Source organism: Chiroxiphia lanceolata, chromosome 2 (assembly GCF_009829145.1).
Source record: "Chiroxiphia lanceolata isolate bChiLan1 chromosome 2, bChiLan1.pri, whole genome shotgun sequence".
NCBI lineage: Eukaryota > Metazoa > Chordata > Aves > Passeriformes > Pipridae > Chiroxiphia > Chiroxiphia lanceolata.
The window spans coordinates 5,776,098-5,904,570 of record NC_045638.1 but is presented as its reverse complement, the minus strand read 5'-3'; the positions used below and the strand labels follow the sequence as shown (position 1 = coordinate 5,904,570).

The window sequence follows — 128,473 nt, the reverse complement described above, 5'->3', positions numbered from 1 at the left end:
CAGCTCACAAGGTAAATCACTGTTGTTTTATCAGCTATACAGTGCAGTCTGCACCTGTAAACCCTCATCTGGGGACTCTACAGATCAGACAACCATTTCCTCCAGCTCCTATTCATGACTCTATTCATTTTCACTTAATACACTATTAGAAACATAGATGTGTGGTCATTTCTAGAAGTCACTTTAAACAAAACACATTACAGGAAACAGTAATGAAGTAAATCTTTATCACTAATTATGTTTTTGCACAAACATATTGTAATAGTAGTTCTGGGTTTTTACTTCATTTATCTTCCCGCTTAAGACTAGCTTCTGAAGAGCACTGAAGTTGGTAAGAACTAGACCATAAAATTTCAAATTCTATTTCTAGGCAATAAAGATCTATTCTAAGGATTCTAAGGATCATCTAAGGATGACTCTGTGATCTCTGTTTGTCTATCACAGCAGCCTAGGGAAGAGCTCACATGTGCCCAAGTGGGACATGTAAAATTGGTGGGAAGAAGGAAGAAAGAAGAGAGGAATCTTTATATAGTGAGTTACACCATTATTTAAATACTCTTCTCTGTATTCATCAAGGGAAAGCTCATTTCCAAATTAACATGTAAAAAATTATTAGTTGTTAAATTAAAATGCATTATTAATTAGAAATTAGATTCCCTTGCAAGCTTACATTAGGCAGGTCCTCCCTGGGTGGCAAAACTGAAGTACTACAAGAATAATGAAGTCTGAAGATGAGACCCAGAAAGCCATCACAATTTGCCTAGAAGTAAATATTTCTATGAGAATCCTCCACTTCAGAGTTCTTATTTTTTGTCCTGCTCTGGATCAGTGGAACTCTGTTCTGCAGTGGCATGACAGGTATAACCAAACTCAGCATCTGGAATCTGTAGGGAGAGAGGACAGCTTTTATGCATGAACTGGAGTTACAGAGACACCAGATGTTTCCATGTGCAGGACCAGCAATGGAGTGTGGGTTTTGGCATCTGAAGTGTTTCCAGGAGTGAGTCCCATTAGGACACCTTTTTCTTACACCACCATCAGATGGTAAATGAGCACTAGCCTTCATTTTCGAAGAAAAGGCCTGAATCCAAAATGCCATGACAGCAGAACTCCTCACAGAGGGTTAAACTGGCAGGGTAACGTGATTTCATGGAGAAGGAGGACTGAGCAGCCAGAGACACAACAGTACTGTAACTTTTGAGATCACAAAGACATCTAGGACACACAGGCTTTTTCCACCACAGGTTTCTATTTCAGGGTTTGATCCTATTAGACCTCGGTGCTCTTAGTAATAAAGCTACTGAGGCAGCTGTAAAATAAAACATATTATTGACAGGACAGAAAGGACAACGAAATCTCTCATCAGTTCTTGCTCTGACCACCATTGCCCCCCCCAAATAATAAAGCACTAAATATTTCTAACAGATGACACTACTTAGATGCACTGTCCTGTAGCAGCCCTGCAAACAAACCTCCACTACTTTTAACACCCTGTTATTTTTTTTCCAGCTGTGTCTGAAGACAGAAAGGCACCATGAACCTTGCCCTAAGCACCAAACTGAAGTGGAGCAAAAGTAATCTTGAACCCTCCACAACGAGTTATTGATAAATGAGAACAGGTTTCCTCTTCCAAGTGGAATGACACAATTCTGTTACCTCATTTTTGTCAAGGTACTATATAGTTATGATGTTTTGTTTTGTATATTGCATGGGGACAAGAACTATTTCATCACAAGTTGCACAGCAAGGGCAAGGCCACTTACCCTTCTGGTGGGTGGATTAATGAATCTCTCCCTGCCTGGGGGCAGCCAGAGAGGAAAGTCTGGGTGTACTGATGCTTTGGGTGATGCTTCTGAATCTGTGCTGAGATCCCTGAGAAGCCCAAGGGAATTAAACACTTGACTCCCATCAGACTGAAAAGGAAGTCATGTGCCTGAGCCTATTAGTGCCTGTAAAATTCCCAGACCTAATATTAGCTCCAGAGGTTGCTCCACTGAGAGATCCCTTTGAGAATAAGAAAAAAAACACCAACAAACCCATATTGCTTCCGTGCAATTTTTTCTCCCTAACCACGTTATCGTGCTGGAGTCAACAGCAATAATTTATGTTCCATTATGTGTGGTACTTAATTTAGACAGGCCAGCTGCCTTCTTGTCTGACTGCCAGCAAAAAGAGTGCACAGACTCAGGAAATAACAAGTTTGCAGGTTTCCCTCGCCTGCCTTACTAATCTTACAGGGGTGCTGGGGGGATGGTGTTGGTTTGTTCCCATCTGACAGGGAACTAACCCTGGTGTGAGCAAGTTTCCCTCCCCAAAAATATAGGGTTCCACTCTGCAGCATGTGGTTGTGTCTTGTCCACACCTCACAGCTGCAGAATATTCAAAAGCCCTTTCATGGAAGCACTGCTTAGCAGTTTGAGAAAGTCTTCTCCACCCTTAAGTGAGCCATTAGCATTAAATTAATCAGAAAATAATTATGGGATTTGCCAGGTAAACTTTTATCATGTTCACTTAGTGAGTCTCGCTCTGAACCTACCAGCTGTCAGGGACAGGAAGCAATGCTTCTTCATCCTGGTAGATTATGCTATTATAACCCCAATAAATCCTCTGTGTTGAAAACCTTCAACTTCTTAAATAACAGGAAAAAGAAAATCTGAGTTTTGGAATGAAGCTTTCTAAATGGTGAGAGTTACATGATTATGTGCTGGGTGGGACACGGGAAGCAGCAGAACAGGAAAGAGCTTTCAGCAGTGATTGCATCTTCCTTATACCTCATTTTTGTGCAATTGCTTAAAGTAAGGGCTCACAGCTGGGAGAAAGTCCACTTGTGCATAAAACAAGTCAGCCTTGTTTGCTCAAAGTTGGCACTTGCCACGTTTTTTTGAAGAAAGGAGTAACCACAATGGGAAGGATTTTCCCCCAGGAAGCCTCAGGGCATCGGTTCAGCTCTGTGGCACAGGGGACCCCACTTAATTTACCTACAAAGCAGCTTTGCTGCACAGAGGCAAAGGGCAGCAGTCAGCCACCATCAGCCTACAGTCCTCCATCTACTGTCCTCTCTTGCCTGCTAAGAGTAACTGTACCAAATGTATGGGGTTGTTTTCTGGCTGCTGATCCCTAAGGAGACAACTATACACACCCCAGTCACCACACTGGGCTGGACAGGATTTGGCTCAAATGAACCCTTCATCTTATATGTCACCTCATAAATGGAAATGCTTGGTGGGCAAACAGACTGCAGGATCCACATTCTGCTGAATGAGACCTGCATGGCCACGTTATGGAGTGTTTTGTCCCACACGGACAAAGGCACAGCATGGCCTTCCTTTCTTGGAAACCACCATGAAAAGGCTCACCCTTCCCTGGCATGATGGGGGAAACACAAATGCCAGGGGAGAGCCTGAAGCAGTGCCATGAGAGCCTTCCCTCCACAGACTGCAAGCAGCAGCCTGTAACAGCATCCTGAAGTGTTATCTGCCTGGTGGAGATCTACAGTTAAAATATGTAGCTTCCAGCCCTAATCTTGACTAGATCACTTTGCTACAGCTGAAATAAAAGATGGGAAAAAAGGGGAGTGTAGCACTCCTCTACCTTTGACAAGTAGCTGAGCTGATAGGAAGCATACAAGAAATAGCATTTTCCTGAAAATACTTGTAGAATTTGTACTTCATTGCAGCCAAAGCGGGAGGAGGTTTATATGTGTTCCTAAAACCTGCCTAGTTTCATTCTTCTACTGATTTTCCTCATAAATGGAGCAAGCACTAGCCCAGAGCCACTTGTTACTCCATCGGAGAAGTGAAAAAACAGAAATGTCACAAGATAAATAGGCCACGGCTGAATTCGGCTTTTGCAAATGCTGCCCTGCGTCAGCAAAACGAAAACCAAAGGCAGTTCACATCACAAGTCACAGCAAAATAAAACAACCTGTCAGCAGAGTCAACAGAGCTCTGCACAGCGTTCCTCGCAATCCATCCCCTGGAATCCTGCTCTCCATATCCCGCCAGTCACGTGCAGAGCCTGTGCAGAGGCATTTACCACAGATGGTACGGTGCCACCTGCTTCTGGCACCCTGCTTTCTAGCAAATGCCTCGGGAAACAACGTGCTTTGCCTTTCCAGCAGGGAGCAGGAACGCCTGCTCCAGCCACACCACCTCTGGTGGCACAGCTCCAGTTCCAGCCCCAACCTCAGCAGGCTCATCATAGAGCCCACTGCAGTCCTGCCCCATTGGCACAAACCTTGATCACAGCAGAATATAATTATGTTGGCAGTACAGGAGACTTACTTATGTGTATATATATCTATATCTATATCTATATCATATAATGTGTTGATATCCTACCATATATCATATGTATACTGGTCTCATATATGTTATTTTTGTGGGTGGCAAATAACCCCCTAGCAGGGAAGAAGGCCCAGTGGAGAAGGGTGAGGGTGATGTGCCTGTGAAGTCCATGGAATGAATCACAGAATATTAAGGGAGCGGAATGGATCTTAAAGATCATCTAATCCCAACCTCCCCCCCCCCGCCCATGGTCAGGGGCACCTCCCATTAGACCAGGTTGCTCAAGGCCTTATCCAACTTGGCTTTGAACACTGCCAAGGTTGGGACATCCACAACCTCTCTGTGCAACCTGTTCCAGTGTCTCACCACCCTCACAGTAAAAAATTTCTTCCTAACATCTAACCTAAATGTCCCCTCTTTCCATCTGTACCCATTCCCCCTTGTCCTATCACTACAGTTCCCCATGAACAGCCCCTCTCTGGCTTCCTTGTAGACCCCTTCAGATACTGGAAGGTGCTCTGAGGTCTCCACACAACCTTATCCAGGCTGAACAGCCCCAACTTTCTCAGCCTGAGGTGCTCCAGTCCTCTTAACAACCTTGTGGCCTCCTCTGGACTTGCTCCAACAGTTCCACGTCCTTCTTGTGTTGGGGGTACCACATCTGGACACAGTATTCCACATGGGAGAGCAAAGTAAAGGAGGAAAATCCCCTCCTTCAACCTGCTGGCCACGCTCCTTTTGATGCAGCCCAGGACATGTTTGGCTTTCTGGGCTGCAAGTGCACACTGCTGAGAGATGGTGAGTTTTTTGTGAATCACTACCCCCAAGTCCTTCTCTGCAGGGCTGCTCTCAATCCCTTCCCCGCCCAGCCTGTAGGTGTGCCTGGGATTGCTGCAACCCACGTGCAGAACCTTGTACTTCACTCTGTTGAACTCCAAGAGCTTTGCATCATCCCCACCTCTTCAGCCTGTCAAGGTCCCTCGATGCAGGGTGTGACTGACCAGAGCTGTAGCAGAGCAAGATGACTTCAGCTCGACACTGCAGGGACTGGAGGGGGGCCTTTGGTTTAGATCAACAGCTGAGTGGATCAACTGGTGGTTTAAATATCTCCCTCAGTTAAATTAGCAGGGGGAGAATTAAACATTACACCTTCTGAAAGAACCTGGTCAGAGTACTGGACTCTGACATACAGTATTACAGGTTCACAGATGTGATGAAATCCAGGGGAGTATTCCCTTAACCCATACCACAGCTATTAACCTTTTACCTACCTATGAAATTCTGTTGTACTTACATAAACTTTTCTCTCATAGAGGCACTCTGTCAAGCCTCTCAGGAACAGATTACAGTTTTAGAAGCATGTAGAAAGTGCATTAGCCTGTTCCTCCCACTAAAAGCCCTCTGCCCAACATAGCAGCAGTCAGGAGGGTGGCACATCTGAACCATGAACTCATTCCCAGTGCAGCAGCTGATTGTATCCAGTGTTGAGAACACAGCATTACTTTTATGGAATCTCAGACTGTTTTCCCAAATATATCAATGTAGTAGGGGAAGAAAAAGAGTGGAATTAGTGAGATTAAGGATTCTAGAAAAGCGACACACAGAACCACTGCCAACAGCCCCAGTCAGCTTCCTACTGCATTTGCAATTTAAAGAGAAGGTGTGTAAGAAGCTCCCACAGTTTAAAGGTTACTGTGGTGTGGACTGCTTAGTACAGAAACAAACCACCTAACAACATTCCCTGTGCCTTCAACCAGGGAGCAAACCTGTTCTTCCATTTCCACATCTCCCTTACACAGTGCTGGCTGTCAAACACTGCAGTAACACACTGCCCCATTGACCTACCCCTGCCCACACACCCCACTGCTGGCTGCTTCTGCATCCTCAGTACAGGCAGTTTTGGTGTCTGACACCGGCCGGTCCAAGGAGATCCAACAGAGGCACAGAGGCAAGAAAAGCTGTATTTGTGCAAGCTGAAAAGTAATAGAAAAAATGTTTCTGCTTGCATACTTTTAGAATTGAAGTCCAGCCTCTCCACAAAAAAGGTCTGCCCACACAGTGACACACGATGCAACTGATCTGTCATTTTAAGGCAGCTCAGCCCAGCCTAGACTATTCAAAGGAGAAGGGATCAGGGAAGGGAAAATCAACAGGAGAAACTGAGCTCAGTGTACAGAAAGGTGACCCAGGAACATGATGTTATCACATGCCTTTTTGTTTGTTTGGGGGTTTTTGTTTGGTTTGGGGATTTTTTGGGCTTTTTTGTTACAGTCTTACATAGGCTAAAGAAGAGCTGATGGCCCAGGGGACCGAGCAGGTACAGAGCTAGGCCAGGGCCATAGTAGAGGTAGAAACTGTAAAGATGACCTACTGTTGAGCAGCTCTCTGATAAAAATATGGTGAAGAAAGCAAAAATGCCAAGGGATCATCCAGGGGGTCTTGGTTTTCTCTCAGGTGGGAGTGTATGATGTTAGCGAACAGCTGAGGAAGGTCTTTATCTTCCAGTGAAAAACAGAAACTTAAAAGATGTCAGATTTGACAAACTGGTTTAATCAACAGCATCTATCCATACAGCCACCATACCCTACTGCAGTCTCAACTTCTTAGATTATACAGCTTTGGGTTTGCTTTGGAGGATTCTTCAGGAAAGGAAGATCCCTCCCCCCCATTCTGATCATTTGGAGGAGCCATTCAAAACTTTATATATTGCTGCCATAAATGCCTTGGCAATGCACTGTCCCTCCACAGTTCTCAAGGACTGGCTTTGTGCAGGGAATGCCCACAGGGTTCAGCTTGTTCTTGCCTCCCAACCCCCACAAAATGATCCACCCAGGTTATTGCTGCAGACCTGATCCCCTCACATGGATCAGTTTGCAGGACTGAGACCAAAAGGCATAAATGGAAATAAAACCAACCAAAGCAAAAATAAAATAGCCCTTAGCGCATGTTTAGTTACAAAAACCAGAGTGGCAAATAGGAAAAGGATGCATATCTCCCTGTTACATTATTGGCTACTCAGTAAACACTGCAAAAAAACCAGATGCTGGGCAGTCACCCTTTTTCATTCGAGCACAATTAAAACCCCTCTATGCCAGCATATTATGTACAAAATCACATACAGTTAAATAAGCAACTGAAAGTGTGAATGAGATTCTAATATACAGTACTTTCACACAGCCAAAGCTATTTTATTTTACAAGATGAGTCTTTTGTGTTTGTCTTTTTCTGAAAGCCCAATAAAAACAGCGTGAACTAGTTAAGCAAAATTTAAGAGACAACTTACAAAGTAATATTTGCATAGCACTGTAAATCTGCGTATTTGCTCGGGCACAGTTCTTAGTAAAAACTACAGTAGGTTGGGTTTTCTTAACAGCTTCTTGTTTCTCACGAGATTCAGACACCTCTCTTCTGAACGTCATAAAATCAAGCGTAGGAAAGAACTTGTAAAAATGTACAAAAATATATACACATGCACACTCAATGCATACCCTGTATACAGCTTTTTTTTTATTATTACTCGTTAAGATTTGGCTAATATAACGATCATCCGGTACTTACACTTCCCTCCGAATGACAAGTTTGCAACAAATCAATCAGCTTAAGGATGGCGAGCTCTCTCAGAGGGAGGGTTCTCGTTAAAGCTACAGTACTTGCTGGTGATCTGAGGAGTGAGCGACGCGCCGGCAGCGCCTGCCGGGCGTCCAGGAGAGTTCAGCATTCAGGTTGTCACAAGGTGCAGCTCGGACAAAGCTGAAGCGAAACAAAACCAAAGGGGCACAGCTTGGCTCTCTGCACGGGTGCACATGCACGTTATAAAGGAGGTTCACAGAACCAGTTCATGCCTCGGGTTAAAAAAAAAAAATAAAAAGTTAATTTAATTCCTGATTAGGCTCTGCTACCTACTCTCCTTCCCCCGGAAATTAGATTTTAGCGTGATTAGTAAATTGGTGTGTTTTCCTTAAAAATGCACGTTGGCCAAAATAAAAAAAAAAAAAAAGAAATAAAACTTGTGTAAGACTGCCAATTGGTAGTGGTAGCCCCTGTACTAAAGAATACTTCTAATTTAAATTTTTAAAGTACTATTATATGCTGTGTATTTTAAAATTTTATATTTAAATTTTAAAAGGACTATTATATTCTGGTTTCTGCCCAAGTGTCTATTTTTAAAATACATTTCCTCCTAAAAAGATAAAATGCTGTTTCTGCTAATGTAAAGCTTCTTAGAAGTAGACAATCAGCTACACTCAGGTGCTTTCAACAGTGAAAGTGCACAAATTAACTTTGTTCACAGTTTCAAAAACGGAAAAGTAGCTGGTAACTACAGGTCTAACATTTTAAGAAATACAGGCAGCTTTCCATAAATCTAGAGAGGCTGAGGATAAGAGACACATGACATATTCGTCTTACAGATGCCAATCCACTCTCTTCCCAATTCTAAAGTATGAAAAACCTTCGAGTCATTTTCTGGTGGCTAACGAACGTGGCACAGACCCTGTAACCCTGACTTCCAGAATGTTTTCCCTCAAAACCACAGCAGGTAAAAAAACCCCACAACCAATAATCTGCAAGGATCTTGCTGCAGAGACTGCTGAGTCAATCAGATAAACTGTCCTTCGAGATTAACAGGGGGGGAGTGTGGCAGAACGAGAGTTACCATCTCTAACAAGCCTTTAAGAGGAATTCTGACCCCAATCATGTGAACATGGCAAGGGTTATCTTGTCAGTTGCCACAGGGAGATCTCACATTCATATCTGAGTCAGAATTTGCCTCCCACATAACACACTTATCTCTGGTTTGCAGCGCTCCTGGTAATCACTCAGTTTTCTCAGAGCAAGAATTTGGCTGGACCTGTTGGTGGTGTTCCTCCTCCCTTTTGTGATGCATCTTGCAGCTCTCAGCATGGCTGTCCCCTGCTTCACATCTTGGGTTCACTCAGCCCCAACAGCCCTGGAGCTGCCCATTATGATCAAAAAGTTCAGAAATACAGAAACAAGTAGCTGGGACAGAGCACAAATTCAGCGTTCCCGTAACAGGGATGGGGCTTCTTCGTGCAACCACAAACCAGAGCATGTAGCAATCATCTGCTGTGAAACAGAACCTTCACACCAAGGGACATAAGCACATGGCACCCAGGAGACAATGAGCTACAGCACTGCATCTGATCTTCAAAGGAGGTCGAGGAATGGATTTTTCACTTTTATCTGTACTGGCCTCCAGCATCTGCATGAAACACATGGGTGAGGTCTGCCCAAGCTTGGCTTTACACTTAATACACACTTTTCCAAGATGCCAAAAGATGTGAGATTATCTGTCTCAAATCTGAAACACCCTGTGTAGTGTGAACTCAGTGTTAGTAAAAGCCTCTGACCCCACACTTCTTTAATCAAAACGTACATGAAGCAAAACCAGATCTGTTATGCAGTCCCAAGACAGAAACAGCACCTTTAGCCAAGTGACTCCTGCTTGAGAGTTACTCTAACTCTTGGTAAGGACCTTGCCCCAACTCCTTTCTGTTGGTTTCTCCAGTGCCAGAGGGACCTGTTGCCAGGTAGGGATGGCCTGTATGAGCAGGCCTGGGAAGGACTTCTTTTCCCTGATAAAAGTTTGGCTCTGAAGTAGCAAAGTTGCACTATCACATAACAGTAACACGGCTGTGTCACTTCAGACCTGCAGAGCACGTCAACCAGCGCCAAAATTCAGGAAGACAAAACCCCAGCTGTGTGAGACGATTTCTGCAGGACTGGTTGAACTGGAAAGCTCAAAGTTCCAGCTAAGAGGTCGCGATCAAACCATCTGCAGAAGATACAGGCGAGCAAAAGTACAGACATCGGTGACGGAGATAAGTGGTATTACATGGCAGTGAGCAGGCACACTCACTTTTCCTGTGAATTCCGGGCAATTAGGACACAGGCAGCAGTCAGATTCATTGGTCAGCAATTAAGTGTAGAGCCCTTCAAGGTAATTTAAAGCAGAACAAAGGAACGTTGCCCATGCTCTTTGTGCTGGAGACAGGTATTTCACTCAGTGATGCAACGTCAATTGCAAGAGCACATTCAGCCCACAATGAGCAATAGAGAACTATAATCCCACTGAGCCAAGACCTCTGGGTATCAGGTCCCTCTTCAGCATCAGCTTTTTGTGCCTTCCTAACCAAGATGCCACAATGCCAGCAGCTTCCGAGGGTTCTTAGACGTAGGTCAACACGATGCTGCTTTGGAACTATAAATCCCATTTGGAGAGCAACATCCCTGTTCTTCATGGCCAAGGTCAAAGGCGTACATGTACCATCTGTCCACGTAAGTCTGAGAACCATTCCTTTTTGGAGCCAATGCTGCACTCCATGGCAGTCAGCTTGCAAGTCCACACTGGAGAACACGGAATTTACTCTGAACAATTAAGCAATAAATGAAAATTCTGAAAGGTGGAGAGAGAAAACGCTCCCATAACTGTAATTTTATTAAACCTATCGTGGTTGAAAAGCAAAAAGACGAAAAACATGATATATTTTTGTTTATTATTGCTCTTAAAGGGCTTGGTAGTCAAATATACAAGCTATGTTCTATTAAACCAGAAGAAAATAAGATATAAAACCTATGCTCACTTTTCCAACCCAATCCAGCTGCTAATCTTCATTAGTGACATTAACTTCAGCTATTTTCAGTCATTTTAATTTATACATACTCCGTGTACGTGTGCGCGCGCGTGTATAAAAACCCCTTATTTGAGGAGATAAAATTCAAAATGAAGAGATTTTTGTTGGTTTCATACTGGTTTGTGCACTGCTGTATGTTTCAGTTTTTCAAGAGGTTACTGATATGTCTGTTTAGAAGAGCAAAATTTAAGTATCTGATGATGTATTTATTATATTTTCAAAAAGAAAGCATGACCAATAAATTATGATAAGAAAATATGAAATGTTGATTATTCTCCCCTTGATGTACATGCACTAATCCCATGATTCTGAATAGGGAGTTACATGCACTAAGAGGAGAAAAGGATCCTGTAAAGAGAAAGGTTATTAATTCCCTTCTCCTCTAAGCAGCTCCCCTCTTCTCAGCATTAAGAAGGGATTTATTTTGTGAAATTCTTGTCATGCCCATTAATATACTGCTCAAAATGTAGAGTATAAAACATAGTCAGTGGTCAGCCTGCTTTGCAAGCCTCTTCTGCTAAGCCAGTACAATTTATATATACTCAATATCATCTTCAGGAAGCAAGTATACAGCATTTGTAACATCTTTCTAGGAAGCAAGAATTATACCCATTACTGAATTACTTAAGAAAAAAAATAAAGAAAAGAAAGAAAGAAACCCCACTGTTCTTAGTCCTCCTGTTAAAAATAAGGGAAAAGCCAGAGTTAACTTTATCAGCACTGGGATGTCTGACTGTATTTAGAGACAAAGTATGAAAACATCCAGCAAGGACAACAGAGTCATGGCTGGGCTCTGTTCTCCTCAATTCCCAAGGCATACTCCAAATTCCACTAACATTAGCAACAGTTTTGCATCCCCAGTTTTAGGGAAGATTTATTGAGGGGACAAAGATGACATACTAATGCTGGGGGTCTGGATACAAGGATTCAGCAAGGTTGAGCCTAACAGGACACAGACAACGTAGGTCATCCTTCAAATGCTCTTGTTGAAAAGACCACAAATAAAAACCAAGTGCATGACAGAATAGTGATCAATGACCCCAAGTAAAATATTTTTCTAAGTTATAAAATTGCTCTTCCAGTGTTTGGAAACAGAAAAACCTGTGGGAGAAGAGGTTACATTCCAACAGTTAAGAGTAAATACGAAAAGTAGGTAAATTATTACTCTCTTCTCTTGGTTACTGGAGCAAAGATGAGAACAACAACCAGTGCTTTGATAAGATCTGTTCTTTACAAAAGTGAGACAAATATTCTAGTGGCAGCTGGGTTAAAGATACAGACCCTGAGGGTCAGCTTCTGCCCTCAGCTGTAAATCTGCAACTCATTTCACCCGCTTCTCAGTGCAGCCAAATGCAGATTGTGACCTTCAGACTTGAACATACAGGTAGTTACCATCTGTTTGCAAACAGTTCCCCAGCTCTGCATACAGCAGCAATCTACAAAAATCTCTGAATGTGCGTTTGTAAAAAAAGAAAAAGGAAAAAAAGAAAGAAAAAAAAAAAAAGGAGAGAGACAGATAACAGACATGATTCTGATCTCTAATTTTCAGTGAAAAAAACCCCAAAATGTCAACAAGCAAAACTAAAGATACTTAAAATCCCTGAAGAGACCTCATACTCTTTCTAATGCTTAACAGCACAGCTTACCTTGCAGTATAACTTCACATGAACATCTAAAGCATGGCCAAGTCAAAAGTGCAGCCAACCCTATCCTTACACACACAGGGTAAGATCCTGGCCCCGTCTGAATCACTGCTGAAACTCTCATTACAAGTTCAAGAGATGGCAGCATTTGAAATCTGACTGCTCCAGACCTCTCCTTTTCGCACTTTTGTCAAAAGAAGACATTTTGAAAACAATTGTGCTGATTTCTGCTGTTGCCTCCCAGTTTACTGAGAGAGGTTGGCTGAACTGGACTTTGGTAATGAGAGATGCAAGCAGAAATAAAAGGAGAAATCGTTCAGGACAACTGAATAAATTTCCTTCTTTGCACAACTCCAAATCCCACGGTCAACCACTGATTCAAAAAAACCCAAAACAAGCCCAGACGGATTCAAAATTATCATACATGATGTGAAATAGGGCAAACAGCACTCAAGACTAAAGTAATATTTTGAAATTAAACAGCCTTGAGCAGTTAGGAGGAGATGTGATGGGAATTTTGTACTGTCTCAGTATGGATCTGTTCTATGGGAACTGCTGATGAATAATGCACTGCTTCCAAACTCCACTATCTGTTCTCCCTCATTACGGAAGTTTTAAGACGTTGCCTGAAAATAAAAAGTGTCAGTGTAACGTACAAATAGGATTTCATCTGTAGCCATGACAACACAGCCAAAATGACTCTAACCCCATGAACACCTGTCAATTAATTTAAGAAGGGTGCTTTTTCCTGGCTCATTAGTAAAAGAAGTTGGAAATCAATAAACGTTACGTTGGCTTTAGCAAGAGGAAACATTCAATGGCTCCTGTTGTAAAAGTGAGTGTAGTGCTCTTGACAGAAACCAGTGTTTTCAGTCATCTGAAGACACACGTGGCCACGTGGCCTTTTCTCCCCCACCTCAAGTCCCCCAACAAAGCAAGAAAAATCAGTTTCTTCTTCCACCCCACCCCAGATTTTCTCCCATAGCTTGATTACAGGAATCCTTAAACAGGCAGAAGGTTCACGTGTTCTCTTCAGTCGATGCCTCCAACGTCTTCATTCTTGGCTCAAGTTTTATTCATTAATATTAGTCATCAGTTATTAAGAAAAAGATAGTTTCTAAGTGTTTGTTGGTTTTTTTTTTTTAACTGAAGTTAATGGGATACCATAGTCTGGTTATATGTGCTGAACTGCAGCCGTCAGTTACTCCTTTTTCTTGAATTCCTGGTTGCCATAGCTGGAGCCTTTTTCTATTTCAGTTACTCCTATCAGTCTACGAACTCCAAAGGAAGCTTTAAAATACAACAGAGAAACGAGAGGCATATTAAAACCAGTTCAAGGATTCAGGAAACCACATGTGAACACACAAGCAGAACCCACATGAGTTCACCCAATCCCCAAGCCAGTAGTGATTGCAGACCAACTGACACTAAAAGAGGGGGACAATCCAGATTAAAAAATATAATTACTGCTTCTGTTGTTTGACAGGACATGTAGCATGAACACTGAAGCATATCCCCTTCCCCACTCCTGTTTTTTTTTGTTAGGTTTTTCTTTTGTTGAAAGGGTTGGGGTTTATGTATTTGTTTGGGTTTTAATACACAGACAAATTGTCCAGTGAAAGTATTTTTTCCTTCAGGCATCATAATAATGGGCTACAAGACTCACCTGCTATTGGTTACTACAGTTATTGCCTAAGATATGAAGGCAAATCTTCCTGAATTAAAGCTTTTGAAATAATTAAAATGCTGTACAATATAAAGACTACTGAGTTCCCAAGTGTTTTTCTGCAAGCTCCATTCATATTAATTAATACACAGAACTTATTTGAGGTAATAGATCTTGTTCTGTGTCACACTGGGCTTGGCATCTTCTCTGCTTTTATTACCTGCTCCAACAAGTCCTAGGAATGCAAGGATAAGGAGAGGTGATCCACTTGCAAAAACTCCAAAGCCAAATGTGAAGAGAGGAGAGAGGAGAACTGTGGCCCAAAAAAGAAAATTTAGGAGAGTCCATGGTCTCCTAGGAGGTTTAAACTGCTTGCCAGGAAATATGCCTTCCTGATTATACATCTCTTGCAAAGCATCCTGGGGGAAAGAGAAGAGAGAAGAAAACAGGTTCATAATATTTGCACCAATCAAGCCAAGACTAGACAACTCCAGGACAACACATAGGACAGTATCCATGGTAAATACCCATCAAGAGTGCACAGCATCCATTTCCATCTGCTGTCATTTTTCTGGGCATTTCTGTTGATTGCCAAGGTGACTGTATTAGTCCTTTGAAGGCAATTTTTTCCACCATCAGAAACTGAAACCTTGTCCTCTCCACTACCAAATACCTTCACCTCATCTCTTAAGTGTTTAAGAACTGGGGGCAGCATCAGGCCAGAGGCCAGTTCAGGCACTACTTGCACTCTTAGCTGGGTGCTCTTTCTTTCTGTTTTTGTTTCCAAAAAGTTCAGCATGATTTAGCAAAGCCCAGCAGGAAAATGCTGTGTATAGAGCCAGGAGGGCAAGGCAAGGAATGGGCTCATGAGCAGGGACAGCACCATGCCAGCCACAACCCAGGGACTCCAACCCATCCTGAGCATCCCAAGCAGAGCCTGCAGAGAGATGCAGTCCTGAAACATGTCACTGAGATGTCCACAGTCCTCCCTCAGTCTGTAAGAATGTTCTCCAAGGTTTCCAAGCCACTACCGAGGCTGGCTCAAGTCTGGCTATTTCTTTTTTCCCTGCTTAAACTGTTTTTCTTTAAGTTTACTTTGCAAAGGACTTTGCCAGTAATGGCCTTTTGAGGATAAGCCCCCTGTGCAGGAAGAGGATTCCAGTTACAAAGTAGTGCTAACACTGTGAGATCAATATATATAATACCCACATATATAAGCAATATCTCCCTGGCAACACCTCACACCAAAGCTGAATGGAGCTACAGCCAAAATCAGGAGGGATGAGAACAAATGGTGCCAAGTTGCACTAGGGGAGGTTTAGCTTTGATATTAGGTAAAAAATATTTCCATGAAAAATGCTGTAAAGCAGTGGAACAGGCTGCCCAGGGAACTGGTGGAGTCACCATCCCTGGAAGTGTTCAAAAAACATGGCACTTAAGGACATAGTTTAGTCGTAAACATGGTGGTGGTGCTGGGTCGATGGTTGGACTTGATGACTTTAGAGGTGTTTTCCAACCTTAACAATTCTAGGGTGCTAATGGGAGATAGGGGAGAAAAGATGATGATAGCTACTGCTCTTTGTAAGATAACTTCTCTCTCATTAACTGAATTAGAGCTTAAATTTAAAATTTAAATTTAAAAAAATTTAAATAAAATTGAAACTTAGAACAATTTGCTGCCTACCTACAGACTAAGCACAAGCTTGGAAATGCTGCAGCACAGGTCATCCTAGTTGGAGAAAGCCCAAGATAGTTAAAGTTTCTCTGCTCTTCTGTTGTTTTTCTTTCCACAAAGAAAAACAACACAGAAATCAAGATACACATCTGAAGTTCAAAAATCCACCAGTTAGGGCTGGACAACATTAATTACGGTTCTCTCCTACTCCCCACAGAACTGTCAAATCTGCAGTCAAGAAAATAACCATCTGAGGTTAAAAAACTAAAAAAAAAAGAAAGAAAAAAAAAAGAAATGACACAAAGAAAAGCTTTGAGTCATGTGAAGGCATGATGTGCTCTACCAGTCCCTGGCATCAGATTCCCAGGGACTGTCACACCATGTCACACACCACTGCAGAAGTATTACCAGGAGGCAGAAGGAAAGTGACAGTGGAAGAAAAATGAAAGCAAAGAACAATTGCAGCTGAAAGCCAGGACTGGCTGTCCCTGACAGACAGTTATCACTCTTCTCGAGTGCCTAAAAACACCCACAGGGAAAATGGAGCTTTTAGAAATCTGTGACAGAGATCCAAGAGCTGAAGAATGCAAAAAGACAGTGGATTGCTATTAGTCTTCCACTGCTCAGGTGTATCTCTGAATTCCTCTGTGCTTCCTGGCAATTTGAGACCTACTCACTGGCCAGCCCTCCACTGCCAAGGGGCTCTTCTGTCCTGCTCCTTCCAGCAGTTTGAGGGATGGCTGCCTAATTATGCATAATATCCTATGTCTTCCCTCCATCCAGTAGAAGAGTGTGCATTACTCACTGCCTTAATACACTCTCCCTGTGAAAAGTCCCAAAAGACAGAAAAGAAAGCAAAGCTGTTTACCTTCTCCTGGTAAAGCTTATGAAGCCAGTTTGCAGCTTCCTTTTCATCTTGAGGGATATCTTCCAGAGGAAATCTCCTGGTTTAGCAGAGAGATTAAAAAAGGAAAGAAGAAAAACAAAAAAGGATTAAGGGAAAATCCAGGTATTTGACTTTAGCCCTCTATTAGGGAAGATCTTCCTTTCAGCGAAGGGCATAAATCACAGGCAATACTGTCACTGATGGCAGAGGTCTTAAATACAGAGAAGAACCAGGACTTAGAAAACAACCAATTCTTCGTTACAAAACTCATATTCTTAAGACAAAATAAACTGTTCAAGCTCCTATCAGTTTCAGCTCACATCAGTAAAATAAGCATTTCCCACTCAAACACTGTTCTTCCTTCACCACATCCACCACTGGCTGATTCCCAGTGAGCTCAGGCTGAGGCACCCAGAGCTGGGAAAACACAAGCAAGTGGCAAATCCAAGGATAATTGTTTGTTACATTTTGGTAGAGAAAACCCCATTTTGGAATTAATGGGAGAGGTGGTTAAAAATTCGCTTCAGACCAACTCTGAGGAAAATGTCATCTTCTGCAGGGACTGCACTTGTCCCTTCTGCCTCTCCAGCACTGCAGACTGAGGCATGCAGGTCTGACTACCTGTGAAAATTATGCCCAGAGAGGCAGAAAGCAGGTTTAGATTAGTTATTAGAAAAAAAGTATTTACTGACAGGGTGGTGAGGCCCTGGAACAGGTTGCCCAAACAAAGTTGTGGATGTCCCATCCCTGGATGGGACAGGTTGGATGGGGCTCTGAGCAACCTGGTCTAGTGGAAGGTGTCCCTGCCCATGGCAGAAGGGTTGGAACAAGATGATCTTTAAGGTCCCTTCCAGCCATTCTATAATTCTGTGAATTCATTCTAATTAATTTCTAATAATTTTTGCATCCCACAAATGAACTGAACGCCAGATCTGACAGATTTACCTTCATGAGCTCTACCATGAGGAGCTGCTCAATTAATATAAATAATGCTCAGTAAAAAGTCATTTGCTGAAAGCTCTCTGGTGAAGCTGTCACGGTGTTGCTGTGCCACCACTAGAGGGGACTCACAGCAATAACATTTGGTAACTGATTATTTTCTCTGTAGCCAGTTGGGATAAAGACTGCTATCTGCTTCGGGGAGCTAAGCTGCTTACCTCTGCACAGGTAACAGTGTATACGTATACCAAGAACACGAGCTTACGTGTTTCCTTTCTCTGAGCTACATTAAGTCTTCTGGCACAATAAGGACGTGTTCCATTTTCAGGAAACAAAAAACCCCATAAAAATAGTTTCTTTATTCTCATAGCTTCCGCTCCAAAACAGAGAAAAAGCTTTAAGCTGTAGAAAAGCACCTTGAGAATACTGATGCAGTTCACAAACATATGTTAAACTGAAATTATTTACACACAGCCATTAGTTTCTTTCACAGGGTACAATTGCTAATTTTACCTGGCAACATCATTCTCAACAGGATTTTATGAACCCAAACCTCTTCTAACACTATTGAAAGATACATTTCTCTTCTTTCCTCCCACTGCCTCTCCAAGAAATAAAACCAACTTGCACCTCCGTGAGCAAGTCATAGGATATTTCACTGAAGGCAGCTGTTCTTCAGTGTATAATTGTACAGAAGTGCATCCATGCATGGGTACCCCAGGTCCAGCTAGATATCCTACATGCATCTGCCATCAGTATGGAATTACAGGTGGCAACTGCCTGACCACCTGTTTTGCTGGCTGGCAAGTTGTCTGTTCACTTTCCTCATCAGGAATATGTTTGGCAAGAGTAAATAGTCAAAATGAAAACCCTTGCAAATGAACAACCTCACCTCTCCACAGGCAGCTCCACAGTCTCCCTTTTCCCCTGAAAGGCTAAAATGTTTTGGACATTGTTCTGAGGCCAAAACTGGAGCACTGTGCCCCTCCTTTCCCCATTAAGCCTGAAGCACTCTGCCTCCCTTGGGACAGCATTTCTTCCTCAAAACTGTTGCTGCTCTACCCCAATGCACTAGGTAATCAGTGTGATTTCCTACAAAGATTCTCACCCTTGATGGCTCTGGCAAGACACACCTGCTTTGATTAGATGGACTGTGTATAGAGCCAGTGCCATTCACCTGCACCACAGACCTGAGGCCAGAGGGCAAAGGTGTGGGGGGAAGCAACAAAGCTTTTTCTTTTTTTCTCTTTTTAAAAACCAAGCATAGACCTCATCACCAGAACACAGCAATGTTTTCCAAAGTGTGGGTGAAGCCCCCAGAGAAGCAGAAGCAAACTGGCAAAAGGACTGTGGAAAGAACAACCAGGTCGTTTGTCAGGTCCAAACATGAAAGGGAAAAGAAGAAATTCAGCAGGAAAGGGTTGGTAGTTCTTATGATCACAAGGAAGCCTTCAAAGGAGAAGGCAACGAGGAGAAAGCAAGAAAGAAACAGCCTGTGTGTTTGTGTATGCACGTGTGTACATGCTCATGGAGTTAGGTGTTAACAGTTACTCTTTTAGGCAAAAGAGCAGTGAGGAATGTGAGGAATGTCCCACCTCATTCACAGGATGCCTGAATTTCAGCATTGCTTAACTTCTAATCTGCTAATCAAACCATGTGAGAGGGAGAGAAACTGGCCCAGGAGGGCACTTTACACTATTTACTACAAGGGACCACTGAAGCTGGACTGGCTGTTTATGCCACACACGTGCTCACAGGGACTGGGAAGGGTGCGGGACAGTTGGTTTTCTGTTTCCAGCAGAGAAGAAAGAAAAGGCAGACAAATCTTCAACTGCAGAAAACAGGGAAACCCTGGAACGACAGTGTGGTCACACCCTGGTTTAAAAAGTCCATCCAACGCTCTCTGACTTGCTGGGTGATACCAGGGGGTCTCATATGAAAGTGAACTGAGGCACGAGAGGGAACAGGGAGATCTTTGTGGTCTGCAGAGAAACTTGAGGGACAAGGAAAAGGGGAATAGGAAAGGAAGTTTCCCTGCAAAATCTGAATGCACTTCAACGTGCCAAAGTATGCATCTTAGGGCTCACCTCCATCAGTATATGCTCACCTTACACACATATCTGCTTCATATTTCTTCCCATAAAGAATTCCTAATAAAGACGGGTTCTTGTTTCCTCTGAAATTTAGTGTTACATCATACACTGCTGAAACTGTTGCAAAAAAAGAAAACATGGCTGTTACAACAGCAATTGTAGCAACCATCTTGCTGGCATCCTGGCGTGAGACAGCGACAGAGCCTTGTGCAAGCCTTGAATTAATGATGTCAGGTAGCAGAGTCCCTCACTACTTTGTGTTTATGCATCATATTTATCCACATCAGCCACCCCACTTCCCCAGCTCTGTGGTATGTGTGTTATCAAAACACCAGCTGACATGCTGAACTAAGCAACAATGACATACATGAAAGGTTTATTATTTTTTTAAGGCTGGCATCTGACAGTTCTGTGGCAATTTACAAATTAAGAGCTGACACGCTGAGTGCTTATTACTGCCAGCTCACTAATTGTCGTGGACATCATGAAAAACAGAATATACTACCCTGTACTACACAGAGGGTACTAAAAACATGTTACAAATGATGCAAATAAGTAGCAGCTTGCCAGTACCTGTTCCCCTGAGACACTGGACAGCAGTGGTGAAACCTTTGGTTCTGGGCAACAGGTGGTATTTCAGTTTAGGCAACCCCTTGGATTCAGCTACTTCCATACTGATCCGGTGCTTGGTCTCTGTAAAACGAGTTCCTTCACAGTACAGGAGAAACTAGTACGAGACAAGAGGCAAAAAAACAAGGATACTTGAGATCAAGAGAAACCAGAAAACTGGTGTAAGATAAACATACATCCATGCATGTGTGCACACTTCAATTGTCTCATCTGTTCATCAATTACTGGGCATAAGCACCCCCTCACAACTCATTTGCAATTGCCTTTAATTTTACCAACACTCATACCAAATTTAAGGCGACAAAAAGACAGCCCTAATTGGGGCACTTGGAATGCACAAAACTTAGGAAATCGATCCACTCAAGTCAATTTTAATCATGATTTAAATTACCAAGCAGGATGTCTTGATTTAAATAATCAATGCTAACTGCGTTTTGCACTTATATTTTCTGGTTGTTTTCCCTAGAGACTAGTCCTTGGTTCTCAGTCGTAGAATCATTAAAATGCATAGCTAAAGTTCAGTCTTGAGATATTCTAATTGGTAGATTTTTTTTTTGTTTTTTTTTTTTTTCTTTTTTCCCCACACTAATCAGGAGGATATATTAAATATAGTTCATATCCATACAGTCAAGCAATTAAGTAGCTGAAAATACATTCTCCAGATTCTTACTTTTTCTATCTTTGTAATGGTAGAAAATTACAATGCATTCACAATGTTCTAGTTAAGGCTTAATGTTTCACTGTTCATTTTAACAAGCTGTACTGGATAATATTGAAAAAATCACTTTAAATGCACAAAAAAACCTCAAAATATTTTATAAGCCAAGTAATTGTACATGTGCTGCTATAAAAGCAAACCTGTAAATTTATGAAAATGTTTGCATTCAAAGCTCTAAGGAAGTTAGTAGGTTGATTATACCACTGTGTTGCTGCAGTAAAATCTAACATTGCACATAATGAAGCAGAGATGTTTTACCCTTGACTTCAAATAATGTCAAAATAAAAAGGAAAAATGTAACTGCAAAAGCATATATAAGTTTGCCATATGTTCTCATAGACACTTTTTGGGAAACCTGTAATTTCACAGATCAATGAACACAGCAACAGGAACTCTCTATCAAAATCCATGGTCTGTGCATCCAAATTCACTCCTCCAAAAAAGGCTTCTTTGCTTATTTGTCTCTCAAATGAGAGACATCAGAAGATGTAGCTTAAGGTCACAGAGATTTAGTAATCAAATATAGGCTTTTTTTTTCATAGGTAAAAAGTAAGTTCAGGTAAAATCAACAAGTATTACATAAGCCTGATCTATAAATTATTGTTAAGCTTCTGAACTGTTTCCCAAATGGCTTCTGTAACCAACAGGCAAACAGAGAAACTTTTTACCAGCATATCCCAAAAGACCTCCTCAAACAGAGCACGGCTTTTCCTTGACAACTCTTGGAAGTGAGCAGACCATCTCCTGACACATAAGGCCACAGTACCACCTCTGTCACCATTTCACTTCTGGGAGTCAGTACCAGAGAAGGAACTCAACACTTACCCACATATATTCAGGGTAATCAGACAAACGTTTTAACCCTTCAATAACCGTATCTCTGTCTTCTTCCCATTTCCTTTTGCAGAAAACAATCTCAAGGAAGTACCACGTCCAACCAATTAGGGGCACATATAGTAGCTCTCTCTTAGCAAGGACTTTGGAACTCTTGGAGAAGGAAAGGAAAAAAAAAAAGAAAAAAAGAGACAATCCAAAAATGTCATTTGCTAATTTGTACAATGAGATCAAATACATTCAAATTAGGATGATGAAGAGCCTGATGGATTATATATGGAAAGTTAAATGCAAGAAACTATGTGTCTGTGTTTTGAATGCATCCTGCAGATGAAGGGGGAGCCCAAGGCCCCACGTACCCCCAGCACTCCGAAGCGCTCCGTCATGGTCCAGCCGCACAAGAAGTCGATCTCAAAGTTGTGATTCAAGATGATGATGACGTGTTCTTTCCCAAAGGTGTTCACCGTGGCCTCGTCCGAGAACAAGGTGCACTCTGTGCCTGACCACCATTCCAGCAGCATTACCAACTCTAACAAACACGGTGAAGACGGGGAGAGGTGTTAGGGGTGCCCCTTGCAGAAAGCTTCAAGCCCCATTCAGTGCCCGGTCCCTTCTGACTCCCAACACTGTCACCTACTCCAACCAACCCAGCCGAGATGAAATGAAAGCTTGGATGGGTACAGACCAAATGACATCACCATCCTTAAGTAGTATTTAGAGGCTCTAGACATATGCATTTATGGATAATTTTAGCAAGTTTGAGCATTGTATTATGAATGTGAAATTTCATGATCACTGGGAAAAAAAGCCCAAAAACTTTGTGCCTGAAAACAGACAGCGGAGCTGTTGATTGCTCCAGCAAATGAGTACAGTTTCTCCCTGGTGTAATACAAATTATGCATAGGTGCAGCCTAATGCTTTTACTCAACATGAAACAAGCTCTACGGAGGTAAACAGACCAATAAAGGTCTTTTATAAGGATGCAGTGCCATAGATCTTCTGCAAGAGGTTTTAATATTAGAACAAGGGCTCTAATCATTCTGTATTATGATCATCAACACAGACCCAAACAGCAAACAGTTGAGCTAATTTATCAAAATACCTGGGCAAAGACAGGAACAGTAAATTGTGTCTTTTACTGCAAAAGAATGAGCCTTTTTCCCCTGTTTTCTCCAGCTTTTTGACATTGTAGCACCTCTTACTCCACCCTGAATATTTCCTTTCCATTATCCACCCTTATTTTCCACTTCCCCTTTTTTCATCTTAAAAAACCCTTCCACTTAAATTCAGCATGCATTGACTGTAGTTGCTATGGTTAGCTTACTTCTCTCATTTTAGAACATTAAGGCAGATGGAAGACATTTCTTGTACCATGGGACAGCTATAAAAAGTATGAGAATAGTTCATTCTCCCAGCAGGAAGATTTGCTTCCATGCAAACTGTAGTCATTGGTGTGTTCTCATTTCAATGAGATATGGATGCAATCAGAATTTGTTTGCACAAATATGACTGTTAAAAAGTCCAGCTCTTCCCACATAACTACAATAAACTTGCAGGGTCAAATCTGGAAGGTGTCCCCTCAGTTCCCTACATCAGGTTCTGCCAGGAGTTATTTCAATTTCCCGTTGGGAGGCTCTGGTTTTCCAAAACAAGGCAGTGTCTTCCTGCACAAGGGCTTCTGATCAGGATCAGACAGGGTCACCTACCCATTCTGCTAAATAAGAGTGGGTCCAATTTTGCACCACATCAGAGAGCAGGCAAGCACAGTATTTAGGTGAGTGATGGGGAAAACCAGTCCCGATGTGCTGAAGATACGGAGCTTCTCTAGCACTAGATTTTTCACTCATGACCACTTACTCATCCACCAGGTTATTCCCCTGTATCACTTTCAACACTTGCTCATTTGGAGGAATGACAAAGTTTTGCAACTTGCTGATTCAAGAGTGCTTAACCCTGGTCAACTGGAAATACAGTAGAGGAAAGACAGAATTGTCTTGTTCATTTACACCAGCTAGAGGTTTCTACTGTCACTTCTCAGCTTTGTCTCCTTTGTGATCACTTACCTTGCTTTCTCTGGCTATCCTGGCTCAGTAAAAGGGGAAAGAGGATAGCAAGACTGTACTCAGTGAGAGCACCTGCCACGCAGGTGGCCAGGAGAACGCAGTAGTGGTACCAAACACAGTGTGGTACTTGGAACGACTTTCTGTTTCCACTGCTGTCTGTGTACTAAGGAGGAATATCTCCAGTACCTGCTACAGCTGCTGCACTTTCTTATCAGAAAATACAATAAACTGGGTGTGTTTCTTCTTCAAAATCAGGAAAAAAATCTGCAGAGGCAGGTGTGGATGTCTGTCTGCAGAGCATTTAATTTACCATTCGCTCTGAAATAGTGGAGGATTTGCCAGAGTTCATACTGAGAGAGGAGGGTTGATGAGCCAAAGAAGGAAAATGAGGAAACAGATTGTCTTTTACAAGTGTACTGATAAATGATGTAATTATAACCAGGAGTGGGCTCACTTCCTTTTTTTTTTTTTTTGCTGTGTGGGTTACAGCTACTTTGCGTGGCACTGATGCTACAGCAAGTACATCTTTATGAATGATGTGATGGGAACACTCACACTGCCAAAGATATTTCCTATACAGGGCAAGCAACACCTTGCTACAACCAGCCCCCTGTGGCTGGGGTTCTCACACACCAAAGCCAGGTACATATACAGTCTCACAAGCCACCCACAAACAAAGCAGACAAGAGGCACAGCACATCCCTCAGCTGAAAGTACCAACATTTGAGAGATTATTTTTGCAGCTGGACCAAACTAAACACGCTGCACTCTCCAAAGGTGTGAGTCATCTGAAAGGAGCTGATGTGTGAGAGCATGAATTACACACTACCTGTCACAAATTGCAAAGGACTGGGGACAGAGCCCAACAGACCTTCTTCCCTGTATGTCTGCCACGAACACTGGATAGAGTCACTCTCCCTCTCCTTCAGAAGCTGTGCTTTATGTATTTTGGAGGAGAGACAATAAGAATAGAGCCTGGTTTTCAGTACATAGCCAGATACACGATCACCTGTGTATCCACCTCTGCACACTGATCCTCTGCCAGGTGGGCAGAGCAGCTTCTCTTACAGACAGCTCTGACATGAACATCCTCAGCCTGAAAATATAAACAGCTTGGAGTAAGAGAGCAAAATGTAGCACCCAGAACTGAACACCAACCTACAGGTTCATGGCCAAAAGGCTTCCCCATAGTGACATATATTTCATTATGAATGGCAACATTTGAGCTGCTGCATTTACACGGCTTACTTAATTTGGTATAAATCACAGTTGAAGTGCATTTTCTGTCAGCTTTTCCATTACAGGCCATCAGCACTCTGCAATCCCATATAACATTTGCATTAATTTTCACAGTTTAATTTCTCAATGAGTTAGTTTATCACAGGCTATACACTGGGGGCTATTCTAGGTACAATCCAATTATCTATTCAGCTTTTCCAAACCTCTCTGAACAATACTGTTGGTTATTCCAGTGTTTAGAAGACATGAGATAGTAGCATTTAAAATGTGATTTTTTTTTAATGCACAATGCTAACTTGTAGAGGGTTGAACCTACAAGCCTTAGAGGAACAAGCAGCTCATATCCTGAGAAACACAAGACTGTTAGTGCAACAATAGTTTTCAGGAAGAAATTCGATTCTAGATTATTAAAAGCATATTAGGAAATTCTTACAAGCAAATTAAATATAAAAAATCCCATACACCTCCACTCTGCTCCAACCAAATTTTAAGTTTCTCCTAAGCTATTCCATTACAATACCTTTACTCCTGACAGCTTGCCTGCCACTCTATTTAATTTCTTTTCTCCTGTACTTCTCAGGCAACATTCTCAATAGGCACAGGAAGGACAAGGACAAGGTTAAAAAGAAACCAAACTAGATACTTTGGAGAGGTTTTGTTGGTAGTACTTCACATCGATGACTTATGAAATGTGGGTGCCTGTCAGTGGACTGCTCAACTGCAATTTCAGTACTCACTGTGGTGACTCATTTAGCCAAAGTGGGAGTTGGATGCTGAGCTGAGCACTAAGGTAAGTGGCCGTGCATGGTGGGAGGGGATGGAGAGTGGAAACCGATTAGATGATTCACTGCTGAAACAGGAGGTGACATTTGGGCTAAGGAGCCTTCTAAACACTCATTTCAGAAATCAAACCCCCTGCCAAGCTCTGTGAGGAGGAAAAAAAAAAAAGCCATCCACGGGGAGGAAGTTTTGCAAAGGTTTGAAAGAGGAGAGCAAAGCAGTTGAACTGACTGTCAAGTTGACCCACAGGCAGAAGAAAAGAGTGACATTGCTCCCAAGAGGAGACCCTGGCATCAGAGACAGACACTGTAGGGTGTAAAAGGACTCTGGAGTTGTCACACAGTTCAGCCACAGAGACGTCTACACTATAGACTGCAGGACAGACCACTCCCCCTCCAGAGCACACAATCGACTTGGACTCCTAAGTGGTGAACATCCCACGTGCTCTCAGTACCTGAGCCAGTCTCAGAATTCTCCCTTTCCCTTCACTCAGCACAGGCTCTGATGACAGATGAAGATGGCACTGAGACAGAATCAGCAAGTCCTATCAGTCCAGATAGAGTAGATGGTGGGGAGGAGCTTTACTTCCCACTTTGTTGAACGATAGAGTGACAATATATATCAGCCCCTTGACTTCTGTGTGATTTCCCAGTATTTCAGGAAAAAAATGGCTGTTTTGAACTGCTCTGAAAGAGTCGAACATCTAGCCTATCATTTCTCTCTCTCTCTCTCTCTTCTCTGTGTGTATCCATACACATAAGCATACACACTTTTCTGTGATTAACAAAAGCAGAAAACAGGAAAACCCTCTCCCCCCCCCAAGCCCAGCCCTCACATCCCCTTCAGGCATACTCACGGCTCCAAAGGGAATAGGCAAGGCGACAGTTTACTCGGCGATAAAACTGCTTGTTTATGGGCCAGAGGACTAGTGTGCATAGTTGAATGAAGTTAATGATCAGTCCACTCACAACAAAGACGAACCCAATGAGGAGGTGAACTATGAACTGGGTCTTCAGAAAGGCAATGAAGCCCATGATAACCACTCAGAAGCGTGAGCAAGGGCCGTCACTCAGAATAACTGTCCTGAAAGAGAAAACAAACAAACAAAAGAGTCAAATGGAGAGTGGGTTTACAAGCCCTGAGGAAGGACAAAGCAAAAGCCATGCAACAGTCCATGCAACTTCAGCAAGAGGCACCCAGCCCAACAAACACTCTGCTCTCCAAGCCTGCCTCATTCAGGTCTTAATAAACTGGTGACAGGTGCAAATCACTTCCAAAAATAGGAAGGAATCATTATTTACAATTCACAGCCCACCAAGAAGATTATAGTTTGCTGAAGACAAATCTCACACCTCCCTTCAAACAAAGATCACATAATTGGATTTAATGCTGGGAGGAACACAGAGCCCTGCAGTCACAGTGAGCCGCTGAGCCCTGATGGGTAAACAAGCTGCACAGCGACTGCTGCACCTTCAGGGTGCTGTCCCTGAACTGCTACAGGAACCTCAGCCCTGAAAAGAGCAGGGCTGGTCACACAGAGCATCAGTCTGGCAAACACTAAGGCATGGAAATGGAAATTAGGTATTCCCACACCCAAACCCCCTGCTGGAGCAGGTTTAATAACTTCTCACTTTGTCAAGCCACAAGTCCATAATCAAATATACCAGCTAGCGTGGGGGGGAATAACAAAAAAGCCTTAGGTTATGTAGCAGTACAAAATTGATTTGGAAAGGGCTTTGATGCAGAATCTTGATTCCACTAAATTAGCCAGAGCACTTAACTTTGAGCACATGCCATATTTATAACAGGTGCAGAAACACTGGCAATGCCTGAACCAGCAGAAAGTCACAGGAACTTAAACAGACAAGCCTGATTCACTATAAACCCTGTCAGCACAAAGTTAACCCAACAAAATGTATTAACCAAGACACCAAATAGAGTTTATTCCAAACTCTGTGTTGTCTGGCACTGGCCTTTATGACCTGTTGGATACTAAAGTCCTATGACAAGGCCAACCAGGCTGTCGAACCACAGCCTCCAATTCTCACCCAAAAACCAGAAGCATGACCCTGATTTTCTGCCACACCCAAAGCTTGCTGACAGTTTTTGTTCTCAGCTTTTATAAAATGTTGCAAATGACCAGATCAACCAGCAGATGGTAACAAACACTTTTCACCAGTCAAGTATCTGAAGGTGATGTGGACCACATGCCTAAAAATGAAGTACCTGCCAGCTGTGAGTAATCAAACCATTTTCACTTGCCACCTGCTTATAGTATGCTGCTATTTATAAAACTGTACTTTACTTGTGAAAGCTTGTTTTCTACCATCACTTCTACGAAGCAGGTACTTTCAAAGCACAGAGTGTCTAGTTTTTGCACAATTAGCATCCATTTACATCATTAGTAATCTACCCACTTCAGAAGCACATTACAGGGGAAAAAAACCCCATGTTTCAATATAGCCAATGTTGTCCCTACCACAGAAAGCAAAGTAAAGCAAGTTGAATAATGCTGAAGCTTATGATAAACAATCTAAGTTCTCCCAGTGTTTTCGGGTAAGAATGAAAGAAACATTTCTTCCACTAATAAATTACTTTCAGAACAGCTGTTTGGGAGCAGAGACTTCTGTTTAAAAAGAAACAAGTGGAACCCTCCTTCCTCCTCCCTCCCCTAAAGGCTGCAAGGCACAGTTGTCTCACACAGCCAAAACACCCGTGTTCACACATCACGTAGCCATGGTGGTTCAGTAACTTCCTAACACAGCAGTGGGCTCATTTATCTTTTCCACTGGTAAAGTTCTAATAAATACTGTCAAACATTATACACCAAGTTCTTCACTTCCAAGATCATTCTCCTCCCCTGGTTTATTGCAAAAGCCAGTTCAAACAAACAAGAAAAGAACAATTCCCTCCCAACTATTTTCTGAGACCCTACGTGCCTTCTGTACAGCCACGTGAAAGCAGCTTTGCTGATGACTGTATCTTAGTGTCAGACCATGCAAAGGTTGGATTCGATCCTGGAGGCTTTTCCAACCTAAATAATTCTGTGATTCTGCCTATCACAGTCATTAGACCAGTACTTACTGCCTCTCAACGCCCAGCTTGGCCCCTTTCAGACTAGGGCCCAAAGAGCATACAAAGGGCACAAGGGAAAACTGAAATGTCAAGTATTATCCTTAAATAAAACAGTTTGGCTCTACTTCCACAGCCTCTTCATTTTGAGCAAAGTCTGGAGCACTCTGGCATTTGTCCTCACATTAAGGACACTGTGGTGCTACGGACCCAAAAGGACACATCCCTTTTTACATTGGAGCACGTTGCTCCTCCAGTTCTGTTACACATGGAAAACAGGATTAATCAGCCTTGCACCAGCATCCTGCCCCACGTGCTGGTCACCACAGAATCATTAAGGCTGAAAGAGACCTCCAAAATCATCGAGCCCAACATCTGACTGATCACCACCCTGTCAACTAGACCATGGTACTGACTGCCACATGCAGTCATTTCTTGAGACTTGCAGAGATGGTGACTTCACCACCTCCCTGGGCAGCCTGTTCCAATGTCTGACAACCCTTTCCAGGAAGAAATTCCTCCTGATGTCCAACCTGAAACTCCCCTGGCACAGCTTGAGGTCATTTCCTCTTGTCCTGTGTGCAGTTGCCTGGGAGAAGAGCCTGAACCCCACCTGGCTACAACCTCCTCTCAGGGAGCTGTAGAGAGCAATAAGGTCCCCAAGTCTCCTTTTCTACAGACTAAACACCCCCAGCTCCCTCAGCTGCTCCTCACAGGACTCTCTAGACCCTTCCCCAGCTCCTCTGCCCTTCTCTGGACTCAGTCCAGCACCTCAATGCCTTTCCTGAAGCTTGAGGGACCCAGAATTGGACATAACACTCGAGGTGTGGCCTCCCCAGTGCCAAGTACAGGGGAAGGGTGGGACCCCAGAGCTGTGTGACCCCGGCTGGTGACACAGCACAGCTGCCTCATGCAGCAGCACCTGGGCTCACTGCACCCCTGTGTGTCTGGGGGCTGTGAGCCTGACCAGTCCTGCTACAGGGCAAAGAACAGCAGCCACAGCATGGCTGGTTCCTCTGCAGCACTTTCCTATCACAGTGCTTGCCCAATTGCTCCATAAAGCACAGCTGGTTTACTTGCACTTCCTAAAATGGACAACGACCAACTAAATTATGGGTTAGTCTTGTCCAATCCTTCCAGTTTCCATGTTGGATACAGAACCTGCGAGTCTCCTTTTGGCAATCCCTCACTTAGTTGTATTTGACTTTTAAGATAATTAGTAGTTAATCCAGGAATTCTTCAGTTTTCTGCATTCCTGCCCATGTAGGACAGGCCAGGCAATTTAGGGACAGGGTGACAGGCAAAAGGTGGTCAGCAGCTGTTCTGTTGAATCCCATGGTCAGGCTGGGAGAGGGATAGGGAAATGAGTATTTGCTGGAATGAGAAGCACCACTTCTGCATCTGACACATATATTAAGATCAGCTAAGGGAAGTGTCTAGGAAATAAACACCTGCCCTAGTCTAAGACAGCAAGTCTCAGCAGGATTAATTTTTTTCTTTTTTTTTTTTTTTTTGAAGTCTACCCATATCATTTGCATAGTCAGAGACCTGCTGGAAAAATCTTATTTTCGCCCTTCTTTTCCTAAAACACTTTGTAACTTCTCAACATTGACCTTTCACCACAAAACCTCCATTTCCTGCTGCAGAGCCACACTGAGAATTGTGGGCAACTTTAGGACTCTCCTGGCTCTCACATCCTCACCAAGTTCCTGCTTTTCACAGCCACACTGCCAGCTAGCACCAGGCTAAAACCCAGCTCAAACCAAAGATGACTTTCATTGCCTTTTAGTGCTTGACCTCACAGGGCTGTTTGACTTCCATGAAGTCACAGACCCCTCCCCACAGTACTGATCACAGGATCATGGAATCATTTGGGTTGGAAGAAATCTTAAATATCATCCAGTTCCAACCTCCCTGCCATGGGTGGGGACACCTTCCACAAGACCAGGTTGCTCAGAGCCCCATCCAACCTGGTCTTGATCTCTTATATGCCCAGATGAAAAAGTTCTTAAATGTTTTGAATCCTTTGGGGCTCCCTCCTTTATTTATAGACCTCTCAAGTAAAGGGAAAGGAGGCAGATATCCTAAGGTTTTCTTGGTGGGGTGGATTGACCCTGGCTGAATGCCAGGTCCACCAAGGCAGCTCCATCACTCCCCTCTTCAGCTGGACAAGGGAGAGAAGATGTAAAAAAAAAAGGCTCATGGGTGGAGATAAGGGCAGGGTGAGACCACTCTGATTACAGTCATGGGCAGAACAGATCTGACTTGGGGAAATGAGCCATTAAAAGGCAGAATGACAGAGGAGCATGATTGCATCAGCCTCATTTCATTAAGAAATCAGGTTAAAAAAACCCCTGATGCACATTACAGCATTCCATGAAACACAGCTATTTATGAACTCAAAATTAAAAATTAAGCCATTAATCATTCTATAAGACAGTGTATCCACTTTGAACTCCAGGTTTTAATTAATTTATTGCTGTCATGTGTGTACAAGTCCTCTGAAGTTCATCATGTTTGCATGAATTTGAGCATGAAATTAGAAACTGCTCCCCTGACTAATATTCCAACCCAGTGAGGAATAATGTGTTTGACAACAACAAAAACTGTGGCAGCCAGTACTTACACCTCTAGCCATGTAGTTTTTCTGAGCATGCTTTTGCCATTTTCCAGCTGCTTCCACTCTGCCACATTTACCTCCACTTATGAAACTAATTACAGACATCTTTTGCACTGAATGTCCTGCCCCCACTCTGACTTCTTCTATTTTATCTACCCCGTAACACTTTTGCTAGCTGAGGAATGAGTGAAATTCTCACAACACTGAATTCTACCTTTTACTATCATATTTTAAAATACTGTATTTTTCAGAAGCAGCTTTGTAACCCTCTTTGATGTCTGCATAAACTTGGCAAACCGTGCCTATGAAGTAAGTCTAATGGTATTGCAAGTCAGAAGCAGTACATAAAAAGCATTTTGTTGCCCATATGGAGTTTCCTCACCATTTTTCAGAATTCTACAAAGTCTGCTCATCGAAATATACAAGGAAGATTCAAACCTATTTTTCATTCAAAATGAGATATATCTGTTCCATGAGCTGCTTCATGAGTATGGGGACAGATACAATCAGCAGCAGGCAGGAGAAATGAAAATGCCTCTTCTCTCAGTACACTTTCTACTCTCCAAATTTCTCTGATGACCCAGCTCAGGCTACTTCTCTTTCAAAACCATGAAAACCACTAACATAAGTGTCTATTCCCTCATCTCTCCCTGTGAGATCAGAAAACACAAGAATACTAAGCAGCTACTCAAGACTTGAGGCAGAGACATGAAGGAAATATTCCAATGCTCCTCCCTAAACCTGTTGGGCAGATAAATAAAAGTCCAGATCCCAGTCTGGATATTTGAGCATCCCCCAGATGCTCAAATCCCCCTACATTGCCACAGGGGTAGCAGGTTATTTTCCTGCACAATTCATGGACATGCCACACAAAAACATGTTGATCATCTTATGAGTTGTGCTCAATGCTAATTACATCAGTTACCTCTAAGAAATAATTTTTCCATGCAGAATACACAATACTTTTGTAGCTGAAAGACAGAAGTGTAGTGGTTACCCAGCTTTTAAAAGTGAAATCATATACTCATAGCAAATAACCCTGATATAGGAAAAATATTCATGAAGAATATTATATTGCATATAAAGAATATAATGTTATAATTGACAGTAATCCACTTCCTGCACTGTATCACATCTCTTTCTGGGATGAGGAATTTGGGAGCCTGACCCCCATGATGCAGAAGTCATACAAAACCAGGAGAGAGAATATTTACCCAGGGCTTTGCCCCAGACTCCAAAAAAGCAACCTGAGGCTCCTGCCCACTCTGCCATGGCACCACTAAAAGCAGTCTCCACTCAGGCATGATTTATTTTAGAAGTTTTAGTTGAACCACTGGCAACCACAGCTGTCTAAGTAGGCTAGAAAACAGACCAACAGCAGTGAGTCAGCACAGCAAATAGGGAAATATGGTATAACAACAGCTTTGGTATCCATTTGAACAGTCTGTACTAGGGATTCTCCAGATAAGCTGTAAAATTAGAGAGCTACTCAACTGCACCCCACACAGCATTACAGACTACCTACCACAGACCCAGCCTTTTAAACCTAAGCACAGGAGAAAGATTACCTTAGTTTCTCACACAATATAGTCTAATTTCCCTGCACATGCCTCTGAGATCCAAGGCTGATTCAGAGTTCATTAAAAATGCTGCTTGTCATGAATTTTTTAAAATTGAAGTGTATGGAAGAGAACCTTAAGCTAAACTGAGGTCACAAAGATATAAATTTGTTTCAAATTGCAAGAATTAGGAATACGATCTCAAAAAGAAAAAATGTTGCTGAGTTACCATCATGAAATTAGATGAGAACTTAATTCCTTGACATTTTGTCAATCTTGGCTTTGAAACAGCACCACGGCCAGTTTCCAGAAAAGGTCAAGAATGAAAGATTATCACCACTACCCGTCTGAAATACATGAATTATTTTGGTCTTGATCTGAAGTCCATTAAGTCATAGAACTTTCCACTAGTGTCAATAGGTTTGGCTTGGTATCTGTAGAGATTTTTTATGAGATTAGTCTGTTTCCTATTGGAACTTCAGCCTTGGGGCTGCTTTTCAAAATGTGGCACTACTGGGCTTCCTAATTTTAAAATGTGGGGCAGCTTCCTATCAAGGTACTAAAAAAAAAAAAAAAAAACAACCCCCCAAAAGAAAAACCAAAACAAAACCAAAAAACCCCCAAACCAACCAAAAAAAAAAACCCCAAACAAACAAAAAACCCCAAGATAACCACTTGTTTAACTTGTATTTCTGTAGGCAGAAGAACAGAGAATATACAAACAAAACAAAGAAAAATATTTAAACAACTCAGTGGAACCTGAAGGGGATAAAACAGCTCTCAATACTACACATCACTGCATTTGAGGGTCAGTTTTTCCTCTTCCCTGCCCTAAATGCAGTGTTACTGACATGATTAAAACTCCTCCCCAGCTGTAGAGAGCACTGTGCTTATGCCACTGCTAGGTATGAAATTATATTTTTCTAACTTCTTGCTACAGTATTACAACTGAAAACACAAGCCATATTAAAATGGCTGTTTCCCAAATTTAATTTCAACCATTTCCTTTTATTGTACTTGGCACATAAAAAAAAAAAAAGGGAGAGCAAGTGAGCACAAATTTAATTTCTCCTCAGCATACACCCTTAGTTAACTCTGCCTCTATTTGAACAAATGGATTGGATAACCAAAATGAATTCTGTCTTGCTTAGAAATCTGCTGTCTGCAAGACAACCACCACAAGGAAGCAGAACTGCTTGAGGAATTCCTCTCCCTGCAAGCATCTCTTTATTGACAAAGAAAACAATGATATTTTCATAGGGATTTTCTGTTCACAACAGGGAAACCAGAGGGATTCTGTCATGAGTAAAACTGGCCCGGGCAAGCTCGATATCATGGCTGAGTATCACCAAACCTGACATCATTTTTTTCCACACATTTCCAAGACATCCCAGGGTTCTGCACCAAGCTTTCCAGTGAAGGCATCCCACTGCTTCAAAACTTGGTTGTGCATGCAATGTGTTTGTATTTCAGGAAGACAAACACTGCCTTATGGTTTAGTAAACTTAGGACAGCTTCTATTAGAGTCTGTCATTTACAACTGCTTGTAGGTGTTTGCCTGCTGTTTCTCCCCTGGATACACACGCTTGTCATCCTTCAGTCTGCTGTCTCACGCTTTTGTTTCAGTATAAACAACACAAAATTAATTTTCCCTAAAGCTATAATTACGAAACCTTAATTGCATATTAAATTTAGATTAGATAATAATTACAAATTTGGCGAGTTTGCCTCATTCCTCATAGGTAAAGATGGGTTTTGTGGGTATATGCATATTTACAGGTACTTGTGAGAGCCCCTGTAGAATTCAGCCTTAATAAACCTTGTGCTAAACTTGAATATTATCGATTACAAAGGTTTACCCAACTGCAAGCTTTGAGCTCAAGTTCTTTCTCTTACCTGCTTGCTACCAAGAGTGAAAAAAAGCCACCCTGTAACTCATCTTGCTCTACAAAGCATACAGTTAGCCTAATTTTGAAAACCAAAGGCAGGTAGACACACATTACTCCTGGTTTCATCTTTAGTGGAAAGCACAGAGAGACATGAGCCATCGACCCAGGGCAAGAGGAATCCAGACTCCCACCAGCCTGTTGGCACAACAAGACATAGCAGGAACAGGCCTGGCTCTTAGATGGAGTGGGAGAAGATAAGCAAGACTGCAATTTAAAATAATAATAATAAAAAAAGATAAAACCAGGGGAAAATACCAGCTCACTGCAAGACATTTACACTGAAGCACACGAGCTAGAACACTGTCATGTTCTGTATATTTTAAGAAATAAATAGGAACAATTATCAGGTTTTGCAAATTCCTTGTGGCTCCAGACAGACAGCTAAGCGTGACTCACTCAGAAATGATTGTCAAACACCTTCTGCCAGACTTGTTCCTTCTCTCGGGAGCTTTTAAACCTTCTCCTGGCCCTTTCTGTTTGTTTGGGGGCAGCTGTTCTCCCCCCTTTGCCACTTTAGATAAAACTGCCCCAAGGGAGAAGCAGGATGCTAATCCTTGCCAGCTCCCCAGTTCCCTATTCCTTCCCTCATGTTATACTCTCCTCTTTCTGTCACACACACCAACAGCTCCTCAGGCCTGTGCAAGAGGCCTGCTGGGTGCCACAGCGGATTTGTGCCATTCAATCACTGTGCACAGCATTACAGGCACTGCCTGCCCATCTGGTGTTCAGTTTGTATGTCAACCCAGACCTTCTGAAAAAACACTGTCAAACTTCCAGCTCACACAGACTTTGAGAGCTAAAGCAGCCTGGGAGAAGCTGTTGGAGAACTCGGCACACTCCAGCAGGTCTAACAGGTCCGCTCCAGTCCTTGAAAGGACAGACAAACATTTTCTGTCCTGCCAACTGCTCTCTGCAATTTCACTCCCAGTGCAGCATCAGGGTGTGCTGCCCAGTTTCCAGGGAGGCAGATGCTGCACAATACTAGGATGCAGTACCTGCCAAGCAGCATTGGGATGCTCTTGCTGTTAAATGCTCCCTTTCTTTTTACAGACAGGTTCACTCATCAGTGATATCTAAGAAAGGACTTCACAGAATGGTTTGGATTGGAAGGGACCTTACACATCATCCAGTTCCAACCCCCCTGCCATGGGCAGGGACACCTTTCACTAGAACAGGGTGCTCAGAGCTCCATCCAGCCTGGTCTTGAACACTTTCTGGGGTGGGGCAGCCACAGCTTCCCTGGGCAACCTGTGCCAGTGCCTCACCACCCTCACAGGGAAGAATTTCTTCCATGTATCAAACCTGTTTGAAGCCATTCCCCCTGTCCTGTCACCATAGTTCCTGATGAAGAGTCTCTGTCTGGCTTCCTTGCAGGCCCCTTCAGAGACTGGAGGGTGTTCCACACAACCTTCTCTTCTCCAGGTTGAACAGCCACAACTTTCTCAGCCTGTCTTCATAGGGGAAGCGCTCCAGTCCTCTTACCAATTTTGTGGCCTCCTCTGGACTTGCTCCAACAGTTCCATGCCCTTCTTATTTTGGGGGTACCAGAATTGTACGCTGTATTCCAGGTGAAATTCTTGGTTGAGGAACCAAGCAGAAGACCTTTAGCGAACACAGTACACTCGTTTACCCCTGTACACAAGGGAAGGGATATTTGGGAGAGCCAAGAGCCATCTGGAGCTCACTGCACAGCCCAGCAGCAGCTCACACATCACTGAACTTCTGCACTTTTGCAGTGACCAAAATCGCCACCAGCACCACAAGACATTTAAGCAGCTTTGAATGCCCATCATGAAAAACAGGCCAACAAACCTCTTATAGCCACAGTATCTGCATGCTTCTGACTTACTCCCAAAGTTACGCCCCAGGCATGGGAAATCCTTTCCTCAGTGACAACACACAGCCTTAGGACACTGCAGATGTAAAACACATCCCCACAGATATCTGTTCATTGTCCACTTGCTTGTGCTCTCTGCTGTTCATGACTGACCAGTTTGTGTGCAGCACCACCCTGGTGTGGCTTTAAGGTTTCTGGGTCTCAGCTGGCCCAAGTGGGAGATGGAAAGAGTGGGGCAACAGTGTACAGCCTACAGCTGCCCACCAAGATCTGTTCTGATAGCCCCACCACCACCTCCTCTTTAAACCTTGGGAGATGCTGAGAGATGTTCCTCTCTCATGGAAAAGACATAAATTACTTCTCCACTACTCAGCGGCGAGATTAAGTGGCTGAAAACACAGATGCCCACTCCTGCAGCCAGGGTTGGGAAAATCTCCATTTTCCCTGGGACAGAGGACCCCAGACCTTTGGGTGAGGGAGCAGGAAGCAACAGGGTTCTCCCTGGAAGGAGAAGGATGGAGGGGATGACCAATTTTAGCCAGCTTTAGTGCTCACAATGTGAATGCTCTGGAGGTCTTACAGATCCAGTGGGTAGCACCATAATGACACCTCAAACAGTGCTCCTCAGCTGACAGCAGGTCTCACTACAGCAGGGCAGAATTCCACGTAGGTTTGGATTTGAAAATCACTTTACTTATACACACACACACACACATATATACACACGGATATAAAAACATGCACAGGTCATATCAGCAATCTCCAGGCTAACAGTCATAGGCCCAAAGGAATTTCATTTGAACTCTGTAGTTATGCTGGTATTTGGAGAGAAATGGTCCATAGAAAATCAGCATTGAATCAGAGAAAGAGTGGGAAGTAGAAACCAGGAGAACATGGATTTCACAATTCACAAGTAATGCCAAAAGGCTGGGCTGGCCATAATCAATGCTCTTCTCAAATCAGCTCATTTATTCCCCCACACAGCAGTTTAAACACCTATGCAAGTTCTACACAGTATCAGCAAATCACAAATATGTGATAAAATTTACATTTGGACAGATGCATCAATGTTTCTTTTTTTTCAGGCAGTGTGGCGAGAATACCAAATCTCTTCCCTTTCCACAAAAGGGACTGATGCCAGATGACTTTTTCCCATTAAGCCAAGGCATAGATTAGCCTTTACAGAGTAATAATAAGTTAAAATGAACATTTTATATAGACTTCCTTCAAAAAGGACAGACAGAGGGAAGTCAGCCCCACACTCATCCTTATAACCTCCCCCCTCCACATCACGTGAAGTTTGGCAAACCCAACAATATAAGCAGGTATTTTGAGTCATAAATACAACACAGGATTTTAGTTTGATTTCAAAAAAACACCACCAGGCATTAAAAAAGTGAAACATACTCTAGCTACTTAAAGTGATGAGAGAGGACTGAGACCCCAACTTACAAACATGCTATTAATCACAGAAATAGTTGAAGTTGTAAGTTACCTTCTCATAAAGCTGAAAAAAGGGCACTTTTACTATTTTGAAAAGCTCGGGACTTTTGCACCACCTGACTTAAAATCATGTAAGATTTAACCCCCAGGAAACCACACTCTGCATCTAGCAGCTCTATTATTTTCAACCTTCCTCATGGAGCAAGTGCTGATACTGACATTTTCCCCTCAAATGTAAGCATTTTCAGTTCCTCTTGGAAAAAAAAGACTTTTTGCCTTAATTAATTCTGGTTTTGACACAGCCAGCAGGTGTAGTGAGTATTTTCTTCATTTCAACTAGTTCATTCAAAGTTGAAAACTCAACTGGGAGTTGAAAAAGGAAAGAGCCTCTTGCAATCTCTGAGTAAAAAACAGGTGGGAGAAAATGAGGTCTCTGAATTTTAAACTGGGCCAGACTTTCCCTGGCACTTATGTCTTGGTTTTTTCCCTTAGAGTATAATTCTGTTCTTAAAGTGAAGACATTCTGGCTGTGGCTACTCTCTTTAGTGAGAAGGGTACTGTTAAGAGTGGATTTTCAGAGTAATTCAATATCCTTCCAAAGCCTTTCATTCTTTATGAAGCTATTATGACAGGTAATTTGCCTGCACAGGTGAAAATGCATTTTTGTGAATACAAAAACCTGAAGCTACTAGTTACAACTGGCACCATAAAACAGGATTTGGTCAGATTTATGTCTAGACACCAATAGTAACACTTTTTAAGCATTAAATGAACACTACGGGGAAAATACTAAAAAATATCTTAAAAGTAACATGCTTAGATAGGATGTCATCACCTTGACTCCTACTTTCCAACTTGAGATTAACATTTGCTTAGTATCTGGTAATTAAGTCTCTCATTAGGTCCCAAATTCTAAAGTTTAATCAGGTTAAAAAAAACTATTTGTTTATAAAAGAACCGAACAGGTTAAAATATAACTATTTCAGGGAGAAATTTTGAGTATTTCTGTTTTTTGATGCAGGGATTTACAATTTCAGAGTAGATTTGCTGAAGCATCCTTTCCTGAATCACCTGCTCTGATTTGTACAATTTCCAAGGTGTAAAAAATTTCAGAGTGCCTTCACCCTCCTTGAAGAGAATTTCACTGACAGCAAGGGGCCAGAGCACTGGCAAGCTAGCAGCTACCTGAAGTGGCAAATAACAAATAACTTGCCACAGTGACTTCATTAAGATATTAGGACTTTTTTTTCTACATAGCCCAAATAAATATCACTAACATCAATAATCCCTTCGGAAAACCGCAAAGAGTTTAAAGAAGTACAAGTTAAATATTGTATAAAAAAGGCACCATTTGGAAAACATTGCCTGTTTCCAGATGAGTGAATGGTTTCCCCAATGACAAAAGTGCACACTGCCAGGTGCCACTCTCCTGAACGGAGGAGCAACTTCCAAAGTGAGCCTTAAAACTGTGAGACAGAAAACCTGACGTGTGGCACTGTCACTCCTGAGGTCAAGGGTAAGTTCAATCCAAGAAGAGCACAGGGAGAGCACAAACCTCCCTCAAAACAGCAGCTCCCTCACATTCCTATGGAGCCAAGGGAGAGGAGGATGCCCAAACCTGTTTAAGAAGTGCTCAGGTAGCTAAGAGAAAGGGGAAGGTATCAGCCTTGAAATGCAGACAGCTGAAGAGAGGCTGAGGATGAGTACAGGAAGAGAGGAGCACAGACACCACCACCAGACCACCATCCCCCTGAATCCACAACATGAACAAGTAGTCCATCCATCACTCTCCACCTCCATGCCAGTATATTTAGCATGTTATTTCCCTCCCCTCACTACATGCGACTACAGGAGTTATTTATACGCCAGAAGAAACCCTCATCACTTTAATTCCCCACCACCACTTGCTGAATCCACAGAGTAAAATGACAGTCTGGTGTTCTGACACCGATCTTACAGCTACCTACTACCATGCCACACAGTTAACATCTCTGCTACAACACTTGGACTTAGTTGGACAGGAGGAGCTTACTAATTGCCAGAAAAAAAAAAAAGCCTCTCTAAACTGGGTTATTTGTTTCCTAACACGCTGGGCACAGAAGGAAGCTGCATCCATAAACACACACACGTCACGCTGGTGCAGCTCTGCTCAGCTCTGCCCTGTACATCAGCTTCCTTCCACCAGACCTGCTCCCAGCGGACAAGCAAAGCAATCACTGGCCAATCCAAAAATTTCTCAGACGTATCAAGAGGGCAGTAAACCTAAAATATCTGTGACTTGTCTCGTCTCCTTCTCCACGAAAACATCTATTTTCAGACGCGTAGCTTCTATAGCGGATCTCTCGAGAACAAAGGTTTTGTTTTTAATTCTCCCCTCGCCATGGCAATACATGTACCAAGCAGAAGGATGGTCTACTTAGTAAAGTGCACTTGATGCTATTTTTGAATTCAAGATACCAAATAAGTGTCCTAATGGTTTGCAAGTTTCATTTTTACAGTACTTTCACAAGAACTGAAATACCCATCAATTTTCTGACTTTGCACGCCACTTCCTCCACTGTGTTTTCTGCTGAAGAAGTTTTGAACAAGAGCTATTATACTTTAAGAATTACATTTTTTATCCTGACATTTCATTTCATACCATCATTTCTAGGTCGTTTTCTCTGCAAAGCTTTTCCCTCCCCTCTGCGTTAATGAATTCTTGATATCTACACTCTGATGGCATTTTTGTCATCCTACCTGCTCCCATATACACAACCAGTTAGTCTCCTCAACCCTTCCCCGGGTGCTCCTGTAAGCACTTTACAATCTTTGCTTTCTCAAATTTTTGCTTTCAGCATCTCGTTTTATAAATAAATGGGGCTGTGTGAAAGCAAACAGAATACATATGTGAGAGTGACGTGAGAGAAATCATCTTTGAACAGTCACCAGTGAACATATATTTCAGACTATAGGACAAGTAGGAGAAGGGGGATGACTCCAGCTGCTGATGGCATCTGTTTGCCTGGCAGACTCCTAAAGCAGGATGAGAGATCAGCACTTCACACAGACAAGGCCAAAGTGTGGACACCTGCATATGGCTCGATTCTCTCCTTTCCAGGCAAAAAGGCCACCAACAAAGAAAATCCACAGGCTGCTTCCAGATTTACTTCAGTTTCAAGGCTACCAAACTTCAGATGTTCGCTTTCCATTGTCAACTGGCCTCTCCCAAGCAGCCAACTCTGGAAAAAGTGACCTACCACTCACCTTTGGTAGGTCACTAATAAGGTGGCATCTCGTCCACAGAATATTAGATATGTATGAACTGGACAAAGCCCTGATTAAACCAATGTATTTCTGAAATATTCCCAGCTGAAAGCTGCCTCAGACTCAAATGTCATGGCTCCAGAGGTCCCACCCAACTATATTCTTCCATGTATTTTATTTTAATAAGGAATGCTTGTAAAATTACGACCCCACAATCAAAATCTCCATATAAAAAGGAAACCTGAGATCTGATATTTGACCTGAGAAACCATTCTGAGACCTCTTTCTTCCCTGAAATGTCATCAATGAGCTCTACAGGAAGGCAGGCACTGCACATCCAGCAATGACAATTAAGTCCAAACTGCCTGAGTTTTCACTCCACTTCCCAGGTGGTTTTTGCAGCCTGCAGTGAGCTTTATGTTGCCATGGCCACTCTTACAAGCATTTCACCCCTCCTTTAAAACTAATGACATCACAGCTGCAGTACAGACACACCTATCAGGTAACTCAGCCACAGCTTGATTCATTTTTATCTCTACCAGCTGTGCAGATCTAAGACGTGATTAGAAACGAGTTCATCCTTCTTAAGACAGTTTAAGTATTACTTAGAGAATTTGTTTCACTCCACTTAATCTCTTTGCTACCAGTAAAAATGATTGGTCTCTCCCATGGTCTCAGAGTGCTAAGTCACATCTCTCTCATATCACAGTCTGACATCATTTGTTTGCAAAGGGCAACCGAATCAGCCACCAGGGAACTGTGCTGCTGCACATCCTCAGTGAAACGGGAACAGAGCTGCCTCTCTGGACCAGAGCTCTGAGGCAGAGCAACCACTGCCCAGGGGATTGATCAGCAAGGTCCCTGGGGTTAACCTGGGTTGTGTTCAAGAGCAAAACACAGTCTGTGTGGTGTTGACAGCTGCTCTTTCAGTCTTTCCTCCAGCCCTCAATATCTCATGTTTTTCTAAGCTCCAACTCAGACCCATATATAGGAATCTCTGTTTAGTTCGTGCATAACAATTGCTCTGGTTGCAGAGAGGAGCTTAAGTAGCTTACAGAGCTGCCTGCCAAAGAAAGGAATTTAGCATGCAGTTCCAAAAGCCTAGTTCCATACAAACTTGGATTTCAGTGTTGACATACACTTTTACATGCTCACATTCATGTAGAGAGAGATGTGCATTTCAAAGAACACCCAACTTTGCCTTCATAACATTTCCCTAGGACGCAGTTCTTATCAGCCCCTTTCTCCTCTCCCTGGCTACTTCCACGAAACTGGTAGGATTCCAGCTGTTTTGGAGACACCCTCATGGACACCTACCAGCCAAGTGTGGCTGGAAACTCCTCAATGTGTTCAAACACATCACTGGGGAGAGAGAGAGACAGAGAAATGTATTTGAAGAGGACAACACTAATTTTATTTCCATAGCAAAGCAGGCTGAAAATTTGCCAAGCTCAACTTCTTCAGGCCATCAAATTGAAACACACAGCAGTGCTATGTCAGCCTGGATAAACTCATGGGTTATGGACATGGGCACAGTCACAAAATCCTTTGGGTAACAAGTTTTTAGACAGTCAAGACTCTACATGTTTTTCCAAGAGTAGCAGCCACAGCACAGAAACAATCCCTGTGAAATCCACATTGAGAACACTGCTCAGAGCTTCAACTTCCATGCAAGACTCCTGATTTAATGGAATACTCTACGCTCTTAAAATTGCGTGGTTTGGTGCTACGGGCGTGTTGGGAAGACATAGGCTGTTTTAATCTCTAGCACTTATCTCATAGACAACTACTCAGTCAATGTAGGACACCTATCTTCTCAGTGCTTCTGCTTAAGCTGCCTAAATAAAGCAGCAGTGCACACAGTGGCTCTTGCACAAACATGGTGACATTTCAAGCGCTGCAGCCCCTAGATTATGGGCACATTATCCACAGATAGCACATAGCACAAACCAAGCCCTAATTTGACAGGAACAGAGCTCAAACCCCACATTTCACCAGTTTATAGTTTACACTGCAGCATTTCCCAGAGCAAACCACCCCCAGGGCCACCAGCACGGAAACAACCTGCCCTCACTGCCTGCAAATCACCCCTTCAGCACATGCATATCAGAAACTTTCAGGTTATTGTGCCTAAAATAACAGGCAACACATTCAGTCCAAAGATACAGTGATGAGAATTGCTAATAAAATCCAAGTGAAGATGAAGATAGACATCATTAGAGATCCCGTGCTAAACTACTGCTTTGAACACCTGAAACAGAGAGCAAAGCACAATTGCAGTCAATAAGCAAATAAAATAAATGGGCAGTGAAATTATGCAGCTCATTAAAACTGCAAGTCTAGCATAGGCCCCCCCTCTCAAAAAAATGCTAAACTGCTGCAGCACAAAATACAACAGCAGTCAAAGCTTTGTGACCTGAGTTATTTTTCTCTTAGAGTGTATTAATGAAATCAAACATTCATGGCAAGTTCAGGCATTTGGGCACATCACTTAAGCTACAAGGCAGCTCTAGGAACAGCAAAATTACTGTGTTATATTACTTTTACTTCTAATACAAAGTATACCAATTAATCAAACTAAATACACGTTAGTATTTCAGGTTCCTTTGGTGGCCAGAAGCTGAAACAGAGGGCAGATTTGGCAGTAGGGGGAAAACAAAGGGAAACATTTTGTTTCAAAAATTTTGTAGCTTGGAATAGGTCAATTAAAAACCACAAAAAACAGAGCAAGAGATTCTTATGAGTTTATCCTATATATTAAGTGATGTCAAGCCTACACAGAATGATAAGTCCGTTATTTATGTGCTAAACATTTTTGTTGATTGGTGAAAAAGGACAATTATTTTAGGGTCACTTGTTGTGGGGAGACTTTACCAAACCTACTCCCTGAAGTGGTCATGACTGAGCAAAGAAAGAACTGTGATGTCTTATGCCCTTATAATTTCTGTGTAGTTTAATCTTGCATTACTGGATTGCTGCAGTGTGCCTTGTGAGGAATTCACACCTGGTGTCAGAAGAAATCGTGTGAGGAGAAGTGGCTGGGAAATGGATGAGCCCTCTGGACCTATGCCCTACACAGCTGCCTGTAACTTCAGGAGGCTGTGGTAGTCCCTCCCTCATCTTTCACTGCTGCCTGAGCACCACCCTTCACATATCTAAGCAATGCCTTTTTATCTTTTTCCCAGCCCCAAGCCTGCCAGGTGCCACACAAATCCCAGAGGAACAAAGACTCTTCTTCGCTTTCTTAGATGAATTCCTTAGAGAGTACAAACTAAGTCTAGCCCAGAAAGTGACCAAAATATGTCCTGTCCAGCAAGCTAATAAGGGTGCTCTAACCTAGGAGAAGCAAAAGATCAGATGGAATTACAGAAAAAGAAAGAGTTAATCTCTCAATATGCAAAGTTGATTCCCTGATGAACTGGTGATCTCTGATTTTAATCACCCCAGATCTGTCTGAGGATATTCTAAGGGAATTGCAGTAGCCAAACTAACACATTTAAGAAGAAAAAAAAAAAAAAATAAATTAGTGTTTCTAGTTACTTCCTACAGGGCAGACTTATGTTAAAAAATTAATAAACTAAAATATTTATCAAAGTCATCTTTCTTCAAGCTTCAACAAATTAAAGAGTTAATACCCAAACCAACAAAGACAAAAAGGCACTTGGAGGTACTCACACTAAGCCTCATCTATATCTAATCAAAGAGGCTTGAATGAGCTTTCTTTTCACTAGCAAATAGATGATGTCATTAATTTTCTACTGAACCTTGAGGTTGTCGAAGAAGAGGATCTGACCTAATACCAGCTAATTCCTGCTGTGTGCAGAATTGTAATCTCTCCTGCAAACCAGATCTGACCTGGATTCAAGTCAAGAATTTTAAGAGTGAACAAAATACGGAGGAAAAAAAAGAATCACAAGAGAGATGTACATGCTATGCCCTATACATAACAGGGACACAAATTTATATTTGTACCAGCACAAAATTGTAACTGATATCAGATGCACACACTCCATTCCACTATTGATTCAAGACATGCAGCATTAATTAAAAACTACAGTGTGTTCATGTATATAATTATCACATGTACTTTCTTTGGTAAAACCCCCCACATTTAGCAGGAAAACTTTAATGTCCTTAAGCTTTAGATTTCCTAATTTTTAACATTAAAACTGTAAAGTCACTTACATATGTCCTGGTTTTTTGAACATTTGGAGGATGACAGAGGCTGGTAATCACACACATTTTTAATTTGAACTGCCACACTTTATAGCTGAAAGTTTACATATCTGCAGAGATTCACTGTAAAGCTTAAATGTAAATGAACTCATTAATATTAGAAGAGTGTGCATAAACACACAGAGAGGATCGTGGGCTTGTAAACAGCACAGGCAAAACTGTCTGGAGGAAGTACTCGGCCAAAAAAAAGCCAAGATGATCACCCCACAGATATTAATTTCTTTGTGTCTTAAACACTTTATAAAAGAAACAAACTCACATGCTGTGCTGAAAACTTGTTCATAGCAATGTCACACCCCCTGGAAAGTTTTCCAGTCATAGTCATTAATTCCAACTCCAGTAGGCTTTTCCTTTTACAGTTGAAGTGACACGTATTTTTTCACTAAAACTAGTCAACACATTGCACTTGGGTTTCTGAAAGCTGCTGTTTGCTCCAGACATGGCTCTGAAAAGCTTCTTCTTTTGGCTGTAAGTCTTGGCCATATGTGGAGACACAGGGAAACAATGGCAGCCCAGAAATGTGGGGCAGCCCAGCTCTGCTCCTGCCATTCCCAAACCCAGGCAGGCCTATGACTACGTGGTTTTCCAGCATGGCCAGTCAACCCAGGTACGTGCGGGCTCCAGGCTCCTCTACTCCATGTCACCACCCTTCCAGGCCCCAGCTCACCCCCAAGGGGCTGAGGAGAAAAAACTGTGCAGATCTTAATTTCCATCTGCTTGAAAATGCTCCTTTTGAAGGGAAGACACGTATGTCCTGCAAATACCCTGATACGTTGTGAGCCTGACGCAGCTCGATTTCCAAGTTACGTGCCAAGAGACAGCTATAGGAACTCTAAGCAAGAGCATGAAATAAGAGTGAAAGAACCTTATAAAGGCTCTCAGAACAAACTGGAAAGACACAATCACCATCTTACCTTAGGTGGCATCCTTAGCCACCACCCTCTCAGCTGAGTAAAAACATACAAAAACTCAAAAAACGGAAAACTCAAGTTCCATAACAAACAACAAGGGCACCAGCACAAAACAGGAAAGGTATTTACCCCAGCCACATTGATTAGTAAGCACATCAGTCTTCCAGAGCACTTTTAAAGGACTACTACTCTCCAGCTCACCCCAACAAAGCACTTTAAAGGACGAGCCACCACCTCAGTCGCAGTACAAAAATCCAACTTACCAGTACAAGTAATAGGCTAAAGCCAGGAAAATGAGCGTAGCACAAATTCCAGCTAACAAGCATAAACTCGACTGGTTCACCAACATCTTCCCAATTTGTTATTAATAAAAGAAACAAAAAAAAAAAAAAAAAAAGGAGGAGAAATGGAACGGCAAAAACGGACGATGCGAGTCTTGGCTGGGAAAGCAAATCAGTCTTGACATGGAGGAGGGATTATGGTGACAAAAGCACATCAAGGTAAATCTGGAAGTGCTTCACAGCTACTAAAACTGCCTGCTCAGCAGCAGGAAAAAAAACTGGGTGACCTCTCCATTATGTGGCTTTGTAAAATACTGAACTAAAAAGCCCCTCTTACCTCAAGAACAAGGGTATGAACGGGGCAGAAGCGGACTAATATTTAAAATAGGTAATACTTTGCAATAAATATTACAGTCAGGTGGTGTTGCTGACAAACCAGGCTTTTGCTCTAATCCAATAAGCTTCTTACAGCAAATTACCAGGCTACAATGGACTGGATTCGCTGGCGTGGTGATGTACGTGTGCTCAGCGCTGTCACTTGACACATTTTTTTTTTTGTGGGTTTGTTTGGGTTTTTTGTTTTGTTTTAGAGAGCTGACAAAAGACTTCAACAAAAATCTGGATTTTAGCAAAAAGGAACTTCCCACCACACCGAAGCCTTTCTCTTCTCCACGAAGAGTGAATAGAAGGCTTGTGAGAACATCAGTGCAGAGAAAAGGTTTGGTTTGCACCCAGAGTGCAGCCCTGGCAGGGTGGCAGGACTTCACAGCACGATGAAGAGACATCTTTGAACTGCACAGACTAAAGAAAGGGACTCTGCAGCCAGCTGAGGAGGACTTGGGATTCCACTGCCCTTCCCCTTTCTCTACAGATCTCGGAGGAGAGCTCCACCCATCTGAAGAGAACGGTGTTTTCTCTCTCCAAAAGCAGGGCTTTTGGAAGGCCTGAGCCACAGCAGGCACAGTCCAGCAGCCTGGAAAACAAAAAGGAGATATCAGAGCCCAGGGAGGAAAGAAACAAGGTGGCAGCAGTTACACCCCACACAGGCAGCAGGAACACGGTGCTGCTGGTGTGATTAGGGCCCTTCTGGCTGTTCTGCACCATAACCTGGACAGTCCAGATAAAGAGAGACTTGAGGCCACATCCACATAGGGAGAAGAGTTGGACTAAAGAGTGATTCCCATTCACCTACCATTACACCAACATAGCCCTCCATGAAGACACAGTTTTAACTGCCATAACTCACCTGGTCAGAGTTAGGCCTCTGAAGAGATGGGAAGAAACAAAAATCCAACCAAAATCTAGCTTAAATGCCAAAGAAAAATTAAAGTGGTAGCCACAGCCCCTGACACTCTCATTTTCTGACCAAACTTAAGCAGCAGCACTAAAGAAAGCCAAGGCATGTTGTTAGCCCTTCTTAAACCCCTGGCTGTCCTGGAAGTGGAGTCACAGAGATTTTTTTGAGTTTTCAATAAAGTTGAAAGAGGCAGGACAAAAAACCACTTAGGACACAATAAGCAGGAAAATTTTATAATCAAAGAAACAGACATACTTGGAACTACTTGCCCAAAAAAGGAAATTTTGCAGGCCATGAATTTTAAAGTTACAGCCAAATAGGAGCTTTTATCCAGTTCAGCAGAGCTAAGTGGAAGAAGAATGTACCTCTCAGTTTAAAAGCACACACAATAAATACAACATACTTCATAAAGTGTGGTGAATAGGTTCCAGTGGAATCCAGCTTCTCAACAAGGACAGAAGCATCACAGCATTAGTGAAATAAAAGAAAATTTTGAGTGCTCTCTATGTACCAAGTCAATAGGTCTCCTGCCCCTCTTATATCCTGTACGAAGTCCAGGTCTATTGTAAAACCTTTTTTCAACCTCATCTACAACTCAACCACATTTCTCAAGTGACTATACAGATAAAAGACTTACTTCTGCCTACATCTTTGTCAGTGAAGGAGATAGCTTGCAACTAAATTCCTTGGAAATAAGAATAACCAGTTTCTGTGGGCTCCAAAGGAATTTTTATTGATTGTGTTCCCCAATCTCATTTTGAGATTGCTCACACTGTTTCTGTTCTCAATTGCAGAAATGACTGTATTAAATTACATTAAAATAAAGCCCAAAGCCCAAGAGACAACCTCACACATAGTTCAAAGATGACAGGAGGGTTTCAGACATGCAGAGTCACTAAATTGGCACTTGCAATGTTTTTGTAGGTGAAGCTCAACCACCAGTTTCCAGGACTGCTGATCAATACTTTTCCAATGCACAACATTCATTACAGAAAATGCACATAATGGATTATGACTGGGCACAGGACAGCCTCAGGATTTTGTAAATGAAAACAAAAACAAAAGTAGCAATTATCAAGAGGTCTTATTTGGGAAAAAATATTAATTAAGATATTGTGATAATTGCCTGTATTTGGACCAAGGCTTATTTGGTATTTCTATTGTAAAAGCAACTCTAAAATTATAGTGCTGGTATTCAAAAAGTGATTCTATAATACCAGCCCTTACATAACAAACAGAAAAGGAGTTATCTAACAGAAGCCCTATTAGTACAAAATTATTTGAGTAATAGGCCTCTTGCAATGTATAAAATAGATCAATGTTATGTAATTACAAAATGTTGCCAATCTTAGTCTCTGATGATTAAGAAAAATCTCAGTAGTGTCTACTCAGCTCTAAGACTACACAAAATGCTCCTCTTCACTCCAAGTGATTGAATTTTCAAGACAAATGGGAATTCATCCTTTATATTCAGATAAAAATAAACTACAAACAAAACTTCAGGACTGTAAGTGCATCTACACACCCAGCTGTGACACCCAGGGGCCCAACTCCTAGAGAGATTGGGTGAATCTGGAAAATTACACAGGTCCCTTACTTGTTAAAAACAGGGATGCAAAATAAAGGATAAACAAAATGTCTCACCTGCGAATCATCTGAGATGAGAGGTATAAGAAGAATGATATATTTTGCTTTCTGGACAGAAAATTATGCAGAAAAAAACTCAAGCCTCAAACAAAAGACACAGAGAGAGCCAGCCAGGAGACATCTGTCTGCATGCAAATGTGCTGTGGCTGAACAAGGAGAAGCCTCTGACTGCTGCTACACGAAGTCTCTGCAAACATCGCATTCATGCCTGTGAGCCCATACCCAAGTTCAAAGCTTTCCTTTGAAGAACTGAATACTAATTGGGAAGAAATGGAAAGTCTGTCTTTCAAGAAGTGCTGAGCTGCTTTAAATTTCAGGTATAAAACACTACCTTCTGCAGAAGAGCAGCAAGATGATTTGCTCTGTGATTACATCCACGGTAACGCATTGGCCTCACGTGCTTACACCTCATGCTTCTGCTCCAGCATTTGCTGCCAGAATCTGCACTGCCAGGATGGAAAACCTTAAATACAACTATTTATTATTTTTATGATTATTAAATAAGTAAAAGAAAAACACACTGAAGTGGAGGCTTAGATGACACCAGAGCTATCCACATGCTGTAGAAATCATAACCGCAAAACCAAGGAGAGACGACAGGAAAGTTTTCCCCTGCCACTGCTCTCCTATACTAAACCTAAAAAAATTGCCAGAAGAGCATTTTGCATTATTTCACCCTACAGATGTATCTCCAAGCTTCAAACTGCTCACCAGCAGTGGAGAAAGGCAGAATATGTGCCACTCAATTCTAACTTTACAAGTCCCATGTCTTGATGGATCTCTGACGAGTGGGAAAGACCAACCAGCCTCCTGTCACCAGGCTGACATTTGTCACATCACCTTATATGTCACATATACCTCATCTATACATTTCTGTATAGGACGACTATGCTTTCACCAGCAACTTTTCCAGGGTTTGACCCTGGAAGGAGACAGAGCCACGTGGAGAGGGAGGGAATTAAAAAGTCACCGTTTTGAAGTATCTGGATTTGGAAAGTCTTCATATCACAGGGGAGACAGAGAAGTGAAAATACTAACAGCAGATGTAGGTGTTCTGCTGGGTAACTAACCCCCTTTCTCCTTGTATGGGATCCAGCCTTTATTCTCTTTGCTGTCACCACAGCTGCAATCAGCAGTGTGTTTCTTTCTCAATACAGCATCTATTCTTCTTTTGGATGATTTCACTGACAAATATTTCACAAGGCTGTTATCAGTCTGAATCCATATCTGCCCCTGTGGTTAGATCTCTTTTTACATATATACAAAAGCAGGTATCTTTCTAAAAAAGACAGGCCATACTTATCAAGCAGACTGATAGCAAAAACAAATACATGCCAGACAAAGTTTTATTGCTCTGTGTTTTCTGATAAGATCACACCAGCCCCTTGTGGTCTGAATACTGGCAGCAGCCACACACTGCACAACCTTTTCAGTGTAACACTCCCTGCCCTGAACAAGAAAAAAAATGCCTCAAACTCCCAAACAACCACTGAAAGAAAAAAATCTTTCTCGTATGAAAATCTGAAGACCAATTTTGAACACAAAAGCTGAACTGCATGGACATCAATGTGAACATTTGAATGTGGTGAAATCGTTATCAATTACAACCAAGACACCTGAATACAGTATTCCATCCCTTCAAAAACATTAACAATGTACTGCCTTCTCACTTCTAAGTTAAATTTCAGGCTGTTGGCGATTCATCTAGGAAACTAAACAGCAGCCACTTTGCAAACAGCCCATCTCTCTTAAAATCCTTGTCAGAGAAAGACCTGAAGAGAAACATCTACAGCTCTCCCCATTTCTTAAGACCTTCCATCTCTTGGTGGCTTGGTGTCCTGTTGCTGACAAGGCCTCTATTAGCACACATAGTTGATTCAAACCATTCTAGATTTGGCAGAGGGGACCTTCCCATGGTAACACACAGTCTTTGAAAGATTCTGCCAACAAAGGTCACAAATCCAGGACTGGTCAGCATTGTCACGATGCATTTTTGCTTGTTCAGCTCCTTCTGAACAGCGGTCTTTTAACGCAATGTTTGAGAGGGAGGTGACCTAAATATCCTTTTCCTGAAGGCTGCAGGGATCCTGGAAATGACTGGCCCACTAGAAATCCATGCCTGCCTTGCACCAGCAACATTCAGGCAGCTACACTGCATGAGGGCTGTTCCTCAACTGATGGTGAAAGCATGGGAGACTTCACAGATGCTCCCCGCTCTTTTTATCATCTCGTGTAAACTGGCTCTGACAGATCTAGACAAAAGGACATTAAAAAAATCCTGACACTGTGAGTACTTTTTCAGTCCTACAAATACTGATACTAATCTGGCCACAGGAGATTTCTCACTGATCATAACCCGAGCTGCCTGCATGGAAATTTCTATATTTTCATACGTTCCACTGTATCGCTCCCACTTCTGCCAGAGACACACGAGAATCACGGGAGCAGAGGTTGTTATCTGTTAACCTGGCACAGTTATGAAGCACTGAAAGGAATGTAAAATGGGAGACTACTAGCTTAAAGTGAGCACCCACTTCTCTTGGAGCGTGCAGCAATTTCAGAACAGTATGACTGCCAAGTCAAAAATTGCTCCCCATCATTTGTAGAATTAGAAGCTAATTAGTAAAAAGAGGTGTTAATTGTACCAAAGCCTCACATTCAAAAGAGCTTATGTGCCAAACTCGATTTATGGACATCACCACTGCTAGCTTGGCACTGCTCTTCAAAAGCTCCTCAGTCAGGCTGAGTAGTGGTTTGAGAAGCAGTATTTATGCTCTTCTGATTCATTTTTATCTGCCAGAATAACCCTCAGCTCGTCTGCAATTATATGCCAAAAACTCAGATATTCAAGGAGATTAAAAACTGCCTGGAGTTCAATGCAATATGTTAATATAGGACACATTAACAGACAATGAGTCTAGCAAACCAGCCTAGCTTCACTTAAAATAAACAAACAAGCATCCTGGTCTAATTACCAGAACTAATCTAAAAGAATCAATATTTCTCCAATCAAGACATAAAACATGAACCTTCATTCTATTTACTCAGCAATGTATAATTGCTTCTTGAGTCTGCAGACTATGATGTTCACTTTTTAAGCCCATTGAACATGAACTACTTATTTTTATTCATTCTATTTAAATTCCTTTTGCCTTTACTATAATAAACCAGATTTTGAAATAACTGGAATAATTGAAACTTCACTGCATTAATAAGAAGTATTTTTTTCTGTAAGTTCATTTATTCCAGGCAACTGGGAGCTTATCCTAAACCTGGTTTGACTGACTGCTCACAAGTTTCTACTCCCAGGCACTACTAGAGGCTCACTCTTAAGTCATGGTTAAGGTCAGCATGTCCTCAAGGTTTGCTTGTATAACTGCTTTTACAGTTATTACTCATCTCAGATCTGTACCAACAAGATATATCTTAAGATAAACTGTTAGGTTTGGGCTGTTTGCTGAGGATTTTTCTGGTGGTTTTTTTTTTTTTTTTTTTAGGTTTGGGTTTGTAGGGGGTTTTTTTTCAATTTTAATTTAGAAATCTTTATCAAATAGATAATTTCCATAGACATTAGGGGAGAGTTGACTCAGTTAACCTGGTAAAGCTGAGAAATTGGTAGCAGTGGGCACAAGGGGATGAACAGCCTTAACAAACAGCGCCTGCAGCTGAGCTGTGAATTTATGTTACCAAATGTCCCAGCACTGCACTGGCCCCCAGCCATAAGCAGTGAAGATGTTTTCCTTCCAGGGCACACAGAACAGTAACAAGTGGCATTGCTATACCTTCACTACAGGGAAAAGAACTGCACAAGGAGATGCTGAGATCTTTTGCTCCCATCTTGCAATAGAGATCCAAATTACCCAGACGATTTCTTCCTGAATGAGATAAAAGCTCAAAAAACTGGCCTTGCTGTTAAGTCATAATAATATTATCTGGAAACACATCCTGTGACAGTATTTGTATTCCCATCTATACTTGCTGCTGGCTTTGGAAAGTACTGCCAAAGGTCCTGAATGTGTGCCCTTCACAACTTACACATGTGAAAACAATTGCTCCAATGGTAGCAGTGACATTTTCAAAACAATTATAAAAGAGTAAGGGTAAATGCCATTACAGCTTCTTATAAAGCACTTTCAGTTTGGATTATTTTCTTCTTCTCAAAATAAGCATCCCTAGGAGATCAAGTTTATAGGTCCTTGATTTCCAACAGCTGATTCCCCCAGCTAGAAGTGGATCTTCTATTGGCCCAGAGCTGTGACCACCCTGGCAGGGCTGAACAGTGATGGGTCCCAGGCATAAATGTACCCAGCACTGTCCAACAAGGATGCCCTTTTCCTAAGATTTCTGGGGAGCAAAGCTAGGTGGGGTGCAGTTTTTGGAGAGCAGGAGGACTGAGTGCTTCAGAAAACACCACTGTCATGCTCACTTCTTCCAAATAAAAGTTACAAGGAGAGCTGAGGTGATATTTTGATCCCCACCTCTTATACGTGGGTTCAGTAGCTAGAGGAGACATACTGAAGTGAAGGACATGGAAACAATATTTGCCCTGTCCTGAAAGAGTTCAGAGCAACACTTCCCACCTTGCAGAAGAATGTTCCCATGCTACAACACACCTAACACACCCAGACCTGGAGTGTTTGTAGACTACCAGGGAAAATTAGTCCTTGGTTATTTTCATAGTGTTCTGACTCAGTGACTTATCAGTGACTAATTATCTGTTAAAAACAGATAGGAGAGAACATTACTTCTGCATGTTGTGCAAAACTGACTCTGAACTTAAAAATTAGATCACGTCAGACTAACAGCAAGGATGGCACCTCTGGTAGCAGCTTTTCAGAACATGACTCTGCCAGTGAAGGGGCCTCTGTCTTACTGGGTTTGAAACAGCCTGTTACCACAGCTTCTACATTGATAAATTAAATATGAAAGCAGAGAACGTAACTGGTTTTCCAATGTACTTTACATTTCTCCTTTTCTGAACTACAGAAACTCTTGAAACTGTGACTGCCATGACTGCTTTTTGTGAGCTGCTTTCAGGTCTAGCCTGATCAATCTTTATGTCCACAAGCTCTTTGCAAAGAATGGGTTTTTTCCCCCCTCTTTGTGGACCCCACCTAAGCTTATGCGAAAATTGAATCTTCCATCAGTTGTTACAGTTTGAGAAAGAGAAATCCCTCCATGAAGACACACAATAAGTACAACAGCAGCAGATGACACCTACAGGGCCTCTACCTATGCATAAACCCCAACAGGAAGGAGTGTCTCTTAGAAGACATTCTATCCTAATTTAGTCTCCCTATAATTCAGTCCCTCACCACCTTGTCTGTGTGCCTGTTGGTACCTGTTGTGCTTTAGTTCATGAGGTGGGGATTTGTTCCCCAGCAGTAGCATTCACAGGGATGCTGAAAAGCTCGGTACAATTTCCATAATCTACATTACAATCTACCAATCTGCTCAGGATTAATAGAATCCTAGAATGACAGAATGGCCTGGGTGGGAAGGGACCTTAAAAGATCCTCTCATTCCAATGCCCTGCCATGGGCAGGGACACCTTCCACTGGATGAAGTTGCACAGAGCCCCATCCAACCTGGCCTTGGACACTTCCAGGGATGGGCATCCACAGCTTCTCTGGGCAACCTGTTCCAGGGCCTCACCACCCTCACAGGGAAGAATTTCTTCCTAATATCCAACCTAAACCTCCTCTCTGTCAGTTTGAAGTCATTCCCCCTTGTCCTGTTGCTCCACACTCTTGTAAACAGCCTCTTTCCATCTCTCTTGTAGATTCCCTTCAGGTACTAGAAGGCTGCAATTAGGTCACCCCTCGGTCTTCTCCAGGGTGAACAAACCCAATTCTCTCAGCCTTTCCTCACAGGAGAAGTGCTCCATCCTTCTAATCAACTCGGTGGCCGTCCCCTGAACAATGTGAAGGCTGAAGGAATTACTCATGGCATTATTCAACCCATGCAGCTTCCAGCATGGCCATCCCCTTCCCTCAGAACATTTTATTTCCAGTTCATTCCTCCTTGTAAGTTCCAGAGACCCAAGATTAGACACCCACACACGTGCTACACAAGGGCACAGGCAACAGGCCTGGCAGCCTGCAGGGCTGAGGATGAGAAGCCCAAATTCTCTTTTCTCCAAAACAGAAGCACGGCTTGAAAAATTCAAGAGCTGTCACAATTCAAAATCCTGCCCCCCAAGCATATTTTAGCTTCTCAGTAACACACTGATGGCCTTTTCAAGCCTTAACAGACAAAGAAGAAAAGCAAAACATTGTAGCTATGTAAGTTGAAAAATATCCTACAAAACAGCAAACACAAAAAAAGGGTATTTTTCATGCATTTCTGGGGCATTGCTATTATGCCAGTGTCAAAGAGCCCAGGCAAAAATACTTTACACAACCAGTTTTGAAAGCAGCTGGTCACCAAGACACTGCAACAAGGCTACTTTAATCAATCAACCTATTAGGTCTCTCTTCACACACCAAAGCTGCAGGCAGTCAGCATTACCAGACTCAGCTACAATAACTATTTTTTGGGGGTAAAATTTCGATATTTGGGGTTTGCAAAAAGTGGCTATTAGCCCACTTAATGACCTGGGATCAATGCTTTAACTTCCTCTATAGCACAAAATTTGAAAGGGATGTAATTTTGCACAGAATACATGCCCTAAACACAGACTGTGGCTGATCCAGTACATGCTGCCCCATGAATCAGAGCTTTGAGAAACATCTCACAGAAATCAACATTTCTTGGGGGACTGCTTGTCCTACAATAGACCTTGAAAGGTTATAGAATACTGAAGCAACAATCTGGGTCTTTGCAAAATCACCAAGATTAAATTACCTAAAAAAAGCCATAAAAAAGATACTAATAGTCCATGTAGGGGCAGGGTATCAGAGATTGTCATCAAAATGTCAATCTCTGACACTAACCTAGGATTGGTTTTAGGATTCCATCCTGAAAAAAAAAAAACACAACTGCCCTACCACTGTGTCAGTGGGGTCTCAGCAGCCTTCCACTTTCCCTGTCACTGCTTGTAGAACAGACTAGGAAAAAAAAAAAAAGGCAAAAAGGAGGAAGTTTGCTGACGTACTTAATATTTTCATACCCAGTTAGTGGACAAAATTTAAAGATGTTTGGATTAAAGGCAGCCTAAGACAACCCCAGAGTCAACATTCTACGCACTCCATAAAGGAGCACTGTAAAGGCACAGTTCTCCATTTAAGGAAGGAGGAGATAGATAAGTATTTCTAGTCCCCTGGAGGCTTATTTGTGGTTAAGTGTCTGCTGCAATGATTACCAACACATACAACATACATGAGACAGCAGAAGCAACAAGCTTAAGCGCTGATTTCATTCCTAAATTAAAATTCTCAGAGTGGGAGACTTCTGACGCCTCTCCCAGCAGCTCATGCAGCTCTATGAAAAGAACAGGATTTGCACATGTGGGGTTTTTTTCCAAAACATTATTGCTACAGACAGAACGCAAACACAGAAACATGGGGGAAGATTTTCTTTCTTACCACCACCGGGGACCACTTCTGGCACCTGGCAACACTCAGAGCAACAGGAGAATCCCCATCTCCTCCCTCCAGGGAAGTACCACTGCTTATGTTTCAAGAGATTTGCTTTCTCATTTGCCTATAAGCAAAAAAGACATTTTTCAATGAATGAAGGTAAAAATATTTTGTTCAGAAGCAAAACACAATGCAAACAACACCCAGCTGCAAACCCAGGTAATGAATTCTTTAACTCAAACATTTCTTACTAAAATTATGTGTCTTTCTCTTTTTCTCTACAGAAAAAAACCCCAACCCTATGAGATCCTTCTTCCCATGTATAATACCACACTCAGCTCTCCACAGGTACCAACTACTATTGCTTTCAGGGGGTCTAACTGGCTCATATCTATGAAATTAAAAGCAAGTGTTCTCAATTTACATTAAGTAGTGAAATTGCAGCTTCTATTCAGAACGGAGCAAGGGCTTGCATACACAAGAACTAGCCTACTTTTCCCCATCTTTACTAATCAGCATAACAAAAGGTATTTCTTTTACACACAAATCCTGTCTTGAGAGAAGTTACTGAAAATGAAGCAGAAGCAATTATCTGCCCTCCAAACACACACTTAATCCCTGTATTTTATTAAGAGTGTTTTTTATGATCCTGAAGCAATTAAGCTAATCATTATTTAATTTTAGATTACTGAACTGGAGATTTACTTCAGACACAAGCTCACTTTCCACATAATTTAGTCTCAGTAATTAGAGATGTACTTTACCCAGAGGTGGCTCGTTTAAAGTGTGTTATCTAATTTCACAAGCCTTACACCATGAAAATTTCGTGCAGAAATCTTCAGACTTAAAGAGGAAACCCCCCCCCCAACCTCAGATTTACCAGACTGCAAACCTATTTTTCTTTATAAAATAAAAAGACTCATTGAAAAGATTCTTCAAACATCAGCCCAACAAGTTCATGTATCACAAAAGCTAACAAAAAGTTGTAGAAACAACCCACCAGCTCCTTTAGAAAATCATTAGAACAAACAGTGGTCCCCTCACACAAATTGCTTCATTTATGACTTATTTTAACCAGGATGTAAAGTCTGTAGGAAAACACAAATGCCTTACTGGGATGCCCAGCAGGTACCTGCCATGGGATGGAACCAGCACTGACTCATCCAGTCATTTATAGATTTCTGTGACACTGTTATCAGAGGAACAGAAATAAGGACCAGATCTGTAGGTTCATACTGTACATATTGACCATGGATATCAAGCCACTGGAAAACTGCTCAACTCCAACCTATTTCAGACAAATTTGTGTAAAAACGTTGTTGAAAACAAACCATATGAGGAAATACTGGTTAGCCCTGGTTGCTCCTGCCCACCTGGCTCAGCTTTAGGTCTGTAGCCAGTTAATGGCACAGCTGGCTACCAGTCCACCTGGGCTGGCACATTGCCCAAAGCCAGTTTAATGTCTAAACACATTTGCTGGTTTTTGGAACAAAGGGTATCATCTTCCCCCACTGCCATTAAAGAGAAGGAAATCAGATGACATGGGAAGCATTTGAAAAACAGACATGACTTCTCCCAACTTCTTGTCTTCAAAATTGTCCAGTAAAGCCAACACATGCAAGTGTTCAACACTCAATTAAAAGCCAACTATATTTAGAACTCTATAAATGCAGAATAATCAGATTCATTTAAAGACTTCAGTGCCAGTACTTTTTTGAACTAAATTGACTTGACACACACAAGAAAGGCTACAGAACTCACCAACAGCACTGAAGATTTCAGCAAAGACTGACAAAGAAGCATTGGGATGTGAAGCTACAAAGAGATCAGGACACAACAGGTTTGATGCAGGGAGTTTACTCAAAATAAATATAAGTAAGTCTCAGCTACCTGGATATTCAAAAACCACTATTTAATACTTTTCCACGTGGCATAAGATTACACATGTAAACTTGGAGACCCGTAGAGGAACTGTGACAGCAAAGATCCTGCCCAAAAGAGATGGTGACAGGCAGCATGGGAAGAAAAAAGCTGCAGACACCTTGGAGGTTACTAATGGAAACACAAAACCCAACAATCAGCCTTCTGGTTCATTTTTAACTGATTAACAGCTGGCATACAAAAAAAGCAATTGTGGCAGATGATGACAAAGTTGGGAAGCAATTTGAACAAGAAGGTATATTGAGTTATTAATAAAACAGGTACCATGGTCACAAAGTCTGGAGCCACAGGATTAGGATGAAAGTCACTAATATACAATGCACAATCACATATATAAAATAAACTTGCCCCAGCCAGACACTGGAGGGTGATTAGTGTCTGGAGAAGGGCCTGGATGCACCAGCCCATTTCAGCACAAAATGTCTGTGAGTCACCACTGAGATGCAGCTGCAAAAAACCACACGTGCAATCCTGGGATGTATCCAGAGAAATGTGTCCAAGGGAGAGAGGAAGCACAGAAAAGTGCTGCTAAAATCTCATCTGGAATGCTGCATAAGAGAGGCTGCCCAATTCAAAAAGGAGGCATTAGAAACACAGCAGGCTGAAGGAGGATTTCCAGCACTGACACCACACACAGGGAGAGAGGGATGGAGGGGCATTTACAGGGAATGCAGTTGCTCCTTGTAAGGCAGCGAAGACAACCACTAGGAAGGGAGATAAACCACTTCAGACAAAAAAGGCTCCTGATATCAGAACAAACAGGTATCACCCGGCCAGGAGTAAGTTTAGCCTTGAACCTTTCAGAACAGCAAAGCTCTGGGAGAAGTTTTTGATTACAATAAACCTACAAGCTTAAGGAGGCCCCGTTATGACACATTACCTGCTTTCTTTAGCTCCAACCATTTTTTTGTAGCTGTCCCATCTAAACATTCATTGAAGGGTCTATAAAACTGTCACCAAGAGCAGCTGGTTTGGTTCTCAGTGCTGGTGGGGGAAGGTCATACTGAGAGTTATGGGGCTGGGGGGGGGGGGAAGCTGATTTATAGGGTAAAGTATAAATAGTCACCGTAATATACCTGCATATATAAAAGGCAAACAAATATTGCCTAATTTAAAATAATGTTAGCCACTTTGTCTACATTAAAATCCTCACATGTAAGTATGGTAATAAAAAGTGGGCACGAGAAAAGCTCAGACAGTCATGAACAGTATCTCACCCTGCTTCCCAATATCCCACAAGGAAGAAATCCGTAAAACTGATGAAACATATGCCAAATTGCTCCTTGGAATAACCACATTCCGTTGTCTGGAAACAGTTCTTGAACTCTGCCTTCATGGGCTATCAAAGGGATCTTTGCCTTTTCTCTGCCTGTGTACAACGTCTCTCATGCAGACATTTTACTAAAACTGGTAAAACTGAGGTCAAAGTCCCCAGAATGAAAGAGTGCAACTGGTAGGAGAACAACTTCTGGTTTGATACTGAAGCACAGCAGTGTTTTATGCAAGAGAACAGAATCTCAGAGAAATTTTTAGTCTGGTGCTGTTTATTGTACTGGTGCCTGCACAAGAGGTACTTGAGCCCTAAAGAATGAGAGAGAAGCTCTTCCAATTAAGAATCTCATAGTATATATATATATATTTTATATATACGGTATATATAGAGAGAGAGCATAAAATGTGTGTGTGCATATGTATATCTATCTCCATAGATATATATATATATATATATATCCATGAACTGGACACTGCAAGTTGTATCAAATTGCTTTTCTAATGTCTCCTAAGATGGAACAAACAGATTTAGGCAGTACAGGGAGGACAGAGTCACATTTAGGTACACACATTTTTTCCATTTCAAAAAAGTCCCCCAATTAAATATAAATGTTCATGCACTTTAACACATTTTCTCTCTTGCACAGTACTTTGCATTGAATTCAACATAACCTCCATGTTTCCATTAGCTACTCTGATACCACAGCTTTGAAAACATTCTCAGTGCTCCAACATTTAAGACATACAAGACTCAAAAGTGCACACATATAACTCTGTCTTCGGCATCATCTCAAAAGGAGAACATTTCATTCCTTTTTATCTTCCCCACCCCTTCTTTCCTTTCTCTTTCTCTTAAATAATTTATTAAAATTTCTGAAAGCATTTTCTGATCAGCTTTATTCCTACCCACAGGAATTATCAGTATCTTTGAATCTTCTGAGTATTTACTTGACCCACAGCTTGTTCTACTCTCTAAAGACCACCTTCCATATAATACCCTGATGTTGATGGAGGAATGTCAGGAAAATAAGAAAAGGGGAAAAAATGAAAAGCTTGATAATGTATTTTTAATCACAAATTACCTTTCTCTCTAGACAGTAAAACTGGTTTCATGGCATACTTCTCTCAGTGTCTTATGGAATCATCCATCATTAATAGAATGGCTTCGAGAAATTTCTTCCTGCCACCATCCTACTCCTGTGACCATCACATTTTGAGGAGGGCCTCTAAAAACTAATTGCTTCCCTAAGGATAATTGGAAATGATTGACTTGAAAGTGCTTTCAGAAAAGGAAGTCTTCAGTCACAGAAGGAAAAACAGAAAGCATATCAGTAAGCTATGATGGGTATACAATGAACAATCAGGAATGTTTTTTCCTCCTTCATAATCCATAACTGAACTGTGAACCTTCTTGCCATGGCTGTGAGTAGACTGACAAGTGGAATTATTAATGACATGGAAATGACAGAGCAAATACCAGTCACTGTGTTGACTGTAAATCCTTTTGTAAGACATCCACTATAAACCAGACTACTGACCTAGATGGACAAATGACAGACAAACCCTCTCCCTTTCCAAGATGGAAATTACACTTCTGCAGCAAACAAAGTGTTTAATTTTCCATTGCAATTTGCAACCAAACCCTTCAGTTGTAAGACAGGGAACAGACAGTTGCAAGAATGAAGTGGGTGAATGTATCTGTGGCCTTATGACTCCACACAGTTCTCTTTTCACTCATCATGAGTGAGCTGGAGCACCAGCAGCCCACCAGTTACACCTAACCCTGTCCATAACCTTCCGTGGAGCCAGAGTTCTGATGGAAAAACATCCTTGACCAGGTTCAGCTGTGGCATCCTAAAACATTACTGCCCCCTCTTGTCCATCCCAGCCTTCTGCCAGGGATCACTGCTCCCATAGCCTGCACTTCAACCACTCCAATCCACAGCCCAGGGTGTTAGTTTAACTTCCTGAAGGAGGTGGGTTCTTCCCATGGCTCTTATTATTTATTGTTTATAGGCAGAAAAATGCACCAGAATTTCCCAGCTGTGAACTGGGGCTGAAGCAGTTGCACGTGGTCCTTTCTGCAGTGCCAATGGCTGGAGGCACCTGGAGGAGGAGACAATGCCCAGGATCACTGCAGCAGGACTGCTGCACAACCCCAGTCCAAGCTGAAGAGGTTGAATTATTCTTGGTTAACAGAGGCTATAACTCTTTTGCTACTAGAGAGCAGAAATAGGACAAGTCCTCAGCAAGTTTACTAACTCAAATGCCTATATAGCACTACTGTGCTGGAAAGCTTTCATCTCACTCCAAGCTTCAAATACAGGATTTCAAATACAGAACAGGAAACCATGGCCATGTGAAATGATGTAGGCTGGGAAAGCCACAGCCGCCCTAAACAACCACAGCAGAACATCTTTGAACCAAGGTAAGTGCGCCCTGTCCTGGGAAATATTATCCCAATTACAGTCCAGACAGATAATCATTTATCTGCAGTTTCTTATAGCCTAGTTACCTCAGAGGTTTTCCCTGACTTATCCCTGATTAAAGGCCTAAATGAAAAACAGCATAAAAGAGGAAGTGCAAGAGGGGAATTTGAGCAGCCTTAGGGAAGGTTTCTGTATTTCCTTGTCTTTGGGAATGCTTGGGTCTTAGCTGGGTTTATTAATGAAATTTAAATTGTGAATAAATCTTGAATGTTGATGCAAGCTCATCCATACTTTATACAAGAATTGCCTAAATTCACATCTGGGAAGAAGTTGGCTCTGAAAAATGACTCAAATTATTTTTCTAAACGGCCATTAATGTACACTTTTTTTTCTTTACCTCAATATATTATGCAAGTCTGTCGTATTCAGAATAATCCCAGGGATTTTTTTTTTCTTTTAAACTCTGGAATACTCTTTTGCTTAGAATAAGCCCATTATAGAAAAAATTTATAGGAGTAGCAGAACACAGAGCTACATAAAGGACATAGAAACAAGGACAGGTGCTGTACACAGCACTTAAATACTATATAGAGAGACCTGCTGTGGAGTGTGGGAAACATATACAGGAATGACCTGCAGGGTAAGGGATAAGCTTAACTTCCTAGTTTCCCTTCTTCTTTCACTTTTCAAGTGTTAAAAAACAAAACAAAACAAACTCCAGCTGTAAACACCCTTCAATGATTTTTTTTTTCTGGCTGACCTTCATCACAGCACATCCCTTTCATTTCAGTGCTCCTCTGCCACCTTCATTTTGTGTCCTGCCCCAAACCCTGGGGCTGTGGGTCCCTGCATTGCCCCCCCAGGTGCGGCACAAGCTTTTCTCCTATTGCTCTGACATTTTCTTTGCTGTGCAATAGATTTATAGGTAGGTTTTAGAGCTGTAAGTCTTTAAATGGACTTCAGCCAGGAAAAAATAAAATTCCTAAACACAGTTCTTCATAATTACCCAGTAATGAGAAGCAATTGATCATTAACTTTCATGCTCTGATCTTCCACAAGCAGACTCTCCAGTTACTCCAAATTAATCATTTTCTTAGGAACTCACAAAGTTAATAGGAAGTTACCTCATGAGATTTGAGAATTGCAGTGAGTCTTTGGCAGCTTTGAATCTGTAAGGTTCCAAAATGAAAACCTGTAGGTGAAGCATTAGTCACATCAGGATTAAAGCTCCCAGCAACCCGCACATCCCAGCACACCAGACTCTCATCACCTCGAGCTCACCCACACGCACCCCACCCCTTCCCTGTCTACCTTAAGTCCCTTTTAGCAAGAGGCTGTCACCAGGGTCACAAGCCAAGCAAGGCCTGGCTAAAAATATTCTCCAACACTGTCCCTCAGCTCTGTTGTCCACCCCATCCTGGATATCGCTCAAGCTTTCACGTTATTTACAGAGCACCTACTGCTTCCAGTGCTGGAATCAGCCAACCCCAGGGGACAGTCACATCCCAGCACTGGGCACAAACCCCTCTGGCAGCTGTTTGTAGCTGAGGGATCCTCCTCCTTAGTTATTTTACTCCCTCCCTGGTTAGACTAAACTAAATTACAGGTATTTCTGTTTATTCGCTACTCTTAATTCAAATACGAATGAAATTAAAAGGATCTAGAATGGCAATCTAGTTAAGAACTTTAATGAACAGGAGTAGCATTTTAGAAATAAAATATATTATAAAGCACTTAAATTAATTTTGTTTCCTGTCCAAAATACTTAGCATTCTGCAATAAGAAAGCAAAGCCTTTTAAAGAAACCTTTGAAATTCTCAACTGCTACAGGTAAGTGCTGAACAGGCAACAGTGAAACAAGCTGCCTTTGCTATCATAGCTCACTCAGCACCATAAACAGGGAAAGAACAGTCAAACACACCTATATCCTGAGAAAAATAATATTATTCTTTGTTATGGATGAAGCCATTTTGCAGTGAATGAGGTGATAATTTTAAAGCATCAGCTCTTCAGGATCTCAAAAAATTATAGATATGTGTACTCATACTATAGGTATGAATACTCATACTGTAGATATGAATAATCCTCTCCAAGGAACAGTGTCTAACAATACAATAACAATAAAAAAATAAAAAATACAGTCTTCAACAGAGCTAACAGTCGAGGCAGAGAAGGCCCAGCTCATCTTCTCCAGGAGAACCTGTACACTGGACTACCAAATGGTCTTTTTTCCCTTGTTTTCACAAGGAAAGTTTTTAAATACCATCCTCATAGCATTTTCAATTAATCAGAAATAAACATAAATAATAGATTTTCAGAAGCCTGATGAAGCTTGAGCTACTTGCAACCTAAAATAACAATGTAATTCCTAAGAGGAAGCATTATCTTTACACTGTCCTACCTTGGTCAAACACAGTAAGAGAGAGAATTTGTTTAAAAAAAAAAAACAAACCAAAAAACAAACAAGTCAAACAGAAGAGCAGGAGGCTAAGGAGACAAAAATACTTGCGATCAAAGGGTGGCACAGCATGGGTGTTTTATTAATCTTGCAGGAGCTCAGAGAACAGCCCTGCCAAGGGTCTGTCCATGCTCCTCCCCACGGCCGGGGCTGCTCCACCTGTAACAGGCGGAGAAAACCTCACCAGATCACTCTCACTCCTTCAGCCCCGGGGCCCCAGCTCACCCCAGCCCAGCGTGACTGAAGCAGGTGCCAGCTATTTTTATGTCTACTCTGCAATTCACATCTGACCTGTTATTAACTTCAAAGGGAGAAGCAGCCCCAGCAGCACCAAGGGATGTGCTCCCAGGGAAAGGGAGGCTACGGCTGAGCGGTAGGATGCAGCCATGGCCCTGAAATGGTCTGCAGGAATGGTCTGCCCCAACCATCATAAACCAGCGTCTGTCTCATGCTGCACAACCTGTGAGATGCCAAAAAGGCCTGGCCCCTTCCTCTCCATGCACCACACAGCCCACTCCTGACAGCACCAGGTGGTGGGTAGCACACACTTGCTTGGGCTGATCCTGGTGTTTCTGGATACTGATGCACAGTTTGTACATAAAGGAATGTGGCACACGGAATTTATGAATTTCAAAGTTCACATATGACAGGGCACTGAAGGAATAACCTAATCTTAAACTGATTTAAATTTGTTAAATGATTCACTCTCACACCACAGATCTCAAAGGACTATTCAGAATGGAATCGAGTGGCCAACTGTGCAGCAGATCATCATCTGCAAATTGAGAATTACTCCAAAATCCATCTCTTTCCCACTACGAAAATCTCAGCTTCTAAGATTAGAGGCCTTTTGAAAGATTATTCATTCCCTCACACTTAAAAGGATGCCAGGATTACTATGTCCTGGACTGTAAGTGAAGCCATTCAGTGCAAGCAGCTTTTCTATCAAGGGACCGTCTTTTCTGTGAGATCCATTATATATCTTAGGGTTTGATTGAAGTACTTAGTATCTTTTTTTTTTTCCATAAACACAAGAGCTGAGCAGTCTTCTGATCTTTAAAACTGTAAATGCCCAGCTTCTACAGCTGCAGTAATTAAACCAACTTCTCATTCCATTACCCACATCAAGTCTCTTCCTCGGCATCTGCTCTATTCCCACATTGCACTCTTCAATCAAACCAAGATAAGCTATTTTCTATGATCAGCTGACTTGTCTCTCCCTCAACATTGCAGCCAAAATGATTCTCAGCAGATATGAAGCATCTTGCTAAATATCCAAAAGGTCTCTTTTAAAGAAATAAAAAAGTAGACGTCAATGCAAGTGGTTATTTTTAGCACCTGAGTTGTTCTATATTTATTCCTTTATGTCTGCCTAAAAAAAGCACGATCTCTGACGAGACATTACCAGAAAATACATTCTACTGGGAAGTCTGCTTTATGAATCCTAGCTACTGAGCACTGCAACAAGTGGACCGCACCACCCATCCAACCACACAAGTTTAATGGCATAAGTGCACATAGGAGAATGTTTCCTCAGTTTCAAAAAGGTGCTTAAAAAACCCCCTGAAACCAACAAACCAACTCTCCCAGAAAGCAAACTCCCCAGTGTAACCTTTCTGTCATTCTTTTTAAATGCTGTGCTTCAGACTCATGCTTGAAAACTGCCACTTTCAGGTATTTTTAATTGCCTAACCCCCCTCAAAACCCCTCAGTATACCTTATAAGTTACCTGTAAAAAACAAAACAGACCCACAGTCCTCAACTCCAGAACACATCACACTTCAACAAAGCCTCAAGTCACCAGGAACAGCAGCAGCTCAGGTCACACAAATACTCAGGCAATAAAAGGCTACTTATCTCTTCCTTATTTGTCTTTCCTCGTACCTGTCATATTCTTGCCTGGAAGGCTCCTGCCCCTTTTCCTCCAATGTGTTTACAACAATAACCTCGTGCCTCTAATCTTATGCAAATTATCTGCAGATTTATTTTCAAGGACAGGATACAGTTAATCAAAGGTGTGGCTTATTTATGTGGAAAGAGCCGTGTCAAGGAAACTTCTCCTAGATGTTGTAAACTGTCATTTTAAAAGAAAGACAAAATAGTTTGACAGGGTCTTACATCCACAAAATTGGGAAGAAAACTTGTATTTTTAATTTCCTGCTCTAGAAAGATACCTGTTATCTACCCACAGTTATTTCAGATTTTTGAACTATGCTAGATCTCTCGACATACTCGTCCAAACAGCAGAAGTTGGGATAGGAGTGGGGAAAGATAATAGGTACCTCTGTATATTAACTTGGAACTTCTCTCTCCCCTCTGACCTTGAAGGACTCTGTCTTCCTTCCAGGTATTCCCTACCTACAGGACAGACATGCCTTATCACTCAGTCATACCCTCCAAGTATTTTACCAACCAGCATTACCTACACACTGACAGCTCTCTGATCCCAGTGCAAACAACAGATGGTGGAGGGACTCCAGAGCACGAAATCATACTCAGCACACACACTGGTATCAGATGAATAGATTTGGTCAGTGGCAGGTTATTATTACCCTCACACAGTGCAAATCACCTGAGTCTGCAACTTTGCACAAGGTAAAAGTACAGATTTTCAAAAGAAAAAAAACTGTAGGCTTTCCAAGTTAAAAACACGTGTGCCCCAATTACCTCTCTCTCAGACTGACCTTTGTGTGTTTGTCTTCAGAGACCTTGCCCTGCATCACTATTGCACTACTGAAGCCAGAATGACTCCAGGTTAATTTTACGCAATTTTTAAAACAAGCTGCTCTGAAGGCTTTTCCTTGAGCAAACCCACTTAACTACCCTACCTAGTTTTGAAATCTTTTTCCCCACTGATTAAAATGTTTCCCATGCAGCTGTGATTTCATTTTAGTCTTCTGTAGAAAACTGAAGACCAGAAAATATCTAGTTTGAATTCAAGAATCTTCTCCTCATAGTCACATAAAATTCACCACAAAAGGCAATTCTCTCACTGTTGCTCCTCCTCTACTACCAAAAAAGTAGTTTCTTTATCATTGTAAAGTAACCAAAAGCAAGGCAGAAAAAGCATCCAAAACCTTAGAAAGAAATAAATCAAATGTTATATACCCTCTCTGGTTATTAAAAACAAACAATAAAACACATATATTAACCAAAATAAAGTTAGGGTGTGCTTAAGAGAAGTACATCTGTGGGACAGAGAAGCAGCACATCAAATTTATTCTTATTTCCTAGTTCACATGAAAATTCTTTTTGAGACAGCCTGTCTATTTTTTATGAACTGGATAATCCCTTTTACAAAATGGATTAAATTCCGGAATAAGCACGTCAAGGGAAGTTTGTTCAGAAACCTGCACTGTGAATGAAATGGGGTTTGCCTCTCTGCAATCTGCCTTTTTGCTCTATTAATTAATGCCCAAATTTAGCTGTTTTATGGATTTTGTAAGTGTTTGGGTGTCAAACTGACCACACACCACCTGTGCGGTGAAAGGCCAGGACACAGCCAGGTAAACCCCATTTGTAAGGACAGAATTGCTCACACATCCTGCTCTGCTCTGTGATGTGCTTCTCTGAGCAGAGCCGTGCAGACACTCTGCAGATCCGAGCTGGTTCCTCAACACAGGCCACAAACACAACACTCCCAAGGACACAAACAACCGAGGGGGTCACTCCCTGCACGACCATTCTGTAATCAAGAGCACACTAGGGACGAAAACAGCTTCTTTCAGAGGAATTAAGATTGCAACATGACCTCCAGCACCTGCCCCTACTATGAGAAGGTGCAAAAAGCAACAAGGGAAGTCCAGCAAGAGCACCCCTGAGTCCCAGCCAGAGCCAGCATCAAAGGCACCAGGGAAGCTGCAGAGTCAATTGATCTAAACCAGCACATTAATCCACAGCACCCGTCTGCTTTTGAAGGGAAAGCCCTATTGCTTCTGCAGATTGGATCACAGGATGATTCTGGTGTTCACAAAACAGATTCCCTTTGGATGAAACCGAATCAGAAGATCCACCTAAACCCCACTGGTGACGCAAAGCGACCAAGACAACAGGCAGGCTGCACCTCTGCAGAGCTCTCCTGTATGCCCCAAGCAGCTGGAGTCTCTTCATCTGTCACAAATTTATGCAATACCTGGTATGCCACACATTAAACAAAGGGCTAAGTGGCACCCTTTGCACTTTTATAAGTATTGCACTTTTATATTTTATGTTAACCACCAGCTCTCAATCCTTTGCGATCTGCTTTGTCGTCCACTGAGGCCTCTCAAAAATGTCAAGGCTGATCAAAGGGGACAAAGAGGGGTGGTTGATTTGAGTGCCACCAGGAACAGAGTGTAGACACAGGCATGAAAACACGGAGGGGGCAGGTTAAGGAGATCCAGAGCCCATCAGGAATCTCTTACTTTTTATTCAGCAGTGATCACACACTAGTAAGTCACGGCACATAGTTTTGTTCCCCCATTCCACAACACTGATCACAGTGGTTTTCCTCTGTGATAAGTGTCCTAGATGGGAGCCATGCTGCATGTTCCAACTTCTGGAAGCAGAGGTGAGAGGCTGAAATTACATCCCCAGTGTCCACAGCAGCCATCTGCGACTCACAGGGCACTGAAAGTATTTGAGTCCAGCCTTTTGTGCAGGCAGAACCAGGCAGGATGTTCCACTTCAGAAAGGCCAGATATGAGGCCCTGGCCTGGAAACACCCTTCCATGGTCTGAAGTCAGAAGGACTAGCAAAGGCCTGTCCCCACTGCTTATTTAACAGCAGATCTGGTCCAGGCACCAGCTCGGAATCAATACTGCTCACACTGCCTGGAGATCCACAGAGGGCAAAGGCCCAGGTTACCTTGTTGACTTACTTGTTAACTTTGTTAACTCCCACTGCTTTCTGTGTTAACTCCCACTACTTGGAGGTAAAAGGTTTGGAAGACAGCCTTGGAAACCTTGACCATAACCTTGACCTGCTCATCCCACATCAGCTCACCACTTGCAGTAGGAACTGAGCTTTACAGGTGACAGTCGCTTTTTTGTGCAAGGTCTGGGCTTCTCAAATTCCATTCAGGGAGTAGAGATGCCATACCATCAGGTGGCAGAAGGTCTTGACTGTGCCTCTTCACACAGCAAAGGTCTGTGCCCACTCCTGGTCATTTCACCTATTGAGAGCAATGGCATCCGACTGGACCAAGCTCCTTCTCTGGGCCAGAGAAAGCAGCTGCAAAATTTCAGAGAAAGCTCCTTCTTCTACTTTCTTCCCCAAGCAACAGGATGTCCAAGAAGGTGACGATTTTTTTTGGATGAGCTCCTTGAGCAGTTGATGGTGAAAACCACCCATCCCTCCTGACGCCACACTAATCTCAGGAATCAAGCAGGGATTCAGACAGCAGGTTGCACAGGTCACTCAAGTGAGCGGGAAGAGAAATAAAGTTTGTTCCCACAAGAGGCTTACACAGATAGTACTGACAGGGCAATGACATTCTAGAATCATCCCTGTGAAACAGGGAAGAGGATAACTTGACACTTCCTGGAGCAACAGTCCAAGAAGCAGAGGCTGGGGGACAGCTTTCCTTCAGAGAGCTCTGCAGCACACACACAGGGAGGATGGCCATTCCAGGGACTAGGAGAACTCAAATGCAAAGAACATGAAGCAAACAAAGCAAGCAAAACTGAAATCTGCTTTTCTGACCTGCTCCTACTGCACTGCACATGTGGTTAAAGCAGATACAGCCAGTCATGACTCCACTGGCAAAGGGATTCTCCCTCCTGTAGAGAAGAATCCACAAAGAGCTCCAAAATCCCAGCCAGAGCCCAGCACTGGCACTGTGGGGAAGAGCTGACTTCTGCTAAAAGGCATTATGAGTATTATGTGCCATGCTGCAGTACAGATCTGTTGCTTGGGGGTTTGTTTGTCTTAATAAACTATTGCTTCAGGTACCTGATGGGCAGGTACATTTTCAATCTTCCCTTCCCTACAGTATGTACCTTTCTCATTGTGCTTACTATCACCACAGCTACCAGAAGAAAGCAGGGATTAGCATGTCTATTTGAACTACTGATAAGGACAGGAAAGCATATCATACAGTCCTCTGATTTCCAGTTTGAGCAATATCCTGAGTCTGAACATTTCACATGGGTATATTTTCTCCCTTTGTCCTCCAATCATGACATTCAAACACCCAGAGGTATTCAAACACAGAGCTAGTATTAATCAGCCTCTCAGGATCTGAATCCCATGGGCTCAGGGCAAATTGCTGTAGAAATCTGTTTCTTCTTCAGTGGCCTTTGTGCTGATTCACAAGCCAGATGAAGAGCTTAAGGCAAGGGCAGGACTCCACCTTGGCAGCACCTTGCCAGGCAATGCAGCCACTGCTACTTGAAGCACTACTCCAAGTTAGACCAATGCTGCTAAAAGAAACTGAAGGGAGGCGAGGAACAGTATTTTAACTGAAGGTGGGAGAAAACCCCAAATATTTGTAAATATATTAGAGACTGAAATATTTTTTTCAGTAATTTCTTGTTCTACTCCTTTTTTTCCAACTGCTCCTGCACTACATATACATGCTGACCTATCCTCCCAGCCACGAGCCACTGAAATCCGAGAGATACCAGATCTCACATGCACTCGCATTATCACCATCTAGATGTAAATCCTCTGGTGGGCCTCAGTGTTGGCTCCCCAAGAGGAAAGAAACAGCTGCAGAACAAAAGGAATATATCTCTTTATCAGGCAGTTCACTTCTTTTTTAGGGGTTCAAGTAGTGGACAGCAGGGAACAGCCGAACTGGGAGGGGGGGGGGCAAGGATGGAAGGAAACAAAAGAAGTCAATGTAGGGAGTGGACTAAGCAGATCTGGCAGCTGCCTGGAAAGGGGACAGAAATGGTTTTATTTCCAGATGGGAAACACCGAGGATAAATCTGAGGACCCTCAGAAACACACAGGATAAATCCTGACCAGAGCTGTACACTAATACCTAGAACCATCCATTCCTCCTCACGTTTGGACAATACTCTGAAGCCTGGGGAAAGGACTAATTTGAGCACAGCTAATCACTGGACTGATGAATCAGCTCACCAGTGTGCATTTTCCTTAGGGAGAAAAGGGAGAATTGGCAGAGGACAGTGCTGCAGAAGACAGAAATATGAGGAAACAGCTGCTGAATTTGATGCAGGAGCAGCCCATCATGTGGATAACATTTTGGTGCAGTGTTCTTGGCCAAAATCCTTATCCCCAGCCAAACACATCCTACAGCATGCAAGGAACAAGAACATTCCCTTAGGAAACCCACAGGCTTTCCAACTCCAAAATGCTGGGAGAGCAAAACCCAAGGCTTTTGGTACTGTACATGCAAGTAACAGCAAGACAGAAAACATTCTGTATCACATGGCAAACATAAAGGGAAACTCATATAGATGACACTACCCTTGAGAGGACTGCAATCATGAGCACCCAAAAGTGATGAGTTTGTCACATATCAACATCTGTATTTCACAAAACCTGTACTAGTTTAAGGATAGTTTTTGGAGCACCTTGAGGTTCACTAGCTTAAAGTCTGTACTGTTAACTTTGCTCAGTAATCTTCCGTAAGATTAAGTACAGAAATGAACTTGTGTTTTCTATAAAATTATTTTATAAAATCCTTAAAAAAATCCTCAGAATAAAACAAGAGTACAAAACACCAGGTCGGGCCACTATATCCTAAATATGCTCATTTCCATAGGCAAAAACATCTCCAGGAGAGGCTGCAGCAGGTAAAGGATCCAGACAGAGCAGTTCAATTTCTTCCTCCATCTGGATCAGCTGAGCACCACTGCAGCTCAACAGCCTGAGCAACCAGGATGCACAGCCCCACACTCGCCTGCTGCAGCTTAAATACCTTAGTGATTCTCAGGATTGTGCCACCAAACCATGGTTCCACCTTGCTGTCTGACAGCAGCCCCAAAATGGAAACTGCAAAGGATAAAAGAATTGCAGGAACTGGTACTGGAGCTCTCACTTGGAAAAACCTGGTGTCCTTAGAAAAAATTCCTACAACACACTGGACATCAGAGACCAGACTACAGTGAAGAGCCTACACTACAGGTCTATTATGAGACCCATAATAAAAGGTACAGGTTAGTTCCAGCTTTGATGACCTTTATTTCCAAGTTGCTTTAATGGAACAGAGAAACATTTTGGAGCAATACTGCATTTCATATTTTTGTTCAACCAAACACTGGCTTACCACTGGACTAAATACAGTCTCCCCATCTACAACATTTTCAGTGACAGATAATAGCCCACCCCCAGGACTACTGTACTCTCCATGCAAAGGCAAAGAATCATGTGATGAAAAATTACAACTGCAAACATATGTGTGCTTCAAGGGCTTTTCACACTATAGAATCTATTCCACCAAGCAATTTTTAGACTTCAAGGAACAGAAGTAGGTTTGTATTCCTATGCCAGACTGACTGGTCCTCTCCTTTTTCTGAAAAGTAAATAAAACCTGTTCTCTGTTTTGTCAGTACAGAGATAAGGATCTAACTTCAGAGAGCTGCAAGTAACCCGACCTTTTAATTTTTCCTAATGCTTCACGTGTGTCCCATCAGTGGCATTTGAACGTTTTACTTATTTGTTCCTTTCCTGCACAGAAGAAAAGAGCTTTCAATCTGCATGAAAGACGATGCCTTGGGTGCTCCCCACGGGCCTCTTATTTATTGTTCACTGTAACTTCTTTCTCCTGCTGGCGACTGGAGGCTCATTCACCAGATTTCTGTGGTGACAAGTATAATAACAGGCAAGCAGGTATCTCCTACTGCATCTCTGGACACCTGCTCTGAAAGAGTTTTCTGTTCCTGCACACTGTTATTTGAACACGTGAACGACCTTTCCAAGGCAAGAGCCAGTTTTCCACAGAACAGGGGTGGTGTGACTGTCAAACTGAGGGGTGGTAAAAAAGCACTCATTCTCCTCAAATATCTTCCAGCACTACCTTCATGAATTGAAAGATCAACAGCCTCCAAGGCTTATTTCCAGTCCTGTGAAATACAAGGCTTAAAGCAAATAGGACCTTACTGTTGTAGTACAAATAAAACCATTATACTCCACCTATCTATTAAGATTTTAATAATACAGAGACCTGTGCATGACTGCTGTTGGTTTTCTCACTGATTTTCTTCCAGGTGAGCAAAAGGATTACTTTGCCCACAAAAACCTACATAGGAACCCAGGAAAGCAATGCAGCAGCTTTTTTAATTCTAAATGCTGAGCCACTGAAAACAAAGGGAGGGCTCTGTGTACACAGCTAATTCCCAGAGACTGGTGAGACTCATGACTTGGGATCGTTGCTCCCTCCAAAACCAGCCTGAGGAGTAGAACCATACTAACAGCCTTCCACTATTTGCTCAATGGCTTTCAAACCTGTCAGTCCCTCTATCCAAAAGGCATAAAAAATTAGGTCTTGGGGAAATGGTGAAGAGGAAAACATGCACATCATCAGATGCTGGGACAGTCCTTAAAACAGGGGCCTGATGTAGCTGGTCCAAACAGGAGATGGGGTTATCATGCATTCACAGCTCCATGTCCAGTTCTGCCTTCAGTAGCTCAAGGATTATGTTCACAGACTAAAAAGTGTGTGTGGAAGAGCTTCACAAACACTTTCAACCACCAGAAAACAAGTCTCCAGCAGGAGACTCAACAAGGACAGATGTTTCAAGTTTAAAGAAAAAAAAGCAACCAACCAGAACAAACAGACAAACTCGGTCACAGTCGAAGTTGCCCCATGGAAGCAAGTTTTACAGCAGATTAAACCTCAGCTGCTGGAACTAAAGCTTGGTAAACAAGAGCCATCAGCTTCTGGATGGAACTGAAAAAAAAAAAAATAAAATTCAGGTCACAAGCCATATACTTCAGCAAAAATCACCAGACCATGGAACAACTTGCTGAGGGCCAGGATAGTCTTCCTGACTAACCATTTCTTTAAATCAAGTTTTGAAGTTTTCCTTGAAGGCAAATTACAGCTTGCATACAGATTTATGAGACATAGGGGTAGCCTTGGGATAATTCCTACACCCTGTACTTTTGGATTGTGACTCGAGAAGCCAAGGGGTAGGTGTGCAAAAGGGCCGGGAAATGAAAAAGGGGAAGGAAAAGAAAGTAAGAGAAAGTACAGAAAAATATAGAGAGGGAAACAAAGAAACCATACTGATAATGAAGTAGAATGAGTAAAAGCAGCCTAGAAAGTGAAAGGGTATACAGAAATAAATTTATTTCTTTTAGTAGAAGATGCATGGGAGGAAGAAAAGAAATGGAACAAGAGAAAACAATGCTGTGCGGGAGACTGGGGCTGGAGAGGGGACATGGAAGGGCCACGAGGGAAACAACTTTGTTTGCTTGTTTTCTCAGACCACTGAGTGTTTCTAAAGTGAGTTTTCCATACAAGAGAACATGGCCCCAGCTGGCCACATGGCACTGTGACTGGTCTTGTGTTGGGTAGGCAGGACACAGTGCCACACAACAGAAAAATGCTACACCTAAAAATGCCCCCAGTCGCACTCACACTCAGCCTTACAGGTGAGAAATCCTTACACTTAGTGATCCCCCGTTCCAAGTGAAACATGGAAGCAGATGCTCTTTTAAACTCGCTGTATTCTTTTGCAAGCTGCCCTGACCAATGCAGCTGTGGTTCATTTACTTGTTTTGAGCTCCATGACAAGGTACAGCAGCGAAACTTTACCTGGACACCAGCTCTGTGGGGGATCAGATGTGTGCAGGTGTTGTGATCCATGCCAAAGGAAAGGAGACACCAGGTATAGGGACACATAAGCAAGGGACTACCTAGCCAGGCTCTTTCTACTGGCTTCTTTAAGCAACAACTACAGGATCAAGTAACAATAACCAAATTGAAAGGGTTTTGCCACATAATGGTGTAGGTTCAGAACTTTATAGTCAAGAGTAGCTGAGGTGGAAAACTATATAGGACAGATCAAAATGTACTGATTGATTCATTAGGCACAGAGGCTTTACAGCAGGCTGGTTTGTCTCGCTTACAGCTCTATCAATGAAACCAATCAGCCTCTCTGAACACAGTAAGAAAGTTTATTTAGGGCAGCACAGCAGCCTTCTCTCACCTCTGCTAGGCATGGGATGGTGCCTCGCTGGGGAAGGTGGACAGAGGGATCAATTCCCTCACCAGATCTAAGTTTACTCCTGCATTTGCTTTAAAAAAAACACATCCAGCAAAACACACAAACGGAAACTTCTGAGTAGATAAACACTGCATAAAAGCTTACACTTAGTGCAGCCGAGCACTATCAAAGGCAGAAAAAGGCAGAAAATACACACAGCATCATACATGTACACAAAAAACCATGAGCAAAAATTAACTTAGGGAAAATAAGCCTCCTAAAAGTCTTAGGGAAGTAAAAGCAGGCGGTTTTGGTACATCCTCTTTTGCTTCCAACTTATGTTTCATCCACACAGCTTCTTCTACTTGAGATTTAAAAAACAAAATATACACAAAAAAAAAAAAAAAAAAGACAAAAACCCCACAATAAACACAGACATTCAAAAACATGCTTCTCTTCCTCCATCAGTCCCACAGAATCTCTTTACAATTTGTGCAATACTACTCTGGATCAGCTCAGTGATCCTCACGCTGCATCAAGTGGTCCCAAGCAGTGTTCACTCTGGAGGTATCAGGAGGAGAGACAGAAAAAGACCTGCTAATGTATAGATAGACTTGAATGACTCCAGAATGACTCAAGGAGAGGGGAGTAATTCTTCCTGAACACTAAAGACAGCTGGCAATTTACTCATACCCCATGCAGAAAGACTTCTGAGTGTTCAACAGCGCAGTCAAAGAGATTTATTCCTTCTCGCGTGTGCCTTTCCCTGTGCTTCCATTTGCTCTGCTCCTGGGAGCTGCTCCACTACTTGTGTTAAAAGAGTATTCCTTTTTAATCTACCTACTGCTTTCCAGCTTAATTTCACAGCACGGTTTTTAAAATTTTAAACTCAAAGGGGGAAAAAAAAAAAAAGCAATCACATTTTGCTGTAGGACTCTAGCATTGTCCAAGCAAGAAAGTTTTAGATTTTTCCTTTCTCTGTATAAAATTCCTAAACACGAAGAAAGGCAAAGAAAAGAGATAAATGAACAGTCAAATCCTGAGAAATCAGTCCTCTTATTTTTATTTCAATTTGACAGATCTGGGTCCTGCAGTAAGACTGACTGCCTTCGAGCTCCACCAAAAAGATTCAATCACATCTACGTGTCAGAACTTTGTTTTCACACCTCCTAGTCAGCCTCAGCATAGGGTTAGATTTTCTCTCATTCTTATTTCCCAGATGCCACAAGAGGCTAAAATGGAACAGTAGAGTCACTTCCTACCCTCAAAAACTAAAAAGAAGTGAGATGCCACTCTACATCAATCACATTCATTTATTTCCACACATCATAGGAAGTAAAAGCTGTCTTATTATCCTCAGAGAAAGCAAAAATTCATATGTAAAGGCAACTTTTCCTAGGCAGATGACAGATCTAAAAAAGAATTGCTCTTTCAGGAATACAGAACCCATAAAACAATATTAATAACTAAAGGTTAAAATATTTACTGGCACATGGAAAATACAATTCCACACTGGCAGGGCATCCCAAGTGTAGCACATTCAGTGGTAAATAGATTAAGACCTCAAACACACTCCAGAGGTAACATGCAGGGGCATTGTAGTGATAGGACAAGGTGCAGTGGGTACAAATCAAAAGAGGGGAAATTTAGATTAGATGTTAGGAAGAAATTCATTACTGTGAGGGTGGTGAGACACTGCAAGAAGTTGCCCAGGGAAGCTGTGGATGCCCCAGCCTTGACAGTGTTCAAGGCCAGGTTGGATAAAGCCTTAGGCAACCTGGTCTAGTGGAAGGTGTCCTTGCTCACGGCATGGGGGTTGGGATTAGGTGATCTTTAAAGTCCCTCTCAACCCCTTAATATCCTATGATTCTATGATTACCATTTTTCTTTAAAAAGTTCCCAGCTTCACCTTGCTCCCCAGCACAACCATCACTTTAAAACACCAGATATCAAACCACTTATATCAAGATGAGAAATAAGGTTGCACAACTCTTCCTAGACAGCAGGCAACCCTGCAGCACCAGAGACCTGCAGCTGCCCGGCAGAGAGGTCCATAGGAAGCATTTCTGGCTTACCCACCACAGGGAATGCTGCTCCAGGAGCAGAGGAACCACACGCTGTCCAGATGGGTCCGGGACCTTCAGGCACAGCAGAGAAGCAGCTTCTCTGACTTCACTAACACCTTCTCCTCACACACCTCAGGCTCAGTGCCCTGAAGAACTGGCTGACTCCACATTCATGCCTTCTCCTTAATCCAGGACTCTTCTACAGATGGAGCACCTCACAGTATCACCAGCACAACACACAGCTGGTGAGATCCTTGCGTGTTTGCACACCCTGCTGCCCCCCCAGACGTGTCCAGAACACACAGGTATGTCCAAAGATTAGGAAGGCACTGCTAAAACAGCCAGAGCACATTTAGAGAGGAGCAACAAGCACGTCCTGACCCTCACGTGCAAACCACCCCTCACGTCCTTCACAGGCCCAGCCGCGATCTCACGTTGCTTAAAATATAAATAGTGCCTGGAAAAGTCACATAACCAGGGCAAAGTGCACAGGTAAAGCAAACACACAAATGCCCTCTGGACCTCTGACCGTATTTTTTTTTTTTTTTCCGGTCACAAGGAAGGGTTATGATTCCTCACAAGTGCATTTTGCCAAGTGCCAGACTCAGCTTTCCAACCTGGTGTCCTGCTGCACTGCCCGGCCTCGACCAGCGCTGCAGGCTCTGCTGTTGCCTCCTTCCCAAGATAATTCCACCCCCTGGAAATATTCTCAGTCCCATGGCCAGTGGTTTGCCACGCCACAAAGCAGCATTTCCTTGCAACCCTCAAACACAATTTGAAATATTTATAAAGCACAGATTATTTACCCATTACGATGCTATATCACACTGTCCTAGCACTTTTTGATTTTTAATGTACATACCAGTGAATAGAATATATTTTGACCCATATACAGTGTACTGGCTGATTTTTAGAGAACGAAAAATAGGTAAAAATAAGCAGAACACCTTCTGAAATCCAAGTCATTAATTACAACTGCAACTAGCATTTGATGCACCCCAAAGGAAAGAATGTTTGCTTTCAGCAGTGCAATAACCTGGATTAAATATCATTTGAAGTGCTGGTCACTACAAAGACTGGCATGAGTTACTGATCTGGAGGGAATGTTTCTAATTATTTCATTCTAGGCTTAAGGCTCTGCCTATTGCTTGACTATTAGAAACAGACAATTCTGCTCCTGCCTTTCTCTTGGACACGAGAAAAAACTAAGAGAAAAAGAATATATACTTTAAAAAAACCCTTCTCCCCCTTCCACTGTAGCCCTTCCCTCCTGGAAAGGTATTTAAAAACATTAAATGCTTACTGAAAAAACTAAACAACAATAGACAGACACGCAAGGAGTCTTAAAAACTGAATCTTAGTGACCAAGTAAACTGCACCACCTTAATATCTGAGAGCCATTCAGGCATCAAGGACAACATTCAGAGACTCCTTGAACCTTATCTGAATGCACACCATTGCAGTGACTGCTTTTCAGAGGCTGGACTTTCTCCTACTATCCACACTAATCTTTCTTTCCACAGCTCAAGATGGTTGGCATATTTTCTGTTCCAAGGTGTTTTGCAACTATGGCCCTTTTATCTAAGCCCAAAACACTCTTTATGATTGATGATGATGATAAAATAATTATAAAAAAGCAGCTTAGTTCAGGACACATGCGAACCTTGAAATCAAGAGGACTTAAAGCATGTATCTGAGAGTTTTAGTGGATAAGAGTTTTAGTGAATAACAGAAGATTGGAAAGCACAGAGGTGCAAGGAGTTTTTGCTAGGGAACAACTTTGCTCTTCATATGACAAATATTTTTCCAAAGCTGGTAATCTCCGGAGATGTTTTCTTTTGTTTCTTTAGAACATCAGAGTTACTACAGAGCTATCACATAGTGTTACAATGTATTATTTATGGAAGTACTGTGCTAAAGGACAGTGGGAAACTAGGAAAAAAAAATAAATCTCATTATACCAGTCACTACCTTACTCCTTCTGCCTTGATCACAGCAGAAATATGGTATTTCACTAAAATGGGTATGACACCACAGGCCAGGAATAGGGGAGAAACCAAGCAACCAGACACTGCACTGCTCAGCTGCCTATCAACTATTTAATGCATAATAAAAAACTTGATCCCAACAACAACAAAATTAATAAGGTTTACAGCACGTGCATTTCCACTGGTATCTGTCTTTCAAGGCAGAGTATTCACACTCCTATGCACCTGCATTTTTGCAGTGTTCTTTTATTATAGATTACTCTGAGACTTTAATTTCAGGGTGATTTTAGAGTCTTACAGCCATGAAATTACATCTTCATGAGAGTCAAATAATCTCCAACTGAATTCATACACTGAGCTAAGGGTGTATTTGCATATTGGCACTTGAAGGTTTTGGCTTTAAACGCACACACAGACACTGAGTCAGGGAGATTGAAAAGATGGCTGAGGTTTGAGGAAAAGTCTATCCCTTATGAATGCTTCCAGTTTAATGGGCAGAGAAAATCTGCTCCTTGAAATTCTCACCAACGCTTATGGAAGAGATCTGGGTTTCTAAACATAGGTGCCAAGAGCCATTTTTGGATGTTTCCAAGATACATCCACAACATCCACACGGGACTGGCAGACGCCACACCAGACCATTGGGAAACTTATACCCTTTGAGAGTGGTGGCTCCAGGCCAGGAGAAACACTCTGGAGTGCCTAAAGGGACACTACATGTTCATTACATTGCCCCACTAGCCTCTAAAGCATTTAATTAAAGCAGAGAAGATTACAACCAATTTTAGAACCAGCCTGGCCCCTCCACCCCATCCCCTTCCAGCCAGTTCATTTGGTGGATGGCCACACGATTTCAGCGTGCAGACAAAAAAAAAAAAAAGCTGCTGTCTCAATGTAAATATTTTGAATACTTTGCAGTTTGACAAATAACTGAAGAAACTTTTGAGAATAGTGACCATGAGAGGAAGAGCACATAATAACAAACCTGAGCTGCACAGAAGTCAAATAGAAGACAGGAACAGGAAAGGTCTAGGGCTTTCACAGCGCATCGAGGGATTTATAATGCTATTTCCCTCTATTGCTTTGTGAGACATCGTGGCAGTTTCTCTTTTTATTAAAACAAAACAAAACAAAAAAAAAATCAGGTTCCAGTATGGAAAAGCATACATTATGAACTCAACCCCCCCAGTTTTTAGATATCAAAGACGTTAACTATACACATTAACTACCTGGTATGAACACTTGACACTTTTGGAAAGTGTCTGCCTGCACAGAGCCATCCTCTTCTCCAAGGCCACTGTGATTATTAATGGGAACCACCATGATATGGTGAACAAAAGTGACATAATCATGGTTTAGACTCCAAGTACTCTGCCTTAATTTACTTGAGTGTTTTATAAGTTTACTCAGCTCAGTGGCAGGACTTCAAATTTCGAGTTCATACTGGGAATAAAATAGGTCAAAACAAAACACATCCAAGGCTGATCTACAGAAAAAAAACCATTAAGCCAAAAGGAAATGGCTTTGTTTCCCTTTGGGCTTTATTACTTTCCCCAATGCTTTTCTGTTAGTCAAAAGTACATTTAATACAAAACAGAAATTAGCGTTCAGGAATCTGAAATGAAACCATGTCAGAAAAGCCAATTTTTACCAATGGGGAAAGATGACTGGTAAAAATTAGTTTGAACACTTCAATTCTTCCAAGTTCTATTGTGAGCAATAAAAATTCTTCCAAGTTCTATTGTGAGCAACTAAAACATGCCCATACAAAATGAATCAGCCTCGACTGAAATTTGATTTTTGACCCGATTACATTCTTCTTCCCGAAATAACTTCTCAACAAACTAAAAAGGCTGCAGTCAAGAACTGGCCAATATAACCAGAATCTTTAGCGAGTTTGCACAGCTCCCTCCTCTCGCAGAAACTATCACTTCCAGCACAAGAACTGCAAAGCTGTCTCTGCTAAGTTAACATCTGAACAAGTTTTAACACAGGATTTCTATATAAATTATGACTGCATCCAGACCTGAGGCAGAAAAGTAGGACTCTCAAAAAAAGGATAAGATAATGCATCCTAAAAAAATGGGCAGCAGCTCTTAAACGCCTCTGAGAGCCTCTTGCCCTGTGACACAGCAGCACAAAGTGCCTCAGTGGAGTAAAGGGGGGGAAGAAGCAGCAGAAACAACTCCATGAGTTCCTGGTGGAGAATACAAAAAAAATTTGACAAACAGCAAATTCAAGATGTGGCAGATCCCAACAAGCAGTTAAGTGAGGCCAGGAGAGATGCGCTGCAGGGATCTGGAACAAGACAAGGCAACAGGGAGTCCCAAAAAGTGACAGCTTGAACAGATCAACCTCCACAGGCCCTCAACACTCCCACCCACCCACTCCTCTCTTTCAACCCAGAGCACCCCCTAAATCCACTGGTTCATAGATTAAATAAAGGCAGCATCTGCCCAAATGTGGACCTGTGACATTCAGGTCTGCTGGTTGCCTACACAATGTGCTCAGGGGAGAACAGCAGCTCCCACTCCACAGCATCATAACATAAATCCCAGAAAAACCAGGAACAGGTAAAGGCCATTTTCATTCCCTTCATGCTCCTCCTCTTTCCTCTCTTTTCCCCATATACATCTGGTATAAAAGAAAAATGGTTAGAGATACAAAAAGAAAACCTGGTCTAAGTCCACTGGAAGCACAGAAATGAAAAACACAAAAATTAAACATTGCTACTTCATCTGTCATGCAGTGCAGCGTTAAACTTACCTTTTCATTACTGTAATTTGGCAACTGATTCTAAATGCTTAAAAAAGTGCCCTGACAAAACCCACAATAAGTGGGATGAAACAAGGAAGAGGAGGAGGAGGAAGAGGAGGAGGTGAACAAGAGAAGATTATACCAAGAGATCAAGATGAGTTGGAGATGCATGAATTCACCTGTCTGAGAAGATCCACCCTCTTCTAGAAACGACATGCAAGTTAAGGTTACAAGCATAAAAACCTCAGTGTTGGGAAAAAATCCCTACTTTGTAACCAAGTTCTAGGTGCTTGACACTGCTGGAACTTGTTGAACACAACTGCTGTGAGACAGACACCTCAGCAGAGAGGACCTGTATCAGTGCAGTGGGGGTTTTAATTTGTGTAACAGTTATTTGCAGGTTTAGGAGCACATGGCTCATGAGGACTCACTGGCTACCTGGGGCAAACATAAGAGCAGGTAACTGGCTTTCTGCTGCTCATGCCCTCTCACACATGTAATTCCATCAGGTCTGTGACCTCCAAATACTACATTATCTGCAAGAGACAGAGTCTCTCAAGACAGAGGGTCCATTTAACCCAACAATGACATCCAAAATGCTTCCAGTGGACAGAACCCCATCTTAACGCTGTTCTGGAATTAAGGGAGAAACATAGCAGGGCTCCTCTCTCATAAGAGCATCTGGCGTTTTAAAACCTAGCACATTAAAAATTCCCCCAACACCTTTTGAGTCATTCACCAGAGGCTCAATTTATCTTAGTTCTGTTTCTCCTACCTAGGCACAGGCTCCATACTCAGTGACAGGAAGACTGAACTTTCCTTGTGGCCATAAGGAGGCAAGTTCTGTCTCATTTACATGAGAGATACACACACTTTGGGCGAGTTTTTCAGACACAGTTGACGACAGCTCAGCACTGCTGAGGTTACACACTGGCCATTGCTGGGGAGAGAACTCAAGGAACAAGATGCTCCACATTTCCTTGCGTGGACTGCCTGTGTTTTACCAACACGCAAAGACCATATGTCCTGCCAAATAATTTTAGGCATACCACGCATAAAAGAAATCATTTCAGGAAGCTGGATGGTATTTCTTTTCTGTTCACACAGAGTGACAGACCATCACAGTCCATAAATTTTCTGGTACTTTGTCTCAAATACTTGCTAGCAAAGCATTTGTCAGTACAGGCAGCCAGGAGCTTGACTCAGATTTTAATTCACTGCTAATCATTCTGCAGAACTACTTCAGCACCCACCAGGTTCGTGCAATGGCTGCAATACCAAAAGGCTGCAACACAGTCCAAAAGGACTGTGTTGTAGAGAGAACCAGCACTTGCATTTAAATTCCGTGGGCACATACTGGCCACTGCTGAATGAGGTTTACCCGGTCTTTCAGCTTTTGTTTAGTGCCCTCCATGCATTCCTGGTAATTACAGCTTCTGGTCAGAGGGACTCTAAGGTACTTTGGCTGGTCATCAGGAATTAATTTTGTGCCACAGAAACTCACTGAGAGCCAAATGGTTGAACAAACAGCAAACCAAAGGCAACCAGAACCATGGTCATTCCGGTAGCTGAGTTCAGGCACCAGTTTTGAAGCAACATCTCCAAGGCTTTGCTCTACCTTCTGCATGGAACACACATGAACTGCAAGTGAATTGTTTCACACGCTCCAAGAGGAAGTTATGAAGCAGCCACTAATTGAGAGGACTTCTTGTCAGAAAAGCAAAAATACCAATATCCTTCCCAGGGTCACTCGGTCTGACACACATAATGATCAGTGTTGCCTCGTGCTGGAATTCACAACATGTGAGGCTCCTAGAGTGGAGCAGGCTCAGAGCATAAGTCTCTACCAAAATAAAACTGAGTGTCTGCAGCCAAAGGAGATTTCAAAATGTCACCTAACCCGGCTGCCCCCAACCTTTGTCAGTAAAGTTTCTCCATCACCTTTTGCTTCTCTTCATCTTGACCACTGATTTCTTGTCCCCCACTCCCTCATATCTTTTTTTTTTTTGCACAGCAACATAAGAGATGAGTAGGGAAGACCAAAACTTACATTTTTTGGATTGTCCCTGCCCCTTGTCCACATCTCATAAAGGTACATTTCTCACAGGAGATCCTGCACCCCAGTCCCCAGCGCAGAAGCCCCAAACCCCAACTCTTCCCTGGCATCTGCCAGAATCTTTTCTTCTTTGAGTTCCTTTCAGCAACATGGATTTTACAACTCCTATTTGGCAACGGAAAGCGTTTTCCAAAGTTTTCCAGCTCTCCATTCTGCATCCTAAATCCCCACTCTACAGCAGGCACAGACAGCAGTTCCCTCCTTCCTCCTCTTGCAGCAGGCTTCCACATGTTCTCTACGTAGAACTATCCTGATTCTTTAAATCTTCCTTGTGGTAATGTTTCCTAGACATCTCTGAATTTTTTCCACTCAATTTTTCTTACAACTTTGTCCACAAGAAATGGTGTTTCTTAAAAAGCAATACTTCCAGCTGCACACCACAGTCCAGCTCACGCCAAGGAAAACCATCTTGCAGGGGTGTGTGCGTGTGTGTCCCCATCTAGGGTGCTTGACTTTTTCTTTTGGGGTCAGAGAGAAGGGAAGGGTTTGGGGTTCTTGGGTGATTTTGTTTTGTTTTGTTTTTTTCAATCACCTAAGACTGACTCACATTCAGGTTTCAAACTGCTAAGTGGAAGTACTGTATTTTTTGTTATTGTCAAAACAGAAATACAAGCAAGTCTAGAGCTTTCTTTCCCCTTAGATGTTTTGCCACTCACTGTGTTAATGGACAGCATTAAATAAAAGACTCCAGAGCAAATACAGAGGCACAAATGGTATGACCAAAAATTGAGGCAGCTGTGGTTGATTTTCTTCAAAGAGAAGGATCAAGAGTATCAGCAGACTCCTCCATTCCAGACTAAACTGCAACCCCACTAGAAATGATGGTGCCAACCTTTTTTTCAGTGTTGATACTCCTGCTGAACTGGGGAAGAGCAAAGAGCCAACTAGGTGGGAAGTTAAGCAGCCAGTTTTCTCTGATCTCTGACAAAATGCTCCTACCCAGGAGTACTCCACTATTCCACTACTCCCTTTGCTGGATCAGGCAGAAACCTAAACACAGAAGAACATGGCTCCATTTCCTCTTTAGAGCCCCAGATCTCAGGAAAGTTAATGCTGACCAAGAAGAAAAGAACAGGCCTGTGGGAGAAGGAGGGCAGGGGAGAGGAAAGGAAAGCTCTAAGTTGGTTATTTTAGGTCACCCAGTAAAACCAAAGCATCTGTGTAATGCTGCAAGGTTCACATTTAGAACTAAATTCATGAGGTTCAGAAAGGGAGCTTCCAAACACCAGAGCATGCTTCAGACCACTCTTAATGCTTTTTGGCCTGAACCCATCACCTTAAAAGCCAGCAATTTTTTCACCAAGCCCACCTCTCCCACATACCTCCCTGTCACAGGGCAACGATGTAACAGGCATTTCTCACCAAACAAATTAAATCCCCTCTTTCTTGAAGGAGAAAGGTCAAGAGGATGAGGGCACCACACTTTTTTGAAAAGGACATTAAATAATTATGCTAAACCACGTATCGGCACAAATTAAAGAGAGACAGGAAAATGCCTGCTTTCAACTTGCTTAAATATTCAATTAAAAAAGCCATCTAGGCAAAGTCTTATTAAAATAAACCAACTACGGAAATGCTTGTTAAACCAACCTGAAACCCACGTTCTTTTTGGATGTTCCTCCATTGAGAAGGAAGTCTTCTCTCTGCCATTACAAAACCAATCATGTCCTCAAAGGGTGTGCCTTCCTTCACGGCAGCAGTGAGCGGTGTGAAGAGCAACCAGCGCTGATTTCGTACGCGCCACCAAGCGCGGCAAAGCTTCTGCCAGCTTCCCTTGTACAGAAACACATCCTCCTCCTTCCTCAGGCCCAGCCAGCCAAGTTATCCACAGATAACCCTCCACAGTAGTTCACAGCTTCCTCTGGGATCCACCAAGACAGCTTTGGAATCGGTGCAGATGGACGCAAAGCACAGCCTTTCCACCCGCAACGCCTTGCAGGAAAACCGAAGGTTCAGCCTTCAGACCAGACCTACCATACGGGTGCTTGAGAAAACCTTGAGATCACTGCACTAGTAGAAAACGTTTAAGGTTTAGGACATGAAAAAAAATGGATGAAATAAAAACAATGCCAGGAAAAAAACCCAAAATAAAAGTAATACCACTTTGTTTTGTTGCAGAGAAAAGTATAGGCTCTCTACCTAAATGAGATAAGGCCCATAGTGGGTTGCACACAGCAAGTCCTGTTGATTCAATGATGAACACTATCTGTTTTTCACTGTGAAATATAACCAAGATGATGCTGTGAATACCTCAGAACTCATCAGCACTACTTTGGTCAGCTCTTGTTCCCCCATATGAAAGCCAATACATCACTTCACAGTGTACTGGAGCACGCCAGAAAAAATATAGTACACAGACTAAAATGAAACCTTTCAGTGAAGCTTATTTCCTTATTGGTAAGTTGCTGGCAAAAGCTTCAAAGTTGTTTTTTTTTAAAAAAAAAAAAAAAAAAGAAAGAGAAGTACCATCTAGAGGGCTTTGGTATAGGCACAGCTGCAGGCACAAGAGCTTGTCAGCAATATATATCTAACAGCATAAGGATACATACATATTTAATGGACATATCTTCATTCTAAGACTACATGCTCCAAAAACTTTTACCATAAATTAAGTTACGGTCCTCAATTCACAGCCACAGCTACAGCTGCAACAAGCAAGCTGAAGCAATGCCATTTTTAACCAAGGCTTTCATTTCAAATGCAAGGCTGAATGCCCTTCCTAGGGCTCAGCAGGACCCAGGCATCAAACAAGCACATCTGTACCAGGTCAGAGCCAAAGTCCCATCTCAAGACATGTCCCTGGCAGCAGACAGCAAATGATGGTCAGGGAAGAGCAGAGGACCAGGGTTAGTGCACTGTGACCCTGCTGCTGCCTAATGTCCCAGTATCTGGTGATCTGCATCCAAGGAACTTCAAGGTAGAAGAAGTGCTTCTGCCTTCTTAAGTTCAGCTTAAGACCCGTTGTTATAAGGCTGTTGGGCAATGAAGGCAAACTCTGTCCTTCCAGAGTGGGCAGAAGGAGAGGGTTCACTGAGTGTTTTCTGATGAGTATTAGGACAGAAAAGCTTGAAAGGAATCTAGCAGTGTTTGGCAGTGATAGGTCTCGTACCATCACAGAAGGACACTGGACAAAAACACGACTGGAGAGTTAAGCCAGACAGTTCAGCTTCCATCGTCAGAAACAACTCGACTTGAGACAACAAAGGAAACTGAATTACTCAAAGTACATCCTATTTCAGATTAAGCCATCTCAGTTCTTAAAGAAAGCACACAAACATCCTTGCCACAGTATGAAATACGTCTGTTTTCAAGTAGTTGCCCTCTCCACGGGTAAGAGCAATACCACACGCAAATTCAACGTGAAAACCATTTACGAGTTTCAGAAAAGTTAATTATGAGCAGAGACTGCTAAAAGGCATGACACTCTCCCCCTGCCATGGGCTGGCCAGGAAAGCAAAAGAAAAAGACAAGATTAAAAAAAAAAGTCAAAATTCCAAAAGCCACCTCAATCCCATGACTCCAGAGATAACATTTCACTGGAAATGGAGATGAATAAGGATCTGGAATCTGGATCAAATTCCCATTGCTACTTATACTTTTAGCTAAATGTACTTTATAGGTAAGGTAAATTAAAAATAAAAAAAAAACCACCTTGAAATAAATACAGGTGAGAGCCTCATGCTCCCTAGGAAGAGAGAGGTCCAGCCCTCTGTACCTTGAGTAACCCCAGGAAGCAGTCTGAGGAACCAGAGATGTCACGTCTCCTGTGGCCACCAGAAGGAAAAACAACATTGCTCAGTGGCTGGTTTGGGCCACAGCCTCTTCACTGACCTCAGGAAATTAAAAGCTTTCTTTCCCTTTGCTGTCGGCCCTCTTACAATTCAAACCTGGCTGGTTATACAGTTAATAACCCAAGGGCCATAAGTACCAGAGATGTGAGAGGAGAAATTCAGCTCAGAGAGGCTGTTAGGGAGACCAAGACTTCAGAAAGGTACTTGGAACAAGAGGTCCCACAGAGAAGTACATGCTTTGCAGCATAATGTTGGGTCAATCAGTCACAACTACAGCTGGGAGATGAGCACTTGCATTAGGCATTAAATATGTGTCAAACCTACAGTCAAACCTCCTATCTCTGCTCAGAGGGGAGAAAAACGTTCACACCAAAACCTGTTGGAAGGTTTCCAGCCAGGTTAGTGGGTTTAAAAACCTACTTTTACCAAACACACTGATTGTAGTTGTGTTATTTAACAGTATTTGCTGTTAGCAAAATTTGGGTCCATAGGCAGTCTAGCCTATATCAGTACCAGGAACCTGAAGGCTGACCTAGCCAGGGAAGACTGAAAACTGATAACAATAAAGCATGACACGAATTATGTCAAGAGGAAAAACAGGCTGCTTTTGAACCAGCATGAAACGCACAACATTTCCACCCTTGTGTTCCCCTGAAAAGACCAAATCTGCATTTGAAGTACCAACAACTTTGAATCTTCAGAGGAAAAAAAATAAAGCGTTCTTTGCGCAGAGTCAAGCTTAGGCAAATCTTGCAGCAGTAATTACAGACACTGCCTCCCCAAGCCATCTGCTGTGGCTTTTATAACTCCTGGAAGGGCAGCAGGCAGAGCTGGTGGAGGAGAAGAGGAGACACACATATCTCAGCAGCCAAAGCCAAGCTGCGCAGAAAAGCTGCGACACCGGTCAGACCCAAACAGGAACTTACATCCTGGTTATCCAAACCTCCTTCAGCTGGCAGATACTGCTGGTGTTCATGTAACAGCTGGTTCTGCAGCCTTTTCAGATAAAAGGGAGTTAGGAGGTCAACCTTGAGGCAACTCATCATCCTAAGCAAGCCCAGCCTGGCACAACTCCAGTGGGAAGCGTCCGACCAGGACCTCATCCCATTAATGAGCAAACTTGTGCTCTGAAGTCAGTCTGAGCAATCCAACTTTCACATGCAAAAGAACATTACAGACACCAGCAAGGCCAACAACTCCACCCATCTCTCCTCCCAGAAGTGATGCCAGTAACATGGTCTAAATAATTTAGAACAAGCTAAATCCATCCTTCATCGGGACACGTAGGTTCCAGCCTGATGTTGATGACCACCTGCATGCTGATGACCACTTCATCTGCAAAATGTTTTCATCAGCACAGTTATGGCCAGAAGAGGCAGCAAGACACACTCACCCTAACCCTTGCTCACACAACCACACGTTTTCAGGAACAGGCCAGGCCCCAGGCACGCTGCAAAACCCACTGTCCTAGTACAGCTGGAGACAATGCCGATTAATTGTTTTGCCATCCATACAAAATTACTACAATACTCACTTCATAGGGTTGTCACAAGGATTATTTAACAGCTCTGAAGAGCTTTGAAGAAGAAATAGAGGCTATTGTTCTGAGAACCATAGAATCGGGAACAATCTCACATGAATTTTGCATGACTGTGCATGTGTGACAGTTGCAGCACCAACAGATTATTTTTCTCCACAAAAAAACCCAAAAACCTTACAGTAGCTCATTTACTGTGGGCAACACTTTAGTCAAAAATGTATTTTGTTTTGCTTGTTAATATATCCTAAATAGCTATCAAACTTTGACTATTTAATTAATAGATTCAGGTACTGTTTCTAGTCTCTCTTAATTAAGGGAAACATCGCATTTTTTACAAAGAACTCAGTTTAGGCTGTCAGGGCTTCTAGCATGCACACTATAATTACCTAAGTATTGCCAACACACAAGAACAACAAGAGGGGAGAAAAAGGAACTAAAAATTTGACTGAAACCTCCTTTAATTTACAGCAAATTAGAAAGTCCATCTGCATGGAGAAGAGGTGCTACACACAGTAAGATTCCAATGTCACACTGCTTATGCCTGACCATTACAGAAGTCTTAACATTGATGCAGAAACATTGTAAAGGCTTTTAATAGGCTTTTTTTTTTTCATGAATACACAGGCATTGGATTTTAAGTGCTCTGCCATGCACTCCAATCCACCTCATCTGTATGGGAAACTTCTACCATTTCACTCCAAATGTATAAGAAATCTTTATGCCCTTTCATTCTCGTAAAGCACAGGGAGATCAACATTTGCCTCAAGTATAAGCATTTTCTTTTTTTCCTCAGCAGTCTCAAACTCCAGCAGTAATCACAATTAGGCAAAGAGGTCGTACCCAGAGCAAAGTCGATTTGGCTGAAAAAAAATACCATTTCCACTACACAAAACTTCAAATGATCTTTAAACTCTTTGGGGCATAAACCACATCTTTTGTTTGGAAAGCAAACGCCACGTCATTGATACTACTGCAAGATAAATTGCAGTATTAAGACTAGTCAGCACACCAGCGTTCATTCTCCATCCAAGAGGAAACAAAGTTTCTTCTCTTCTATATTTCATCCTAGTTCTCTGCCAAGGAACCGGAACCTATGGGGTGCACAAAAAATGCAGCATTGCAAGTAGCAAGTTTCACAAAGCCTTGGTCCCAAGTTCCCGATTCCTAGGGGAGGCAGCATTTCAAAATTAAGGGCCTGCTCTCCCTACAAGTGATATGCCTTGGAATAGCAATGAGACTGGGGAGGTGTCTCAGAGATCAACAACTCCAGAAAGGTCAGGGTGCCAAGACAACACTGGACTCCTCACAAAACACAGGCATGAAACAGAAAGGTGAGTCTGATCGTCTCCTTTGCCTGTCAGTCTGGTGGGAAGCATCCTCATGTAGTCTGAGCTGTACATCATTTCAGTACAGCTTTCCTTGCCTTTTCCCTGGAAGATATCATAACCTCCACCTAGCACTTCCTCAGTTATGCAGCAGGCTAACCTGGCACAGCTGGTCACCACACTGTCCCAAAACTGTTTGGGTTTCGCACGGGTTTCCAGTCAGAAAAAAAGGAGCCCCTGTGGCTCTCAGTCCCTTTGTACAACATTGAATACCTGTTTGGACAAGGACAAGAACTTAAGGTTCCTGCTTCCCAAGGCACATATTTCATCTACTAAACTGCACAGTTGTGCTGGTTACACAGCTAAAGGTACAGACCCAGCAGAAGGAGGAGATGCTGTGAAGGACTGGATCCAAAGGTAGCACTCATAGGTTGTTTTTTACAAAAAAGACCAGCATTCGTTACATCTTTGCTATAACTTGTGTGTAACACCTCTAAGTGCTCAGCTGCTCATCACTGTCATGTTTGCATACTCCTAAATGTGTCCAGACTCAAAGGCAAAGAAAATCTTAGGTAAATCATAAGTATATACTGATTTTAGAAGCATAAATATATATATATAAGCAAGTGTTCAATTCCTTTTTAACCATTTGAAATTTGGATCGCTGCAATTAATAAACCAAAACAGGAAACAGATTATTGGCTTGGTGCACCACCAAACAAAACACTTCCTAAATTATCCTAATTTTACCTACAGGTCCCTGTGTCCTAGTGATAATCAATCCCCCAACTCAGGTGCTGATTCACACCTGGAAACCTGACCATGATCATGCATCAGATGGCAAACTGGTTTTCATGTAACACATTTAAGAGTATGTTCATCAAACACACAACAGAAGCCTTGGGATTATTATTTAATGTTATTTAAAGTTGGTTAATACCAGAAGTAAACAAGAAATTTGGATAAAACTGTCACATTCTATTCCTTTCCTTTTAGTTTTACTAAAAAAGATGCTAGCAATTACTTATTAATCCTATCTCTTATTAAGAGCTACCCACAAGCAAGATCTCCCTGGTGCTACCCTGAAATGCAAGTGAAGACAGAGAATATTTATTACTGGTGGCTCAGCACCAGAAGGTAGTGAAACAGCCTGAGACACAAGGAAATTTTGAGTTCCCTTTGTTTTTTGTCATTTCTTTTGTTCTTCATCTCCGGATACTCAAGGTACCAATTGCCTAGTCACCTGGTCTTTGTTCAGGCACTGACTAAAATGAGACTATACATGCACCAACACTCAGTATGAACATTAAAAAAAAAAACACACCAAAAACCCACTGAAAAAAAAGGCCATTTTTAGCCACTGCAGATGATAACTATGTTTCTTCGCCAGTACCTTGGCCATTCCCTCCAGAATTATGGTCTCATGAGCTAGAGAAGCAAGACTGAATGCAACCTTTCTTGGTTTTTTATTGTATTTGCATAGAGTGCAGAAGCAACTTACCGTAATTTATGGCTACTGTAAATTTTGTGCAGGTGAACTCATTACAGTTAACAGCAATACTTTATTCACACCGGTTCCCCACAAAATGCGAGCCTCAAATCCAATTATTCCGTAACAGTTTTGTAAGTAAACAAAACACCGTTTAGGATTTGAAAACAATGCATCTTTCTGCTAACAGAGGCAGAAAGGAAAAAAAAAAACCAACAAAAAAACCCCAAAAACAAAACACCAAAGCTAGCACAGGACTATGCAACAATTTCATTTTGTAAGCAGATTATCACAGAGCAGAAAGTTTTAGCTCTGGCTGAGAAAAGAACATATACTCTGTGCTAGTAGAGTTCGCTGTATTTGTAAGTGGAATTTTGTTTTGTTTGTTAATGCACCTCTTCAGAGGCAAAAGAAACCACACAGAGAAAAGGGAAATAACATTCTTACTTCTGTCCAGCATTACCTCAAATAAAACTCATTCTGATTTCAGCCCTTTTCAGGTACAACTTGCACACTTTCAACAGAGCTATCTGCAATGCACTGTGAAAATGCACTACAAAGTTTTGATAAGTGGTCCTGCCATTTTAATCATGCTCAGCAGGGACAATCTGGTCAGGTGTTTTCCCTGTGCTTGTTGAATTCAAGCTATATTTGGAGACCAACTGTTCTCTGTCCTGCTTTCTCCAACTAAGTGTGTGCATAAGGGTGGAGAGGTGAAGGTGGGAATTAAGAGAGAAAGAGAAAACAAGACTCTCTTAAGAGTACATAAGACGGCCCTTAAAAAAGGCCAAAAAAGGTACTGACAGTAATGCACTTAATTTTAATTGTGAAGGTTTGGTAATGTGAAAGGGAAGAAGACTAGAGTACACAGAAGGGAACCAAAAGCCAAGGTTTCTGTGAAAGTTACAGGAAAGACCAGAACATTTATGATTGAAATCCAAGGTTCAGACACGTTCACAGCGCAAGTTGCTCTGTAACAGCCCAGTGCTCGGTGCTGCAAAGCAAGTTCACTGCAGGTCACAACTACAACTCCATTTAACCACATCATCTCATACAATGTTGCAAGAAAATGAATGGAAACTGTACAAGTTCTACTGGTTGCAGAAACAAACTTGGAAAAAAAACAAAACAGATACACCTATCTGTGATTACACTGAACATCATCCAAACGACCTGCAGTTCAAGCAGAGTCTCAAGTGAAGAGCGTCACCACAAAAGAAACAGTGCCAAGGCAAGTGGAAAGCTTTCCACTCTGCTCCCAAACATGCTTGTACATATCAGCAATTCACTGATGGCAAACATGCCATCTTGGACTCCAGCCTATTTCCCTTAGAGCGGGAGAGGGGAAAGGCCATGGAGTTTATTTTGGACTTGAAATGAACGAGTGAGATAAAATGATGAGCTAATGAGATTATTATTGCTTTGAAGAATGAGCACCAAGATTACTGGAAACTCTGCCATATCTGCTCTCTGCCTAATCAATGAGGAAACAAAGATTCAAAGAGGAAAAAATACTGGAGGGGAAGAATAGACAAGTGCAGCATCAAACAGGTAACACTCAGTCTCAACAAGAAATTCCCTTAGAATGCAGTGCACTAAAGGCTATAAGGGGATAATCAGCATGCTTATTGATTTAGATGCCTACACATTAGGTTAGCACCTTAATAAATCCATCAGCATCCTCTGAACAGAATCCAGGCATAACAGCATCCCATTTGGTTGCCGTTCTCCGATCAATAGGGTTTGCTCTTCTCCATTTTGCACTCGCAAGCCGTGCACCCAGGTACAGCCCGGCTCTTCTGAAACGGGCTTTCCTTCTTTCTTTCTTTTTGTTTTAAACCACTCTCCCACTTTTCGCCGATCCATCCATCCATCCATCCTTCCTTCCTTCCTTCCTCCCACCCTCCCCTGGCGCTCGGCGGAGAGCCCAGCCGCCCTCCCTCCCAGCAGCGAGCCGCCAGCCTGCGCCTCCCGGGACGGCGTCCATCTCACCCCGGATGGGCAGGACGCGTTTCCAGCCGGGACCATTGTGCCCTTTCCCGCACCGCCGCCGTCCCCCAGTCCCCCCACCCTCCCTCCCTGCCCCGGGTACCGCCCGCCGGCGCACAAAGCGCAGCGCCCGCCGGCGGCACCGGCACCGCCGGACCGAGCCGGGCTGGGCCCGGCAAGGCTCCTCCCGAGCCGCCGCAGCGGGGGCGGCGCGATGGGGCCTTTCCGAGAGGGGCTCCCGGCCGAGCCCCCCAAGGTGCGGGAGCGCCGAGCGGGGGATGCTGCCCCGGCCGCCCCGGGTCCGCCGCCCGCCTCCCTTCTCCCGCATCCCGGCGGAGCGGCACCAACCTGCAGTCCCCGCCGCCGCCTCCTCCTCCTCCTCCTCCTCCTCCTTGGGGAGAGCCGGAGCTGCCTGTGCCCGCTTCAGCCTCCAGCCCCCGGCGGCGGCGGGCTGGCTGCCCTCGGGAGGCGGGGAAGGGGCGAGCGGGGCGGGCGGCTGCGGGAGCGCCGCTCATTGAGTGCGGCAGCCCCAGCTGCTGTCGCCGCCGCTGCTGCTGCTCCCCGCAGCCGCTACTTCCTGTGCGGCGATGGTTCAGTTCCTCCCGGGCCGCTGGGGGCAGGAGAGCCGGGGGGCGGAGGAGGAGGAGGAGGAGGAGGAGAGGAGGGGGAAGGTCGGGTCAGATAGCGGGGGCGGCAGCGGGGCCGCCGCTGCTCCTCCCGCCCCGGCGCGGCTCCGCCCCGCACAGCCCGGCCGGGGCTCCGCGATGCGGGGGAGCCGCCCGCTCGCCCTCCGCGCCCCGCACCGCGGGCAGCGCCCATCGCCGCGGCCGAGCACCCCCCGGCCGGGGCTCCCCGGGGGTGGCTGTGGGACTGGAGTGCCCCCCGACCCCTCGGGGCCGCTCACCGAGCTCCTCGCGGAGCGCGGACCGTGTCCCTCCCGCCCGCCCGGCTCCGCATCCCGCGGCGGGGAGGGGAGGGAGGTGCCCGCGGGCCCGGCCCTGCGGGGCTGGGAGGGAGCGGGCGGCCGGGAGGGGTGAGAGAAGCTCCCGTACACAGGGATGGGGGGATCTGTGCGAGAGAAGGGCGGAGATGGAGCCGCGGGGGATCGATAGCGGAAACTCTCTGTAAAGCAGGAAACGGCCACGGAACGGTGCTGATAAATGGCACGGTCCCGGGGCTGGATGGAGGGGAAGCGGCGGAGTACCAGTTTGGTCCGCTTTTCAGAATAATTCTTGAGAGATAGCTGTTTTATTTGGAGTCTTATTCGTTCGCCTTACGAGGTGACAGGACTGCAGCAGCTGCGTCTGTCCCGGCCAGAGAAATTCAACATGGTGAGGCTTTTATGGGCGATAATGAGTTGGAATGGTCTTCCTCTCCTTTCTTGGATCGGCGTGAGGCAAAGCTTGGAAGCCACAACTTTTTATTTAAAAAAAAAAAAAGAAAAGTAAAATTGTAACAACAATTTTAAATATTAGTGTCTAGCATTATCCTTCAAACACCTTACTGATGCCACTAAATAATTAGGTGTACTTTCCAAGATGGTGAATGCTTGCAGCTCTTAAAGCTTTTTATTCAAGATCACATATTCATTACCCCTGACAGACAGTTCCTTTTATTTGGTTCTAGAATACAGATTTTGGGGAGACTAACATTAGGCAGTACAATGGAAAGACAGTGGTCATAGTGGTCTTTGAATCTTCACAATAAAGCAAATACTGCCCTCAGCAGCTATGGGAGACCTACTAAAAAAGTGCATTTACCTGTTGTTTAGGTTCCACATGTCCTCCCCTCTTTTGCCTGTGATATGTGACATTCAGAACATCATAACCTACTTCAGAAAAGTACACACGAGTAATATGTAAATATTTATGTTCTTTGTTTACTTGAAGTGCCAATAAATCCCTTTATTGCTGTGCTTTTACTGCCATCGCAGAACTCACTACTGTTTTCCAGTTGTAGCTGGGTTCTAGTACAAAGCAGAGATTCTGCCCTTAGGTTGGGTGCATATATTGCTTTTTCTTCCCCTTCTCTCCTCCAGCACAGCCTCTTGTTGGCAGTTCTGATCAGCCTCTAATGCTGCTCAGCCCATGCCTGGTTGGCCAACCACAAAATCTTTGGCCTGTCTCCTGTGCTGGTGTAGCTTTATAGCGGGCTGCCTTAAATTCCAGCAGCCTCCATGGCTTCCTGGAGAGCATCACAGATGATTTCAGTCCCTCACACAGCTCAGAATGGAGACAGGAAAAAGCAATTTAGCCTTCCTCTGAGAGTCCTGGTGCTGAGCCTCCTGTTCCTCTTCATTTTCCACATGGGCAGCACACACGTGTTTGCAGCTCGTTTCTTTCTGCACCTTCTGGATTTGCACAAGGATACACATAGAGTACAGCTTCCATTTTTCATCCCTGTGCACTTTAGTGTGCATCACAAGTCCTCTTCCTAATAAGAAATAGCTTATTCAAGGGAACGACCTAATAGAAGTAGCTTATGGAAGTTTGGTTGCAGAAATAGAGCATGACATCATTTCTTCAGTTCAGAAGAATATTCAGATTGTATCACTAACAGAAGGAAAGTTAAGCTTGCCTGACTTGTTTCTGCTTTACCCAAATTTTAACTACAGCAAAATATAAATTCCCTATATTACTTTATACTGGCAGCCCTACTTTGCAGTGCTTGTAGAGTTCAGTGAGAGTGTTGTGCATATAAGTCAAATGACCAAAACTAAAATCTGGAAAGATGGTGGATCCACAAGGTACTTTAGCATGAGAAAGTTAAAGAACAAAAAGAGAAAGGAAAGGAAGAACATTTTAACTTTAGAAATAAAAATTGTGAATATACAGGAACAGCATGAAAAAAAATCCCAAAGGTAGCACTATAAAGTTTGCCAGGAAATTAATTTCCACTCTCCTGCTCAGCTGTGTTCTGACATCTTCTGGCAAATGGCATCTTCTCTTTCTCAGGACTTAGGAGAGCTCTGTGAAGTGCTGGTCATTACCTCTAGGGTAAAACTGAGAACAGCTCTCCTGATATTTATCCATTATCATCCCTAGGCTTAAAATTAGCTCTTCCACAGAAGCAATGTTTGCTATATTCATGAAGCAAGATTTCGAATAAAGCACTACTAACCTCTTCTATTGAGTAAAATCCACTTAACACATCAAAGCAGTTGAAATCTATTTCAGAGCATTGCAACTGTAGGTTCTGCTGGAAAGGAAAGTCTCTTGCATTGATCTCCACTTGTCAATTACTCTGAATATGTGAATATAATTTGGAGAAGCAGATTTTCTCTCCACGTGAAGAGACTCCCTTAGTGTTTGAAATGCACCCACTTTGTACCCATCTCACCTGCTATAGTCCCTCCTTCCCCAAATCTCATTCTGGTTTCTCAAACTGTCTGTTAGAAATCACTGGAGAATGTTTCCACATTAGTTTTCAATACTGAGCTGTGTCTAAGTCATTCATGTTCAACACCCCAACGCAAAGGCAGCTCTTCTTTGTTTCCTGTCAACTAGAACGAAGCCCCAATTAACTTCTGGAGTGAGCAGAATCCAGACAACGATTCGCATGTTGGGACAGCAGGTCCTGCACGAGCTACTGGAAGGTCAAAGAGACCTGAAGCTGACACTGAACTGGGTCTCACCTGCCCTTGAAAATTCAGGGGTGCTCTGGCAAGTGCAGATACACAGCCTTGGTCACATATGTGAAAGCACGACATAGCAACAGCACTGCTATTTTTCTAGTGCTGACACATCCTGTCCTAAATTTAAGCTCTAATTAATCTGAGGTCTTAACAGAAAACCACATGCTGACACAATGCATTAGTGTGCACGCGATACAAAAGACGCAGAAAGCCAGAATTCATCTCCCGAAGTGGTTAATGCTTTAAATCCAACCTAACTGAATATCCGCTTAGCTCACCAAATGTTCGGCATTGCCTCATGATCATCACTCTGCTTTGCTGTGTTCTCAGTACTGTTGTGCTGTTGATAATGACAAGTGAACAGAAACCTGTACCACGAACACCAGTTGTCTGAAAATTAATTGCCGTCAGAGCTGAAATTTCTTAATGCGTGAAGCTTTTTTTTTTCCCCCTTTGGGAAAGTGTAGCCACCTTTCATTTGGTCGTTTTTGAGTTACACAAGCATTAAAAAAAAAAAAGTCCCTATCACCATAATTACAAATACTTCCAGTATGGTAGAAGAAATGACTAGAAACAAAGAAGCTGCAGGCTAAAAATACATATACAGCAGGCATTTCAGAAGGGACTGCTGATTTGGAGTGCCTAACTGTGTACACTTCAAGGGCCCAGCTTTTCAAAAGCTGTTGAGTTTGTATAAACAGTTCACTTCCAGATGCCTCCATTATATATATGCTTGTTATTTTTTTCTCTCTCGTCTCAGAGTTAGTGTTGGCTCAATTAGGAATGAACTGAAAAAGTCCAAGAAACAGAGTTGCTTATGAGACTGGGACACAGGAATTCCTGTTTTAGGAATGCCAGATGACTTTAGCTAGAGGTGACATCCCTAGATTTTCATCTCCATGTGCGTACTTGGAAAAACTTCAGGCAACTAAGTGAAATTTAAGCAGAAAACTTAGGCACTACTGTGAGTTGGGAGGTATGGAAAGCAGCCTAAATTCCTCTTGTGCACTTTAGATGTCTAAGTGCTTAACTGCCATTGTGGTGGGAAATGGACTTTAAATCATATTAAGTCCAAATGTAGTTTACTTTGGATTTTCCTGATGCCTTGTACATTTTTTTTTAATGAACACTTAAGGAAACTACATATTGCCAGGAACGGATAAGCATGTAAAGCGTGTGCTTTACACAGCTGTACCTTTCAAAAGAGTGATGGAGTTTAAATAAATAAATAAAAAGAAATGCAACGTTTCGCTGTTTTATTGGGCAGAATTGAGGAAAATCAGTTTTGTGCCTCTTCCACTGGAAAATTAATTCTACTTCTTTACAGAAGAGTCTTCCAATACAAAAATCACATGATGCTGGGAAATAGGTCATGTTGCTCAGCAAAGAACAAAACCTCGCACAACACGAACGCACAACACACATTTTGCTGTAACTAAAGATCCTCACACTTTCTCTCAAAATTGCATTTGTTATCTTTGGACGCCCTGAGGTGAATTTTAGTTCTGCTCTTCTCACAAGGCGCTTGGAGCTGAACCAAACACTCTTGATTTATACTGAAATTGCATATTTTTCCCTGTAGTGTAAGGGCTGTATTTTGTATATCTTTTTAAGGGAAAAAAGTACCCATTAATGTTAGTGGGAGTTTTTCTGTACAAGGAAAGCAGAATCACTGTCCTATATATAACCGAATCTGAAGAAATGCTGGATAAACACTAATTTGGTTTAACCCCTCTTAGCAGTTTGTATTCACCCCCTCTCTTAGCAGTTTATTTTCAGAAGCCCAAGCAAGACTTGCTGTCCTTGCCAGGCCTGTTTCCCACTGACAGCTCAGGCAGCCCAGTGAGTGTAAACCTCTCTACTGTCCATGTTGAAGATCAGATGAAGTGAATCCAGTACATGCTGTGTTGTGTGGCTGCAGACATGTAGGTCTGGAAGGGACCCTGGAGATCCCTTAGCCCAGTGCTCATTTATCTGGTCCAAGGGCTACATAACCAGGTAGAATTAAGGGATCTTGTAGTGCACCCACAGTGGTTTTCATTTACAAAGAGAAAGCCTTAGGTTCAGCTTTGATTATCTCTGTACTTGGCTTCCTTTAATGAACTGATTTTCTTGCTTGCATATATGGAAGGATGCATCTGATCCTGAGTTTTAGTGTCCTGTTCCATCAACTGCCTTCTGACAGATTTTGAGTAGTGCACAGTACCCAGACCACAGTGTGAAAAAGACTGAGTTCACCTTTAGAGGACATCTATACAAAGAAGTAGGATGGGATAATGAAACCCTACTAAACACATATGATCAAGGAAACAGAATCATAGAATCATAGAATCATAGAATATGCTGAAATGGAAGGGATCCATCAAGATCATTGAGCCCAACTCCTGGCCCTGCACAGGACCCCCCAAGAATCCCACCATGTGCCTGAGAGCATTGTCCAAACACTTCTTGAACTCTGCCAAAGTTGAGTCTACTGGGGATTCTTAATTCTGCATTTCCTGATAGTCACTATAGATGTAGGAAACCGATTTGACATTATTTGAATCTTTAAAGTAATTCTGGGAGCTTAGTCGATTGATTTTCCTTTGCATTGCCGGAGTGGTGGATGTGGGCCAAGATATGAACGCAAATGAGATTCCTCAGCTTTGGGATGCATTAGGAGAGCTTCCCTGTCCACTGCTGCTCTCTGTGTCTAGTAGCACTCACACACCATTCAGTTTTGCTGTGTTTATAGTGGTGGTCAGCACTGCAGGCAGTGCCTCTGGATTTACAACTGGATGTTGACAAACCTACGTACCTGTTTCGTGTGCTTCTCCACCAAAAACCTGCCCACTCAGCCGCCGCTGCTGGTTTTGGCCAGAGCTGCTGGCAGGCTGCCTCGTTATGTATAAACATGTAAACCACTAAAAGATAAAAGACTGCAGTGTGCCAGGTCCCCAATATAGATGAAAACTTGATTTCTTACCTCTGCGTGGAAGAAGTTGCTTTTTCCCGGCTTTGGAAGCATTTGCAGTTCAGTGAGCTGCTGTTACATGGAAAGGGGATGTGCTTTCCCACTGTGCTATTGATACACTTAAAAATGCTTTTCTGGAGTACCCCATAGCTTTGCCAGCCTGAAACTCAATAAACATGTTTTTAAAAGGACAAAGATTTAGTGGTAGTGCAGTCTGTGCCATGTATCTCTGTTGATTTATTAATGTATGAATGAGGCCAGAGATGATTGTCCAATATTATCTGTCATCATCATATACAATCCCTGATTTATGAAGCTGACTCCTTGGTTTCTCAGGTGTGGTTTGGTGACGCTAGTGGAGTCAGACTGGCATTATGTCAATACACTCAAGAGGAAAACCAGACCCTATTTGTGCCATCAGTTAATGTCATAGGCTAAAGGTATCAGATAAGCCCCCAGACTCAGGTGGGAACTAGTGTGCAGGTTGTGGCAGCATTTCTGCTAGTCAGGCTTATTTTTGTATGGTTTTGTAGTCTTTATGTGTTAATCTTTACACATGAGTAATTTTCCCAAGACCATGAAATGAAAACTGAATGTCACACTATCTGTTTGGTCTGTACATCTGTTACTGATGTCTGGTTCTCATAATACCAGTGAATTTCTGTGCAGATTAGAATACATACCATATTTTATTACAGATTTCATTGTAATTGTCACATTTCTGAGGCTAAGTGGAGAAGAGAAAGGAGCCAGTGGACATCCCTCCCCACAAGAGCATGAAAGGAATCTATAATTCACACAGCCTTAGAAACCCCACAGCTGATGTATCTCTGCTTCAAAATCCACACTCACAAAACACAAGTTCTGAGAAAGGCCGGTTCCACAGCCATGTTACAACCTGGATTTGCCAGAGATGGAAATGATAGCAGGGTACAGCAGATTTGGTGTCATCAGCAGTGCTTTAGCATATCTGCAGTTGGGAGGAAATGTTTGGATGCATTTGTGTCAGAAGAGAAAAGCAGCAATTACTGATAGGGAGTCTCTGAGGCAGATCCAAGTGCATCAGCATACGAAGCAGACTGTCTCTGCTTTCAGCTGAAAAAAAAAAAATCCAACAAAAACCATATTTGAAAGAACCAGGAATTAATGAAGTGCTTGTAAGTGTACTACACAGTAATTGAATGCCCAAGTAAAGGAATCTGCTGCAAAGGAAATCCACAGCAGGTGCTTCCCAGGTTTCAACTGGGAGATTGGGGATGCAAAACCCCATTATCATTGTACTTGCTCCCATATATTCACTGAGAATGAAGAGATCATTATAGCAAACTAGGTGTGGGTCTGTTAGTCTGCAGTCTAGATTAGGAAGTGCTCCTTAATGCAAATATTTTCTGGTTAGAAATGGGATATCCATTAATCCAAGTGCAAAAACTGTGACTGACTTCCCAGTGAGACTTACACAGCTATGAAATCATATATAGAAGTCAGAATTTAGAAGATTCATGGAAGAAACATTTCCCATTGTAAACTAGAGACTGAATTTGAGGAACTACTAACCGCCCTTGTCAAGATGGGGGGAAAAAAGTACATGCCAGTAACTTGTTTATAAAATACTTGTTACAAATAATCTATTGGTAAAGACATAATTAATATTTCAGAGCACAACTCAAGCAAATCCAAAGCAACACAGAGGCAATAGATTTATAGTAGGGCAGCATCATGGCTAAGAGTTGACTTCCCTAGCAACACAATATGAATCACTGTGTGAGAAAGGACAGGCAGAAGGGAACTGGAGGCCAGCTGAAACCATCCCAGGAAATCGCTCTGCATTACAAACTGAATCAAATCAAAGGGATTAGTGGGTATGTGCAGGTCTTCCAGAAGATCTCTGTGTATTAACACTCTGGAAGGGATGCTGGAAGTTGTAGATTTGACATGGCATTTTGATATTTGCCAGGAGATACTAATAAGGGCACTGCAAGAAGCAAAAGACATTTCTCTTCTGTAACACATCTGCAAGGCACACATTCTAAGAGCAGAGACCTTTTCTGTACAGCGCTTTTTGTAAGTCAGGATCCATCAAATTATGATGGAGAAAAGAATGGAGAAGATTCTAGCAAGAAGCTGAATGACAAAGATCACTGTCCAACACCTCAGTCCTTCTGCACTGGCCTCACCAAAGACCTCTGAGAGGAAACTGAGCTCCTGAAACCACCAGATTTCAGAGGTACACACAGATGTACTATTTCACGTGTTCTCCAGGATAAAGGGCCAAATTAACCATCACTAAGGGCACAGAAGCCTTGTATGGTGCCCTTGGATTCAGCAGTGCTGTACTGCACTGGACTATTGGAATTTGTTTTTCTGAAACACAGTCCTAGGCAAGACTCACTGATAATAACAACATTAATAATATAAAGAACAATATCAATAATATCAATAATAATAGCATCATCATTAATAATAATAATGCATATTCCCTGATGAGTGGCTTTTGGGATGAGACACAGCTTGTACATGTTTCTGCAGGCAGCACAGCCTCGGAAGTCCTGCTATTTACAGATTTTTTGCAGGCTTGGATATCATGGGGCTTCCCACCAGGAACTGTGGGATTCCCATGTCACAGTGAGAAGTGCAGTGGCTGGTGCCCCTGGGCAGTTCCAGACACTTGCCTGTGCCAAATGAGGATGCAGGTAGAGCCAGGAAATAGGGATTAACCCCAGACACTAATTCCCACCCAACAGCTACCAGCACTCAGTGCCCCCTGAACGGGTGCTTGGAAGTGAGAAACTGGAGATAGCTGCAAAGTGTGTGTGCTAATTAATTTCAGTTAAGATATGGAGGGGAAGAAAAATTACAATATTGCTTGAATTATGCATCTTGTATCATACCAGTGCCTTGCAGTGTACATTATGGGCATTCATCAAGAAAGAGTAATATGCCATTGCTTTATGGTGCATTTAAACAATGAATGTGGGTACTTGTATTGTAAATGTCTCTTTTAACTCTATCTGTGTCAAGTTTTAGCATTCTTGCACCAAATACATTTGTCACTGATGGGAGGAGGTCACCAAAAATGCATTAACTACTGACTGATAGACTGCAATAAAGAGAGTGTGGTTATATCTAAAAAAAGCCGAAAAACATAGATGTCTTCAACAAAGCATCTTTAGAATTTGCTGCCTTCAGTGACACCAAGAGCTGAAATTTCCGAATTTGTCTCACTGACTGTATGACTCTTAAAAAGTAGAAGAAGCCTTGTACTCTGACTTTGCTGCTATTGCATTGCCATCTCAAAATCATTTCATAAAAAGATAGTATCATCAAAACATGAAGCAGAAAAAACAGCTGTTCAGTACTAGAATAAGTGTAGTTGAAAGATTTTCTTATCAAGTGACTGAACAAAGTCTTGGCAAATTCTTAAAATATGAAGTCCAATTATATGAGCAATTAGAATATCTGAAAAAAACTTTCTGAAGTTTTTAATTTAGAGAAAAGAAGTGGGTAATCTTTCCTTGTTTAATAGTTGAAATGCAGACAGGTACTAGAGAAGGTTCTATAGGAAATAAATCAAGAATATGAAATATTGACTTCCCACATATTTTTTTCACTCTTTATCAAAAGTTCTTGGCACAAATTAGTAGCAAATTAAACTTCTTTTTTTTTACTGACATTATATCACTCAGTTCATTAGGAATGAAAAATTAAGTATTTGGATAAAGATATGCTAAAATAGGTAATTATTTTAGTAAATATATACACAGATCCTGTTTGCAAGAAAGATGTATGACATAGTGTATAATTATACATGATTACAAAATGACCTGTTTCAGTAGTTTTAATGCAATAATAATCAACTTCTCCAAATGAAAACAGCAAAAAGATGAAAGATAAAAAAAAAAAAAGCTTCAGACTGATTATATAAATCAGTGAATATCCAACTATGCCTTAAATCATGATTGCAGTGACTGTGGATTCAAAATTTGAATTCAAAATTACAATTTCCAATCCATGAAAAACTTTTGCCTACAAGAAGGGGCTTTTTTAACTCATACAGAGTTTGACATGGGAATATCCCTAGCAGCAGAGCTTTTAAAATGCTGCCTGGTGAAATGTAAAGATAGGATACAGGCACGTGTATCAACCCCTCCTATATCAACCTGCTTCTCTTGCATGTGTGTAAATACCAGTTTTCTACTCGTGGGACTAACTGCTGAAAGTATTGCAAAGGTAGAGAGCAGAAACTAATATTCTGATTTTCTTTTTTTGTTTTACAATCAGCAAGATACTGCCTCCTTACAATATATTCCATCCACCACGCAGTTTACAGAACAAGTACTGAGGATTACAGTGTTTAATAAGACAGTCTGAACATGAGTTTTAGGGAAAAAAAAACTGCAGAAGTTGCCATTTCCAACTGGGAGACAGCTCATTAGAAGGAATGAGACCAGCTCAAATTATGCCAAGAGGGAGAAACAAGAAGGCAAAAAGATCCCAAGGCAGTCTGTTATGAGTGTGGATTATTTGCCTTGCTCTAAATTTAAGACATATTTAAGAAAGGCGAAGTTTTCAGTAACTCTTTGGAGACTTTAAAAATAAATCTCCTGTGCTTTCTGTAATTTTTCCTTGGTTTTAATTGCTCAGGACTCCTGGGTTCTGCTGTGGTGGCAGTCATTAAATCAGTGAATGATGCACACCAACATCTCAATGTTTATTTACCTATCTCTAAGCTTGGTTAGAGGTAGGTAAATAGTCTTTCCAGGTTTTAGTGGGTGTTAATTATTTGATTATAAAGTACAGTGCAGCATCCGTGCCTGAAAAAAAATGCCTCCTGTGCCTTTTGAGTGGCTTTAAAGTAAATTCTCCCATGTCTCTCCAGTGTGGCAAGCTCACTAGTTAAATAGAAAGGCAATCCTAAATTCACTCAAGGATGTTCAGTGTACTGATGCATTTCTAGCTGCTGATAACTGGCTTGTGTCACCCAGCAGTGTGGGTACAGACAGACCTTGTTTATTGGGAAGGGGGGGTACAGACACCTTTTCACAGTGGATATCTGCATGGAGGCGTTTTTTGCTCGAACTTGGTCCTTTTGAGCCCAATTCAACACCTATCAAAGCAATAAGAACCTTGGCACTGACCACACTTAGGAGGTGCAGCAGGCTGGGGTGGCTGGGGTTTGGGTTGTTGGATAGGTTATCAAAGCTTCACCAGCAATGTTTGACTGTCAAGTGCTGTACCTGGGAAGAGGATTTCTTGCCACCAGCATGAGATGACACAGAAGAGAGGAGTTTTCCTTAAGTTATGCTTTTAAATGTCACCAACATAAGAGGAAATATCTGTAACCTTGATTTAAAGGGTTTTTTATGCCCACTGTCTGAAGATCATAAGCATTTACGATCATAATAGATAGATACACATAACTATTCCCTTTCCAGCATTAAAGCTTATAGCTGCTGTTTGCAAAACCTGCCATTCAAAGTAGGATGAAATTATTAAGCCAAGGGCAGCTTCTCTCAGGAAAAAAAAACCCCAAACCAAAAACCAAAACCAAAACAAAACCAAACCCAGCAACGCAGCCAAACATACTGCAGAAAACCAGAAACAATTAAGACAGGTCTTGAGAAAGATTAGTTCAATGTAATTGCCTTGTCAGAAAGAGGAAGGGAGCATCATGTTCATGTTGTTTCCTCTTCCCCTAAATCAAGAAATGGAATTAAGTGAGTCTGATGCAATCAGGGCTCCGATTTGGCTGCGATGGTGCAGCTGTGTCAGGCAGTGGCAGCTGGAATCTCTGCTGTGCACATGGCCATGACACAGCACAGGCCGTGCAGGGGGCAGCTCCAAGGAGCTCTGTATTACAGCTATCTCCAAAGAAAATACCTCAGTTTTCTTTTCCCTCTAGTCCTCCTGTCCCTTTCTTTCTTCTTCATTTTGTATACACTAAACACTTTCCACAGCAGTGCTATATTCTGCAATAGGTCGGAAAGGATGCAAAAATATTCACAGTAAATGCACACAGTACATGGCAGTTTTTTCACCAGTTGCCTGAATTCACCCACTAGTTAAAATCAAGGCAAAGTCCATATTAAATGGAAGGGCAATTTCTAAGCATCAATGTCCTCCCGAATTCAAAGCAGAGAAGATCAAGTCATGGAGAGAAGAAGGCAGGGAGGTGGCTCTAGCAACCAAGGGGACAAGGTGATGTTTTGTGTGATGGGGGTGGCCAAGGGCCCATAAGCTGTGGGAAGATGGTCTGGGGAATTCTGCACAGCCAGAAGTCATTATTAGGAAGCAAGTAATAACTGATGGGACACTTAATCAAAAAGAGGGGAGGGTGGTATGGGATAAAACTACTGGTGATTGCTCAATGGAAACCTTGAGATAATCAAGTCAGCTTTCAAAACAGCAATCTGACTACCCAAGGAAGGCCATATGTGTTGCAAAGTTCACTCTATGAATAAGGAAACCAACATCCTGCCCAAAACAAACACAGGGACCACAGAAGTCCAACTCTTCTTCTCCTGGGGCTGAGCCTCGTGGTGCAACTCAGATCATACAGACCATTCACTTGTGCAGGTGCACACCAGCATGAGCATCACAGCCTCACATGACACTCAGGAAATGTCAGGACTTTTGAGGAATTTGGAGGCTACTGAATGAAAGTAGTTTCTGAATTAGGAACAGGAGCATCGACAGCCAGAAACTCTAGAAGTGATGCACAGTTGGCAAGTGTGATGTGGACTGAGGGATTCAGTTTTGATGATCCAGCTTGTATGGAGACAGAAACCAGTGCAGAAGGAGAACCTGCCCCCAGAGAAAGTAAACCTGACTGAATTGTTCAGGAGGGCAACATGGTAACAACTCATGGCAAAGAAGAACCACCATATAAGCATCAGTTTAGCAAAAAATCATATCTGAAGAGGAAGTTAATCAAGACGCCAAAGACATGACAAGAAGAATGTCTGTTTTCCTGTACATCAGCACTTGATGACTGGGTAATTAATGAGGTTTGGGATTTCTTAAGCAGCTCAGCCTGTTTAGCTTAATAGAGAGTGAGTGATAATTATATGATATGCTGTAATTATTGATCTACATGGGAACAGAAATCTGATAAGCGAGAGCCCTTCCATCTACAAAACAGAAGAGTCCAGTTGTATAGCTGAAATGTGAGGATAAATAACCATTACCAAGCCGTACTAATGTTGAATTTCCCATTTCTGGCAATCTATTAGAAAGCTGTAGCCATAGGTATGACAAATTTCCTACCTCTGACAACTGTAAAATTGAAAAAAACCAAAAGCTACATTTGGTTGTTTTGTTGGGTTTTTGTTTTTTGGTTGGTTGGTTGGGGGGGGGGGAGTTGTTGTTTTGCTTTTGGGGTTTTTTAATTGAGGTTTTCCCAAAAAAAATGTGTTTCCAACAAGATTTTTGGGAAGGTGGATTGTGTTACAGAGATGCTCACCCTACATAGTCAAAACTCCATGTGGTTTATAATTTGCAAATCCCTGTTTTGTGCAAACTCACCTTTTCAAGGTGCTTAGCAGGGGTTGTCACAGGTTAAAGGAGTAAATTTTTGTGGGAACTGCTTGTCAAAATGTTGGCATCCCCTTACTAAGGCATCCTCATTAAATCCTCCCTTTGAAATCACAAACGGGTGTGAGAAAGGCCCAGAGCTATGCAGATCACCACTGGTAAAACTATAATGTTCTGGAGAGGTTTTTCTCAAGTATATCTAACCAGAAAGAAACTTAAATCATTCAAAAGACATAGGGAAGTATCTGCAGCTGAAATTAACTGTCACATCCATCAAATCTTGGATGTAAGCCTGGTACTTTACACTAAGCAAGAATTGATTCCAGATTTCCACCAGTCACGAATTGACAGTCTGGGCTAAACAGACCATGATGTGAGTACCAAGAGAATGGATGAAATTGGACAAAGGGTGAAGTCTAAAAGCCCAAATTTGTTGGTTTAGAAAAAGAAGAAAACTTTCAGCAAAGTCTGGCCAGTAGCTTAATCCAGTCCCAGGATAAGTGAACACATCTCTAGCCTCCAGTAGTGAGTAATGTGGATGATGGATTCACACAGCAAGATGTATTAATAGCAATGGACTGGCCACACACAGTGTGAACCTATTTGGGATCTGCCTTAATTTTTAAAAAATCAGCAGAGATCCAATAAAAGGAGAAGTTTTCTGCCCCTATTCTCCCTCTCCATTCAAAGCATGTAGAAGCACACTGCTACCTGGAGGTCAAGGGTGTGGACAAATATCCTTGGCCATCCCTGGCATGTGAAGTGTATCTCCACATGCAGAATCAGAGAATCATAGAATGGTTTGGGTTGGAAGATCATCCAGTTTCAACCTCTTGCCGTGGGCAGGGACACCTTCCACGAGCCCAGGTTGCTCAGAGCTCTATCCAACCCAGCCTTGAATGCTTCCAGGGATGGGGCAGTCACAGCTTCTCTGGGCAGCCTGTGCCAGGGCCTCACCACCCTCACAGGGAAGAATTTTTTTCCTAATATCTAATCTAAATCTACTCTTTTTCAGTCTAAAACCATCCCTCCCTTGTCCTGTCACTCCATGCCCTTGTAAACAGTCTCTCTCCATCTTTCTTGTAGACTCCCTTCCCTGTAGGACTACAAATGCATGGAGAGCACTCCTTGGGTTATTTCTACACCTTATTTTTGCAGCTTTTAAGAACAGAAGTAGAGTTTGGCCTCTTCTAACTAACATATATAGCCCTCTTCTTAATACCATTTTGATCAAAAGCAAATTGCTTTCAGGTTTTTTTGGGAAAGGGATTTACATCTGAATTTTAGGGATACTCAGATTGAAATCTCAGATTGAAGTCACTTGCCATGAAATTTGCTTCCAGGTTTGAAGCACTATTGATTGTACATCAAGGTATAAAATCAAATTGAATGCATTGATTTGCTCCCAGGGAAATTGGACACAAAAGAGGAAGCTGTTTCTCCAAATGAGCCTCTTATAATTCAAAAAAAAAAAAAAAAAAAAGGAGGAAACAAAACAACATAAATAAATAAATAAATACCTATTGCTTAATAAAAACTCTTCCTATCTAACAATGTCTTTGCCTCTTTGGAGAGAATAATTTTTAGCTTTGATTGTGAAAAAAACTAGTGGAACAGCTCTTGTGAGCCACAGCAGGTAAAGCAGCAGTGCTAAAAACATCACTAGGATTTTGCTACAGGCCAGTGGTGAAGCTGCTGTTGAGTCACCTAGGAAGATAAAACCTACAAATTCAGACAAAAATGTGATTGCAGTCAGATTTCGAGAAGGAACATTTCCACCCATTGTATCAGACTAAAGCTCATTTTCTACCCTAGTGAAGTCTCATGTATTTTGGGATATTTTCTTACCCAATCTTTTTTCTCATCTCCTAGGACTGTAACAAACCAATCACCTTACAGCATTATACAACAACAGCCAAGGAGAGAACAGGGAATAAGACATTTCTACCAGCTCCGTTTGCAGAACTCACATTAATCAAAACCAAGCACTGTGGTACTTCTAAGCAGCCCTGACTGCTGACCCCTGGAGCTTTAACTTGTCATTTAAACAGTGGGGTTACTGCTTGTATAAGCAATCATGTCTGAGCTCTCTGTAATTTGAGGGGGAAAAAAAAGTTGAGTCAAACTCCCCTTGTATTTCCTTTATTCTGTTTCAATTAGAAATGCTGTGATTCCCAGGGTGAGAGCCTGTGGAGCAATACTGTATTTGCTTTTCATTCAGCAGAATTAATAGGTGATCTGCAGCAATCCATGGTGGTGAGGGCAAGTTTGTCTCTGCTCCAAACCTTCCCCCAGGCACCAACCCTGGAGCAGAACGTGGTTTCTGAGCCCCTAAAGCAATGCTGCTGTTGGGGTAGGAGCACTACTTCCCTAGGGAGATGGGAACCACTGCCCCAGCTGCCACAACACCCCTGCTGGAAGGAGCTCTGGTGGGAAAGGGGTCAGCAGGAGAGGGTTCCCACTGCAGGCAAGGGACAGAGACTTGTTTGGAGGAGGCCTCGGTAGAAGAATGTGAATTTGGGAGCTGAGCATATAGATAAAGAGAAATTAATCAATGAACACACTGGGGGTAGCTGGAGAATCATAAAACAGTTTGGGCTGGAAGGGGCCTTTAAAGGTTAACTAGTCCAAACCCTCGGAAGGGGCGTTCAAAGTGGACACAGAGGAACAGGTGAGTGAGGTGGGATGTCACAGCTGTGACATAATTAAAGGTATTTACACACACATGGACTGTGTGTACAAGCAGCCAAAGCCCTTGGCATTTATCTCCCTTCTGTCCCAGCTCCTTTGGGCTGTGCCCTCAGCTGGGGCAATGCAGCACACCCAAGCAGAAGCCAATTAAACTTCCTTCTGTACGCCAGCAGAGACTCTTCTTTTTAGCTTTAGAAAGCCACTCTCCAGGGACTAAATTGAACTTTAATCTACAATTGAGCAGCACTATGGGGGCTCTGCTCTCGACTGGAGTACCTGGGAATTACTGCAACATAAACAATAATTTCATAATATTCGTGTGAGCCTGTTGTTGGATTGCAGAGTCACACATCACAGTTTAACATTCCTGGCATAAAGTTGCTTATGCATAGTCTTGCAGAGGGTTTAACTAGGAGGGCTGCATAGCTGTGAAGGGGTTGCTCTGACATTTCCTCTGAAGATAATATGGGTTGCACTGTCTACACCCCAATAGATCCACATGGAGGGCTCTGCTTTGAAATTGGCTTTTCTTCAAGGCTCTTCAGAGAATTTCCTTGCTTTGCTTTTCAGATATGGACACAAGAGAAAAGGAAACATGTATCTAAAATATTTCACTGTCCTAGGTTTAGTTTTTCTTTTATTTTGCTATAACTGTATACTATTTTCCTCCTTTGTAAAGTGGCTTAAAATACACAGGTTTAAAAGGGCGGAGAACATGTATTTTTGTTTAGTCTAACTAGTTACTGCAGAAAGCTGATGATCTGGATACATTTCCCAGGTGAAGCCTTGACTTCACAGCAGTCAGTAATAACTCTACACTGACTTCGTGGAGCTGAGTGAAAGGAAAACAATCCAAAATATCCAAAGAGTGATATTGTTGGTGTCTTCTCTCTTCCAGAGATATTACCTCAACACAACCCATATCAAGCAAAAAATCTAAGCAAACCTTGGCTTAACTTTTGGTTTTATGCTCAAAGGTCACAAGTCTCAGTTTTGTTTAAGTTGCACATGGACCTACTTCTAAAAACAGTGGACTCTTCCCACAAGCACATCTGGTGTCTTATCTCTGATGTCCAGGAAACAAGCCTCCCCCCAGTCACACTCCTGTGTTAAGAAGGAGGTTTTGTAATATATTGACAGTAAAATCATACATGACTTTGTTAGTTAAAATTAGATCTTGCACTGAGTCTACAAATAAAATGTCCCAAGAAGGTAGCACAGGTCATCTCATGCCCAGAGACACCAAAGGACTGCTGAAACCAGAGGACTCCAGAGAGCACTGATGTTATCCAACTGCAAAGCTGATGGATGTCAGGATTATGTACATTGACCTTTTCCCTACCTATAATGACGACTTTCTGTTGTCACCCATCCCTGTGTTGCAGATATTCCCAAATTTGAAGTAACAACTAGGAAATCGTGATGAACTGCAAGGACTGCAGCAGTAATTAGTAAGATTCTATTTCCCCACTTTGCCGGTTTTGCATTGAAGTCATTTCTCATTAAAGTAATTTCTGTGGCAGGTTAATTGCTTTTTTCTTTTTCTAATGAGTTAGTTCCACTAGCTTGGTTAATTATACATGCACATTCTGAATTCTGCTTCTTATTTACAGCAAAGATAAGATAACTCCATAAATGTACAGCTTAATTTCGTGGTGAGTTACGGGTGGTGGAGGCCACCACAAGAATTTCATTAGCCTCAACTCAAAAGCTGTGGCAGTAATTGCTGTAAGGCTACAAAGATTGAGAAGGGTGTCAGAAAAACACAAGAGTGGCAATAAGAAATGTAAATATTTTTGATACCTGCAGACCAGATAATCTCCGCAGGCAATGTATCGTGTCATACACATTTGTAATATTTCTCCCTGTGCATCCCGTTGGCTGCAAGAAACTTCAGGCTACAGAAAACCTGACTGTAATGCTCAGCAGGTCTCTCATCTCCAAAACTGCAGCATTAATTTGTAAGGCTTAATAGTGAATAAATAACTCATTGAAGAAAACGAGTATCAACAGCGGAAACATTTGGGTGGAGGTTGGGTAACAACCCACAGTGACACTCACAGTCCTTGCAGGAAGAACCTGCCTGTTTGCCATGTTAAAAGTCTGTGAATGCCTCATTTCCTAAGTATTCTGGGGAGTAACAGAGTCTCCTGCTGCCCATGCCCTGCACTGAATATAAAGGTGGTTATATCACCGTCACCATCTTTGACAGGGGGAGTCAACCTTCCTCTGGCTGTCAGTGAACAATTCCAGCCTCACAAGCAAAGAGGATTCCAGCTCCCCTCTCATCTTGACTTTGCCTGCAGCCACTGAGCAGAAGTGTTTCTTCACAGAGTATGTAGAGCTCCAATCATGGAGAGACTTGTGAAAAGGAGCTTTGGCAACACCAATCCAACAGCCCCTGGAGAAGGTAGAAGTGCCTTCAGCACAGAGGAGGCAACTCTGCTTCTTTCTGTCCCAGCAAGAAGAGCAGCAGAGAGAAGGGGTATCCAGAGAACAAAGCTGAGGAAGGCACAGACTTTGTTCACAGGCACCACGGCTTTGACTCTGCCTGGGCACATCTCCTCTGAGGAGCCAAAAGGAAAGTAAAAAAGCCCACAGGATATATGCTTTGCTGATTCATCAGTTGAAAAGGGCACCAAGAGCTGAACAGCTAAGAAGACAGTGGAAAGCAGACCAGGGAAAAAATTAATATAATTTGTGCTCTTCAGAAATGCCAGAATCTCATCACTCCCTTCTTGTGAAAGTGTGTTAGTGGTAGTTTTATAGCCACACTGTCCTGCACAAGCCCTGACAAGTCAATATCTTTTTCCTAATATAGCAGGTCTCCTAAGAAAGATGAAAATGCAGTAACTTGTATGCAGCTCCAAACCTGCCATCCTACTGCAAGCAAGACAAGCATTACACTCCAAGAGCTAGAATGGTGCCTTCACACATGTAGACAAACCTTAGAAATGTTAGAGACCAAATACCTCAATTTTGCTGTGCCTCTGAGTCATAACTCTTAATGAGGTACTGGCTGTGTAGCTGCAGCTCTCTGAGCTGACATTAAGGAAAATAAACACTTTTCTGTGAGAAGCAGAGCTGAGAAAGCTTGCTTTTCTGTGGTCTTGCATCCTACAACTCTGCACTTCATACAATATCCTCTTCAACCTCTTTATGTCTCCTGTAATTCAACCCTTTTCCTGTAATTTCTCCAGCCCCCCCCTCACAATCTACTCATTCCTGCATCCCGTGGATGTGCACATCCTGCCTCCAACCTCTTCCCATACACTAAGTCAGTCAGAGGTGGTTTGTGTTGTGGCCAGTCCCAATCCACCCTGCTTGGGCAGGATGCACCTGCCAACTGGCTGTTCCACAGGTCAAACAAAACCAGTGACTGCCAGCACAGACTGCAGCCTTCCCAGAGGAGGACACACGTGGGAACTTCAATATCTCCGTGTCTCCATCTCATCTCTCAAATTTGGATGAAACTGGTCCATTTGGGGGGGAGAAGTACACAGTGCAACCTCATGGCCTTTAGGAGATGAGAAAGCACAAGGGGTTTTGCAGTTATGGAGATACATGTGCAATGCCAAAGCCCAAGCTCACGTGACATTAGGTAGTCAATCTTTCTGGCCTTTTTTCTCCTGTCTGCTTTAAAGTTGTAGTGTCCATACCAAACTGCCAGACCCCTGAGGCTTTGGTTGGACACTAATAGCAGAACTGCTTTAAGCTGGCTCAGCACTCCCCAGTAGGCTGCCCTCATCCCTCTCTTGTGATGTCTGTCCTCTTGTAACAGCCCCTCAGGCAGGGCTGACTCAAGCATCCTCACAGTCCTGTGAGGGACAGAAACTGGAAGCTGATCTGACTGCAGGAAAATAAAAAAAAAAAAAAGGGAAGAAAAAAAGAGAAAAGGGAAAAAAAGGCAAAATGGGGTAGAGGTAGGAACAGGAGCAAGAGAGTTCATGGCAGTGATCACTTAAGCCAGCACCACACTAAGGAGTCTTCGTCAGATCCGCCCTGAATGTAGGCAGGGGCTTAACCCTCAGACTCAGGGAGGCAAAAGCCAGCCTAATACTGGCACTGGTCAATTCCTCCAAACAAGAAGGGAAAATGAAGGTGTCTCGGAGCTGCAAGCACCCTGCACTGCTACAAGCCCCTTAGCTGTGAGAGGCAGGGGGCAAAGGAGCCCTGTTCAGAAGCAGCTGGCAGAGCCCATGTGCCCCTTCCACGTCAAACTACAGCAAGCTCTTTCTGAAAAGCAAAGAAACAACAACATCTCAGTCACTGAAAAGATATGAAAATTCATCACTTCAGCTGTCCCATTGCAAACCCTGTGCTATCCCTTAGGGGAGAAGAAAGGCAGCTGCATTCCTGCCCGTTTTCAAAGGCTATTTCCCCCAAGGAGCTTGTGCACAAAGGCAAACAAACAAGCACAAGATGCTGCAGAGCCTTCATCAGCATTGTGCTGTGTCCAAGATAATAAGCTTGACGAGAGACTGAGCTTGACTCAGACTCATCACTACAGCTCAGAGCACGAGCAAACTCACCTCACACTATCTCCAGAAAGGGCACACTCAGAAAGCTTGACTTACAGAGCCACTGCAATCACTGATTAAAATTGAGGTGATTCCCCCTGACCCAGTGAAAAAAAATCAACCAGTGAACAATCAAAACACACAAACAAAAAAAAGCAAAGCAAAAAAATGCCCAGGGACTTCTTAAAACATCTGCTGGGAGGTGGTAGGAAAGCCAAATATATATAGCACGTCTGCCACGAAGCAAAAGTTACTCCTTTGTGGAGATTTGTAACAGAAATAAGTCAGGTCAGAATGAAGCATGAATGGAAATGTTGTTTTGAAATCACCAGGAAAAAAACCAGCAAAACAAGGGTTAAAAGAGCAGCCTCTGCCAGTACCCAAGGACAAACTGACAGCTATGATACACTAGTGAAGGTGTTTATGCCAAGATCAGAAGGTCTGTGCTCAGATAAAACCACAGCTGGGATGATTCCTCGACAACAGATCCCACACGAGGAAGGCAACAAGATTACAGGATGTTGCATGGGCCATTCGTCCTGGTAGCACCTCTAAGAATCCACAAATGTGGAAGCACAGACAAAGCACAGCAGATTTTTCTAACATTCATGAAGGATAAAGCAAGCAAAATTCTGAAGCAAAAGGGTGATACCACAACTGCTGGCTTCTAACAGGTATAAAAGGCCCATCCAAACCCAATTTGCCATCACCAGTGAAGAGGAGCCTATGTCTGTTATTCTCCATGTCACACATGTGGTCCTTGGCCAGACTGCTTGAGCACACAGATCTACTTCCCTCTGCATGAGTGCAGAGGGTAAAATCTGGCCAAGAACCAGTCTGAGTGAAATCACTTTTGTTTGGTATAAAATCCCTTAAATTTTAACAATTTCAAGTCCCTTAAATTTAAACAAAACAAAACAAAACAAAACAAAAAAAAACAGTGAGATCCTCCAGTCCTCACTTTCAGGTCTGCTGCTCTAGTTTACTGCACCTGGAAGCGTAAAGACAAACAAATAAAAAGGTTCATAACTCTGAGAGACAATCTATTCACCAGCTAGTCCTGTCTCTTGTAGTTTTATTTTCTCCTAAAAGACTGCACTTACCAGCTGATTTTTTTTATTTGCACTTTATCTATAACTGCAGCAGCTGAATAGGTGGAAAGGGTTTAAAGGTTGGCAGCTTTCCAAGTCCATCTCTCTAATCTCCCAGGTCTTCTCTTTCTCTTCCTTCTGCTGCTTTATTGGAATGGGTGTTCCACGTTCCCTATTCTCCTCCCTGACCTCAGCTATAGACCACTATGTTTTGGAACTGTCACAGCAATGAGGTAAGTGACCCTTTTCTCCTAAGCATTTCCCATTCCTGCCTTCATCTGGTGATGGCAGCAAAAAAAAAAAAAAAAATGGCAAGAAGCCAGAATTCTGCCAAGACGTCTGAAGCATCAGGCTGTGACCTGTCAAACCCCTCTGAAAACTTCCTTTCAAAACAAGCACTTCCTGCAGAGTCCCTTCTTATGTTCAGTGCCTACTCTGTTTTGACTTGATTCTTCCTAATGCTTCATGTCAACTCCAATATCGCAATATCTCCATGTTATATATGACATGAACACCATTTATGGGATTATCAGTCATTTTCCTCCATTTAATAGGTACAAAGTAATGCCAGATTCAGTGGCTCTTTCCTGTTCTTCAGGAAGTTGAGATTCAGAGCCATTAGAGAGACAACTACCATCTTGCTGGGCATCTTCCCATATTTTAATGCAAGGCACGAAAGTGCCTTTACCATGTTAAAGCAGAGTCATGGCATAGCTGGGGCAGGATGAAGGCATTTAGCAGAGCTCAGAAATGATTGAAACTGTCACCAAAAACCAGGAAATAAACTCTCCAGCCAGTTTGTTAAGTTAGAAAGCCAACATTGCTTTATCCATCATGCTGGGTACATGGGGTGTCTCTCTACATAACATGCACACCCATCAGCCTAACAGAGCAGGTTATAGGCATGAAACTAATACATATGCACTACATTTCTATTATATATTCATTAATTTCCTGAATACATGCATTTATGCTGATTTTTTTGTAGACTTATTTGGCTCTGGTTCTGGATCTTCTAATGAATCTTTTCTCCTTGAGAATATCTTAAATATGTGGTCAGGTCATGATGCACTTCTCTTTGCTCTCCTGCACTCTATCTTTATTGTCAAAACTAAGACATCTGCTAGTACATATTAATCACTGACACAGGTAAATAAGGAAGCACTAACTTGCACAAGACTTATTAGTCACAGATGTAGGGAGTTAACACAAAGCCACATTAATCTCTGGCAATTGTACCAAGCATTGTAAGGTACAAAACTGAGCATTAACCGCAGATACAGGAATCAAACACTATTGTGCTAAAGTTAAAAGAATTTTCCAACATCTTCCCCTACTGCTGCTTAGACTCTTTTTTAGAGAAATATAACTTATTTAGTAGTAAAACAAAGTGGGGCATCTCCACATCTCTCCTCTCTCTGAGAGAACTGCTCTGTCTCCCTGTTCTTCCCCATCCTCTTGCAGACATCCGTGACCAGCCTGAGACCCTGCACAGTTTCTGCCCTACCTGTAAACTTAAGATAAGGGTTCCTCTTGCTGCCCAGCGATAATCTGAGCCAAAGTCTAGGTAGAAAATCACCTATGCCAATCCTTATTTGTGTTCCTGCTCGAGGACTTGAAGCTTTATATCTGTGCTGCAGCTTCTTGTAAATAAAAATATTAAGAGCAGGGAAAAAGCCTTCCGATGTGATCCCGCGTTTTTTCCCAGACTTGCTTCGGTGGCTGTGTAGGATTGGACCCATCAGTGCCCCTCCTTTACCTACTGGTAAGAAGAGAAAAATAATACATCTGCTGCTTAGTTTTCAACCAGCATGAGCTTGCAGAAATGTGAGCAGTCTGGTTAGGGAAAAGGCTGGGTAAGTGCAAACTTACAGTTCACAGTAGTCAGCAAAAAGAATTGTTTTATGGCTTTACTTGCCAGGGGCTTTGTAGAAGCAAGTGCTGGCTTTGAAAATTCCTGTCTCTGCTCAGTGGAAGTGGAATATTTCTACCACAATAATGATAGGCTTTCCCCCCCAAAATGGCAACTTTCATATTTAATCTCAAATATTTATATATATATGATAGCACACTTCAGAAGAAAATGTTGATATGTATTAAGAAAGGGTACAGCCAGGGTTCAACTTGGCCAAGGTGTTAAAGCTAATGCCTCCACAAGCTGAAGGCAGTTCTACCTACTTTTATCTGAACCTGTGTAAATTATGGAACACCTCAGCTATACAATAAAGTTCTCATAATCCATATTATCACTCTGGACCATGCAGTCATCTGTGCTTCTGGCTAAACTGAGATCTTTTTCCCTCATGTGTTATTCACGCTGTACGGAAGGAAAAAAAATCTTTGTGCTTCTCCAGCAATTTTCAGAAGGTGAGAACTTCTCTAAGCCATGAAAGACAGAATCATCTTTTCAACACTCACATTTCTGGAAAAATAGCATGGATATATTATTTCTTGCAACTGTTTTATACCATGTGTTAGCAAACCCACACAAAAGGAACCTACTTATTCAGAATATCAGAGGCACAATGTGGGCTTGCTGATACAATGAGAGACATGTCTTCTGTGTCTGAGGGATTGTTTTTTGTTTCATTTTTTTCTTTAACTGCCAAGAAACATTTGGATGCTAAATGGGAGAAGTCTGGACAGAATGTTTTCTGCAGCTGAGTTGTTGATAGCTTTGCTATTTCAGAAATCACAGCTGATCTGCAGAAAATCTATACAGCAGAGGATCAGTGACTTTAAAGAGCCAGAACACAAACATGCTCTGCCTCATTCCTCTCCATGTGCTGCATAGAGCAACAGAATATCCCACACTAATTTGCAATCCAAATCAGTTTTCTCTCACTGGAGATTCATAGTGGTGTTGCCCAATATATTTTAATTAAAAGGCTTCTTCACCCTCTGGGAAAAAAAAAAAACCAACATAAAACCAACTACAAACAAACAAACCCCAAACCACCACCAACAAAACAAAACAACAAAAAACCCAACAGGCACCTGGACAGGATTCTTTCATTTCCATCCTGTTTCCCTTTTCCTCACTTCTTTTTTCCACTTACTGAAACACATTGTGTGTGTGCATGTTTTATTTCACTTAAAATAAACCCAACCCTTTCCATCTCTACATGTTTTAACACCAACCAGTGACCTTGTCTGAGACCACTGATTTATACAATTTGGCCATTTCACAGTTTGGACATGAAGACTATTAGAATATTGCTCAGAAAGAATCTCTGCAAGCCACAAAAACTTCTCTGAAGAAAATGAGTACTGGGCTGCCACAGCTCTCATCACCATCAGAGGAAACTTTGTTTTGCCTTTGCCTTGAGGTGGAATGTTCAGAGTTTCTGTGTAGTTTCTTCACCTACCTCAGACACCACTGTTCCCAACATTTCTTGGAAATAAGCATGCTGAGCAACTTCTAGTTTGCTTTCATCTGAGAAATTACTGTCTTCTGCTCCCATTCCCACTAGTCACACTGATTTATTCTTTTCTGTGTACCTCACTGCTGAAAACAGAAACAAAACATTAGTTTCATTTTGGTGACCAACTGGCTATATTTATTTCCATCCTGCCTTCACCATGTGACAGCCCCACTTCTTCACCTTCCTGATGCCTGAATTTTTTAATATTGTTTTTGCTGGGTTTTGTTTGGCTGGTTTGTTGTTTGCTTGGGGTTTTTTGCTATTTCTATTAACATCTTTTGCAACATCTATTTCACCTTGATTCTTGGCAATTTTCACTTTCTTCCTGCATTTCATTAATCTCATGTCATCAGTCTTTATGTCTCTTTACTCTTAATGTTTGTCCTGGACTCTTATTCTCTCCTGATTACCTCAGTCTTTTCCCAAACATCCTTCCTCCTTTTATTGGATCCAAAGTCCACGTTGTCATTTAATAAAAGATGCAAAAAACTTTCAAATCCCACTCTGTAATTAAGCTTTCAAGCACATCACAACAGCCAACTTCACAAAGGTTGGCCCTTTTAAATCAAAAAGTATTTTAAAAAGTATTATTACTAAAAGTATTACAATCAAAAGCATTGTTGATATGCCTGATATTCCTTCCATTTAATTTGAAGAAATCACTGGTTCCGAAGTTAATTTTTAAAACCAGTGCATTATAATATTCTTATTTTTCACCAAATCAAAACTTCAATGCATCCACACATTTAATTTGTTGAGTAGCTGTGTGGGAAACAATAGGTTGATTTTCACTTCCCAGAACATACTTTAATCTGGCAGGTTAGCAATAGTTCTCAGTAGTATTAATCCAGACAATGCTAGAGAGACCATTAGCTTGATCCAGGTGATGATTATTCCTTGGATCTTCTCTAGTGAAGCCCAGAAGTTATTCTAACACATCCCTGCAACCCCAGGGTGATTTGGCTTCATGCATGGCATCATTCTCACTGCTGTGCTTTCTGCCCTGTTGCAGAGTACATATTATCTTCCTGTGCTCATTTTACAAGTGGATACATGGCACCTACATAAACAGCACCATCCTAGTTGTGCCTTTTTCAAGCAACCCTAATTCTTGACTCATTTACAGACATGTTTTTCTCCAGACTCAGGTCATACCCTTGCCAGGCCTAGAAGTGCATCTTCTGGGAGTCACTGAGGCTGGAAAAAGCCCTGGTTCCTCAATATTCATTTCCTTGGTCATCATCTGAAGGTGCAACAGAAGGACAGAAAGCTCCTCACTTTAGGATGGTAGGAGCAGAAACAATTCCACCTTTGGTCTGTAGTCCTCCTGTAATGAACTGTAGTGAAAAACAGGGGTTTACCATCTGTGAGTTTTGCAAAGCTCTAAAGATTCTTCTTGTCCATGAACATACTAAAGAGATTTTTCTGTACTCTTATAAGGGTGTTGGTATTTGCTGTGAAGAAAAAAAAAGATCTGGGCTACACAAAGCTCTGAATAATGGCTTTAAACCTCATCTGAAATTGAATTTTTTCTCTCTTCTCTTTACAACCACTTTTCTCTATGGTTTTGCATATTAGATTTAAGGCCCTTTAGTTCTTATTGCATATCAGCTTTGCTGATTTTGTATCATAGTAATACACCAGTTCCCTAACTGCTCTGGGGGAAAAACAACAACAAAAAATCACTGTGGCTAAAACCACGCATAGAATTACTGGAGGAAAGTCTCTTTGCCAGACTTATTTTTGTTTCTGGGCACCCCACAGTTTTTACCCTGGGTACATCTGGACTCACAGAGCCCTTAAGAGGCAGCACTGAAATTTAAGAATTCAAACCAAACTTGGTTAAAATGATAACCTGCAGTGCAGCTTGGGAACCCATCTGTTTCTGACTGCTGTTAACTCCTCTCACCATGCTGGCACACTCTGTGCCCGAGATTAGTCTCATCAGAAAGCGTGAGCGCCAGTCAGTGCCTGAAAATTTGTGTTTGGACCTGGACACGACTCCTCCTAAATGCTTTCAGTACTGAATGACTCAAGTCTGGCTTTCCTTGAGCTGAACAGAGCCCCACTCCCCACGGAGTCATGCTTATGTGAGCAGAGCACTGAACGAGTACGGCACTTCTCAGAGTGAAGAGAAATCAGGACAGAGAGGGGACGGATGTCACACAGTCACAGAGTGGTTTAGGTTGGAAGGGACCTTAAAGATCATCCAGTTCCAGCCCCCTGCCATGGGCAGGGACACCTTCCACTAGACCAGGTTGCTCAAATGTCTGTTTTGTTTACACAGCAATGCTTCATCCCTTCCTACTATGGAAATCTTCATCTGATTTCAGGAGGTCGAAGCAGCACAAATAAAATGTTACTGAGTGGAAAAAAACCTGCAGCATGAAAAAAACCCAAACCATCAAAAAAGAAACACTGATTTTGTGACTACACAAGATAGCATTTAATGGCCACAAATGCCATCTGACTCTCTGCTTTACAGGATTTCAGATTAGTGTTCTTGTTTAATAAGGGTCATAAACCACTGAACCCTAACAGAACAAACAAAATTATCTCCTATTCTGGGGACAGTTGTCAGCAAATACTGTAATGGAATTACTTCAGGCAGTCAGAGTCTCTTCCTTAGAAAATGTGTTCCCTCTTTCCTGGGCAGAAAATGTGCTGAAAATATGCAGGCAGATCAGTGGTGACCCTGTGAATCACAGCTTCGTGGTAGTCACAGTGCTCCTCAAAACTCAACAGTCCCAGATAAAGCACCACTGAATTGCAAGGAGAGGAAAAAAAAAAAGATAAGAGAAAAGTAAAAATAAAAATCACCTTTGTGGTCCTTCTGGGAATGATGGTGTAAAGTCCATCTGGCTGGGATGCTCCCCGGGTACAGGGATGTGAGTGGCTGCTCACGCTTGTTCAGAGCAAAGGGCTGACTAACTCACGTCTCTCTGAGGATTGCCAGCAGCATTGGAATGATTCAGCAGCTGCCAAGTACAGGCAGAGCAAGTAATCACTCCTTATTCACTTCCTCCGTGGTGTGTTTGATTTTACATAGCCCTGTCATATCTCCTCTCTCCAGCTGCCTCTGTTAGACTGAACTGTCCTGTCTTTTTCATTTCTACTTGTACAGCAATTGCTTCACAGCTCTCACCAGCTTTGCCACCTTTTCTCTGTCTTTTCTGGTTCTCTTTACATCTTTCCTGTGATGATGTAAGTGGTGCAACATGAACCTTTCAAAATGATGGTGCACCACAGGTCTACAGAATGGCAAAACATCCCACTTTATTCTCTCATTTCTTTCCTGCTGGTTTCTAATTATCCATTTACCATTTTGACAACTGCTGTGGGTTTAGCTGAAAGCCTTTTGAACTCCAAGATGGTTTTCTTCAGTGGTAATTCTTCAGGGCCCATCACTGTGCATGTAAAGTTATGTGCACTAAAATTAAGTCTACTCCTCTGCACTTGATAGCATTGTCTGTCATCCACTATTTTATTCTCAAGCTATTCAGTAGTGAGATCTTCCTGTAACTCTTCACAATCAGTTTTGATTTTGATTACTGCAAGTCACTGAATGTCATGGGGAAGTTTTATCACCTCCAATGACAACAATTTTTCAGGTCATTCATGAGTAGTTTGGGCTGCCCCGTGGCCACCACATGTCCCTGAGTGACCCTGAGTGGTGACCTCGTCCTGTTGTGCAGACTGACAAGTATTCCTGCCCTTAGCTTCTTGTCTTTTAACTAGTTGCTAACCTATAAGACAGCCTTTATCCTTATGAAAAATTAGTTTATTTAAGGAAGACACTTTACCAGAAGCTTTGAGGAATCCGAGTACACTGAGTCTACTGGATCAACTTGATCTACGTGCATGCTGATTCTCAAAAAGAAAACAACCCTAACAACAGATTTATGAGCTGTGGTTTCCAGGCTGTGCTGACTCTTCTCCATTATATTGTGTTTCTCCATATGTCCCCTAATTCTCTTTTTCATAATGTTTCTCACAAATGCCCCTTAAATGAAAATCAGGTGTATGAGTATGTAGTTCCTTGGGTTCTTCTAGACACCTGTTCAGAAGTGGGCATCACATGTCCTGCTTCCTCTGACCTTGAGGCTAATTTAAGCAAAGCCAATTTAAGCAGTAGGTCATTCACCACAGTTAATAGTTTGGCAATTTCATATCAGAGCTGCTCTGAAACTCCTGTGTGAGTGCCATCTGGTCCTGTTGATCTGTTGTTATCTGTTTTAGTGGTTTGTTTTAAAAAGGCTTTTAATGTCGCTTAGTTTGAGACCTTTCACCAGACTTGCCCAATTAAAGTTTTCAGCATGGCAATTCCATTGAAGTCCTGAATTGGAACAAACACCAATACAAATAATCTGTTTGGCATTCCTGATATTGCTTTGCCTTTCTTTTACACTTTGATCATTTATCAGCTATCCTGAGATTCTGCCTGTGACTTTCTGTTTCTGACATGTTTGAAAATGTTCCTATTATCACTGACACGCATTTAATGTGCTGCTACCAAGAGCCTTTTTATTACCTATTGCTTTGTTATGGTTTTACACTTCCTTTCCCAGAACGTGTATTCTCTTCTATTTTTCTCATTTGTACCTTCCCCTCTATTCTGCAAAATGTATTTTTCCTGTGGTTTCCTTTACTTTGTTCTTTACCTGTGCCAACTTGCAACGTCGTTTTCCCAACACATAATTTATCCCTACTATGAATTTGCAATGGCTTTAAAAGTGTCCATGACACCTGCAAGCACTTAACTGTTTTTAACTGTGCTGTTGATTTCTAAGAAGTTTTCTCATCTGTACATTTTTGTCCTTTCTGAAGCTGTACACTGTGGTCTTCATGGGGTTTTGGGGTGTTTTTTGCTCCTGTGGACATGCTGCATTTGAGTGCACCGTGATCACCGTGCTAAAATGCTTTGGTGACATTGTCCAGCAATGCTCTGCTCATGGCTCGGGTCAAAACCAGGCTCTGTTTTTTCTCAGCTGTGTTCCCTGCCCAGCTGCTGCAACAAGCACTTATTTATGGCATCTGCAAATATAATAGCTGCCTCATACTTTTTCATAACCTTCACCCACGCTGGCAGGACATCACTGAGACCTCCAATCTCCTGTGTTTTCTGCATTTCATGCTTTCTCATTGCCCTTGCCATTTCGCAGCCAAGGTCACCAGCCTGGTCAGGTGGTTGACAGCATCCCTCTGTCTTCCTTCTTAGGCACAGCATTTCAAACCACAGGGATTTTTCGCTACCTGTGTGCCACAGATGACTTAGTTACCTGGTTGGCTCCAAGGTTTTTTTTTTCCACAGAGTAGCATAACATAATCTGTAATTTCTTTATCTGTTGCAGCCTGCAATTGTGCTATCCCATGGCTCAGCTTATCTTCTGAGTTTCTGGTATGTCCATTGCTCAGTATCATAATTAAAAGCCTCTAGCCATTTAAATTTAGACTTCCAGCACATATCTGTTCTTGGCTTTGATGATCAACGTTTGGGATTTTTTTATTCATGCTGCTCCTTACTGTCACCTCATTAAATTAATCAGCTTCAGCCCTAGCTTTTGTAGTTGCTGCTGTTATTTTTCCCAGATAAGGATGTAATTGAGCACTGTATATGGTCAGAAAGATCTTCAAGTAAATCAGGAGAGCTACAGGATGTTTGCTCACTGATGTCTAGAAAAAAGCTGGAGATCATTCTGCCAGTCCCTGGCTCCTGCGTGTGAACTGTTACAGTTTTGTGCTATTACTTATTAATTAGTGGCACAGAACTGGGCAAAATCAGTCACGTCAAGAAGAAAACCAGAAACCAGGGTACACTGTGCTGTACCCTTAAAATGGACCACTAATGAAAAACAGCTAAAAAAGTGCAGCTGTATCCCCAGTGTTTGGGCTTCCAGCAGCAGAGCCTAAGAAAACCAGCAGAAACAAGCAGAACCAGAGAGCTGATGCTTTGACAGGTCATCATCCTAAACAGGAGTCGCAGTGCTTGCTCGGTCAGAAAATCACCCTGAAGTCGGGCCACTGAAAGATAAAAAGGATTAAACATCCGAGAAACCCCATTTAACACCAGGGACACGATCACACATCACTTGCTACCCTGCCAGAACTCATTGCCCCGGGGCGAGAACATATTATTTACCCTCACATGACAAAACCTACAGATTTTAACAGATTACTTTCTCCCCTTGCTTTGTGCACCATCTGTCGCGCCTCTCCCGTGTGTCAGCCCTGCTGCCCCGCCGTCATTAGCGGGTTACTCACATTATTCACTTCCCATGTCACAACCACAGCGGTGACCCTCCCACTGACCCCAAGCCCACTGCGAAGTGGGATGAATAAACACAATATTACAATGCCAGCCTCCCCCTCCTCGAAGTTTGCAAACTGTGAGGAGCGCAGGCCTTTTTGTGCATCAGTGTACTGCGGGCACACAAAGCTCTTTAAATTATCTGTCTTGATCGAACTCAGCGTGGGGTGGGAAAGGCCCTGAGAAAGTCGTCGGGCGCTCGGAGTAGTTTGACCACAAGAAGGGCTGTGGTTGCTCTGCTCAGGTGGAGCAGCACCAGCAGCTCAGAGCCGGCCTTGCCGTGGTTGTTACATCGCACCCAGCCCAGAGCACAACGTCCCTCCAGCCAGGTGGTGC

At 42.5% G+C, this 128,473-nt stretch overlaps 1 protein-coding gene across 6 annotated transcripts; it reads right to left on the bottom strand.

The window, feature by feature from the left end:
* Nucleotides 1-6,815: 6,815 nt before the first annotated feature.
* On the bottom strand, nt 6,816-96,560 carry AGPAT3 (1-acylglycerol-3-phosphate O-acyltransferase 3). 6 transcript variants are annotated; one of them, XM_032678383.1, is made up of 11 exons: nt 96,335-96,560; nt 57,730-57,847; nt 37,431-37,439; nt 26,962-27,188; nt 22,383-22,552; nt 22,015-22,176; nt 20,415-20,568; nt 19,856-19,958; nt 16,792-16,867; nt 14,469-14,667; nt 6,816-13,872 (listed from the first exon to the last, which is right to left on the bottom strand). In XM_032678383.1, the coding sequence occupies exons 4-11, from the start codon at nt 27,137-27,139 to the stop codon at nt 13,784-13,786; spliced, it is 1,131 nt and encodes a 376-aa protein (XP_032534274.1). In that variant the 5' UTR covers nt 27,140-27,188; nt 37,431-37,439; nt 57,730-57,847; nt 96,335-96,560; the 3' UTR covers nt 6,816-13,783. The 6 variants fall into 6 exon arrangements, with proteins under 6 accessions (XP_032534274.1, XP_032534272.1, XP_032534273.1 ...); XM_032678381.1 differs by lacking the exon at nt 96,335-96,560 and adding an exon at nt 79,001-79,438; XM_032678382.1 differs by lacking the exon at nt 96,335-96,560 and adding an exon at nt 79,005-79,438.
* Between the last annotated feature and the right edge of the window lie 31,913 nt (nt 96,561-128,473).

Excerpts from the sequence above, each read along its gene's own strand:
- AGPAT3 (XM_032678383.1), bottom strand. The coding sequence starts at position 27,139 with ATGGGCTTCATTGCCTTTCTGAAGACCCAGTTCATAGTTCACCTCCTC. Across the intron at positions 22,553-26,961 it reads TGCCTATTCCCTTTGGAGCC|AGTTGGTAATGCTGCTGGAA; the intron begins GTGAGTATGCCT and ends CGTGTTTGTTAG. Across the intron at positions 20,569-22,014 it reads ATTACCCTGAATATATGTGG|TTTCTCCTGTACTGTGAAGG; the intron begins GTAAGTGTTGAG and ends GTCTCGTACTAG.